This window comes from Thrips palmi, unplaced genomic scaffold (genome assembly GCF_012932325.1).
Source record: "Thrips palmi isolate BJ-2018 unplaced genomic scaffold, TpBJ-2018v1 HiC_scaffold_19, whole genome shotgun sequence".
Taxonomy (NCBI): Eukaryota; Metazoa; Arthropoda; class Insecta; order Thysanoptera; family Thripidae; genus Thrips; species Thrips palmi.
The window spans coordinates 7305687-7438783 of NW_023144628.1; the positions used below are offsets into that span (position 1 = coordinate 7305687).

The following is a 133097-nucleotide window of genomic DNA, read 5'->3' on the forward strand; positions in this document are numbered from 1 at the left end:
AGGTGTCTTGTCCGCGTCTGGCGGGCGGTCGCGGCCGCACGCACGTCGCTGAGATTTCGAGGGAGGACGCGCGACGGCGACACGAAGACCGGGAGGCGGTCGAAATCCCAGACGCGTTTTGAGCTCCAGAGTGTCGCGAAACAGGACTTTAATTGAACGTGTGACCCCACCAATGGATTGCTCTCCGAACGAGGTATCCAGTCGGTGGGGTCATGTCATTCGGTTGGAGTCCGAGCGGACTCCGGAGCTCAAAACGCGTCTTTAGTTGTGGCCGCCGGCGCCGGTCTTCTAGCCCTCAGTGCACTGTACCAAGTCTGAAAATGTAGCGAATGTGTTTCTGCGGCCAGCCTGTTGGCGGCTTGTCGGCCGGCCTGGCCGCCTGGTCCGGTCGTCGTCGGCGACCTTGCAGCTTGCAGCAGCACACGACACGCACGTCCCCGTCGGCTCGATGTCCGAATCGCGATGTCGGAAGAGCGAAGCGGCGCGTAATTGGAGTGCGTTTATGGGCCGCCGAGCGATTCAGAAGGTCTGTCTCTCTCGCACCTTTACGGAGAGCCCCACGAGTGCGACAGAGACAGAGCGACGAATCGGCGGGCTGCGGCGGGCCGCCTTTTGCCTGTTGTTTCGCTTTGTTGTCGTTTTGATTCCCTCCGGGGATTGGACGCCCCGGCGGCGTCCATTTTGCCGGTCGGTGTGGGACGCTGTGAGACGCTGCGGGAGCCGCTTCGCCGCTTCCGAAACCCGCCGGTCCTTGAACCGGCTGGATGTGAAGGAATCCCGTCGGAAGGACCCCCTCGTCTGTCTCTCTCACACCGCAACGGGACGCCCCGTGAGTGCGACAGAGACAGAGCGGCCAAACGGTCCTTCGGAATCGCTCGGCGGCGGCCCCCTGGCCTGCCTTCTGCCCCGGGACCTCCGGGACCTCCCACTGGATTCCAGGCGCTCCGGAGCACTGGCTGCCTTTCCGGTCGGTCGCGCGCGCCCCGGCTACGCTGGGCTACGCCTTGGCCGGCCGGGTCGGGGGCCCCGCGCCGAGTGGTGCCACGCTGAGCACCGCGGAGCTCAACGAGGCTTATTTTCCGACTAGAAATGAAAAGCAGCAGTGATTAGTCGAGGCTCGGTGGCCACGGCCTGGGCGGGGCGGGGCGGGGCCGCACGGCGTGGCATGCGCCGAGTCTTTACCGCCAGAGGTGCACGCCAAGGCCAGGAGGATGCAGAGCACCAGCAGGTTGATTCCAAACCGTGCGAGAGAGACAGAGCGACGAGGCACTGTCCGGTCCGAATCGAGTCCGCGCAGCGGTGGCGGTTTTCCGGGAAATCTATTTCGGGTGCCGACGCCACCGCGGGACGTGTGTCCTTCCCCGTCAGGCTTGCCGTCAGGCGTGAGGGCGGGGCCGGCGGTCGGGTCGGACTCGCGCTCTGTCGCTGTGTCTCTCTCGCACCCCTGCGGGACGCCCCATGAGTGCGAGAGGGACGGAGCGACGGAACCATTACGTATTCGGAATCTGGCTGCTCGCCCGGCGGCCCGGCGGGTCGCGGCAGACGGCGCGGCGGCGGTGGCGTGACCGGCAGAGACCGCCATCTTTCACGCCGCGGCAGCGCCGCCATCTTGGACGCGGCCATGTTCACTTGTCGTACTTGTTAATTGTATTGCTCCGCGCCAAGTCGTCGTAATGCTAATATATGTAAAGGAGCCGCGGGGCGGGGCGGGGCGGGGCTGGGCTGGGCGGGGCGGGGCGGGCGCGGCGGGGCGGGCGGGGAGCGATATACATATCCCCATGGCGCACGTCGCCGTCGTCATCGCTGTCGGGGGAAACCGAGCGGAGCAGGATTTGGCGGCGCGGCGCGGCGGTTCCCCCGCGGGTTCCCCGTTCCACGCCGTGCCCCAGGCAGTGCTCCACGCGGGCCGCTGCTCGGCGCCACATTTATTTTAGCAGCTGTTCTTTGTCCAACCCTTTCTCCTCCCCATCCTTCTTCTTCTTCTTCTTCTCCTCCTCCCTCTTCTGCACGACGACCTCGCGCATTCCTCGCCGCGGGGCCACAGCTGCAGCCTTCATTCAGGGAAGGACTTTTCATCTCGCGCGCGCCTCTGTGTGTGTGTGTCTGTGTGTGTGTATGTCGTGTGTGTGTGTGTGTGCGCGTGTGTGTGTGTGTACGCTCCGGCTCCTCCGGCTCCGCGATTGAGCACATCTCATTGTGCGCGCTGACAGGTGGATGTATGGCCGCACCATGCCGCACCAGGCCATGCCGCCAGGCCCTGCACTGCCGTCACTGCCGTCACGCCTCGCGGCGCCGCGTTCGATAATCTGACCGTCATCGCGTGCGCCGCCAAGGAGCGCCGCCCTCCTGGACGCCGAGCGGCGCGCTAGCAGTGCGCCAGCAGTGCGCCGCCACTAATGCCATCTACGGCGGCCGCGGTACAGGTCCGCGTCGAAGGGCTCCGCGACGAGGTTGGCGTCGGTGGCCGTGCGGTCCGCGTCGACGCGAAGGACTGCCCGACGAGGATGGCGGCCACGTCCGCCGCGTGAAACGTAACCGGCCCGACGACGGCGTGGATGACCGCGGCGCCCTGCCCTTGATTCGCCGCGTCGCTGCGTTGATTGCAGCTTCTGCCTGTGTTATTTGTCCCGTTGCCCCGAATGCTGCTTCCCGGGCCAGCCGCCAGCCAGCAGGGCGTTCATTCCATTATTACACCGGCGGCGTCTTGCTGTTGTTGTTGTTGTTTGTAGGGCGTCCTCCGGATTCCGTTTGAGGCGAGCAGGGCGGTGATGCTGATAGCAGGCGTCAGGCCGACCGGGCAGCAAGCCGTGTAATTTGGCTCTGTGTCCATTTTCACGTATTTTCATTTTGGTCGGGGAGGACAGTGCGTGCCCCGACGCCCCTTGCGACGCCCCGACACGCGAACCCCGCTGGCTGGCTCGCTGCCGCTTGCTATGCGAATTAAAATCGCAATAGAAGAGATTCTCGTTTTCCATTCTGTTGGGCCTTCTTGTGTGCAAACAATTGGAGTGAAAGAAGTCTTCGACGGCAGTGCCATGTGTTCCGCGGCCTGTGGCGCGACGGCCATCTTGCGTGTGGAGCGGCACGCCGTGGCACGCCGTGGCACGGCGCGGGGAAAAAGGAAAAGGAGGAGAGACGGCTACCTTCTCATCAGTATTCACGCAAGATTCGTCAGTGACGCTTGTGCAACCCTCTCGTCCTCCTTTTGTGCTTCGACGACGACGTCAAATTGCCCCCGAGGTTGACATAAACACATTCATTGCGGCAGCGTGCCCATCAGCACGACTGTCTGTCTGCCTGTCTGTCTGTCTGCCTGTCTGTCTGTCTGTCTGTCCGTCTGTCTGTCCGTCTGCTCGCCGCCCTTCCACAATCGGCAGGTTTTCCATTCATTTGGCCAAGGACTGCGGACCGCGGCTCGGTCGGGGTGAATGGATCAACGACGGTCGCCATTTTGCGGCACGGAGGGGGAGGGGGGGGGGAGGGGGCGTATAATGAGGGTCTGGTAATTACGCCGATGTTTTATTCATAAGCATATCTCCGTGTGAGATGCTGATCGCGCCGTGCTCTGTGTGTGTGTGTGTATGTGTGTGTGTGTCACGGCGTGGTGTGTGCGAGATGGTGGTGCCGCGGGGGTGTTTCGCGTGTTCTATCCCAACTAGCCCGTCGTGTGTGTGTGCGTGTAGGTGAGTGTGCCCCATGGTGGCAGTAGTTTACATTGCAGCGACCGAATAAGAGTGCCGCTCTCGTCCACGCGGCGCCGCGATGACAGAGGCGATTCCCTATCGGCGTTGTCCATCGCCGTGTATTCGCCAGCCCCCCCGCTTTTATCACTATTAGCGGCGCGTCTCGCCGTGTGGCCACCCTACATGCGGGATGCCGTGCGGCGGACACCCTATGTACCGTGCGAACGGCCACGGTTCACAGGCGGGGCGAGGAATGTCGCACGGAGACGCGTTGCGAGAATATGGCGAATTTGCATCGTGTGATTTGTTAGGGAGTCGAGTTGAAAAAGCTTCTGCCTATCTGCGAGCGCCATAACTTGCTGCTGGAAATGCGCTCTACAATGTTTTATCCCCCGTTACTTTGAGGATTTTTTTTTCACGTGGCTTGAAGAAGAAAAGTCAAGTGTGGCGGCGGCGGTCCGAATTCCAACCTGTTTCTTCGCGGAGGTCCCAATCACCCCGCCAGTGGCCCAGCCATTGGCCCAGCCACGGCACTGCTAGCCGCACACTCGGCACGAACGCTGACAGAAGCTATCTGGAAATTACAGTGCTCCGTGGCGGTGTTTGGGGGCTCGGTCCTTAGCCGCCTCGGCTAGCCGCTGTCAAAGTATGAGAAGCTACCGGGCACGGGGCGAACCGCCAAGGCGAGCTTTACATTTTTATCTGGCAGGCCATTCCTTACCCCCATGCTTGGGCCGGGCTGCGCGGGCTGCGGCGCTAGGCCCCACATTACAGTGTCAAGACGCCGGCCGCTCGGCTACCGTCGTCACCTGGTCGTGCCTGGATCGGCAGAGGATCACTCCTGCTCCAGCACCATGTTCATGCGTTTACTCCGCAGGCGGCCTGGCGGCATGCAGGCACGTTGTTTGCGCCATTGATTCGTTACCGGCCCCGGAGCGGCTTCCGAACCGCGTGTCACGTCCGCGGCGGCTCGCCAGGGCCCGGCAAGGCCTGGCCTAAGGCCCGGCCGGGCTTCTTCTCCAGCCCCTCCGTCCTGGAGACTCCAGGCGGCCCTGGGCCACCCGGCCACGCCCAGAGCAGAGCACGCCGCCGACCCCCTGCCTTATTGCCGTCATTTTAAAAAAAGAAATCTCAAAACAAGAACAAAAATCAAACCGCGCGTCCCCAGCGCACATCATTTTTGATGCTGTTCTGTGCCTCTCGGTCATTTTGCAAGCAGCCGCTGCAGTTGCGCCCTGTATTGATAGTTCGCGTGTCTTTCTTCAAATCAATCTCTAGCTTATTTTCGAAATCAGTTTCCCCCCCGCCGTATTTACATACCGCGTCTCCGAAGGTGTTTTAGATAATTGCCCCGTAGGTCATCCCATCCCGCGTGAGGCCCTCATCTTCCTTTCAAGGAAGCCTTTTTCCTTTTCTCCGCGACGAATGCTGGACAATGTTTATGCGCTCCGGTTTCTCCGTGCGTGCGGCACGTACGGGGCGGCGTGCTCCAGCGAGGCTCCAGCGAGGCTCCAGCGAGGCAGGCTCCAGCCCCGTGCTGCAGCACTAATCATTAATTAGGACCACGGCCGCGTACTTGTTCGGCTCTTCGACAATTTGGATCACAATCACGCTGGCCGGGCCGGGCCTGCTTCCGAGGGGCCGCTCTGTCTCTCTCGCACCCGAGCGGAACGCCCCGCGAGTGCGACAGAGACAGAAACAATCTTCCGGCCGGTCGGAGCGACAGCAGCCAACAGCAGCAGCAGGAGATATGGGCCAAAAGCGCGCTTGAACCTGTTTGGGCTACCGGCGTACGTGCTGCCGGGGCATGGGGCAGGCCAGGCCGGGCAGGGCCTTGTTGGGGGGATGGGCCGCACTGCCTGCTAGCCGGCTACCGTATACAAGGTAATGAGTCCTTTGTGAAGATGAGATTGCTGGTTGCGAGGAAGCACGCCCGGCTTGATTTGTGTCTACTTCACGTCCTCGCTGCCGCCCGGGCCAGACCAGCCGGCTAGGCGAACCCCGAACCCCGAACCGGGTGAAACGGCCTAGCTTCCCCAGATTGAAACCCTGAATCGACGCCGACCTGACGTCATCACTAAGATGCCCTCAATGATCAGTGTGACATCTACAGCTGATCAGCCGTCAGTCTCAACAATCAATCCATTTCGCTCACTTTCAAAACTGCTCGCTCTCGGAAATTTTCTAGCTGATAGCTTGGGAACTCTATATTGTTATGATGGAGGTCACTAGGCTGAAGATCACCGTGATGGCAAATGTAGGGGCAAGACCACTCGTCTTTGGGTGCTGTCTTCGAGGGAGCCTCTTTGCATCTTCAAAAAACCATCACTGGCCTTTCCAAGAAAATCGTATGTTTACCGTTCGGTTGTAATTTTTTGGCGCGAAGTATCTGTGGTCCACTGACAGAGACACCGTGGTTTGTTTTGACTGTCCCGCATGAGGGTTGTGCGACTGACTGAGGGAGTGAAGCCCGCGGCGGTTCGGTGCCGACTGACTGACCGACCGCCAGAGGGGCAGGGCAGGCTGGCACCCTGGCACCGAGCTGGCACGGGGGTCGCCCACACACAGCACGGTCGGATCAGCTGACTAGAGAGGAAGGGGGGGGGGTTGCTGGGTTGCTCGCATCGACAGGTCAATAATACAGTCGCTTAGATACGGCTGCGAGTGTGATGCATTACCGCTAAGGACCCCGGCCCCGCCCACAAGCCACGCCGGGTTCGTGTGTGTGTGTGTGATGCGAGCTTTGTGCTCTAATTGTCGTTGAGCAGGAGCCTTGTGGGAAACAACCCCGGTAGCGCAAAATCCCCGTCGGGGAAAATCAACATTGCGAAAAAAGAGAGAAAATGGCGGGCATTGTCATTGAGAAAGCAGTCTTACCCTTTTCTTCGCGAAAGACGGGCAGAGCCTATTGATGCACGCGTCTGAAGGGATTACCCTTAGGCGTGCCGACTCGGCGGGGACCCCGAAAGCCGAGTTCGAAAGCCCTCCAAGGCACGAGGTTTGTTTGACTAGCCTCTCCACTCGATGGGGGCAAGGCGGGGCAAAGGGGTGGGGGGCAGTCGACTTGTAAACAGTCCGGTTATAGATCTCGAAGGAAGCCCTTGAATAACACTTTTGCCAGTGTGTTGTGTTGTGTGTGTGTGTGTAGGTGTGTGTGTGTGTGTGTGTGTGCGGTGTTTTGTCCTGCTCGTGCCCTTGACGACGACTTTTTTGCACTAACGCTGCGTGTTTTCCTTGCGTGTTGCAGGTAAGCGGCGGTGGGATGACGCTATTGCCCGCCTTGCAGGCCTTGCAGGCCTTCCCGGCGCCGAAGCAGCAGCAGCAGGGCGCCCTGCTCTGGGTAGGTTGCACTGGTTACAGCATGACGCCAAGTCTGCGCGAAATACCGCAGCAGACTGATTCCGGAATGAGTCTGCTGCCGAGAAGGAGAGCACCGGCGCCTCACGTTGGCGACGCCTAGGCATTCCTCTTTCGCACCCACTCGCTCCCTCTGCTGCCCCGTTTGACTGCCGCCGCCTGGTTCCGAAAGCGGACCGTCGCTCTGCCTCTGTCACACTCTCGGGGCGTCTCCTGTACGGGTTCGAGAGAGACGGAGCGACGAAAACGTTTCTTCGGAGTCAGCAGGCGGTTGGTTCGGACAGGATGCGCCGTGTTGTTGCCATTCGCCTCCTCCCCCACCTGACCGCGCCGCGCCGTGCCGTGCCGTGGCGTGCCGTGGCGTCCGTCTCCTCGCCGACATTGTCCGACTTCAACTTCGCGAGACGAGGAGCTTTTATTCTCCGGGGCCTAATTGTAGGCCATAGGCCTCGGGTTGCGCTCCGTGAAGTCGGTCGTCGTGGCGTCCATAACCGACGCCGCGCCGCCGCGCTCCGTCCGCCCGTTCCGTTCCGACTCCGTTTACATTTTTCGCTCTTTGTCTTCCTTGTTTTCTTCCTGCTGCACTTGTTATCCAGCCGCCGCGCCACAGTGGGTTGGCCAGAAGACCGGCGGAGGCGGCCAAAAGTCTAGACGCGTTTTGATCTCGCAGAGTCGCTAAACTGGACTCGAACCGAACGTGTGACCCCACCAATGGATTCCTCGTTCGGAGAGCAATCCAGTGGTGGTGTCACCGCTCAAACTGGCCTCGCGCGCGGACGAGGTTCCGCGAGTCGCCGCGAGATGGCGCTGCGCGCGCCGAGCCGCCGCACGCTCGCGGTGGCGACCTAGGTTAGCGTAGTAAATAGTTTGCATGCAAGTTTCCACTCGTTCGTCTTACGTCTTACGCGTTCGCAGTTGGACATACGTTCGGCTCGAATCACTTGTAACCACTCTTAAGCTTGAAACGCATCAACTATTTTGTCGTCTCGACGGTCGTCTGACTAATTCACTGAACGTGGCCACTTCGCACGACACCAGAAATTTCTAAACTTTTGTTTAATTCAAATCATGTTGAAGTTTCTAACAATCTTTTTGACCGTGTACCTGCTTTTGTTGTGGTCGATCTGTTATTAGCGTGGCGGGACTGGGTCGCTGAAACCCATAAGGCTCGAAGGGCCGCAGTCTGTGACAGATGGGTGGGGTGGGGAGGGGGCGCGGTCCTTTGGAGGGTGGATGATTATTAATACATAAAGAATAGACTGTTTCTTCTGGAGGGCGCTAGGGGGCGGGGCGGCTGGTTGGCGAAGGCCTCGCCGGCCGGTCGGCGGTCTTTACCCAGGGCCGAGAGTTTCATCTCCCGTCCCGCCGAGCGATTCAGAGGAGTCGTTCTGTCTCTCTCGCACCCCTACGGGAGCGCCCCACGAGTGCGACAGAGACAGACGGCGACGAAACGACTCGTCGGAATCAGGCGGCCGGCGGACCTCCAGAGTCCTGCGGGGGCGCCCCGCCCCCCCTGACAAACTGAGGGCCAGGTCAACTCGGGGGTAACTCGGGGGTAACTCGGGGTAACTCGGGGTAACTCGGGGGTAACTCAAGGGGAAGTCGGGGGGAAGTCGGGGGGAAGTCGGGGGGAACTCGGGGGGAAGTCGGGGGGAACTCGGGGGGAAGTCGGGGGGAACTCAGGGGCAAGTCGGGGGGAACTCGGGGGAAACTCAGGGGCAAGTCGGGGGAACTCAGGGGTAACTCGGGGCAAGTCGGGAGGAACTTGACCGACTCGCCCAAACACTAGAAATACGCTCCAAACTAGCACCGTTGCCTTTTTCTCGTTGCCCCGATTCTAAAAGTGCCCCTACTTGCCCCTCTAGCTCAGCGGTTCCCAACCTGGGTCGCGACCCGGGTCGCGAAAAAATTTTGAGGGGTCGCGGCGAGGTGGCTGGGGTCGCCTGGGGTCGCGGTGGTTTCCCGGCTGGCCCACACGCCGAGCACTGGCTGCTTAAATGCCGCAAAGTTGATCAAAACGGTCACAATGTGTGTAAAAGATCGTGTTTTGGGTCGACTTTAAGCATCCACTGCTTCTGATCTGAGGCGGTAAATCGCCCTCCCTCAACGGGCAATTGGTCTTTGGACCTTCCTTTAGCATGCCTTTGTTACGGAGTGCGATTATTTGCCTTAGTTTGGGAGCAGTTTTGCCACAAAGTTGATCAAAACACGATTTTTTCAGACATTTGTGACCGTTTTGATCAACTTTGCGGCAAAACTGCTCCCAAACTAAGGCAGATAATCGCACTCCGTAACAAAGGCATGCTAAAGGAAGGTCTAAAGACCAATTGACCGTTGACGGAGGACGATTTACCGCCTCGGATCAGACGCAGTGGATGCTTAAAGTCGGCTCAAAACACGATTTTTCACAGACATTTGTGACTGTTTAGACCAACTTTGCGGCAGTACTGCTTCCAAACTGAGGCAGATAATTGCACTCCGTAACAAAGGCATGCAAAAGGAAGGTCCAAAGACCAATTGCCCGTTGAGGGAGGGCGATTTACCGCCTCAGATCAGAAGCAGTGGATGCTTAAAGTCGACCCAAAACACGATCTTTTACACACATTGTGACCGTTTTGATCAACTTTGCGGCATTTAAGCAGCCAGTGCTCGGCGTGTGGCCAGCCGGGAAACCACCGCGACCCCAGGCGACCCCAGCCACCTCGCCGCGACCCCTCAAAATTTTTTCGCGACCCCATTTGGGGTCGCGACCCCAAGGTTGGGAACCGCTGAGCTAGAGGGGCAAGTAGGGGCACTTTTAGAATCGGGGCAACGAGACAAAGGCAACGGTGCTAGTTTGGAGCGTATTTCTAGTGTTTGGGCGAGTCGATCAAGTTCCCCCCGACTTGCCCCCGAGTTACCCCTGAGTTCCCCCCGACTTGCCCCCGAGTTCCCCCCGAGTTCCCCCCGACTTGCCCCTGAGTTCCCCCCGACTTCCCCCCGACTTCCCCCCGAGTTCCCCCCGAGTTCCCCCGACTTCCCCTTGAGTTACCCCCGAGTTACCCCCGAGTTACCCCTGAGTTACCCCGAGTTACCCCCGAGTTGACCTGGCCCTCAGTCTGTCAGGGGCCGACCGCCCCGACCCCGACGCGCGCGGGTTTTATGTATATTTTCTCAACAGAATATTCCGTTAATGAGTACACTTTTGAAAACGGTTTGCCCGCCACTCCCGTCTGGCGGCATTAAAGTTTCACGGAAGACTCGCGCTGCTCTCGGAGTGCAGCGAATTGGCAGAACGGCTTTTTATTTTTCTCAAGTTTGGACAGCGATTTTCTGGAGGAGGATCCGCGCGGCGCTTTTGGCTTTCGGCCTGAGCGATTCGACGGCACTCTGAAGACGGCGTCCGTCGCTCCGTCTCTCTCGCACTCACGGGGCGCTCCGTTGGCGTGCGAGAGAGACAGAGCGACGAAACGACTCGGCGTCCGCGCGTCAAGCGGAGACGTGGGCTGCCGTCCTATCTGACTAATGGCCGCCATGGCGTTGCCCGACGCCCTGCGCGCCGATTCCGAGCAGCGCCGCCGCGGCTCCGCGCGGGTGCGAGAGAGACAGAGAGCGGAGTTCGGAACCGGCCGGCGATCCTGCTGACGGTCCGGCCTTACAGCGTGTACCACGCCGCCTAGCGCCGCCAAGCAGAAGAAGAAGTGTTGATTCCCGAACATGCCCTTCGGTCCGCTCGACGCGGGGCGCGGGGCCTGGACAGGGCGGGGCGGGGCGGGGCGGGGCCGTGCGCGGCAGGCGGCCGGCCTGCGTTTAAAACGTCCACCTCGTCCACCGGCAACGGGAGTGTATCATAAGAGAGATGAGCGGACTGGACCCGCGCGCCGTGCCACGCCGCGCCGTGCCGCGTGTATCGTGACAGCAGCGTGTGTGCGTGGACCTGCCCAGATTCCTGTGTAATGACCCGCTCGTCACTGTGTGTGTGTGTATGTGTGTGTGTGTGTGTGTGTGTGTGTGTGTGTGTGTGATGGACGCTGGGCTGCGCGTGTGCTGTAACCAGGTACAATAAGAGCACGACGCTCGCGACGTAAAGAGGGGGTGGCTGTGAAGGGGAGCGTCCGTATGCAACGAGCCACAGTTTTTTTTTTTCAATGTATCTCTGACGAGTTGTTTTTTGTATTTCGGGGCGGTTTGTGCCTCGATGTGGTTCCGCGGGACGTGGTTGAGGTGACGGCACGGAGACAAGCGCCCGGAGGGTAGGCCGTCCGGATGCAGTGCCGCCAGGCGGGACTGCCTAGGCGGACGCGGACGGGGTTTCCCGGAAGCGAAGAGAAGGCCGCCCCACAGTGGATTTGCCAGAAGATCGGCGCCGGCGGCCAAAACTCTGGACGCGTTTTGAGCTCCAGAGTCGCGAAACAGGATTCGAACCGAGCGCGTGACCCCACCAATGGATTGCTCGTCGTTCGGAGAGCAATCCATTGGTGGGGTCACACGTTCGGTTCGAGTCCCATTTGGCGACTCCGGGATTTTAGCCGCCTCCAGCGGTCCATCTGGCCCACTGTGCGCACACCGCACCCTCCCGGAGTGCCCCGCCCCGTCTCCTCCGCCGCCCGCTTCCTTTTCCTTCCTCCCGAATCTGCTGAGAGTTTGTGGGTGATATTGTTGCGTTTGAAGATTATACGCGCTCTGAAATCGGAACGCGCGCGGGGCGGGGAGGGGAGGGGGAGTGGAGGGCGGAGGGCCGGTCGGGCTGGCTTGGAGTCTTCGCGCGCAGATTCTCTTTCCTTCCCCTCCAACCTCGGCACGGCAGGCAGGGCAGGCTCGGCAGGCAGAAAGAAAAGCAAAATGGAAACGAGCCCAGAGCACCGAGAGCCCCGCGGGCATGGGGAGGACGAGTGGGGCCGGGGCAGGCCGGGGCGGCACGAGCGTGCTCGAGTGAGAGGGAGAGGCAGCGAGACCGGAGAACCGGGGAGGAGGAACAGAGAGAGAAAGAGGGAGGATGACGTGGACGCGGGGCAAGGGCGACGCGAACAGCGCAAACGGTTTCCGTTTTGAGCGTTTCGTCACTCTGTCTCTCTCGCACCCATGTGCGAAACGCCGCGTGAATCGCCTTAAGAGTGCGGGAGAGAGACACTAGACGAAAGCAGTGTTCGTTTTAGAAACGTGACAAGGATCAGTCTCTGCTGTAGAGCTTTTGGACATTGTGGTGCCTGTCGCTAAATTAATGCTCTCGTTCGGTAGTTTCGTCTCTCTAGTTGCTGATTCAAATGTGGCGAGTACTCGCTGTCGGCAGTAGTCCGCCGTCCGTTCCGCCGGCTCCAGGGCGTTCAAACTGCGGCCCCGTTCGCGCCGCCACCGGCCGTCGCTACTCCACGTCGGCGGGCGGCGGCACCATGGAGGGACCTCGGCGCGGGAGTCTCTCCGCGCGCCGCTCCAGCGCGTGGTGCGTGCCGCGGCCGGCAGGGGGCGCTGGTGCACCGCTCCAGAAAGCAGAAACCTGTTCCCGTCTCGCTCTCCCTCCGGAGGGAGCACAGTGGGCCAGAAGACCGGTGGAGGCGGTCGAAATCCCGGACGCGTTTCCAGCTCCAGATTCGCTAAATGGGACTCGAACCGAACGTGTGGCCCTACCAATGGATTGCTCTCCGAACGAGGAATTCATTGGTGGGGTCATACGCTCGGTTCGAGTCATGTTTACTGCCTCTGGAGCTGAAAGCGCGTCTAGAGCTTTGGCCGCCGGCGCCGGTCTTCTGGCCCACTGTGCGGAGCCGGGCGGCGGGCGGGGAGGACGGAGCAGGGGATTTGCATCGGCATTCGATTGGAACCCGACCCGACCCGGCCGGCCCGATCTCGCCCGATCTCCGAATGCGATGCCCGGTCACTTCGCGGCGAGGCACTTCGTGTCCACTTCGTGCACCGCAAATCGCATCCATATTCACGTCCACATTCGCCTGCCTCGCGAGCGTAGCGCCCCCGAGTCGCGTGGGAGGCACAGTGCGCGTCACTCGGTTTACTACCTGCAATTGAAATTCCCGCATCGCAACTTCACTGTAAAAAAAGGGGGGGGAATTTTGTTGAAAGTGGATTTTGCAGCTCGGCTTGTGCTGTATACTTTATGCGCGCGAACGTTATCCCCGGGTCGGCATAAAGAATGTTGTCAGGCAGACTTCCGCCCCCTCACAGTGTGGCGACACCTTTCGTGGTCCTCGCGCCGTCCTGCCGTCCTGCGGACTGACGCCGAGAGTCGTTTTCGTCGCCCTGTCTCTCTCGCACTCGTGAGGCGTGCCGTATAGGTGCGAGGGAGAAGGAGCGACCAGAGCAACTCTCGGCAACTCCGCCGGCGCGGCTCGACCGCCTCGGAGGTGTCGTGTACTTTGACTATCTGCCCGCGCCACAAAGCATCCCTCCCCTCCCTCTCCCAGCGCCATCCGCTCACCCTTCCGCGCGCCGCCCCACGAGGCCCAGGAACTGCAGCGGTGATAAGGAGCACATCAGGCTCACCCAAAAAGGAGAGAGAGAGAGAGAGAGAGAGGAGAGAGAGAGAGAGAGAGACAACTCACAGGCTATAAGTACGTTTCTACATAGTCGGCCAACACAGTTGTGCTTCTTTATGCTACATCGAAGCCGTCGACTTCGGCACCGTGAGGTGATTTCGACTGGCAATAGACTAACCTAACTTTTTCAAAATGTTCATCTGCTCTTTTGCCAGCAGCAGCTTCATGACCAGCTTTGAGCTCTGCAGGAATGGAACGAATCGCGCATCATTTCTCCAGTTGTCCCACGTTTCGCGGAAGTCACCCCGATGGACGGTGTAAACTTCTTAGCAACGTCTGCGAGCGACCGTTCTTTTCGCAGCGTGCGAATCGGAACAGGACGCGCGAGAGACGTGAAACGGGTCGCTCTGAATTTTTCATCCCCAGTCATTTTCCGTCCGTCCGCTGCTTTTGTGGTCCGCCCGCTCGCTGGTTGTTGGTTGACCCTTCTGCGCCGTTCGGAGAAGTGATGACGCCAAAATGATGACAGCGCGGAAGCAGTCACAATTTCCGTGTGCTGGGGGCGGGGCGGGGCGCGGTGGCCGTTATCGGCAGCGCCTCAACACCCCGCCGCCCCACCCCGCCACCCGCCGTGCTTTTTGATAGCGGAGTACAGGAGGGAGAGACGCTCGGAAAAGAATCCCGCTGGGTTCGCGTTAAAAAGTGCCAAAGTACGAGACGAAAACGACTCTCTGAATCAGTTGCTGGCAGCGCGCACGGCCGCACGGCCTCGTCGACCCGGTCGGCCCGAGGCTCGCCTTGTGGGGGCTTTACCGTCCCATTCACCTTTAGGACCCTCGGCCTCTCGGGCCGGGCCGGGGGCGGAACAAAACACAACAATGTTGAGACAGCTGGTGGCCGGCGGGGCACACAGTGCGCCTCACAGTGGGCCACACAGTGGGCCCGCGGCAGGCAGAGCGACGGAGATGGAGAGTGCGGCGCGAGCAGATCCGGCGGTGGGGCCGGCGGGCAGAGCGGCCTGCACTGCAGGACTCCTCCAGGACCTGGAATGACCCCCCCCCCCTCCTGGTCCTCGCCTGCCTCGCCGCGGCGCACCCTGCCCCAGCGCCACGCCACGCCGCGCCACGGCCGACGGGTTGTGGACACCCACGCATCGCCATTGGCGACCGTCCGGGCGTCCCGGCCCCGTCCCGGCCCAGGCCGCCGGGCCGTGCGGCCTGCAACGCAACTCTCCAGCCGAGTCTCCAGCCGCCTGCAGTCGTAACGTTCCAGGAGACTCCAGCAGGGAGTTCCAGCCATATAGGACGAATGCAAATCTTGCATTGGCAGCCGGGCTCGGCGGGCTCCTCCCCGTCCCTGGGTGATGCGGGGACACACTGGCTGCAGTGCAGACTGATTCCGAGAGTCGTTTTCGTCGCTCTGTCTCTGTCGAACCTATGCGGGACCCTCCATGGGTGCGGGAGAGACAGGCCGACGAAAACGACTGCGGGACACCTTCCAGCGTCCAGGACTCGATCCAGGTCCTGAGGGGCACGCCGTACGTTCGAGGAGGAGTACCAGCCGAGAAGCAAGTCTACTTCCTGCAGGCTCATTCCGAGAGTCTGTTTGCGTCACTCTGTCTCTCTCGCACTCATGTGGCGTCCAGTATGGGCACGAGAGAGACTGAGCGACGAGAACAAGTCTCGAAATCAGTGTGCTGGAAAAGCTGAAGCGGGCGATCCCCGCGCTGTACGTAGAAGCAAGTGCACTTCCTGGAGAAGCGGGCGGTGTCTCTGGAAAAGCGGGCGAGGATCCTGGAGCGGTAGGCGCGGCGCGTGCCCAGGGCCTGGCGCCACGGAGGCGCGGGGCGGGGCGGGGCGGGGCGGGGCGGGGCGCGGCGGTCCAGACGGGCGGCACGGGGCGGATACGGACGGATAAGCCCCGCGCGCGCCGCGCTGTGCCGCGACGCCGCGACTCGCCGAGAGAGAGAGAGAGAGAGAGGAGGGAGAGAGACGGCAAGAGGCGTAGGAGAGGAGAGAGGCGAGGCGAAGGGAGCCGAGTCCGTGTGGGCAGAGCGACCGGGCCGGCCGACCCGACCCGTCCTTACCGCCAGGCAAGCTCCGGGCAGGCTCCAGCCGCTCCAGCCGCTCCAGCCGAGGCTCCAGCAGGCAGCGCGCCAAAGCAGCGCGCCAAAGCAGCGCGCCGAGCGACGCACCAAGCCCGGCTTCGGCGGCGAGCAGCGATAGAGACAGAATAAGAAAATAATCGTAAAAGTAAATAAAGAAAAGCAAGCGATACGAGGGAGACACCTCCAGCCTGCCCAGCCCGGTCCGGCCTCCGGCTGCCTCCGGGCCGGATGGCCGAGGTTAGGTTAGGCCGCCAGCCCCGCCAGCCCCGCCAGCGCCGTGCCGCCTTGGCCGCGGTGGCGTGCGGACGGCCGCGCCGCAGCCCCGCAGCCCCGCAGCCCGCGGTACGTCCGAGGGGGCGGGGGACGACGGGCCGCGGGGGACCGCGGGGGGCTCCGGGACCAGTTGCAGCGACGGGCGCGCGCCCAGCGGCCACCAGAGGAAGGAGGCTTATGCCTGGCAGGCCAGGGCAGGCCAGGGCGGGCCGCCGGGGCACGGCGCTGGCACGGCAGGGTCGGGAAGGTGAGGCGGGCGGGGCGGGGCGGGGCGGGGTTGGGCGGGGGGCAGCCGAATCCCTGAGTGGGCAGCACGCCGAGCTCATTCATGTCCTGGCCGGAGCGGCGCGTGGAGCGAGCGACGACGACGCGCGTGCAGCGGCGACACCGGATTCGAAGCGCGGCCCCGCGGCCCCGCGGCCAGGACAGTGTCGCGTCGAGGCCCCGTGTACAGTGTGGCAGTGTCGCGGAAGAGGGCTGGGGGAGGACCACCCCGTCAGTGCAAGTGCAGTGCGTCAAGTGCCAGTGCAGTGCGTGTGTGTGATTGTGTGCAACAAGTGGCCCACGTGCGGCGGGGCTTGTCCCGAGGGCTCACTCGGCGGCCACTCGGCCGTGGGGCCGGCCGGCGGCAGGACAACGGCGCCGCGGTCCAGCTGCCCACGCAGCCGGCCTTCCGGTCGACGGAGAGGGTTCATCGGCGAGGTCAATGGATGCGTGCTGCTCTTAGCGCTGCTACATATTGAACGCGCGTGAGCGGCGGGCCGGCGGGTCAGAGGTCGCCGAGTCCAGTCCGAGGCCGGGGCAGAGGCCGCGGGCCAGTTCCAGGGGCAGGGCGGGCAGGCAGGGCAGGAGCGTCAGGCGGCTCCCCGGCCCCTCTCCCGCGTCTCGCTCCAGCGTCTCGCTCCAGCCGGCTCCAGCCGCGCCGCGGGAGGGACAAGGATGCCGCGCCAGTGCCGGACCAGTTGGGAAGGGCACGGCGTGGCGGGGCGAGCCGCAGCCTGGCGCGCCGGGGCTCTGGCTCCTCTGGCTCTGGCTCCTCCGGCCCCGCACACCCACATATTTGTCTCCGTGGAGGACAATGACTCCGCGTGGTGACTTGGGTGACCTCCCAGACGCCACCGTGCTGGCCTAGAGGCCCCGGAGGCCGCCCTCGAGGCGACACCACGCCGTCATGGCGCACCTGCAGCCGCGCGCCGCCACCAGCTCCAAGGAGAGAGTCGCCAGCCCCGAGTCCGCCGTCGGCTCCCCGGAGTCGGACAGCCTGGACCTGATCCTGGACGCGAGGAAGTCGGCGCTGCCCTCGCGGCGCACGCTGGCCGTGCCGCACCAGAACCTCAACAACAACATCCTCAAGAGGCCCCGCCAGCCGCCACCGCGCCGCGGCGCCGGTCGCCTCGCCAACGGCGCCAACGGCAAGGCGCTGTCCCTGGCCTCGTCCGGCGCGTCGTCCGACCAGGAGGAGGCCGTGCCCCTCACCAAGAAGCCCTTCGTGGTGCGCCGCCGGTTGCGCGCCGACGACCCCGACGACGAGGACGTGTGCTTCGACCTGTCCGTGGACGCCGCCCTGAGCCGCAGCGACGACGGCAGCGCCGACGAGGCCGTGGCGGCGGCCAGCGGGGCCAGCAGCGCCGAGGACGAGGACCGCGATGACGAGGTAACGACGGCCGCCGAGGACCGCGACGACGACGGGTTTGACTGAACCGCGCGCCGCGCTCTGCATCGCACAGGGACGGACCCTGGCATGTCGGCATGGACATTGGTCGGGGCGTGGCGCGGCGGGGCGCGGCGGGGCGGGGCGTGGGCGTTGCCGCGTGCAGTGTGGTGCGGTACACTCCCCCTCAGCAGCACGCCGGGCCGGGCCCCGCCGGGGTACAGTCCGCACCGCGGCGATGGGGGGCGTAATGCAGCATCCCACGCCTCACGGCGACACCGCACCGAACGCCTTACAGTGAAGGCAATCTCACCTCGCACTGCTCGCCTTGCATTATTTTCCCCCGGCGCGCGGGGCGCCGCCACACTGTCTGACTTTGTCGCGCTTTTGGCCAACCGGCCGGCCTAGCCGGCAAATGTCACGCTGTGCAGCGAGTCCCGCTTACACGTTGCGCGATGCCGTTGCACCGTTACAGTGGCGCAGACTAGTTGACGCGGCGTCCTTGACGGCCAGGTAGCGGCCTTGGTGAAGGCCCTGACCCTCCTCCCTGACGCAAAACGGACAAGCCGCGGGGCTGCTGGCAGCAATGACAGCGCGCCTCCCTTGTTTCTGCAGACGTAACGGGACCTTTCTTCCTTTCTTCTCTGTCTCTCCCTTTTTTGCATCTCTATTTCTGCCGCTTTATGACGTCACCATTGTGTTTCGGTTTTTTCCTCGCGCGAGCCGGCCGGGAGCAGTCTTGCTTTTGGATATGCATCTGCGGACCTGCAGCCTTGTGCAACCTTGGCCGGCCGGGGCTTGCCGGGCCCGGACCCGTTTATAAAGTGAAGGCGGCTTTGCATTCTGCAGACTGATTCCGAGAGTCGTTTTCGTCGCTCTGTCTCGGGACGCCCCATGAGTGCGAGAGAGACAGAGCGACGAAAACGACTCTCGGAATCAGTCTGCTGCTTCCCTCTGGCTTTGGGCTGCCGGTCGAGCGAGCCGTGCCTACCAGTGGCGTGGCGGCCCGGGCGACTGACTCCCAAAGTGGCCCCCGTTTTGCATCGCCCGTCGAAGCCGTGCCTAATAGAGTCCTCCGACTGCATTTATTTCCTCAGTCCGCTTCTGTCACTCCAAAAAATAAAGTTTAACTATTTTAAACCGGGTTTCCTTTTCGGGGAGAAATTTGTCTCTGCCAAATATCTATCCCTTTCTCCTCGAGCCTCGTCTCCGTGCACGTGTCCCCCTGGGGTCCCCCTTCGCCACGCCACCTTTACTTGGGCATAGAAAATGCGAAGAGTGGCGACCAGTCCGGCGCGTTGCAGTGGTCGCTGTATACCCGCCGCGGGTCCAAAGGTCGTCGGTAAAAACTTCTTTAACGCGCTGCCTGGCCGTTGCTTGGCCGCTGCCTGCATTTGACTGATGAGTCGCCGTGTACCCCCCCCCCCCCTCTGTCCCGCAACTGGAACCCTGCTTTGCCACCTGGGCGCTTGCAGCGCTTGCAGCTACTCGTTGCAGCCGGTCCGGGGCCCGCTGCAGGCAAAGGCGCAAATGGCGATCCACGCCACTCGAAAATTACCACTCAATTAGAAGGGAAGGTTCGCGGGTTCGCGTCCCGCAAGCGGCGAGGGCCTGGGTCAAAACGGAGGGGGACTTTACTGCGGCGGAGTCGCGAGGTGGAAGCCATCGGCATGCGTCAACACGGCAGACTGATCCCGCGCCTCGTCGCTCTGTCTCTGTCGCGCGCGTTGGGCGTCCCGTGCGGGTGCGAGAGAGACAGAGCGACTCTGTGCTTCGATAGCGCGGCGGCGCCCATTGCTTTTGCGGTGCAACGTGATATGTTTGTTTGAAAACTCGTTTTCCTGATTGCTGGACGAACATTGCTCAAACGTTTTCTGCGATTCGTCGCGGGCCGAGAGGCGAGTCTGCCGCGACGCGAGGCGCGAGGCGCGGAGCACTGTGGCCGAGCCCGGCCGGCGGTGCCAGCCACATTTCTCTGGATTATCCCCGTGACAACTGAAAGGCTCAAGTCTGAAGGTGTCGCCGACGACGACCCCGCGCCGCGCCGTATGCGGGCTCGACTGCCGCTCGCCCCACTGCCGACTGATAAAACTCGCTTTTGATTCTCTTTTCGTTTCTGTTCCTGCGTTCTGCGCGCGAGGCAGTGGTTGTAAGTATGTAGCGGCTCGCGCCGCGACCGCCCGCGGCGGCATGGCGGGCTTCCCAGCAGACTCATTCCGAGAGTCGTTTTCGTCGCTCTGTCTCTCTCGCACGCCTGGATCATCCCGTATAAGTGCGAAAGAGACAACGAGAATGACTCTCGGAATGAGTCAGGGGCGCTGATCGGGAAGAGAGTGGCGCTGGTGCGGGTGCGCCGCCTGCGTTCAGGTCTCCAGGGCCTTTTCGTGGCGCTGTCCCTGCTGCCGTGCTGCCCTGGGGCGCGAGAGGGACAGAGCGACGAGATAGAGTGATGCTCGGAGTGGCTGGGCCCGCCGCCGTGGGGGGCACCTCCACTTCCTGCCGTGGGGCACCCCGACGTCGCGAGGATGCGTCGCGTAGCGTCGCGGACCCTCATCCTCATCCTCGGCCCTCGGCCACGCGAAAGTCGCCCCGCCGCGGAGACTCGGAGGAACATGCGGGGCTTTTCTCGCAGTCCCGCGGCTCACGTTTCCCCGCGATTTGCATGTGGGCCCAAACCGTGGCGGCGGGGCTCGGCGGGGCGCGGCGAGGCGCGGTGTCACTCGGGGCTCCTCCTACGCCCGTTGGCCCCTTGCCTGCCCGTGGCCGCCTGTGGCCCATTCCGAGCCGGGTGCTCCGTCTCTCTCGCTCCGCCCCGGGACGACCCACGGCTGCGAGAGAGACAGAGCGACGAAAGCCCCGTTCGGAGGCAGCCCGCTGCCTGGCCCGTGGGGACCGAGACACACACTCCTGCGGGGTGCGGGGGCCGCGGGGGCCGCGGGGACGGCGGCGGGTCTCCGGACAGGCCCACCGGGCGGGGCCCAGGGCAGCCGGGCGGGGCCGTCCGGGCTTATTGTCGCGGGGCCCCGCGAGGGGCACGGCCTGCCCGGCCTGCCCGGCGTGGGGGCCGACGTCGACGTGATGCTACGTGCGCCCCTTTCCCGATGCCGCCAGATGGCGCCGCCGCCCCCGCCAGATTCGCACGCGCCACCGCACGGTGGGCCAGAGGATTGGCGCCGGCGGCCAAAAACTACACGCTTTGAGCTCCAGAGTCACTAAATGGGACTCAAACCGAACGTGTGACCCCACCAATGGATTCCCCGTTCGGAGAGCAATCCATTGGTGGGGTCACACGTTCTGTTCGAGTCTCATTCAGCAACTCTGAAGCTCAAAACGCGTCCGGAATTTTGACCGCCTCCACCGGTCTTCCGGCCCACCGTGCACCGGCCCGTCCTGGCTGTCCTCCTCCAAGCCGCGTATTACGATGACGGCTCACTTCTTTTCGAGATAAAAACGTGCTTGGACGACGACGCCGTGGCGGCGCTACCGCCGAGCGCGGCGCGTGCGAGCGTGCGCCTGCGGCGGCAGGGGCCAGAGGCGAGGCCAGAGGCCACGAAGCAGGCCGTGCCGCGGGTCAGCCGCCCGACGCCGCCACGCCCGTCTGGCGGCCCCTCCCCTCCCCGCCCGCGCCGCGCCCTCGCCCCTATCTGGCCTCGCGGCCGATCGCGCCGCCGTGGGGACTTTCGCGGATAGCGCCCCCTCTACCGCCACGGCCGAGCCGACGGCTGCCGACGGCCAAGCACGGCGCGCCACCGGCCGGGCCGCCTTTTTCTCTAACTGTGTCGAGGCGCGGCGGGCGGGGCGCCACCAGGCGGGCGCCATCCCGAGACGAGCCCGCCGAGCCAGCCCGCCACGGCAGCCACGGCCCCCGCGCGGTGGCCGGGCCGAACCGTGTAACCAGTCCAACTGCAACCACGTTTTTAGGGCTGTTGTCGGCGGAAGCCCCCGTAGCACTATCAAGCGGAGCGATCTTAGGCCGGAACGACAAAAAAATTGAAAAAGCAATTATTGGTTGTGAAAGTGCGTGTGGGTGATTGACAGATACGGGCAGGGCACGCGCCTGCCACCGAGACGAGAGGCTTTTCGAACGCTTGCGTAACCCCGCCGCGCCCTGCACAATGGAAGGCTTATCGCTCGGCTTGTCGGCAGACGAACACCGCGCGTCCACTATAAAAACACGACGTGATATCCGGGACGCCGTGCGAGTAAGCCGTCCGGTGCTTATTGGCAGTTCGCGGCCCGCGCCGCTCGTCGTGATGAATGGGCGGACGCTGTGTGTGTCTCTCTCGCACTCATCGGGGCGACCCGTAAGGCCGCATGGGTGCGAGAGAGAGGCAGCGACGACAGCGTGAAATGGAAATGAGTGGCGCGAGGAGGAGTGCGAGTGAGTGACCCTCGCCGTCGCTGGAAGTTGAACCCGAGCGAGGCTAGCGGACACTGTAACGACTCTCTGTAAAGCACGCGGTGATGCATCGCGCGTCAGATTAAGTGCAAATCAAATCTTAAAGGCTTCCGTGTCAGTTTCCGTCTCGTTCCCGAACTCGTTTTAAGCTCTAGAATCGCTAAATGGGACTCGAACCGAACGTGTGACCCCACCAATGGATTGCTCGTTCGGAGAGCAATCCATTGGTGGGGTCACACGCTTGGTTCGAGTCCTGTTTAGCGACTGTTTTGGCCGCCTGCGCTGGTCTTCTGGCCCACTGTGCGTGCCGTGCCGTGCCGTGCGGGCCATGTCGCGGAAGTGGCGCCGCTAATAGGTGTAGCATAGCGGCGGTAAAGGTCGTCCGCCCGGGTGGAAGTTTTCTGCGGCTCGCATTGGGCACTGCACTGCGATGCAAACGGGAAGTTGCTGCACCGCCGGCCGTCACCACCTAGCAGGCTGGAGAGAGAGAGAGAGAGAGAGAGAGAGAGAGAGAGAGAGAGAGAGAGAGAGAGAGAGAGAGAGAGAGAGAGAGAGAGAGAGAGGCATGGTCTTGCCGGCCGGTCAACTCATTACGACTGTAGGCTCAGACCGATTCCGAGAGTCCTTCTCGTCGCTCTGTCTCTCTCCACGAGTGCGAGAGAGACAGAGCGACAAAGACTCCTCTCGGAATCAGTCCGCAGCGCCCCCCGACCGCGCGGCGGATCTCGGAACTCGCGCTAAAAGGTTGGCCAGACTGCTCGCTCATCCCCCGCCGCAGTGCTGCCAGCCAGCCTGCCAGTGCTGATTGCCGCGTGAGTAACGACTCCGAGGCGTCCCGGGACTCTCACCCATGCATATTAAAGAGCTGGTAAGCGTGGCGGCGCCGCGAACTACTGTCCCCAGCTCGTGCATCACACGCTGCGCTCCGAGGCGAAGGCGAGCATCATCGCGGACGGTAAATCAGAGCCCCGGGGCAACGCGAGCGGTGCGAACCCAACCGGCGGAGGGCGGACGGGCCGCAGGACGGGCCCCGCCTCCGCCAGTGATTCGTCGCTCTGTCTCTCTCGCACTCATGGGCTGTGCGTGAGGGTGCGAGAGAGACAGAGCGACAAACCGATCTTCTGAATCGCTCGGCTGGGCGCCGCGCTCTTTAGGACCAAACAACAGCAGCAACGCAGTGCGGCGAGGAGGCCCCTTCCCCCTCCAGCGCGACCCCTGACCTCGGGCCCGGCTACTGTTGGCGTAGTTATGCGCGGAACGAAATGGGACGTCCACCAACGCCGCGTCGGGCTTGTTGTTGCCGAGAGGGTGCTTGGCCGGGAGCGCGTGGGCGGACGGCCCCGCGGCCCGACGGCGTCCTGGTCGTCCTGGCGGCCGGATTCGGCCGGAGAAAGGGGCCTCGGGGTGTTGCATCGCTGCGGCCCATTCCGCGGCGACACGCCGCCACGCCACGCGTGGTTCTCGTTTTTCGGGCCGAATCGAACCGGGCGAATGCGCGCAGTCGGATCGGAACAGGGCCGCCAGCGAACTGCTTTCGTCGCTCTGTCTCTCTCGCACCTGTACGGAACGACCCATGAGTGCGAGAGAGACGGAGCGACGAAATTGCTCTGCGGATTCAGACGGCAGGGCCGCCTCCGCTGCAGCATGCACTGCAGCCGCCAAAATTTGGCCCGCTGTTTGCGCGTCCGACCGGCCCGGCGGGCGGAATCGTCTGCGGGTGCACGTGGCGGGGCGGGGCGGGGCGGGGCGGGGCGGGGCGGGGCGGCGGTCCGGTCGGGCCCAAGCCCAAGGTGTTGCCGTCCGGCGCTGCTATGAGCTGCACTCCAACCGGTTCCAGGGCGGGCCGCGCTGGGCCGCCCGGGCCGCTCGGACGCCGCCGCGATGGGCTGTACCGGACTCTGCTGCGCCGTGGCCGCGCCGAGCCACGGGGCAAGTCCCGCAGCGCGCCGCGCGCAGGGCCCCCATGCTGCGAGACGCGAGCAGCGAGCGCTGCCAGGGCCCCGCCCGCCCCGCCTAACCAGCGCAGCAGCCGCAGCAGCGCGGCGGGATGCGAAAAGGCCTTCAGGAAAGCGATCTGCTCTCCGTGGCCGCGGTGCCGCGGTGCCGCGGGCCCCTCTCGACTTGGCGTGCGTCGGACCCGCACCGCGCGGACCGAGACGGCAACGCGATGCACCGGCTGCAGGGCCTGCAGGGCAGTGCGGAGTGCAGGGTGGCAGCGGAGACCTGAGCGCGCGCGGGGGCGGAGGGGAGAGGGGAGGGAGCGCACCTTGTCACACCTGTTGGGTGTGGCCGCGTGGCCGTGGGGGCATGGTCGGCCCGGGCAGGGCCCGGCAGGGCAGGGCAGGGCAGGGCAGGGCCATCCGGGCGCGGCGCGGCGCGGTCGCGGGCCCGACGGGCGGACGCCTGCGCGGCAGGCAGGCCCGCGCGTGCGCCAGTGCGGCGGGTGGCCTACCCTCGGCTCCGCAGGCGCCGGGCCGGCCGCGCTCCGGACTGCTGTGCGTTGCAGCGCCGCCGCGAAGGCGCAAGGCGCGCGCGCTCTGTCGGCCGGGCCGCCGAGGCTCCAGCTTGGTCCAGCCGCCGCGGGGAGCGCTGCGCTCGCGGCTGGAGCCGCTGGAGAGGATGCTGGAGCCGCCGCCGCCGCGGGATGCTGGAGCGTGGAGTCTCACCGTGGATCAGCTGATTCGACCGCACAGTGGGCCAGAAGACCGGCGCAGGCGGCCGAAACTCCAGACGTGTTTTGAGCTCCAGAGTCGCTAAACAGGACTCGAACCGAACGTGTGACCCCACCCATGGATTCCTCGTTCGGAGAGCAATCCATTGGTGGGGTCACACGTTCGGTTCGAGTCCCATTTAGCGACTGTGGAGCTCAAAAGGCGTCCGTAATTTTGACCGCCCACACCAGTCTTCTGGCCCACTGTGTCTCGCGCAGCGCCCTCGCGCCGAGTCTGTCAATCAGTGCCCCGACGAACTGTCACCGTTGTCCGTCAAACGCGCATCGGCGGCGAGGTGTTGAGAACGAAACGCGGCGTGCGGAAACCGAGCAATAACCGGTCCACTGTGATGGCCAGTGCACCAGTTTCACGCTCAATTTGAACCCCGCGCGCACGTGACACGCACACACACACACACGCAAGGTCTTGGCGAAATGCATATGCATTCGCTGTTGAACCCGTTGGTCAACAGGTGCGTGTTGATACGCCTCGCGCTCGCGCCGCTCTCTTGCTCTCTCCCTCACACACACACACACTCACAAACTCTCTTAGCATGCCCGGCACGCCGCGGCTACTTGACTCCCCGATTGATGCCCCTCCCACCTCGTGGGGTCGGCCGCTCCGCGTCCCCCCCCCCTCTCTCTCTCTCTCTCTCTCTCTCTCTCTCTACCTCTCTCCCCGCTGCAGGACGCAGGGCGCAAGCAGCGGCCAAGATCAGATGCGCTCTAAATTACCGGCTTTGGGTTGCCTATAGCTGAGGCCTCGCGGCCCGTATAAGTAATGAAGCGTAAAAACTGAAAATGAAAATGATGTGCCGCCAGTGTGGTGGTCGCCGGAACCCGCTATGCAGTGCAGTGCCCCTCCGCGGCCACCGCCCCCTCGCGAATCGCCGCGAACCGCCGAGCAGGCCAAGCTCGTCTATCTGCCGCCGAGGTGTTGATGCCACTTTTATGGCCACTCTGACCTGATGCTCGTGCGTGTGTGTGTGTGTGTGTGTGTGTGTGTGTGTGTGTGTGTGTGTGTGTGTGTGTGTGTCGCTTGAATTCCAGCCATAGCTCCTGCAGTGCAAACAAAACAAACGCTGGTATTTTTTTCTAACAATTCGATGTGCGGTTCCGAATGGCGCGTTCTGGCCCCGTCTTTTGTTTTTTTGTCGGGTGTGGCTTCTATTGCTTGCTAGTGACGCTGCCCCTCCGCGTCGCGTCATCGGAATGCGTCGATGGGAGATATAGCGACTCCACGGCGAAACGGCGCGCAAGGACCACGCCGTGCCGTTCCACGCCACGCTTCCTCTTTTCCACACCCTTGCGCCGGCCGAGTGGTTCGCTCTGTCTCTGTCGCACCCCTTCGGGGCGCCGCACGCACCTGCTGGCCTGCCGGCAGGGAAGTGTTCGGCGGGAAAATGGCCGAATCGTTGCAACTCGTTTTGTCACTCTCTTCCAAAGGAAGCAAATCTTTGGCGGCGCGGCTTGGGTTGCGGAGTGCGTGTGGCGGGGTCTGGACTTGGGGGCGTCGTCGACGGCGAGGGCGTCGCTCGGCTGCGGGCAGGTCGCTGGGGCGGGCACGCGCTGGGCGGCGCGTCGCGGCGTTGCTCGCGGTGCTGCCTACCTTCCCGGGGAGCCTCCCCGTCGGGCCCGACGTCCCCGTCCCGTCCCGTCCCCCGCGGCGACGCTGACTCCGCCCGGTCCGCGGAGGCCCCGCCCCGCCCGCGGCGGTGTGCGTCCCGCGGCCGTCCCGCCGCTCCCGCCGCCGCCCCCTCCCCCGGGCCGCCGCCGGCCGCCGCCACGAGCACCGCCAATGGGACGCGAGGCGGCGCGAGGCGGCGCGGGGCACTCCCCCTCCAGCGCCTCCACTGCGAGCGCGGCAAGGCGCGGCGTCGCGGGGCAGTCGCGAAGCGTGCTGTGCCGAGTGCGGAGCGGAGTCCGAGCGAACGACGAAAACACCAGGCACACGTCGCGCGCCGCCGGGCCGGCCGTCTGCCCCGCGTTGCCTCGCGTCGCCTCGCGCCCGTGACGAGGATGTGACAGTGTGACAGTGTGGCGACAGGCAGGATGCCGTGTGACAAACAGTGCAGTGACGATGGCTGTGTCGTGTTGTGATTTTGTGCCGTGACCTGTGTGCTGATTGTTGTGGCGAGTGATCGGACATGTCCACCACGCTCATGGAGGTGAGGAAGGAGGACACCGTGGGACTGGCATCGCAGCACACAGTGGATTTGCCAAAACTCTATCTAGAGTCGGTGAACAGGACTCGAACCAACCGTGTGACCCCACCAATGGATTCCTCATTCGGAGAGCAATCTATTGGTGGGGTCACACGTTCGGTCCGAGTCCCATTCAGCGACTCTGGAGCTCAAAACGCGTCCTGGCTTTCGAACGCCTCCACTGGTCTGCTGGCCCAGGGCGCAAGGCTTGCTGCCTTCGGACTCATTTACGGCGAATCTGGAGCACTTGCAGGACGAAGAGCGGCTGCAGGGCTTGTCCGCGTGTCGCTCTGTCTCTCTCGCACCCCCAGGGCACCCCGAATAGGTGCGAGAGAGACAGCTGTGTGGTATTAGCCCGCCGCCTGCCTCACTTTGTGGTCGCTGCACGCGGATTGGCTGCCGCTCTGCCGCTGCACTGTAGGCACTGCAGGCACTGCAGGCACTGCATGACAGTCGTGAGCGCGGCCCGACGATGGGATGGATCGAGAAACCGCCTCGACGTCATTCTCGGTGCTCTTGATGTAGAGCGAGCCTGGCCGGCCGGCGCGCAGCGCAGTGCAGCAGCTTCATTCATTTTATTCTACATTTGCCCGCCTGCAGTGCGGTTGCTTTGCCACGCGCACGCACAGCACCCCGTGAATCTATGATTTAAAATTTTTCATAAAAACACTGAGAATGAAAAAGTGTCGATGATAATTGACTCAAATTACTGTCGATTAAAGTTCTGTCGCCCAAAATTTTTCTGAATTTCCCATGCAAAATAGAATTATCACATAAAAATACGCCCAAAATTTTGTGATGGTCGTCATATTTTTATTCTCAGTCAATGGTGCAATTAAGACCAGGGCCGACACGCTCGGATCTTTATTCTGACAATGTATGCAGTACTTATAAAATTTGCGGCGTGTGGTTCCGGCTAGACGGGCGGCGTTATTACAAACTTCTCGGGGCACTGCTTGGCGGCCCGCCAGTTTCCCGACGTCTTAATTCGCTGGCAATTTGTAACGCCGCTTATTCCCTGTCGCTTCAGCCGCGCCGACGGCCCGAACTCCGAACTGTCCGTAGCGGGCCAGATGACCGGTTCAGGCGGTCAAAACTCTTGACGCGTTTTGAGCTCCAGAGGCGCTAAATGGGACTCGAACTGAACGTGTGACCCCACCAATGGATTGCTCTCCGAACGAGGAATCCATTGGTGGGGTCATACGTTCAATTTGGGTCCCATTTAGCGACTCAGGAGCTCAAAACGCGTCCATAATTTTGACCGCCTTCACCGGTCTTCTGGCCCACTGTGCAGGGGGCCGATGGGGCCGATAGACGCGACGGGGCCGCCCTGGTTCGTCTCCGGGTGTCTCTCGGCATTTTCATCCATTTTCCGTGAGAGAACAACATTTTGCTGCTATTTTTAATGAGGGGGTAGATCCCGGAGGGGCGGCGCGGGGCCGGTGGGGTGGGGTGGAGGGAGGGCAGAGTGTCTCGCGCGGCATCTCAAGAATTTGGAGCGCCGGCAGAGCAGCCAGCAAGCAAGGCAGCGAGGCAGGCCGGCCAGCAAGAGATTATAACAAATTTGGATTCGCAACTCCAGCGCCAAAAGTTACTCTGACCCTTCGCCGGCAGGCCGGCGTGGCAGGCCGGCGTGGCAGGCCGGCGTGGCAGGCCGCCCTGGCGAAGTAACCCTGCCAACCACAGCGGCGGCGCGGGGCTGCTGAAAATCGGGAACTGTGAAACGGAACTCGTCGGCGACGTCGTCGTCTTTGCCGCGAGTCGAGACGGCGGCGCATTGGTGAGATGCCGGGGCGAGCCGTCAGAGGCCCCTGGCGCCTCTGGCCTGCCTCTGGCCGTGGGCCGCGTGGGCCACTCATTCGGGAAATGTGATAGATTAATTAGTGGAGGAGCTCCGGCAGCGAGACGAGCGGCACTGAGCGACACGGTGTGCAAGGCGGGCGGGGCGGAGCAAGGCGAAGCAAGGCGAAGCAAGGCGCCCGAATGCCATTCCGGACAGCAGCGACTTGGGAAAGTATTTCGGCTTGGAATGTCTCGGGGGCGGGGCGGGGCGGGGCGGGGCGCGTATCGCCGAAAGTGTCGGCCTTGTCTTAATTCCCCGGCCCCTCCAAGCACACCTTCACTTTCCTAGTCACGCGGGCGCACACACACGCACACACCACTCGTCGGATTCGTTTTCGCTGCTGATCCACTGGCTCGTACTCGCCTCAACGTTCAAACAATGCCGCCTCCTCGCGACCCGACGCGACGACTCGTTAGAACCGACACATTTTCCAGTGAAATCATTCAATTTTGCCGTGTTAAAAAGTTAGTAGACTGTTTCCGAGAGTCGTTCTCGTCGCTCTGTCCCTCTCGCACCTACACGGGCCGCCCCATGAGTGCGAGATAGACGGGGCGAGGAAAACGACTCTCGGAGACAGTCTGCGGGCCGGCTGCCGCGCTGGGAGCCCTGCCTGGAGTTCTGGAGCCCAGCGCCTGGTCCAGCGGGTAGCCCTCGCAAGCCTGACATTCAGGTCGCCCGGCCGCCGCGCCGCCGCGCCTCGCCGAGAGAGCTGTCTGCGCAGAGCGGCGCAGAGCGAATAACGTTTTATTCGTCTTTTGACTGGTCGTTAACGACGACCCCGTAAACTATACTCAAATCTCACACTCACACACACACACACACGCAGCGGGCCGCGGCCGGGCACCGGGCCTGCCTGCTTGGCACCTTCGCGTTCGGGTGGGACGGGCTCGCGCGGATTGAAGCACTGTTTGTCGCCGGAAAAGAAGGGAAAAAACGTAACGCAGTGAAAAGCTCTTATTGAAAATTTCTGAACGCGCACTACTAAATGTCGAAGTGTACGTACTTACAATGTACTGTATACAAAATTGTACATAAGCCTACCCTAGCTAGGGCACGTTTGAAGTCCTTTCTACTGGACTGTGGAATTTTTTAAAATATTTTTCATTTTTTGCTTTAAGTGTTTTGTTGCACGGCGCGCTCGAGTCCCTCCCCCTCTGTCCGACGGTGACGACACCGACGGCCGAAAGCGCGTCGCTTGGTTCCTGGCCGCGGCACCGCGACACTGCGACAGCGTCAGCAGCGTCAGACCGCCAGGCTGACGAAACCGGGCGGCGGCGGGCGGCGCGTACACTGGAGAATGTGGCCGGGGTGCTCTCCCCGAATAGAGTGGTCCGCGGGGACAGTTACGGCCCCTCTTTCTCTCTCCGTCTCTGTAAAGCTGTCCGTCTCTCTCTCTCTCGCGGCGCGGCGCGGGCCGGCGCACCGCGGAGTGAAGGGTGTTTGATGGCCGCGGGCTGGCGGTGTAAATCTCCATGCTGTCCAATTAATGGCAGTTGATCGCGGACGTTTATGTTGTGATGGCAGCGGAGGGCTCGGGAAGGACTCCGCGGACGATGACCCGGCGCACACCTGTCGGCCATGCCTGCCATGCCTGTCGGTCGGAAGGGACCGGGTTCGAATCCCGGTGCGGGTCACCGCGGGAAAAAAAATGGAAACTCATTGCGCGAGCGCTTAAGGCTCCAGAGTCGCTAAATGGGACTCGAATCGAACGTGTGACCCCACCAATGGATTGCTCTCCGAACGAGGAGTCCCATCCGGAGTCCCATTCAGCGACTCCGGAGCTAAAAACGCGTCAAGAATTTTGACAGCCTCCACCGGTCTTCTGGCCCACTGTGGCGGGGAAAAAATGGAAGCTCATTGCGCGCGCGCGTCGGCCGGCACTTCGTCGGCGAGGGTTCGTTTATCGTCGGTGCGCCGAGAGTGTCTGATGAATGGCTTTGGAACGGGTTTCCATTGTTTTAATTGAATGCTTTCCGAGCGCCCCAAGTTGCTTAGCGCGTGTCTCGTCGATACAGTGTATCGGTGGCTTTCCGTCGCGCCCTCCCCGTGCCGCCACGTCGCTCGCAGCGAAAACAGCGTGGCCTCTCCCACGCCCGAAACTACAGTAACCGCCGTGGGGCTCGTGATAAAAAAAAAATATCCACCCGGAAAAAAGTTTGATTGCCTTGTTTGGCTTTGCGAGATAATTGTGGCAATGTATTTGCGCGTGTGCGGAGGAAACAACGCTCTGTTTTCATTTTTTATTGTTTTTTTTTTTTCACTGGTTTTGCTATTTTTAAGGGCTGTGCCCAAAGCGCGAAACGTCACGTGCGCGAATCGCAGCCAATGTGAGAGACGCTCGGCGGGGCGGGGCGGGGGGCGGCAGTGGTGCCGCGGTGGCGCCAGCGACCTGCTACCTTGCCGGAGGGCACAGCGATGCTCTGGCGGGGCGGGGCGGGGCGGCTAGTTGGTGCGCCACCGCAGCGCTATCGCCCAGACCGGTAATCCACCCGGCTCCATACTCCGTCGGGTTTTGGTCGCGGCAGTGCAGGCAGTGCAGCGCGGCGCGGTCAGGTCGCCAAAAACGGTTTTAAATTTGTTTTCCCAAACCGCCCCGCCGGCACCGCCGGCACCTCGCCGCGCTGGACCGTTCCGCGTTCCGCCAAACGGCGCGGGCCTTTTTATTTGTCTCCTCTTTATCTCCTCTCTCTCTCTCTTTCTCTCTCTCTCTCTCTGTCACGCCCCGCTATACGATCCCGTCGCTCATCGGCGCGCTCGTTCGCGTTTGATGGTTTCAGTTAAGGGTGCTGCTCACACGGACTAAAGTGGCAACAAATTTCCGGACCATCGTTTCCAGTTCCTGATCTCGGAGAATGTATAGAGAGAGACAGGGAGCCAAATCTTTCACCACCAGCGATTTTCTTTGAAACTTGAAAATGTTTGTGTAGCGATTCTGGGTTCGGAAATATTTCCGAAATATTCCTGAGGCCTCAGAAAATTTGGAAGTACGTATTGATTTTTAGTGAACAGTATATTAGCGGTTTTAGCAAATGCTATGGAACTTATCGCTCTTGAGGAAGTATTTTGAACGGCGAGGTTGTTTTTGGCAGTGTGGGGCGTAGCGGTTGCAGTGGACCGACCACACGGATGGCCTAGGCCGCCTAGGCGCCATTCTAATGCACTTTATACCGGTCGCGGCCGTTCATGCACTTTCACAGACCGCACCACCGTCCACAGTGCCTACACTGCCCGCAATGTTGTCCCGCCATCATTTCGGGGCACCCAAACCTTTCCCTTTCTTTTGCCCGTGTTATTTCGCTGCCACGCCCCCTGGCGGTGCTGCCTGTGGCTGGATTCTGGTTCTCAGATTTGACAATTCACTTTGCAGAAGTCGTTTATCAGTGCAGTGCAACTGCCACGGGGCTTTTTTTTTGTTTCGAACTTTTTTTCTGGTTGGCTCTGCGTTTGTCTCTGGCGCCACCGGGGCGGTGTCGTTGAGGGCGGTTCGGCGGTTCCGCAACGCGCGGCCGCCTCCACTGTAAGACCCGTCCCGCCGGTACACGGCCCTACACGCACGGCGCACTTCTCTGCCGCTCCCCTGGGGCTCTGACGAGTCGCCTCGTCGCTCTGTCTCTCTCGCACTCGCGGGGCGCCCCGTGGAGGTGCGAGAGAGCGATAGAGCGGCGAGGCGCGCGAGGCTGCAACCCGTCCCGGGCCAATGCAGTAATTGTTATCACAGCCCCTCGCATCATTAGCAGTGTGCCATGTCTTTATCGGGGGCCTTCTGGGAAGCGCGACAAGCCGCGACGAGGCGGTGATGGCCGCGCGTGTCACCGATCCGCCTGGCCGGCCAGGCCGAGCTGGCGGCCCGCGGCGCCGCGGGGGCTGGGGATTCACCATCGCCATCACGGCGCGGAATTCGCCATGCGCCACGTTCGACGGATTGTCTTGTCCACGTTCTGCTCGCTCTAACTCTCGCCCTCGTTGTCGTGTTGCAGGACCGGCTGTCGGGCCACGGCGGCATCGCCTCCCTCGGCTCCGGGGGCGGCGGCGCGTCGCCGTTTGGTTCGGCGGGCCACCACCACCACCACCACCATAGGACGGCGTCGGGCGGCGTGGGGGCCACCGCCAACATGACCCCCAACCCCCACCACGCCACCGACTTCCAGCCCCCTTACTTCCCGCCGCCCTTCCCGCCCCCGAGCCACCACCACCACCAGGTGAGTCTGGGTGTCCTGCAGCAGGAGTGGGCAGGCCGCCGACGGAAGCCCTCTCGCATCCATGCTATGGGACGTCCCTCCGTGAGCGAGAAGACCGGTGGAGGTGGTCAAAATCCCGGATGCTTTTTGAGCTCCAGAGTCGCTAAATGGAACTCGAACGTGTGTGACCCCACCGATAGATTGCTCTCCGAGCCAGGAATCCATTGGTGGGGTCACACGCTTTGTTCGAGTCCCGTTTGGTGACTCTAGAGCTCAAAACACGTCTCGAGTTTTGACCGCCTGCGCCGGTCCTCTGGCCCACTGTGCGTCCCGTAGGTGCGAGAGAGACGGTTCGACGGCCGCTCCGCCCGGAATCACTCTGCAGGCCGACGCGTAACTCGAGCAGCCGGCCGGCGGCCACCGTCTGGGACCTTGCCCGCGGCGCAGCGCGGCGCAGCGCGTAGCGTGGTGGGTCCTCGCCCGCGGTCCACCAACCCACCAACCCCGCCGCCATGTCGACTTGCTTCCGAAGCGCCGCCTCGTCGCTCTGTCTCCGTCGCACTCGTGGGGCGTGCCAGGGGTGCGAGTGAGACAGAAAACAGTTCCTCGACGGGCTCCTCTTGCTTGCCGCAGGCTACGTCGCCGGCCGCGGCGCAGTCCCACCAGCACCAGCTGGACTACCTGTCCGTGCCGGACCCCTACTCGCAGACGCTGACCACGCTGCACCAGACGGCGCAGCAGGCCGCCGCCGCCGCCCACCACTACAACCAGCTCACCGCCGCCGTGTCGCAGCGGAGGGACTCGGACTCGCTGCACGTCGTAAGTACAGCCCGCACTCCGCCGCGTAGTCAGAGACGCACAGTGGGCCAGAAGACCGGTGCGGGCGGCCAAAACTCTAGTCGCGTTTTGAGCTCCAGAGTCGCTAAATGGGACTCGAACAGAACGTGTGACCCCACCAATGAATAGCTCTCCGAACGAGAAATCCATTGAAGGGTCACACGTTCGGTTCGAGTCCCATTTAGCGACTCTGGGGCTCAAAACACGTCCGGGATTTGCGCGGTCCCCGCGCTGGAGGCGTTTCTCGAACACCGGTTCTCCTTTTTGTTGTGATCGCCCGGCATTAATTATTGCCCCGTCGTAAATTGAGGCGCACCTCATCAGAAAAAGGGGAGGGGGGTGAAAACGGCAAGAGGCGTTTTACGCGGGAGTACGGACGGGCCCGAGTGAATGAATGGAGGAGGCTGGAATGCGGCGTGGCGTGGCCCGGCCGGCCAGGCTGCTTGCTGGCCGAGCTGGCCGCGGACACCGACATGCAGATGATCCAGATGATCTACCGGGAGGCCTGCCGCTGCCGCGCGTCGAGGTATCGAATGGGGCCGGTAATCGAAGTGCGGTGATCGATAGCGGGCAGGATGCAATTACACGCACGCGCGTGACGCGGGCCGCGTCCTCTTGTAATCACGCCTGCAAATAGGACCGTCGCTGTCCCTCTCGCTCTCACGCACGCCTGCGGATAGGACCGTCGTTCTGTCCTGTCCCTCTCGCACTCGCCTGCGAATAGGACGGCCCCTCTCGCACTCGCGCGTCCTCTTGTAATCACGCCTGCAAATAGGACCGTCGCGGTCGGCGCGGCGGGCTCCGAACCGCTTTCGTCGTTCCGTTTCTCTCGCACTCGCGGCGCGTCGCGGCGGTGCGAGAGAGACGGAGCGACGGCGGCCGAGGCGCATGCGCGATAATAATGCTGTCAAATAAAGCATTGCCCCGCTCGCGTCGCTGGCGTTCATTCAGGACGACCACAAATCAGAGCAGGACGGCACGTTTCGCTTTGTCTTTTCTTTTTATCGAGTGTGCGGCCACACTGTGGGGCGGGGCGGGGCCGTGGAGGATCAGCTGATTTCCCTGCCTGAAGTATGCCCGGCAGGGCGTCGGCGGGGCGTCTGTGGGACAGAGGACGGCGGGGCGGGGCGGGGCGGCGGCACAGCAAACTTGTCGCAAACTTGCCCTGCCCTCCCCGTCGGCCTGCCCGGCCTGCCCGGCCTGCTCGGAATGCACGCACCCCTTCCTTCCTTCACTTGGTCGCGTTATGACGCCGAGGCGCCCATACCGCACGCCGCTCCCTCCGCGCCCCGCCCCGCCCCGCCCCGCCCCGCCGCACCCTCCTCCGGGACCTCCTCCTTGGCCACACAGCTGCTCCCGTCGCTCGCGCTGCTCGCGCGCATCGCTAAAGTGTCTCAAATAGTTGGCAGCCAGCTGGCGAGACGGAGGCTTTGGCGGCAATATCGGGCCGTGTACGGTGTACTTGCGCTAGCACTCGACTGCACCACGTGACCGTGCCGCCCCGCGCGCTGACTCCTCGACGGTGTGGTGCTTGCATCTAGAGTTTTGTCCGCCTCCACCGGTCTTCTGGCTCACTGTGCGCCGGTCGGCGGAACCGACTGGGGACGAGCACGAAAAGCATGCGCGCCGCGGGATTCGAACCCTGAGCCCCAGTGGAGGTGCGGCGCGGCGGTCGTTGCCGGCTGTTTGTTACCGTCGGGGCAGGCTGCAGGCAACGCCAAGGCAACGCCAAGGCAACGCACTGGCAGGCAATGCTATCCCAGTGTCGTCGAAAACGACCCGATGATTGAAGTGTCGCGAAGGCAGAGGCAGGGGAATGCACTGCGCGACTGCGCGGTCCCAGCCCCCCACTGGGGCCCCCACTGGGGCCCGCAGCCCCCTCGACCTGTGGGGCCGTGTGGGGCCCGGCCGGCCCGGCCCGCGGGTAACGTAATGACAAGTGTCACGGATTTACGAGGTGTATCATCGACGGTCGTCAAATTGGCACTTCATTGCCTTGTTGGCGCGCGGAGCCTGGCCGAGCTCCCCGGGACGGCCGGGACCACGACGCGGAGCGACGCGGAGGCTCGGGGATAATCAGAATTGGAAAAAAACGACCAAGACGACGACAGGCAGCCGGGCAAAGAGGGGGTAAATATGAAGGAAGGGGGGGGATTACTTTTTAGAAGTCTCAGGACAAGGGACTGTGCGAGGACTTCCCTCGCCCCCTTGAGGCGCGCTGCGCTGCCCCGCCCCACCCCGCCCCGCCCCTCCGCGGGGCCCACACGCGTCCCAACTCATTACATTCCGAACGCCGTGCGCGGCTTCGCGGCTTTTAATTCCAGGGCGAGGCGTCTGTGCGGCCCGCCTGGCCCGCCTTGCCTGCAGACTGATTCCGAGAGACCTTTCCGTCGCTCTGCCTCCCTCGCACTCACCGGTCGTCTCGGACAGGTGCGAGAGAGACAGAGCGACGAAAACGACTCTCGGAATCAGTCTGCAGGCTCGTCACGACGGCCCGAGTGCCTGCCGAGGTCCAGCGCCTCGCCTCGGCCGCTCCTGCGGCTGTTACGCCCTTTCAGCTTCCAGTGGCTCATTCCGGAACGTCTCTCTCGCACTCACAGGGCGTCCCGCACGGGTGCGAGAGAGACAGCGTGACGAGCAACGTGCAGGCCGTGCAGGCCGTGCAGGCCCTCCTCCAGGTCGGCGACGCGCCGCGGCACGGGCGTCGGAACCGTCCTTTGGTTAGGTATCCGCGTGCCCATTTCCTGCAATCGCTTTTCCAGTGCAGGCGTTGTTTGTTTTGCGTTCTTTTTTGGCGAGGATGCTCCACTGGAAAATCCTCCGCCTCCACTGGCAAAGGGGGCGCGGCAACAGCCAGAGTAGACTGGACTTGCCGTGGAGACGGCACAGTAAAACGCGCGGGCGTGTATTTATGTGTGTGTGTGTGTGTGTGTGTGTGCACGTGTGCGTGTGCGGGCGGCTAGATCCACTCACTCGAGCTGATCCTCTCCGCGTCGCGCTACGCCGCGAAGTGTGTCAGCTTGGTGGTGCGGCGGTCCACGACGGCGTCCACGACGACGTCCACGGCGTCGCAGCGACACGCCCCGCGACGCCGCGCCGTTGCCTTTTCGGCAGCCCACAATAATAGAGAACGCGGACACGCATCCGCTGGAGTCCCTGGAGCCCCTGGAGCCCCTGGAGCCGGCTCTCCAGCACGCCCCGCCTGGCAGGGCGCGCGCGCCGTAGACTGATTCCGAGCGTCGTATTCGTCGCTGCCTCTCTCGCACTCATGGGGCGTCCCGTGTAGGTGCGAGAGAGACAGAGCGACGAAAACGCCTCTCGGAGTCAGTCTACTGCGGCCTGGGCCAGGAGGCTTGGAAAGCTCTGCTAAAAAGTACGAACCGCGCGGGGCTGAAATTAGCCAGTTGGAAGAATGATGACCGTATCATCCTTGTTGTGGCCCGATGCTGACGCACCCTGTTTGCTTGTCGTTCCAGACCAACATGCACGCCTCCTTCCCCTACGAGCCGCCGCGGTCGCGCGACTACAGCGTGAGCCGGCGCGGCGACCTCATGGTGGCGCACCCCCTGGAGCAGGACATCGGCCTGCACGGCTCGCTGGGCAGCGACGACAACCAGGTCTCCACCAACAACATGATGGCCCAGTGCAACACCTTCTCCATCCAGAGGCAGATCCAGGAGGTGCTCAAGGAGGCCGTCGTCTACGATGGGGTGAGTGTTTTCCACAGTAGTACGTATTTCTTTGTGAGGAGTCTGCCATGGGGCGCGGTGTTCGCGGAGTGCAATCTGACAAGCGGCGCCCTGGATACTGATTCCGAAGGACTGTCTCTGTCGCTCTCATGGAGCGGCCCTTCGGCGTGCGAGAGAGACAGAGCGACGTAACGCCCCTCCGACATCGGCCCGCTGTCAGCCAGCCACTCTGGTTTACGACGGCCGCCAGAGAAAGGAGAAGTGAAGTGAAGGGGAGGGCTGTTGTTCCTCTGCCCCTCGATCTCGGACCCTCGGTCTCGGACCACACGGACCCGACGCGCGGCGCCGCGTAGCTCCGCATCATCTTCCTCGCGCCTGGCGGCCTGGGCCTGGCGGCTCGCTGCCGCGGAGTAGACTCGGGTGCCGCGGCCTGCGGCAGGTCAAGCAGGCCGAGCTGCCGGTCTTTGGCCCGCCACAGTGTGGCCACACGCTGGGCAGCAACAAGGCGGCCTGGCGGCGTGGCGGGGCGTGGTGGACTACCGTGTGGCTGCCGCCGCCTGCCGCCACGCCCGGGCGCGGGCTGGCGCGGGCCTACACTGCCGACACAGGCCAGGGCAGGCCGGCCATCTTGGATTATCGACACCTTAATGAATCATGATGCTGCACTTCGGGTCCTTAATTATCGGCTCCCTGAACTGAGCCATGTTCCCCCTCCCCCTTCCCCCGCGGAGGCCGACCGACCGGTAGGCCGCTGCTGCCGCTGCGCTCCGGCCGAAGGAAAGGAAATTAGTTTCGCCCGATGAAAAATTTTTCAATACGCGTGCCGGTTGTTTTGGCGCGCGCCGCCGGCCGGCGTGTGGCGTGGCGCCTGCTTGACCACGACGACCACGACGACCACGACGCGCGCGGAGGGCTCGGGAGCGCCGCTGCAGGCGCTGCAGGCAGTGTGGCAGCACGCCGTCACTCGGGACTTGATTTACAGCCCAGCCGCGGCCTGATTCCGGGAGTCGTTTTTGTCGCTCTGTCTCGCTCGCACCTACACGGGACGCCCCATGAGCGCGAGAGAGACGGCGTCGAAAACGACTCGGAATCAGTCTGCTGAGTAATGAGAGATGGCCGCGGTGCCGCGACTCTATCACGGCCTGCTTCTTGTGGCCACGCATTGTCGAGCACATGTCGAGGCGCGGAGCGCAGCAGCAGCGCCGCGGCGGCCCCCGGAGAAGCGCGGCGGCCGCGAGTGGGGGATTTATCTGTCTCTCTTGCACTCCTGCGGGACGCCCGGGGACGCCCCACGAATGCGAGAGAGACGAGACAGCAGGGCTTCGGAACCCGGCGGCGGCAATGTGTCACCCTGGGCTCGCGCTGCGGCACAGCGGCAGCCGGCACCGCCACCAGGCCGAGAAGGGCGACAAGCCGAGCTCTCAAATTGCCGCCGCTGACGTTAGAATCGCACGGCGGCCGAGGCGGCCGAGGCGGCGGCGCATAGCTGGCCGCGGGGCGCCGGCGTCACGTCCGCGACGTCCACGGCGGGGAGCTCGGGGGACTCCGCCTCGGCGCGGTGCGTCCCGGCGCCATAAGGTCATAAGGGCCGCTCCTTCCTCATTTGCCGCCCTTCACGCCGCCGCCCTTCGCCGCCTGCTCCCGGCGGTCTGAAGGAATGCCCGGGATTTGCATGTCCAGGCGAACAAGCGGCGGCGCGGCGCGGCACGGCGCGGCTCGCGGTGATCAAGACCACCGAGCTGCCCGATTGTCCGATTGTGTGGCCGAGTGGCTGCAGCCGGCTGGGCCGTGGCTGGGTGGATCGACACGTGAATAGGGTGTCGCGGCCCTCGGCGCCCTCGCGGCCCTTAGGGCTTTCCCGCCATTAATTACCCCCCTTGGCGCCTCGCTCCGCCAGGACGCCCCGCCAGGACGCCGACGACGCCTTCCCGCGCTTTTCCTCCATTTCCCGACCCCGACGGGGACGTCCCACCGTGCAGTCCTGTCTGACGCCGCCGCAAGCCGGGCGGCTCCGCCAGCTTCTCCGGCCCGGCAGGCTGTTCCTGTTCTCGTTTCGTCTCTGTCGCACTCGTGGGGCGTTCCGCGGGCGTGCGAGAGAGACACAGCGACGAGGGAATCGTTCGGCTGGAGTCGCGTTGTGCCCCGCGTGTTTTATTGGCCGTAATCGCATCTGCTCCTTGACGCGCCGTGCCGTGCCGCGTTTTCCTGCTTTCGCCACGCCGTTTTGTCGCCGCGGTTTTCTCCTCCCAGTGACAGTGTGACAGCCCCTCTCGGCATGGAGGGCCAATTTATCGCCCGTGTTGTTTCTCGCGCGCGCTTAGGGACGGCCCCCGCCTCGGCCGTTATTGTTACTGTCGAGATTAATAACCTGGCGAGGTGCTCGAGTCGCTGCGCCTCGCGCCTCGCATCGCCCGGGAGCTGTGGCGAGGCTGGCAAGGACGCAGGGCCGCCTCCAGGACTGGCCTGGAGTTTGGCTGGGGCATCTAGGACTGGTCTGAAGTTTGCCTGGAGCCTTCAGAAGTGGCCTTAAGTTTGCCTGGAGCCTTCAGAAGTGGCCTTAAGTTTGCCTGTATCCTCCAGGACTGGCCTTAAGTTTGCCTGTATCCTCCAGGACTGGCCTTAAGTTTGCCTGGAGCCTCCAGGACTGGCCTTAAGTTTGCCTGGAGCCTCCAGGACTGGCCTTAAGTTTGCCTGGAGCCTCCAGGACTGGCCTTAAGTTTGCTTGGAGCCTCCAGGACTGGCCTTAAGTTTGCCTGGAGCCTCCAGGACTGGCCTGAAGTTTAGCTGGAACCGCCAGGACTGTCCTGAGGTATGACTGGAGCGTATACCGTGCAGCTGGTGTTTCTCAGCGCGTAGAACTGACCGCAGCATGTTCGAGGCTCCAGGACTGCACTGCAGGATTACACCTGGAGCCTCCAGGACTCCGGGACGGTAGTGCCCCGCGGCACCGCACACATGTTCCTGAATCCAGCGCGTGTTGCCCTTACGGGGGGGCTTGGCGATCAATCAAATCGCGCATTAGCAAAACCGAATTAATAGAAAAAGACTAGCCTATCGCCCGCGGCGGTCCGGAGAGGACTACTGCAGGCACCGCGGCTGGAAAAAGAAATGAAAAGAAAGGGGGGGGGGGAAAAAAAATGAAAGAGTTGTGCAGTGAGTGGTATATGAACGCACCGTCATGTGAGCGGCGGAGCGGCGCGGGGGGATCGCTGCCTGCCTAATGGGACAGCGCGTGTCCTGCGGGACCCTGCCGGGGGTTCCTGCGGGACAACGGGGCGAACGGGGCCGCGGAATCGGAACGGTTTGACTTGGCGCAGCTCTGCCATTCCTTACTGCTGTGTGTGCTCTCTCTCTCTCTCTCTCTCTCTCTCTCTCTCTCTCTCTCTCTCTCTCTCTCTCTCTCTCTCTCTCTCTCTCTCTCTCTCTCTCTCTCTCTCGTGTGCGTCGAGCCAGGCCATTGTCACGCGAAAAGGAGCAAGAAAGAGTTATTAGAAGTAATTAAGGGAGCAGAGAGACGTGCCAAGTAGCTCCGCTCTCCTCTGCTTCTGCTGGCTGGGGCTCTCCGCCTGCTGCTCCGCGCTCGCAGCGGCCTCACACCTCGCCGTCCACCTCGCCGTCAGCCTCGCCGTCACGATCGCGTCGTCGTCGCTGTTTCTCCGCTGTTATTGTTTCCGGGCTGCACAAGTCACACACACACACACATCGACACAAAAGCGGCCGTGGGCTACTTAGGGAAAACGAGGCGTTTCTGCGCATTTCCCGCGCCACACTGCGAATCTGAGTATTGGCGGTGGTCCTTCCCGTTGCCATCCTCCTCCTCCGCGGGGTGGCGGGGGACAGGGCGGGACGGGGGAGGCCGTCGTCGCCCTCTGCATGCCCTGCATGCCCTGCATTGTGGCCGTGTTTGGGGGGTGTTTGGGGGGCGTGCGGCAAACACCGCGCACAATGCACTTCCTCCGCTAATAACAATAATGACAATCATATGTCGTGTCGGGGTACAGGCGCGCAGGGAAGTACTTCGCGCCGCCCGCTTGGGGTGTCATGCAAGGAGCACCGCAAAATTTCCTGTATTTCTTTTGAAAGTGTTTTTCGTTTGTGTTTATTTCAGTGCTCTCGTTTCGTTCGGTTTTAGTATTAAACTTTAAGGCTGGACCTTTAAAACAAAACGCGATACCGTTGTACAAAAAACATTCAAAGAATAATTTCTTCCGTCCCAATCTTATTTCGTGAGTGAATTTTTGATTTAATTTTCTAAATTCGTGGGCCGTGCTGTGCCAGTTTCCACGATATGTGCCGCTTTTGGAGCCGTCTTTCGGTGGCGGACTGTACGCCGCGCGACGATCACACATACGAACACGCTCAGGTTGCAGATCCAGCAGAGACACATGCAGCTTTTTGTGCGCACATTGAAGTGCCTATTATATGCACAGAAAAAATATACTTTGGTATATTATTGCGTGGCCGGAGGAAGGGAGAGGGAGCGAGGGAGGTGGAGGGGGGAGGGAGGGAGGGAGGGGGAGGGAGGGAGAGGGGTGCGGAGGGTGCGGGCCGGCTCGGGTGGCGTATTACCCGCGCTAATACCGCTACAAAGGCGGGGCGAGGAGCAGGCTTGTTAAGGGTGCACCTCGGCACACTGCATGACACGCCTGCGCGGCCCGGACTCGCCCGGATTCCAAAATATGCACTCGAATCCGGAAATCCGACTTGGTGTGCTCGATATTTTTTTTTTTGTCGACTGAATTTCCACCTCTCATTCATGAGTGAAAAGTTTGGCACTGTTGTGCGCGCTGCGCCCTGCGGGGCGCCCCTTTTTGTTTCTGTTTTATTTGCGTGTAGTGTTACCTCAGCTTAGCTCTCATTGTGTGTGCGTGTGTGTGTGTGTGTGTGACCCCTGCCGGTGCCAGCCCTCCCTTACGATGGGAATGCTCAAAAACGTGGCGAAAAATGCAGCATAAATCGCTATTCCCTCACCTTGGCGCGCCGTGCCGCCGTGCACAGCGAGGGTCGTGTGCTTTATGTCCTGGATGGGGCGCGGCGGGCGAGGCCGGGGCCCGGCCCGGATGGACCGGCACATATCCTGCCAAAGGGCTTATCGCCGGGGGCATCCCCCGGGGCAGCGCGGCGGCAAGGCGGCGCACACCTTGCGGTGCAGCCCCAAAAGCCACGCGCGCCTCGCGTCGCCCCGGACGGCCGGGAAGAGAGCGGCACCGAACGCGGTGCACGACGCCGACGTGGCGGTGGCGGCGCACAGTTGGATTCTGCTGCTTTATCGCCAAGCTGGTCGTGATTCCCGAGACCTGGTCGTCGGCGTTATCGGCAAGGCCCGCGCCGCGCCGCCACAATGGGGAAGGGGGCGAGGGCGGCGGCGGCGCTTTGGCGGAGCCCGCGTTCGCTTCCCGGCGCCGCCTCCCCTTTCGCTCGACGGCGTGCCTGCCTTCGCGACGACGGCGTGCCTCGTGACGACGGCGTGCCTGCCCCTTTCATACCCCCACACTCGCTGCAAAGTGGCCCCGCGGTCGGCCGGTCGGTCCGGGGAGCAGAGAATCCCGAGTGGAGTAGGACACGGCACGGCCACTTTGAGTGATTAGTTCGCGGGCCACAATGCACACAGTCCTCCGGCGGTGCCCCCCCCCCCCCCCCCTCCTCGCCAACCTGGCCGCCGGCCGCCCCGAGTTCGGGCCGATAAAAGTAATATCACTTGGCTAATTGGAGTGAGCGGCCAGACTGCGTCGGTCCAGCCTGCCCAGCCGAGCAGAAGACGCGGCTGCCAAAACGATGTATCGATGTTGTATCGAAGCGCGCGCCTGCCCTTTCGGCCCAGACCCGCGCGCGCACACACACACACACGCGCACACACACACAGAGGCGCCGCCGGGTTATGATATTGCAGCCCGGCCGAGGGTGCGGTGGCGGAGGTTCGATTCTTATTGCCGGCCCAGCCGAGCGATTGAGAAGATCGCTTTGTCGCTCTGTCTCTCTCGCACCCTTATGGAGAGCCTCGTGAGTGCGACAGAGCGACGGAACGACACTTCTGAATCGCTCGGCAGGCCGCAGTTCGCCTTCTTTTTCCCTTTCCTTTCCTCTTTTTCTGATGATTGTGCGCTCATCTCGTTGCAGAATACCAACGTCGAGGACGGCGGAGCCTTCATCGGGGACCTTCCACTATTGAAAAGTAAGTCTAATGAGAAGTTGAGACGTGGACAATGCGCCGCTCATTACCCCGTGTCTGTCTGTCTGTCGATCTGTCTGTCCGTCCGTCCGCGCGCTCGCTTTCATATGCAAATAGCGAGCAGGCCAAATAGACTTCGATTGGGGAGGCGAGGAATGTCATAGACAAATTGCGCCGCCTCTCTGGCGGATTTGGAGAAGTAGTGCTGGGGGATGTCGATCACGCGCGTAGGCTTGTTGGCCAGGGAAACGAAACGAGACTCTCGGCTCGGGTAGCCTGCACTGCAAGGTGTGCCGTGGTCTAATTTTCGTCCCTAGCGCGGAATGTGGGCAGAATGAGCGGAAACCATAGGACACTGACGCGGTTCCAAACGACATCAAAGTGGAGCATCGGAACAATTGGGAGCACTCGCACCTAGAAAATAGTGTCATTGAATCAAAGAAAAGTCGATGTGTTAATTCTTTCGAATCGTCGAAAATTGACGCAGCCCGTTCATTTTTAGTCCAAATCCCTTGGATGTCGTTTTTCTGGCCCCCGTTTGATTGTTGTCTCCGTTCGCTGTCGAGATTCACGAATGTCATGTCCTCTTGGCCGCGCGAGTGCAGCTGGAGGCGGGGCGCCAAATTGAATGTTTGTTAATTAGCGGAGCCTCGGGCCTGCCAGCCTGCCTGCCTGCCTGCCTGCCCAGGGCATGCCCCGGGCCGTCTCCATCTTAAACCCCGCTGATGTCTTTTGATTCGGCCAACTCAGCCAGAGGGCTGCGATAATTCCATTCCGTGATGACTGCTCGGCTGCTCGTTTCTGCCAATATAACCCTTTGCCCTCTCGCTCGCTCGCTCGCGCCCGGCCGCGCTCGGCTCCGATTCGGCGTCGCGACGCCTCGGCGGGGGACCGGCCGTCGGTCTGTCTGTCTCCCTCGCACCCGTGGCGGCCTGGCGGCCTGTCCGCGCCTCCCTCGAGTGCGAGGGAGAGGCCAGAGGGACCTCCCGGTCCGCTGCTAGGCCCTCCATCATCCGGAAGGGAAAACAGGGCGGCACGGCCGCACGGCCTCGGGCGCGGCTCCCCCGCCGGACCCATTTTCGGACGACTAATTTTTATTGAAGTTATCGCAAGCAATGCGCAAAATTTTTGGTTTTTTAATTTTAACTTTGTTTTACTTGATTATTTTTTTTACTTGTCTTTATACTGACTGAATGACCCCCTCCTTCCCTCACCCCGCCATGCTGCACCGAAGTTAACTGTCGCGCTGTCCGCCATCTTGCTCTCGGGCGAGGGGGCGGGATGCGCGCGGCAACGCCGGCAACGCGCAGCATGATACCGGTTCGCGGTCCCCTCCCCTGCTGCAGTGCAGCAGCAGCCTGCCTGGCTCGCCTACTGCACACAAAGGTAGTCACCCGGACGGCAGTAAAATAATAACAGTCGCACTTTAAAGAGTGCACTCGGCAGACGCGAATGAAATTCAATGGGGTAGCCATACGGGCTGACGACAAGGGTTGCTCGGATGGTGGCGCGGGGGGAAAAAAGCGGGGAGGAGAAAGGGAGGGGGAGGGGGGCGGGCCGGAGTAGCCTGGGGCCACAAATCTCCACCCCTTACGTGTTAAGGTTCGCTCCGTTTAAAGTGCGCGCCGTGCCGTGCCGTGCCGCCCTGCCTGCCTGCGTGTCCTGCTTGCCCTCGTGTGTGGGCACCCCCTGCCCCCTCTCCACGAATCACATCAGGCCATTAGCGCTCTCTCTCTCTCTCTCTCTCTCTCTCTCTCTCTCTCTCTCTCTCTCTCTCTCTCTCTCTCTCTCTCTCTCTCTCTCGCTCGCTCGCTCGCTCTCTCTTCCCCGCGTCCGTCCTGTACCCCAGCACCCCGCGGAGGCCGTGCGGGTCGCCGTGCGGGTCGTCGACGGCGTGCCCCCGGGGCATGGCGGCCTCCCCTCGGCGACGGCGGCACCGGGCCGCTGCAGCAGCGCGTCGAGGCCCTCATGACGGCGTCCTCGATTAGCCTGTGCTTGTTGTCGTCCCTGCGGAGCACTGCAGCGCTGAGGACATGACCCAGTGGGCTGACTGTGCCGCCCCGCCCCCACCCTGGATTCGGCGACGCACAGTGGGCCAGAAGATCGGTGGAGGCGGTCAAAGTCCCGGACGTGTGCTCCAGTATCCTTCGATGGGACTCGAACCGAACGTGTGATCCCAGCATGACCCCGCTATGGATTGTTTACCAAACGAAGAATCCTGCGTAGCGACTCCGGAGCTCAAAACGCGTCTTTGACCGCTGGCTCCGGTCTTCTGGCCCACTGTGCGACGCAGCCCCGCCCCAGCAGCGTGGCGGGCTGCCGGCTGGCTGGGCCCCCGTAAGACTCTAGGCCCCGGGGTGTCTCCGTGAACGTGCCTGGAGCTGCGTCTAGCTGTCTAGCTGCGTCCCTGCGAGCGTGGAGCCGAGCGGGAACGTGCCTCGACGGCGCCCTGGGGCACGGCCCGCTTCCTTCCGTGCCTCCTCCAAGGAGTCGACGAGGACGACGAGGAGGAGGAGCGTTTCGCGCGGCCCAAATATTTATTTAATCGGGAAGTCGGAATCCAGTCATAATGGTCCCCGGTTTAATCTGCGTCGTGCCGTTGTGCCGTCCCCGTGTCCAGCGCAGCCGAGTTCCTTGGTTCGCCCCTCGCCGCCGCGCCGGCCAGTGCCGCCAGAGCCGGGCAGCCGGGTGGAGCAGTTATGTCTAATATTTCGCTTTCGACCCCCTGCTGCCCCGATCCGGCCCGAGTCCGACGAAAATCCGCCGCTGCTGGATCCGCAGACAGGAAGAATGCGGGCAAAAAAAATAATAATAATAAAATAATAGTAAAATAATAAGACGCGCCCAAGTTGGATGGAATTATTGGCTAGCGGGCAGCCGGACGCTATATTGCGAGCCTCCCCCTCCCCCTCCCTTACTCCCTCGGCGCGTGGGCTGGCCGCGGCAGTGCACCACATCAGAAAATCAGACCCGGAGAGTTGGGGGTCGAATGGACGGACGATGGCAGTGGGGATGAGGTTAGAGGGTTAGAGTGTGTGGCCGGCCGGAAATCGTTCGAACCGAAGGGAGCGCTGCTTTCCAGTGCACCGACGACGGGGGCCTTGTCCGCTCCCAGGCTGCGCACTGCAAAAGCACTGCCCGAAAACCGCTGTCGTCGCTTCTGTCTCTCTCGCACTCATGGGGCGTTCCGTATGGTTCCTCACAGGTGCGAGAGAGACAGGGCGACGAGACGCTGCGCGCGCCGCGCTGCCTCCGCCCGTTTTTGCCCCGCGACTTCGCAGTGCTTCACGGTCGCGACGATAAAGCCCCGCGAAGCATAAATTCCCCTCCTAATTGAGTGTTCGACAGATCGTCGTGTTTTGTGTGTCGCGTCGTCGACCGCGCGCATCGTGGGACAGACGGAAGACGGGCGGACAGACAGACAGACGGGGGTCATGGACACCTCCGCGACCTTTCCAGTGTGGGGCCCTTACAGAACGAGAAGTCCTGATTCGGGCTGCTGGGATGGACTCATGAGGGACTGGTGGGTGGACTGACGGCTTACTGAAGGGACTGAGTCCGACAGGTTGACCAAGGGGTTGAACGGGTTGAAAAGGTTTCATATTTGGGACTGAATTCAACCTCGGAACGGGTTGATACTAGTCCGACCGGGTTGAATCGGTCGGTCGAAAAAACGAACAGAAGCGAGAGTTGAACTCACACTTTCGGCTTGGTGACCCGACACCTTATCCGTTACACCACGGCTCATCTCTGCTCAACGGAATGACGCGGAGCGGTCTGTATCTTCGCTTGCGCCTAGCTGACTCTTGTCTTTTGTGCGCTGTTTTGCGCCCAGGCAAGCTGTATGGCGAATGATAAGTGTTTGTGCCTACACCCACTGTATTCTCGTAGTGTATTTCAAGCTTGGACGAGCTTGGACTTGCACCCAATAAGTTCGGTGCCGATATGTTCTGGGCAGCGGCCTGCATTGATTTTAGTCAAAAAATTTCGTTGCTAACTAAAATATATTTTGCATTTTTCTTTTCATCCCGTCCATCTGCCTTGCATTGGTCGACTTACGTACATAACCACGTGGCTGTCTCTTAATATTTGACTAATAACTCCATCGTGGCCATCTTCCATAAGTTCAAAGAGTGTGGGAAGTGTCCGACTGGTCCGCCAAGGGACACTGCGGGGTTGACCAGGTTGACGAGCGGACTGGATGGACTAGGGGCGTACTGGTCAACCCAAGGCATACTCTGAGGAGACCAGCAGGTTGACCAAAAGTCCGACCAAAATACTCTGGCATACTGGCGTTGGACCGTGGCACACTGATGCATACTAGTATCAGCCTGTTCGCAACCTCTCTGTGGACTTCTCGTTCTGTAAGGGGGATTGGGCGCGTTAGAATTAGATTGATAGTCTTTTAGCGGTAGCTGTAATAAAGCTTGTGCAAAGTGCCCGGGTCGGAGCCAGAGTCTTATTTTCGTCTTTTCTTCGGCTTATTTGGTTTCCACATAGAGTCCGTTTGAAGCGCGGCAGAAGACAAGAGCAATGGTCATTCAAGGCGCGCGCAAGGGTTAAACGAGGCGAAACAAAGGTTGAGAGCAGGCGAAAAAAAGACGCTGCGCAAGCTTATCTTTTTCGTCTTGAAATTGTCTCTATCGCGTTTTGATTTAGGCTTGCGGAAGCCGAAAAGAAGGCGAAAAAAAGACGAAAAGAAGACTCGTACGAGCCCGGCAGAAGAGCCGAAAAAAAGACGAGATTGAGCGCCGCCGGCCTCCGGTCGGCAAAAGAGGTGGTGGGGGGCCAGCGACCGCACTGGCGAAAAGTAAACACAGCCTGCGCTTCGACGCAGCGTCGAACTATGAACCATGAGACTCGAAAATCGGTGCCGCAAGCCGCTGGGCCAGGGCGACTTGTTGGAGGTTGGGTGTCTGAGCTTGAGTCCTGTCTCACGCTGCCGCGGCGGCTGGCTGTTGACGACAAACTCGACGGCTGTGTGGTGTGACGGTTCAATACCATTCATTCACTCATCGTCCGATCTATTCAATGCGTATGATTTCGCTAAACGGTGATAGAGAGCACAAACAGTAAAGGCGATACAAAAAATTAAGAAGTGTAAAATAATATTAAACCGACACACCACACAGCCGTCGAGTTTGTCGTCAACGACACCCAACCTCCAACAAGTCGCCCTGGCCCAGCGGCTTGCGGCACCGATTTCCGAGTCTCATGGTTCATAGTTCGACGCTGCGTCGAAGCGCAGGCTGTGTTTACTTTTCGCCAGTGCGGTCGCTGGCCCCCCACCACCTCTTTTGCCGACCGGAGGCCGGCGGCGCTCAATCTCGTCTTTTTTTCGGCTCTTCTGCCGGGCTCGTACGAGTCTTCTTTTCGTCTTTTTTTTGCCTTCTTTTCGGCTTCCGCAAGCCTAAATCAAAACGCGATAGAGACAATTTCAAGACGAAAAAGATAAGCTTGCGCAGCGTCTTTTTTTCGCCTGCTCTCAACCTTTGTTTCGCCTCGTTTAACCCTTGCGCGCGCCTTGAATGACCATTGCTCTTGTCTTCTGCCGCGCTTCAAACGGACTCTATGTGGAAACCAAATAAGCCGAAGTAAAGACGAAAATAAGACTCCGGCTCCGACCCGGGTGGATCCCTTTCGGGGATCCTGCTTTGTTGACGCCTCTCTCCCGCCGACTCCTTGCTGCACACAGTGGGCCGGGCCGGTGGAGGCGGCCAAAACTCTAGACGCGCGTGTCGAGCTCCAGAATCTCTAATGGGACTGGAACCAAACGTGTGACCCCACCAATGGATTCCTCGTTCGGAGAGCAATCCATTGGTGGGGTCACACGTTGGATTCGAGCCCTATTTAGCGACTCTGGAGCTCAAAACGCGTCTCGGGTTTTGGCCGCCTCCACTGGTCCTCTGGCCTCAGGCAGGAGCCGGCGGTAGTCGGGCGATCGTTGATGCCTCTGCCTTCTGCAACGCTCCACTTGCTGACTGCAATGAGCCGATGTGGCCAGTTGACGCACGTAAGGGCGCCGGGGTCGGACGCGCGCTCAGAGGGAGGAGGGACGCACCGTCACAGCCTCTTGGCTGCCGACAGTGTGGGTTCGCCTCAGTTCCCCTGGTGTGGGTGATCCGGCTCCGGCCAGCCCGACAGCAGCAGCAGAATCATAGCCATTCTTTTGCTCGCCTGCTTGCGGCGCGCTTGCGACCACACCGGCCCTGACACACCATCTCGTGCTGTGTTGTCAGGCATGAAACGGCACGACAGCGAGAAGGGCTCCTTCATGTCTGGCGCCTCGTCCGCAGGGGATGTCTTCTGCTCCGTGCCCGGCCGCCTGTCGCTGCTCTCCTCCACCTCCAAGTACAAGGTGACCGTCGGCGAGGTGCAGCGGCGGCTGTCCCCGCCCGAGTGCCTCAACGCGTCCCTGCTCGGCGGCGTCCTCCGCAGGTAAGCATCGCCATCGCAAGCATCGCCGGCGGCCTGACGTCTTTGGCCGCCCCAGAAGACTGGATCGGCTCGGCGCACACGGCTAGACCAGCGGTTCTCAACCTTTCTCGGCTCGCGACCCCAAATTTGAAGCCAAAAATTTCCGCGACCCCCAGGAAAAATTTCGCGACCCCACGGGACCCCTCCTTTAACATGCCACGGCGTCTCATCCGAGGCGGGCATTTTGCTCCCTCAACGGGCAACTGGTCTTTGGACCTTCCTTTAGCATGCCTTTGTTACGGAGTGCAATTATCAGTCTTAGTTTGGGAGCAGTATTGTCTCAAAGTTGGCCAAAACGCTCAGAAATGTCTATGAAAAATCGTGTTTTGGACTGATTTTAAGCAGCCACAGCGTCTGATCCGAGGCGGGCATTTTGCTCCCTCAACGGGCAGTTGGTCTTTGGACCTTCCTTTAGCATGCCTCTGTTACGGAGTGCGATTATCAGTCTTAGTTTGGGAGCAGTATTGTCCCAAAGTTGGCCGAAACGGTCAGCAGTGTCTTTGAAAAATCGTGTTTTGGGCCGATTTTAAGCAGCCACTGCGTCTGATCCGAGGCGGGCATTTTGCTCCCTCAACGGGCAGTTGGTCTTTGGACCTTCCTTTAGCATGCCTTTGTTACGGAGTGCAATTATCAGTCTTAGTTTGGGAGCAGTATTGTCTCAAAGTTGGCCGAAACGCTCAGAAATGTCTATGAAAAATCGTGTTTTGGGCCGATTTTAAGCAGCCACAGCGTCTGATCCGAGGCGGGCATTTTGCTCCCTCAACGGGCAATTGGTCTTTGGACCTTCCTTTAGCATGCCTTTGTTACGGAGTGCGATCATCAGTCTTAGTTTGGGAGCAGTATTGTCTCAAAGTTGACCAAAATAGTCACAACGGTTTTTCAAAGACACTTGCGACCGTTTTGATCGACTTTGAGACAATACTGCTCCCAAACTAAGACTGACAATCGCACTCCGTAACAAAGGCATGCTAAAGGAAGGTCCAAAGACCAATTGCCCGTTGAGGGAGCAAAATGCCCGCCTCGGATCAGACGCAGTGGCTGCTTAAAATCGGCCCAAAACACGATTTTTCATAGACATTTCTGAGCGTTTCGGCCAACTTTGAGACAATACTGCTCCCAAACTAAGACTGATAATTGCACTCCGTAACAAAGGCATGCTAAAGGAAGGTCCAAAGACCGATTGCCCGTTGAGGGAGCAAAATGCCCGCCTCGGATCAGACGCAGTGGCTGCTTAAAATCGGCCTAAAACACGACCCCAGCATCGCCGCGACCCCTTAAAAAAATTTCGCGACCCCGCTTGGGGTCGCGACCCTAAGGTTGAGAACCACTGGGCTAGACATTTTAAGTCGTGTCTCGGCGCAGGCGGCCAAAATCCTTGACGCTTTTTGAGCTCCGGAGTCGCTAAATAGGACTCTGGAGCTCAAAACGCGTCTAGAGTTTTGGGCACCCGCGCCGGGAGAGTCATTTCCGCCGCCCTGTCTCCCTCGCTCTCTTGAGCGCTCCGTTCAGGTGCGAGAGAGACAGAGCGACGAAAACAACTCTCGGAATCCGTCTGCAGCACTCACCACACCAGCCGAAGCAAAGCGTTGCGTCCTGGGGGTGAGCCTGTCACTTTCTATCCAGCAACTCCTCCGCCACCGCGCGGGGAGATGCCGCACGCACATTTTTCCCACGGTGCGGAGGCACGTGGATTCCTGCCTATTCCGCCTCGGGTTGACGCGATCGGGGCATTCGCACACACACTCACACGCTCGCAGGGTCCGCGTGTGTGCGCGGCGGGCACGTCTCGCCGGCCGAGCTTTTATCTGCGTTTCCGCGGAAGATGACTCACTGGCGCGGGCCTCGCCGCGCGCGCGCTTTCCGCGGGAATGGGGCACTATTGGCGGTAGGGAGGCGGGTTCGATTCCCGCCGCCCCCCTCCGCTTTTGGAGCGCACGTGCGCACGTGCGCGTCCCGGTCTTGTAATTGGCACCGTGAGCCGGCCGGCACGCCCTGCCTGCGCGCTGCTCCGCTCTAGCCGCGCCTAGCCAAACGCCCAGCAGGCCGAGGGGGCTGCGGCCGCGATGGCCGGGCCTAAGGACGGCGACGACGACGCGGCCGCGGCTCCGCGCGGCTGCACTGCAAAAAAAAAAAGGATCCATTAAATTCTACCGCGCACACCACCGGGCCGGGTATCAACAACTTTACAGTGGTTAATGGCTTTCGCCAGATCGTAAACCAACTATGACAATAAATTCCAATTATTATTTGGCGGTGTACGAGTGTGTGTGTGTGTGTGTGACAGTGTGTGTGTGTGTATGTGTGTGTCGGGAGCGAGAGATTGCGGGCGAGTCGTCGGCCCGCTGCTCTGTTGGCTCGCTGCGGTCGAGGCGGCCCGGCCGGCCCCTCGCAGTCCTTGCAGTGCAGTGCCATGCCGTGCCGTGCCACGCTTGCAGAGCTTGCACTTTGATGACGGTTAGGCCCCCTGATTGTGGGTGTATGCGCGCCGTGCCGCGCCGCCCGCCTTGCAGCCAACAGTGCCTCGTCGCGCTGTCTCTCTCGCACCCCCATACGGTATATGGGTACGGCCCGCGAGTGCGAGAGAGACAGGGAATCGGCCGGAATCGCTCTGCTGCTGACGGCTATTACGACCCGATGCTCCGCCGCGCGCATTGCACTTTGCCCCCGACTCACACTTGTACCGTAACGGCAGCGTTTGTGTGTGTGCGCGTGTGTGTGTGTGAGCGTCATTGATATGGAGTCTGTGTGTGTGTCTTGTTGCAGAGCCAAGTCCAAGAATGGAGGCAGGTTACTACGAGAGAGGTTGGACAAGATCGGTCTGAATCTTCCCGCTGGTCGGAGAAAGGCCGCCAACGTGACCCTGCTGACGTCGCTCGTGGAGGGTGAGTACCATTCATGCAAGGCGCCAAAACGCGGAACGCGGCGCCAAGTGTGTGCCCCTGCCTCGCCAATCGATGCTGGCCATTTGCACGGTGGCGCTGGGCGCGGCTGGTGGCGTTGCGCGCGGCGTTGGCAGCCCTGGCCCTGACAGGCCCTGCACTGCCCTGCGCACTCATTCCGAGAGTCGTTTTCGTCGCCCTGTCCCTCTCGCACCCACACGGGACGCCCCATGAGTGCGAGAGAAACAGGGCGGCGAAAACGACTCTCGGAATCAGTCTGCTGGCCGGCCGGCCGCCGCCATTAAAATAATGCGCCAATTTGTATGCGCGGCTCGCCACGGCCAGGTCGCGGTCCGTGCGCGGTAGGTGCGCGGTGCGCGGTCGCACACCCGCCACCCCTAAGCACGGCCGGCCTGCCGTCGGCCCGCCGCTGCACCGTAAAAGTGCAAACCCATTTTCCGGGGCACCACGGCGCGCCTTCATTCTCTTTCGTAATTCGAATTTCTCGAAAAACAACAACAACAAGTTGGTGGTGGTTGTCGCTGGCAACCTGGCTTTGCGGGTCAGTCGAGTCAGTCACCGGTCGCCGGGACGCGGTGCACGTCGCCGTCAGTCACTCATTATTTTTGAAAAGGCGCGGAATGGCTCCCGACGCGGGTCTGCAGACTGATTCCGAGAGTCGTTTTCGTCGCTCCGTCTCTCTCGCACTCGTGGGGCGTCCCGTATCGGCGCGAGAGAGACAGGGCGACGAAAACGGCCCTCGGAGTGAGTTTGCTGGCCTGCTGGACGGCGCCGCGGTGCGCCGTGGCCTGTAATCGTCCCGGCGGAGGCGATGCAGGCCGATGCCGTGGAGGAGGGCGAGAGGGATCCGCTTTTAATTCCAGCCCTGCAGCCGGTTCATGATGGGCCGCTATTGCCGCTATCGGCGCGACGTGCGGACGCGGCGGACGCGGCGGCCACGTGCCTGCAGACTCATTCCGAGAGTCGTCCTCGTCGCTCTGCCTCTCTCGCACTCAAGGGGCGTCCCGTTTGGGAGCGAGAGAGACAGAGCGACGAGGACGGCTCTCGGGATCGGTCTTCTGGGGGGCTTCGCGGCCCCCGCGACGTCGAGCACCGCGATGTCGGGCACCGGGCGCCGCCGCGCTGCCGCCCCCGCGGCCCCGCAGAAGGTAATGATCCCCGGCAGCCACGTGCCCGTCATGCCCGTCGTGGCCGTCTACACCGCCAAGAAGGACGGCGTGCCGGTGTGCTCCGGGTCGGCGGCGGGCGTGCGTGTGCCGAGCGCGGCGGACGCGGCGCCACGACGGACCGCTCTGCCCCGCCTCTTCGAGGAAAAGGAAAACCAAAGACCGCGTGGAAAAATTGGCGGTCGGTTCGCTGTGCTCTGTGCGCGCAGCCAAGGCGCAGCCAAGGCGCAGCCCAGCGGGCATTGGTCGCGCGTGACGTCGCCAAACACCGGCCAGGCATGCAGCATGTCATTACTTGCGTCATTTGAGTGGTCATCGGACAGAAGAACCTTTTTTCAATGGGTTTGCCATGTGACTTACGCCCTTATGCCCAACGGCCGCTGATTTCCCTCATTGCTTTGTTGATGCTTGTTTCTTTTTACTTTTCCGCTTGTTGCGGAAAGCGCGGGCACAAATTGAGATGATGCCATCCATTTCGATGTATCGACGGCGACGGCTCGGGAGCTTTTCTGGAAAAAGTCGTCCGGCGTGTGCAGAGAATCGCAGAAAGTCGTTGTCGCCGTTATTTGTTGTTCACGTGTATTTATGCGGGGCGTTTTGAGGATTCAATTTGATTTTATGCATACATATACGCACTCGTGCGCGCGCGCACACACACACACGCAGCTAGATGGTGGACTCGTTTATGAATGGGTTCCCCCTGCAGGTGCCCTCGCCTGGTACCCACAAAGTGGCCGCCCCGCCCCGCCCCGCCCCGCCTGCTTGTTTTCAGCCTCGCCGCCCCGGCCGCCCCGGCTGCACGCGCAATTTGCAGAGCCCGCAACCAGATCCGCGGCGGACTGCGCGGACGGCGCGGACTGCGCACAGCGCGCGAACCGTGGAAGAGGAAGTAGAAAAGAGGAGGGGGCAGAACTGTTGGGTCTGTTTGTCCGCCGGAGGTTGTAGTACTTCGTTGAAGGATGGCCCTTGCTGTTCGCGCTGCACAGTGGGCCAGAAGATCGGTGGAGGCGGTCGAAATTCCGGACGTGTTGCTAAATGGGACTCGAACCGATGGCGTGACCCCACCAACGGGTTGCTCTCCGAACGAGGAATCCATTGGTGGGGTCACACGTTCGATTCGAGTCCCATTTAGCGATGCCGGAGCTCAAAACGCGTCTAGAGTTTGGCGCCGGTCTTTCTGGACCACTGTGCGGTGTATCGCATCCGCCCGCTTGAATTCGTTCGGACTTCCCTGTCGTGCCGCTCGGGCGTCCAAGTCGCCATCGCCATTCCCCGCCGTCATGCCCCCCCCCCTCCTCTCTCTCTTTCCCGCCTCTCGTCCACACAGCGTGTGTGTGTGTGTGTGTGTAATCACACGGCGGCCTTTTGTACACCGGCGCGCCACCGCCGCCCTTGCCGCCACTGTGCTGCTGTAATTAGGGTCCGGTCGGATTTTTTTTTGTCACACTTCTTTTATGAGCTTATTGCATCTCCTAGAACAGTTACGCAGCCCGGCGATAGGGGCGTGTGTGTGTGTGAGTGTGAGTGTGAGTGTGGCGCGCGCGTGCACATTCCTCGTAGCTTTCGGTCCTTCTGACCACACTGTAACGCGTGCGACGAGCCCTCTGCCTGCACGCATGCGTGCACGTTGAGCGGGCTCGCCAGTCGGCGCCGCGCCGCCGGGCCTAACCTCCCTCACACGCTGACCCACTGTCGTCGTCGTGTTTGCACGGCGACAAATTGCGCGGGGCGGGGCGGGGCGGGGCGGCCAGGACCAGGCCATCTCCTGTTTCCTACGCGCCCCGGTCGTCCCGTCCCGTCCCGTCCGTCCAGCCCCACCACCGCTAATTGGAGCTGACCGGCAGCAGGGCTATAGCAGACTGACTCCGCGTCGCTCCGTCTCTCTCTCTCACCTCCATGGAGCGCCCCATGCCCATGCGAGTGCGACAGAGACAGGACGACGTCCCGCTGGCCGGCCGGCCGCGGCCGGTCTAGTGGGTCCACTTGTTGGGCTTAGCGCTTCAGCACCGCGACGGCCACGCTCCGCTGCAGGCCCTGGCCCGGCCCTGGCCCGGCCCTGGCCCGCCCGCCCCAGCACACTGATTCCGTCGCTCTGTCCCTCTCCCACCCCTTCGGGCCCTCCGTGCCGCCCCACGAGTGCGAGAGAGACAGAGCGACGAACGAGCGTTGTGCGGACTCGGCCTGCAGGCTGCAGCCAGTTGCAGCTCCGCAGCTCCATCATGTTTATGCCGGGGTTTCTGATAACTGGCACCCGCTGCGCCGCGCCCGCCAGCCCGCCACCGCCGCCGCGGCCAACATTTATCTCGCCTTCCATTCAATCTTGAGGCGAACTAGTTTGCACGGATACGACCACCCCGGCCAGCCCGGCCGGCCCACTCCACTACGGCAAGTGCAAGTGCAAGGCCGGCCTGGAGCGCGGCCAGCGGACTGACTCCGAGGGTCGTTTTCGTCGCTCTGTCTCTCTCGCACCGATAAAGGACGCCCCGTGAGTGCGAGTGCGACGGAGCGACGGAAACGACCCTCGGAGTGAGTCCGCGGGGCGCGTGGCCGTTCGTCACGCTGGACGCGCTGGACGCGCCGACGCTGCCCGCCGCCAAGCCGCGCTGTTGCGCCCCCGATTTGCCGTGCAACTCTTTCGCACAAGGGACGCGAGGAAACCGCACCCACCGCAGGCTCATTCCGAGAGCCTTTTTCGTCGCTCTGTCTCTCTCGCACTCATGGGGCGTCCCTTGCAGGTGCGAGAGAGACAGAGCGACGAGAACGACTCTCGGAATCGGTCTGCTGCCGGCCGACGACGGACTGGGCTCGGCTCGGCCCGGCCGCGGGACGAATCAATTTAGTCCGGGAATTAAAAGAAAAGCAGCGGGTAGGGCGCCGAGTGGACGAGTAGCCAAGAAAGCTATCTGTCTGGACACTGATGCCGTGCGTGTGCTGCGTGCGCTGGTAGTGCCGCGCCACCACACTGCTACCGGCCGGGCCTCTGCCTCGCGTCGTGCCGCCGTGCCGCGGCGACTTGCTGCCTATTGTGGCCTTTGATTGCCTCCGCCTTGCCTTCGCCTTGCCGTTGCCTTTGTCCGCTTTGTTTCCCGCCAACAATGTCGCCCTGCGTCCTGCTTCATTACGCCAGCCGCACCGGCATATCCAGCCCGCCGAATTTTTCATCCCGTCCCCTTTCTCCCCGGCCCGTTCGACGCCGCGACGCCGCGACGCGCAGTGTCGTCTCGTCATCGCTGCCTGTGTCGCCGACAGCAGCCGTCTCTCTCTCTCTCTCTCTCTCTCTCTCTCTCTCTCTCTCTCTCTCTCTCTCTCTCTCTCTCTCTCTCTCTCTCTCTCTCTCTCTCTCTCGCACCCCGACGGGGCGCCCCGTGAGTGCGAGAGAGAGAGCACGACGCTGTTCGGAATGAGGCTGCCGCGTCGCTCGGCACCTTGCGCAGCTTGGCAGCCCCCCACTGCAGTCTTGTGTCGTCGTTTCATTACCACGGCCGAGGTTCTCACAATGACCGCGGCGAAGAGGCGCCGCGTCGTCACGTGACCGCGCGGCCCTCCGGTGCGCACAATGCGCGAGGTTGGCCGAGCCTCCGTCACCGCGATGGCGATCGGCAGGTTGATGCCGAGCTCTGTCTCTCTCGCACTCGGGAAGCGTTCAGTGTAGGAGCGGGAAAGACAGCGCCGAAGCAAGTGCCAGCGCCCGCCGACGGCGGCTGGGCCGGCCCGCCTGACGTGCGTGTCGTCCGGGATGGCCTACCTCCCGGCGTTAGTCGGTAGGCAACCCAACGTACCCCGAAGTGTGACAGGCGGGTATCGCAGCCCGCCAGGCCCCCGCGCTAGGCGACTGTGTCTGCGGCGTAGTGCGGTTCCTGGAGCAGCACTCGGAATGAAAATTTTTCGTCTCACGAGGAAGAGTAATTTTAAGCCTTATAACGTTCAACGGAAGAATAAGTGCTTTCAAACTAGTTATAACGCTAACCTAGGTCGCCAGCGCGAGCGGGCGGCGGCTCGGCGCGCGCAGCGCCATCTCGCGGCGACTCGCGGAACCTCGTCTGCGCGCGAGGCCAGTTTGAGCGGTGACACTTCCTTTCCCTAGCCCTTCCCGCCAAAAAAAATCATCTTCCCGCGGCCGTGGTGGCGGTGGTTACCTCGCGCGCGGCTCGGTGAAAAATAGCACGTGCGATAGAGGAGGACCGGCAGGACCCCTCGCGCGTCGTTGCGTCGCGGGCCGAGGCCCTGGGATGCTGCGGCCTAGCGGTCCGGTGCTTGGTGCTTCTGCCGTATCGAGCCGGCGGGGCAGTGCGGGGCAGTGCGGGGCAGTGCGGGGCAGTGCGGGGCGGGCAGCGCAGCGCCACGAGCCGCAAGATTGATAGAGTCGCCATTGTGGCCGAGAGGGGTGGCAGCCTGGTGGCAGCCTGGTGGCAGCCTCGCACGACCGACGCGTTGCCGGGCTGCAGGCTCATCCCGAACACCGCCTCGCCTCGTCGATCTGTCCCTCTTGCACCCCTACGGAACGCCCCACGAGTGCGAGAGAGACAGAGCGACGCTCGGGACCAGCCCGCGCACGGGGCATGGCACGGACGAGCCTCCTCCTCCTCCCGGCCGTGGCGTCCTGGCGTGCCGCCGACTCCACGCACAGTGGTCCGGAAGACCTGTCCGCGGGTTTCTTTGGAGGGATTTGGGTTTAAACCGTGGTTAAAACCGTTTACTTTCCCCGTCGCCCCAAATGTAACCCAGCGCCGGCCGCTGTCTGGCCGTTTGCTCCGTGCTCCGCCGCTTGACTGACGTGGCCGTCGTCGTGTTGCTGATTGCAGGCGAGGCCATCCACTTGGCGCGAGACTTCAACACGGTCTGCGAGACGGAGTTCCCCGCCCGGCAAGTGGCCGAGTACCTCAGCAGGCAGCACACCGACCCCTCGGACTCGTACCGACGCAAGGAGCTCATCCACGCCACAATGTAAGTACACCTCGCCGCTCGCCGCGTTACAGCAAGCTGCCTCCGGCGCTGTCTCTCTCGCACCACCGCGGGACGCTTGGTGAGGCCGAGCGGATTCACTGTGCAGTGTGTCGCGTGCCGAGTGCCGAGCACATGGCCGGCCCGGTGGAGTTTGTTTTCGGAATGCGGCTGCGCTGCTGCGCTGCCCGTCGCGTCCGCGGCGTTGGGCTGGTCAGTGCACTGTCAGTGCTTTGGCCCCATTCGTCATGACTCGGTCGCGCCTCGCCGCGCCTCGCGAGTCGCCCGGAGTCGCCCGGCCGGCTGATTCCGAGCAGTGCTTTCGTTGCTCTGTCTCTGTCGCACCTCTACGAGACAGCACCGAGGACCCTGTTCGGACTCGCAGCCCGCTGCAGCCGCGGCCCATAATATTTTGAAAAGGCGACCGGTTCTGCCCTCGCTGCGTAGCGCCGCTCTTCTCCCCCGGAAACGCACGCAGTGCACTAGCCCTGACTCTTCCCTCTGTGTTGCAGCCAAATGACCAAAGAGCTGGTGGACCTGCTGAACAAGGACAGGTCACCGCTGTGCAACACGCGGCCGCCGCTGCTCCTCGACGCCAGCATCCAGCGCCACCTCACCCACTTCTCCCTCATCTCGCACGGCTTCGGCTCGCCCGCCATCGTGGCCGCCCTCACCGCCTTCCAGGTGGGTAGCGCTTCGTCACTCTGTCTCTCTCGCACTCTGACGGACCTCCACTTGAGTGCGAGAGAGACAAAGCGGCGGGAGCACTATTCTGGATGGAGAGGGAGCCGCAGCACAAGAGTCCGCTAACGTTGCCGTGTTCTCTCGTCCCGCAGAACTACCTGTCCGAGTCCATGAAGACGCTGGACAAGAGCTTCCCCGGCCAAGGCGCAGGCAGCCTGACGGACAGCAAGCCCAAAGACCTCGCGGGGGGCGACCTCAAGAAATGAGTGTGGCCGCGGTCGCGACGGGGAGGTGCGGCGACCCCGGCGCCCTCGTCCACCGCCGCCGCCCTGCCCGCGGCCTCGGCCGCCCTGGGCGCCGGGCCTCCAGGACCACGGCACGGCCGTGACGGCCTCGCCGCGCGGTGGCGGCGGCTCCGCGACGCCCACCACGGTGGCCGCCAGCGCCGCTGCCGCCCCTGGTCTGGGCCTTGGCCTCGGCTCCGGCGTGCCGTCCGTGACCGCGCTCCGTCACTCGTGGCCCTACAACTAGTGCGCCAGCGCCACTGCGGGGCCCCGCTGGAAAAAGACTTTTTCGGCGGCGACGCGGTTTTGGTTGGCTCTGGCCTTGTCGCGCCGGAACGGCCGCAACGTCAAGAGGGCCGAGAGCGCCCCGAGCCGGACGACGGTCTAGACGGTCTAGACGGTCTAGACGACGGCGGCGACGTGCCGCGAGGCATTCCTAGGCACTCCGCGACTCGCCCTCTGGCTCCTCCCCCTCCCCTCGCCCCTTCCCCTCTTCCTTTATCTTGCCCTTGCTTGATTCATTAAGCCAGTCATATCATCGGAAGCTGCAGATGCTGCCCCAGCCCCCAGTGGGGCCATGGAGGGCCCCCCCAGGCCCCCACCCCGAGCTGTCCACGGCGGCGCGTGATATAGTACCTGTACTTGACGTGTTGCACCAGACCCGCCCGATGCCTTTTGCGTTAAGCGTGCCAAATCTGTGCCAACACCATTACATCGAGAAGTAATATTATTAACATTATTATTATTAATATGTTTTAATGTAAATTATCGTTTTGTACAAACATACAAAGACTTATAAAAAAGTGTGATGTGAAATTTATCTATAAAGAAATGTAGCTGTAGTAGTTAAATATAGCTACCTATAATTTATTTGTAAGTAAACTGTGTATATAAAGATGGGAGGGCGTGTAAAGAACTGGATATTAACCCACAAAAGGGTTCCGTACGATGAGGTGCCAGGTCTGGCATCGTGATTGTTTCAAATTATTCCTAGTGGTCAGGGAAATTTATTCATGATATTTAGCATTCCTCTATATGTGCAATATTTTCAGGTTTCACTTTTAACATGGTCTCTCTAGGTCATTCTTTATGTGTTTGTGGGAATCTGAACTCACGTAATCAATCTTTAAAATATCTGTGTGTGAAACAATTCATGTTACTCTATTCATGCTCAATAGGATGTTTTAGTTCTGTTCTACGTCTATATTATTACATTTTTTCCTTCAGATCAAAAACTATAATTCCTGCAAATTAGAGAGTTTTCTCAAAATTAGAGCTTATTTTGAAAACATCTTGGATATTTTTGACAGCTTCTTGATTGAGTTTTGAGATTTAGTTTCATTAGAAGCTCCTACTTTTCTAACAAATTAGGCTGTATGCCTGGATAACAATGTACAGCAGGTTGTAGACGTTGTTGGTCATCTACTGTCTACAACCCATTGCCATTGTCCTCCCCATCAACCCCTTTAGTAGACGTCTATCCAACAGTCAGAATGATTGCTAAAATGAGGCACAGCTTTAGATAAATTTCATTGTAGACCTGTGCTGTGAAATTTACACTGTCTGTCAGATTAGGAAAAGCCTTTGATGGGTGAACTTTGAGCCATAATTTTTATATATTGCATCCTATAGACGGAATCCATAAATAAGATTTGAACTAGATAATATACTGACACCTTCTGTTTTTGTTGTTGTTTTGTTTTTCTTTTCACTTTGAGAAAAAATATGTCAAAGTTTTTTAGAAGTCTACAGAAAGGTACTTGGGACATGCTTTGGTCTACATTCAGCACTACTGTGCCTTGTGGAGTTAATGAATCAATTCCCTGCAATATCTATCTAGACTGCTAACTTCCCTGATGTTGGCTAGACATCTATCAGAAATGTGTGTTCAATGTTCAACCCAGGAAAGTGTTAATGTGCCATTTGTATATTTATTAGCTTTCTGTTTGAAAATATGTTTTTCACTTCAATTCTATTGAGTATAAGCACACGGTTGTTTCTTTTGATATCATGGTTGTCTTTCATGAATTGCATGTTCAGAAAATACCCCTTCACCTGTTCAGGCCAAGATACTTCTAGCAATTTTGAAATGAGAGTTGGAGCTCTTTTACCATCATTTTTTTTTCTTTTCCAACTTGATTAAATTATTGTGATGTTGACATTCTTACCGTGGTTTTTCTATTGTATCTTCCAGATCAAAAATTGTATATCATAAGATTGGAATAAATATGCATTCCAGCGACATTGTTGTTTCGTTCCACCTCCCACTGAGCAGAGAGCAGAGGGTTCGGCCGCGTCGCATCGCTCCTAGAAGGACCAGAATTGAACTGGACTTCCTTTAAATACATGGATGTCAAAATATTTCATCCAGGGCAAGCTTAGCCAAACGCCAAGCTTAGCCTCTGTAGCCACTATTCATTCATAACACTTGGCCTCCAAACACAAATTGACCTGGAACGTTGCTGTGGGTCTAAGAAACAGCAGCCCAGCGCCTAAAGGTCTTTGACAATGGTGTAAAAATGGCTTGTTTAGTTCTGAAGTCCAAAGCGAGTAATTTATATTCTTTTGCCCAAAATGTTGTTTCCCCTAAGCCAGGTGCATTGCCCATTGCCTTTTGCCCAAGGCGTCTACGCCCCTGAATTCAAGTACAGCACATTTTAACAAATCAAAAGTACTGAATCTTAGGTAGCATGAAAATAGCTTATGCGAAAATATGTTAAGAGGCCTATGGGTCTGAGATAAAGCGTTAAGCAGAAATCGACACATTTTTTAAGATCATATCAAATAAACATTTTTATTACTAAGGAACGTAAACATACTCATGAGCACCCTGGATAAGGGTCAGGCCTATTCACACGCATAAGAAAGGCCAGTCGACGTGACATCTCTTCATTGTAGATGCTCTTGCATTTAGTGTAGTTTACTCTTCTCCGCATCTGGAAAACAAATTTTAATCAAACATCATAAATTAAATTCATACACGTGCTGAAAGACACAATCATATCCTAAGCCCTTACCTCAGTCGGTTTCTCATAAAACCTGGTGCGTCGATACTGTTCAAAAAAGCCATCACGTGCCATAATGCTGAGAAACAAACAAAAAGTTATTAACTAAATATTATTATGAGCATCCAAAAAAAGGGAAATGTGGACTAACAGAAGCTAGAGACTAAACAAAATCAAGAAGGGAGGTTAGGACACCCCACTGTACAAAGAATAGACAATGTTCAAAGAGTGCGTTTTACAAAAAGATGAAAACACTTTCTTTAAAATTTTAAAAATAAAGATTAAGGTATTTTTTGTCTAAATTGTACTTGGTAAAACTCACTTATTCAAAACACCCATGGCTTCTTCCACAGCACCGTTTTTAACCAAAACGGTCCTGGCAATAAAAAGAGGGTGCCTCATCTCGTTTGGAAGCTGCCACTCAAATTAGCTAATATTGCGTTTCCTTGTGTACAACTAACAAGTTTTAGCCCAAACTGTTCACTAAAACTTCACACGGCGAGAGCGAGATTACGCCTGTCCGTCGTGTCCCTGTCGTCTGCTCCTACTTGTTTTTGTTTTGTTTCATGGGGGATGAGAAATTGAAGCCGCGGAATATTTTGCTTAGAGTCCTTAATCAGGCAGGGGATAGAGGCCGAGGTGGGCTCTAAATGCAGGGCCGCTTGTGGGCTTATTTTCAGCCTGTTAAGCTTAGAGAGGCAAAAACTTGGCTTGGATTAAAGCTAGAGGCTTGAACTATGCCCATGTGGATTTTTTTAAAATTAGGGTAGAAATATTTGCACTCTCTTACAAAGTCGCACAACAACCTTCCACCATGGTCGTGATTCGAAGTCACCGCTGCTAACGGCTTAAAGAAGTCCGACTTGTAAGGAGAATGCAAATAATTTCTACCTAATGTTTTAAATAAATGCACGTGGTCACATTAAAAGCCTCTGGCTTTAATCCAAGCCCAAACTTTTGCCCTCTAGAGCTAACAAGGCTGCAATGAGCCCACAAAGGGCCTGCAGTGCGCCCGACGCGGATCTTCGCCAGACACTGCAGTCGACCCCGCCGCTGCTTCCTTTTTGTCATTTAAGGTTTAAAACGGCTAATCCGTGATAAAGGGTTCGATTTACTCAAAAATGTCTACTGAGTGCGCCTCAATATATGTTTGCTTACATATCCTTTAATTCTGAGTATTTCGTTTCTCCAAATTCCTCCCGACATGGTCAGAACGCCAGCAGCGTCCGTTCCCGAGCCGAAGGCATTTATAATTCTCCTGCCTTAATGCCCTTTGGGGCCTTTAGGACTCTAATTTTGCTTAGAGTCCTAGGGCCTTTAGGACTCTAATTTTGCTTTAGAGGGGCCTGTAGGACTCTAATTTGCTTGATTTGCACCTAGATTCACTGGCAAATCGTTTCTGCCTCTGACAAAGTCTGACTCCCTTAAGTCGAGATGCGGTTGAGTTGCGGTGTGCTGGGTGGAGGGCTCTTTTTCCACAAACTGAGAATCATATTCTGTTTTCCTTGAATTTATTTTTCACTTTGGTGAACTCTAAGGAAGTTCAGGTTCTAACAGACTACAAAATAATCAGGCTTTATAATTCAAACTGGAGGTTAATTTGTTACTTATCACAACATAAATGCCATCTTCCACTTTTTTCAGACACATAATAGTGTGGAGCACAAGTACTGTGCACTTGTAGTCCACAAAAAAAAGTTTTATCAACCTAAGGCTGGATGTATTTCTACTTCATTTAACGAAATACATCTATTAGTAGTATACAAGTAAATAGTTGTACATGAGGAGACAGAAATAAAAATGGACATACAGATAGATTAAATATTTCTCAAGCTTCCCAAACATTGGAGTAGAGATGCTAGATACACATTTACTTCCAGAAAGGCCCCTAAGACTAACTGGACCTTCCCAGGCAGACAAAAACACAGAAACAGACTACATCACACTAATATTCCTACTGTATTTGAATATAAACTGAAAGAAACATAGGTGCTAATCACAGTTTAAGGTCGGACCAAATTCTTAGTCTAGGGACGAAGTGGCAGATCAACTGGTATTCAAACAATCCCAAATTTCCACAGATGCTACATCACATTTGATTGAAAGGGAAGAGGGAAAAAAGTCACCTCAGAAGAGAAGAGAAAGTCTTTTTCTTTGTGAAAACCAGTTACGTTGGTGGAGTATAAACATAATTGATAATTTAAGGCTTTGAAATAGAAGTGAAATATTTAACTCAAGAGGATGGAGACCTTGATTATGTTTTTGCATGTTCCATAGTTTTTTTTAATTTGGTAAATTAAGAGATTGTGAGAAACAGTAGAAAAATATACATAAGAGGTTCCACTTTAAATTTCAGATAAGTCATGAATAAGTTAATGCACAAGTTTGGAAACACAAGCGCAACAATAACACAGTAGGGTACATCAATTTAATTTTTCATATGAGAGTGACGTATGCCAGTGATAAACACGTTCCACACCAGTCACCATAAGAGAACAATTTAACAATTACACACTGAATACTAACTAGATAAAACATAGAAAGAAATATTAAAACAATAAAAAAAAAGGAAATAATTTGACTCAGTTAAACAAAAAATATAATTGGTGCCATCTCCAACAAATGTTAATTTTTCCCTTATCATCCACTCGGTAGTAAATGTTAGCAAAGAAATGATTCCTTCTGCACAAGAGAGCAGTTGGTCTCGCCAAAATTACACACCACCGAAGTGTTGGTACTATCTAACTCATCATTCTCAACAATTAAACCAGTCTTTTGAAAATAATCCTGATAAATTATCAACACATACATGTTGTACTTTGCTATGATAACTTTGATAGTTATCACGCATCAAAGAATATCACACTGTTAACAGGAGCTGTAACAAAAGAAACCACCAGGTCAGGTTTCTATGGAATAAGTAAGATAATTCAAATACATAAAGAAAAGTACAAGATTTGAAAATTAGAGCAAGAATTACTTTCCACCTAGAATTAATGAAAACATTCAATTTCACTATCAATAGAAGAGCTGTGGGTAAGAGCTTCAATCTTAAAACAAGGAAATCATAAGAGTGGTCCTCATCTTGAATACCTATTGAAGTCAAATTAGTGGTCTGTAGAATTAAATAATATTTGCAAACTTTGCAATGTCAAAACATTTAACTACTACAAACAAGTCAATCAATGGTTCAAATTGAATTGCTCCTACCCACATATACACACAGATAAGTGAGAATAAAATATTTAACCTGGTCATAACGAATCTTACAAATGTCATAATACGTGAATTAAAGCTGTGCAATCTTTTCCTGTGATAAAGGATACCAGGTGCACAGACAAAAATGCAATACAACATTTCATTCTGACACTCATTGCCCTAGTGATTGCAATTACTTGACACACAGATAACTGTAACATATAACTATTCAATCTACAATATTTAAGTTTGGTAATACAGCTAAGTTAGTTACAATCAACCAGAAAACGTGTACAACAACAATCAATAAAGAGGGTACACCAGATGCATTTTCATGACAAAAGACTAACACACAGACATTAATTTCAAGACATCCACATACATTTATCCATAGTAAGAGCAAAAAGGTTTGGGTGCAAAAAAGCAAAGCCTAAAATTAAATGAGGCCTATAACATTCACCAATTAAAATACATCACAATCATGCAAAAGTTGAGGCAAGAGAGACAACCTATCTTCGCTTTTATCTTTGTAAACTTAGATCATGTTAGTGTTCAAAGTGCTGAAACAGTGCTCACTGCTTAAAATCTTAGATTGAAACAATAAGCTTCAACACCCAGACTTACTTATCAGCCACCAAACAGAATCTCACTAAAACTTCCTGAACTTGTTAACCCTAAAGGGTGTCAAGATACAACTTCTTCAAACAGCACAAGACAACTGGTCACAATACACATTAAAAGAAACTCCCTACACGATGATCTGGGTCAATAAACAAACAATACAAAAAAAGAAACCATCATAGCCAAAGATGTTCATTTTGCTATGAATCATAAACAAAGTTGAATGTCTCTTAAGCCAGCATCATGAAAAGAAATATAAAAAATTAAATCAGATTTAAATTTAAATTAGGAATACAAGTCTTAGAAACAACACCAGCATCTGTTTTCCTTCTGTACCCATTTCACCACAGTGGTATCGTTACCATCTGTTAATCTCACTACCCAGAATAAAGACCACACTGGTATTAAATTGTGAAACACAATAGATGTGCAGACATTAAACAGACAATTATTTCGCATGGAAGGAAAATAAAAGTCATTTTTTGATGAGGGATGAAATTTGCTTTGGAGACCTTACTGCAAAAATGATAGTGCATCCAGCAACTTTCTTCCATGTCCCACAGTATCACAGTTCAAAGATAAGAATCACAGCCCAAAGAATGATTTGCTTCACATTTTCAGTCACAGTTCTTCTGCTCCACTCACAACATTCAGAACAAGCAGTTCCTCTCAACATTAAGCAAAACCCAAACTATAAATTATTTGATAAAACAGCAAACGCTGCGAATAACTATCTATTTCAGTCCATCATTAGCTTTTCTTCAAAACCAACTGAAGAATCATCCTCAGGTCACAATCAAGTTCAGGTGAGACAAATAACCAAGTAGTATGGTTGGCATGGCCTATATGTAAGGAAAGAAGAAAGCAAGAATAAATATATGAGATGCCTTACGGAAAAAATTCTACTCATAAAACTGAATAGACATGATTACCACTGTCTCCTAGTGAGAACCAAAGTTTCTACAGCTACATTATTAAAATGAAATTACCGTAAGATAATTAGTATAAATATAAGAAACTTAGAAAAATAATTTTCATTTCACAGGCAATTCAAAAATGTGGAAAGCAAGCAGTTAAACAAGTTGGAATATTTGAAAGCAACAGTATCTGCACACAAAAGAACTATTGATAACCTGTTAAGTGCTGTCTTTCTCAAAAGTAACATGAGATAAGGGCTGAAGCAGAGCAGACACCACTGCACTGTCAGTCAGTCTGTACTAATGGTTTTGGGAACATAGCATCCTAATCCAACCTAGCACAACTCAGCAAGCTACAGAACTTTAAGTGAGATAAGCAAAATCTGACTGTAAAATGCCACTGAAAACAAAATGTAAGAAGAGGACTACATGTACCTAGCAAAACATTTAACTATGAAGTGAGCAAAAGCTATTTTGCTCTTTATAGACACAAATACACATGGAATAGATAATAATAATTTTTTAAAATGAAGAGCACAGGTTGATAGATAGCTACACAATCAAAATACTTGTTATAACCAGGCCAAACAAACCAAATAACAGTGTTTCTAAAAAATAATAACAAATTACTTCATGCCTAATACAATAGAAATTGTAAGTCTCACACAATATTTATCAGTATCACGAAAGTCGCAAATGCATACAAAAAATACTTAAGTTTTTAGGTTCATTTTTTTTTTCTTTTTTTTTTTAGACTTTATATCTGCATATTTTATAATCTGGGCTGGACATCAAATAACATTCAATCACAAACAGAATCAAGTACACAAACTGAGATTCCTCAAAACAAGTTGACTGGACTGAGCAAATTTTGACTTTCCCCTCCCCACCCCGCCAAAAAAAAGGAACTAGAATGATCATGCCCTAATAACATTCAAATATTAAAACATAAAACAGGAAGTCTGACAACAACCTTTAAAACAAGCAGATAAAGAATAGCTATAATAGACATAGGCATGATTAGTTGCCAAACCCAATAGGTAGACATTGACAAATCTATCCCCTCATAAGAAAAGAAACTGGGCAAAGCAAAAACCCAGGGATATAAAGTAGTTTGGAGCTTTCCTAAAAGTTACTAATCAGCTATGAAACAGCTTCAAGTTTGTTTGCTTTTTTCTTTCAAATTACTGGTGGTCAGCCATATATTTTAATATGATCCAGTCATAGAGAATATACAGCAACAAAAATTATGGGTAACAGTGACATAATTATTACTATTTTTTTTCTAGTTTTTCATTTTATAAACAGAAAAGAGAAAGAAGAGAAGAGGCCAAGTCTTCCACTGAATTTTAAGTTGCTCCACTACACCCCACCCCCTCAAGATAACCTTTTTAAAACAATGAGGGACAACTAAATTTTGACACCTTTGAAATCTGTTTCCTTTAAATAATGCCCATGCTGAGAGGCAGACTGGAGTTTTGAGCTCTTCCTGGTGATGGCAAAGTGTAAGGACTGATGTAGCAGGTGCTTCCAGGTTTTGATGTATGCACATCTAGGTAAGCTTGTCGAGAAAATACGCGTTTGCAAGTTGAACATTGATATTTACTGATGTGCACCTGGAGGTGAAAAAAAAACAATAACAAAAAAAACAGAAAAAGCAGACAAACAAATAATTTGTGAAAACTGCATGAAAGGATACATTAACAAAACATCTTGACTCACTCACCTTATTGTTGTGACGGAGAAGTGAAGTTTGAAATTTAAAAGATTTACCACATGCTCGGCAGAAAAATGATTTTCGAGTTTTAGATGAATAATCTGATGCCTCTGAATCTGGTTGACTATTGCCAGCAATGTCACTTCCTGAGTACAAATCATCAGAATCATCAGGATTTAGTTCAACCGGATCTCTGACTTGAGCTCTTCTCCTAACATTTCGCTGTTTCTGTGCAACAGATATTTCCTGCAAGAAAAATATAGAAAATGAAGTGCAAAGCAAGGACATACATAATAAAGACTAAGTTTGACATGAGCTCCAGCTCACCCTGTACAGATGTCTCAGACTGAGAGGCAGAGGAGTGGGAGAGCTTCCAAGAGAATGACTTGAAACAAGACCCAAAGGCCCAGAATCATCACTTGATCCTGTCAAATCAGAGTCTAACCCTGATTTGTCTAATGATGACCGACGGCGTTGATTAATGATAAGAGGGTGAATTTCATAAGCAGAGATCTGAGGGTAGAGCATAGCCACGGCGGAAGGGCTGCTGCCTAGAAGTGCCTTGCCTTGAGGTAATCCTGTTCAACATACAAAAGCAATGAGTTCAGTTTTTACCATCTCACACAGATAATGCAACAGCAAAGGAGAAAAAACATACCATAAGGTCCAATACCAAAAGAGAGATTTGGTATGGCGATGGTTGGAGAAGATGACGATGCATCATCATTTTGATCACTGTGAGGACTCAAGCGGTCGTTCATATTGAACAGTAGTACAGATGTCTAATGGACTTTGTAGTAAGCCTGAAAACCATGAAAAAAACAGGTATCAGTGAAACTGACAATAAAAGTAATAGAAAATTTTGTATTCAATGATCACTGGTCCTCATTAAAAATAGTTTTCTTTATTACCCTCAGACCATAGAAAAGTATCTTTAAGAGTGAACAGAAACTAATAATATGCTCACTTCATTCCGAAAGTACATAAAATTACATCATGTAATTTTACTTTACTTGAAGTTTACATAATGGGAGACTCAACTTTGAATTATAGCAAAATAAACAACCAGGCCATATGCAGGAACAGGCCACAAACCAGGGATTGAAACACCACCCCCACCCAGAAACCCACATGACGGGAGTGCTCTGCCTTGGTAACGTCATAATAAAGGGGCGGGTAAAGAGAAAAGGCTGAAAACGCAGGCATTCCAATCAAAGGGGAACACAGCAAGGAATACAGAGCACTGCAGAGCACAGAGCCGCCTGCCCACCGGTTATTGGCCTCGGACACTCGGTTGGGTGAAGCAGAGAGAAATATCAAGACTGAAGAGCTGATGGACAATAGGCGCAGAATGTCGAGCAGAAACATATGATGCCATGATGACAAATCACTGATTGTACTTGTGAAAATTCCACTTTAGTACAGTCCCTTGGTAACTTGTTGTTCTTATTCAGTCGAGTAAATAAAGGAATATTCGGTGCGGGATTTCGAAAACCCGTAGCGATCCCGGCTCAGAACAGGCAGCAAAAGTCGCGGAAGAGACTTATCTACAGACTGAAACACAATTACAAACCTTTCTTAAGCAAAACTAGAGTTTATGTTGATTTTTGTGAAGTCTGCGACGTTTATTCTTTGTTGACGGATACGGCAAGCGAACGCTGAAGAAAACTGCTTGTCTTTCAAGTTCCTGTCGTCTCCACCAGGTGGCGCTCGCGGAGGGTTGCTGTGACCAATTTTCTACCTTCTCTCGGATTTATTTCTGAGCTTCTATGTGATTAACAATTAAATACATACCCAACTATGGATTACTCTACAGTGAGAGTAAATTTAGAGGCTACATACATAGAAAACAATCTGGTCGATTTTGGTCAAATAATTATGTGACCAGCAGAAGGCCGTGTGTATATTCTGCGAATAATTTGTTTTCATTCGTGTGACAATTTCGGCTGCTGCTATCCGGTTGCTGAAATTTTACAGTGTCTCCGTTGTGTTTGTTGCTGTTGGGAGTGTTATTGAGGGCTCTTTCAGTCCCTTTCAAGTTATCTTTGGATATTTTAGCCACGAATTTCGTTGTCACCTAATGCACACTCTTGAAGGAGTTGTTTATCATGTTGGTGTAGCATTAACGCTTCTTCATTACATAGCAGTATTCTTTGTTGGTGTATAAATTGGCTGTATTGGGAGCTGAACTACCTCCTGTTCCTTATCCCTAGACCTCTTCTGCTGATAAACCTTGACCTCGCCACTCTCCCATCGATACGGATTGGATTTTTAAGAATAAGTCGGTAGGTCAACCAAACCCGTTCTTCATGCATCTTCATCCATTTAAACCTATTTGCTTCTTCTTTTTTCCAAAACAAAAATCACTGTTTATTCTTATTTGAAGTCCTCTTATCTCCTAATTTACAGATTCGTTTTGCTCTGAACGTCAGGACAAAAATGTCTGATGACGCCAATCAATCACCAGGCCCGTCGCGTATCAAACGGAAGAATTCTGATCCTGACCTGGGACATGGAGAAAGTAAACATGTAGCTGAAGACAGATCTGTTGTCTTACCTGTTTGGGAAGGCCAAGAACACGAAGATGTAAGGGAAAGTTACCCTTAAGCTAACAATTTTTAAATATTATTTTTGTATTGACACATATATATGTTACAGGACAATGCAACCAAACTTGGTGATTATTTAAGTTCTCAATATGAAGTCCTGTTAAGAGTGCTAAGCAACCTCTCTGCTTATGATTTGAGAAAAGCTGCACAGGTGTCTAAGTAAGTAGTGAGGAAATTTTTGTTTTGTTTTCAATGGTTTGTAATTCTTTCCTTTGAAAGTTTTGAAGGGAGGCATTCAATTGTCATCGCTATCTTCTCTTTTATCAGATCATGGCAGTCTGCAGCACGAGTTGTTCGAGATTCTCGGCACCAGTTCCACTGGTTATTTTGGAGAGCTAACAGTGGCGGCTGGAATGTACCCCCTCCTTTGGCTATTTACTCTTCCATACGTGAGCATGTCTTTTCACAGCCAACAATATGTGTTGCATTTTTTACTAAAACAGCCATTAAATCATTTGAGTGCTCCTCTTCTGGAATTTTGTGCCCAAAGACGAAGGATACCAAACGTTGTGGAAAGATGCACGCAAGTATGACCATAATTCCTGGTTTACTTTCAACCACATTCCACCACATGATTCTATTCAATTCATTCTTGAAATTCCTCTTTTGTAGGAGAATCATACATGTCGTTAGCATTGGGTCCAAAGTGTCAATTGATGTCATTCCCCGTGAGTGGGATTATTGGAACTTCGTTGGACCTGAAGTCAACATTTGAAGTTGAAAACATAAGCAGTAATTGTCTGAAAAATGTTGTACAACTGTTGGCCAATTTCAATTTGCCTTTCTAAGACCTTTTTTTTTTTTTTTTCTTTCAGAGAGCAAAGTTCAATCTATGAGTGCTGCTTTGTTTCCTGACTGTCCAGGTGCCAAAATTATAAGTTTTAGTTTAAAAAAACAAGAACTTCTGAAATTTTATCGGGTACTGTACTTTTGATATTATTAACCTGTGTTTGATTTTGTTAAAAACAATGCTTAATTGATATATTGGTGCAGCAAGAAGAACCGGAAGAAAAAAGCTTAGCAAAAAAGTTGGGATTGCCCTGTGATATGCTCATTCAAGCTGTTGTAATGCTTAGTGGCTACAGATTCCGTTCTGATGAACTTTCATTGTTTGTAGCTCATTTGCAAGCAAGGTAATTAATCTTTCATGAAAGCATTGGTTGTGTTTCTAGTATTTGGCAACTGGATGTTACCTACCCTTTTTACCTGCCCTCCCTCATAAAGGCAGGAGCATAGATTTGCTGTGGCTGGTGGTTTTGGAGAAAAAGCTGATTCACTCGAAGGTTTGGTGATTCTTGGGGATGATGTATGCGCAGCATCATTGGTAATTAATGATACATTCACTGAGAAAGATGCAGTAATAGAACAAGTCTCCAAGGTAATTTTTTTATGACTGTTTTTTCTTCCATGATGTACTTTACATTCCAATAGAAATTCTTTAAAGTATTAATTCTTTTCAGATTAAAAACTGCAACTTGCCGTGTGATAGAGCATTGTGCTTCATGTTCACATGTTTGGGTCGAGGCTATATGTGGTATGATGGAGAACAAGATGTTGAATCAAGTATCATAAAAAAGGTGTTCCCTAAGTCCCCAGTGATCGGCTTCTTGGTAGAGGAGAAATAGGGTTGAATGTTTTGCCAAGTAAGTATTTTGTTTAAATTGACCTTTACCCTCCCATCAAAAAGAATCCTAATCTATTCATGTTTTATTTTAGATTTTGAAGCTCAAGATTCCAAAGAATTTTGGCAAAACTTTAAAGCTATTTGCAACGAAAACAAGGCCTCCCTTGAAGCTCCTCCATGTGTGGTCAAGAGGTCATCAGAATTTTCCATTGATCATTCCTACAGCACTTGCATCATGTACCTGTCATTCAACACTGCGCATTCGAGTTTACCTCTATAATGGTTTTGATTGGTGACGCTTGACTATACTTCTTTTAATTGTTTAGAAATGGTTTTTTATATGTTATTTACAAACTTGACAGGGTCTTGGACGAGCGTGAATTTTATCTGATTGTGCTGACGCACCACAGTTAGAGTTTATACTATCAGTGACGAGAGAAGGACCCCAAATTCACTGCAGTTGTTGTTTTTAATTTTTTTTTTCTTGTTATTTTATATGATGGACATTTGAGACAATCATGGTTCGTGCATCTTTTTTACAAAATTCTTGTTAGAGACACCATTATTGTTTGAGTGTACTCTCCCTAAGGTCATAATGAAGTTGACAGTAGCCTTGTGTATAAATATGGCTTAATCATTGCTTTCAAATTCTTCAGCCTCATGGTTACTCATGTTTTCCGTATCAATCTCCACCATTGACTTCCAAAGTGCTTATTGTAAATAGTCCTCTGCATGATTTTTTATGTGAAATAAAAATCTACAAACGACAGTTTTGAAATGGAAATCGTGTTTTATTTCTCTACCGCAGCATGGCGAGAGGGTGGCCGGCCAGTTCACTGATTCCGAGAGTCTTTTTCGCTTCGCACCTATTCGGGACGTCCCATGAGTGCGAGAGATACTGCGCGACGAAAACGACTCTCGGAATCAGTCCGCAGAGCTCACGATGCAGTGGCGGCCCCGGCTGGCCTCGGCTTGGCATACCCCTCGCTCGGTCTTGCCTACCCCAGGCCGCGGTCCCCGGCGCAGGACCGAGCCCGCCCCGCCCAGGCCACCCTCTTCGACTCCAGCAGACTGATTCCAAGAGTCGTTTTCGTCGCTCTGTCTCTCTCGCACTCATGGGGTGTCCCGTATGGGTGCGAGGGTGACAGAGCGACGGGAACGGCTCTCGGAATCCGTCTGCAGCCTCCAGCAGCCCCTGGCATCGGGGGCGGCCTGCGCGTGGGTGGCTGGACGGGCCGCCGGGAGCGGAGGGGAAGGGGAAGACCCCGCTGGCGCGGCCGCCCTGCCCGGACTCGGCCAACGGGTGCACGAGCACTCGACGTCAACAAAGAGAGGGGCCTAGCAGCGTGCTAGCTCGATGCCCGAGGCCTGCCCAGGCCCCAGGGGAGAGGGGAGGGGACCGAGGGGACACGGGGGATGGAGGGGCGCTACTCACGACGCCTGGGGAGGGGCGGGGCGGGAGGTGAGCTGAGGTCGTTGGGTGCGAGTGTACCCGCAGCCGAGTGCTGCCGCACCGAGCGAAGCGGCGAAGCTAGCGGGGCTTGGCTCTGTGCGAAACGCGAACTGCTGGCTGGCCCGTCCCTCGGAGCCCCACTCGCCTCGCCCCATCAAGGACCGCGGGCCGAAGCACGTAGCGTCACTTTGGATCGATAAAGCTTTCGCGACAGAATTTCGAGAGACAGGAACCTGATCGGTGCTCTCGAGTGCCGTCGGCGGCTTCTGTATGCGCAGCGTGGCCGCTCCGCTCCTTCGCACATCATTTCCTTCTGGGCGTGGGAGTTTGGCGGTCGGATCACTGATACGGGGCGAAGTCCACGAAGTCCACACGAGGCCGCCAGGCTGATTCCGAACAACGGTTTCGTGGTATGTCTCTCTCGCACCCGAGCGTACTCGCACGGGCCGGCCCGTGGGTGCGAGAGAGACAAAACACCGTTCTGAATCGGCTCGCTGGGATGACGCAGAAGCGAACGCGAAGCAGCCCGCTGGGAGCCCCGTGAGGGTAGGCAACCGCAATGCTTCCGAGTGTGACGGGACGGTCCTTACCATTACCATTACCATGAGGGCTAGACCACACATGATCGTATGCCATTTCCTTACCATTATCACTAAGGGACGCGGACGTCGCGCCAGCAGTCGATGCCGTGTGCGGCATCAGTCACCCAGGGTGACTCACGGTACTCTACTCACGGCTGGCCGACGGACCCAGGTCAGGCTGACGCGAGTCCAGGGCCTCCTCTCGCGGATGCGGGCCTGGTGGGCCTTCCCCGCGTTCGCGCGCGGCCGGGAGCCGCCGAGGTCCGAAGTCACGCAGATCTGCCGGGATCCAGGGTGAATCTCAGTTGTTGGAATCGACGCGGGGAAGGATCGGCGCGCGTCACGGCACGCGACTTTGGTTGCTGTCTTCTTTTGGGCGTGATGACGCGGGTCCGTGTCGAGTCACCGGGTGCTCGTGTACCTCAGGCCGCGGCGTGGCGGGGCGTGGCGCCCGGCCCGGTGCACGAGCACCCGGCGGCACGCACTCGCTGCTGCCTGCTGCACTGCGGAGCGGCCTGGCCTCGCCCTGCACCAGCGAGCTGGTTCGAGCCAGCTGGAATAGGATCGACTGGCATCGGCACGAGGGGGGAACAGCGCACAGCTTCAGTGTACAACAACGGTTTTGAGCGTCCATTCGCACATACTGCAGCGTGTGCACAAACGTCCTGCAAGTAGGCAATCGCTGGTGGCAAACGAACGCGAGCAGTAACTCTGTAGCAACCATGTTCTTGACGTTCACCAATCATTACCAGGGTACCCATGATCGAACCATTCCGTGTACAAAGCAAGGGACGCGAACCTCCGCATGCTAGCCGATGCCGGGCGGGCATCAGTCAGCCAGTGCCGCTGACTCGGTGGCCAGACGGCAGGTCAGGGCTGCGCGTCAGGGTCACTAACGCGCGAATCGGGTGACGAAGCCTCACGGAGAGCGCGGCCGAGCTCGGCCAGCCCGAGCCGACATTCACCATCTGGCCGGTGGAAGTCTCGGGGGCGCGGGCAGGGCCCCAGGACGCGCTTGTCACCCGTCAGCGGCGCGTTAGTGACGAACGGCAACCTAGACCGCCTCTGGCCCACCGAGCGCGGCATAGGCAAGCCCGCCCGCACGGCTACATGCGGGTTCCGTACCTCTTCTTTTGACACGGGGTTTTTGGTACACCTGGTACATAAAATTTGACAGTGGGTCACCCCTCGCATCGGCACATTGAACAATGTAAGACATTTCCTAGGGGCTGCTCGGGGAGGCCGACCCGACCATCCCTGTGTTCGACGAGGCACAGGCGCAGGCGGTAAAAACTCTAAACGCGTTTTGAGCTCCACTTGTTCCAGTTGCTAAATGACTCGAACCAAGCGTGTGACCCCCACCAATGGATTTCTCGTACGGAGAGGAATCCATTGGTGGGGTCACACGTACGGTTCGAGGTCCAGTTAGCGACTCTGAAGCTCAAAACCCATCCGGGATTTTGACCGCCTTCACCGGTCTTCCGGCCCACTGTGCGAGCAAGTTTGTCACGTGAGTCCACCAGGAAGACAAGCGGCCCGAATCTCCTCCTGCCGAATTGAGGCTTATTCCATTTGGCCGAGGCGAAGGCAAAGCAGCAAAGCAAGGCCGCTGATTGCCGAAGGGCCGATTGAACGCAAACAAGGCCAGTGCCGTTGTCGTCAAGGGAATGACAGCAAATCGAAGGTAAGGACAAAGAAAGACCCAATATAGAAAATGAAGAAGGGTAGGTCGATAGTCGGCACAGGGCCTGACAATCTGACACTGTCGTTTTGACATGTCTCGTGCGCGCACTCCAAGCTGGCTACAGGCCTGGCTACCGGCCCCCGCATTCTCGCGGCACTCGAGGCGAATTCGCTCCGCCTGCTCCGCCACTCCAACACGCTCATCGATAGTAGATTAAAGCCCAGCTGCCTCACTTGGAGAATGAAAAGAGTGCCGAGGCCGTTGCATCACGAAAGTTCACAGGACTGTAGAGCACCAGACGTTTCGTCGCTCTGTCTCTCTCGCCCTCATGGGGCGTTCCGTAGAGGTGCGAGAGAGACAGAGCGCCGAAACTCTGACTGAACCCAGCTGCAGTTTTTCTGACGCCACAGGCGTACGGTGAGGCCTCTTTGTCGTTGTGGGGCAGTCGGCCGGGCGGTTTGCGCGGTTTGCGCGGTCCAGGATCACTCGCATCCCAACCGACGACGCGATGACCCGCATCTCTTTGTTCGCCTCGCCCGGATCGCGGCTAGAGCTAGTCGGGGAGGGGCGGGGGGGGGGCGTCGCGAGGGGGGAGGGAGGGCGTCGCGGTGCGCAGAGCGGGGCGGGCGGCGGCGCTGCAGCCGCAGTCCTCTCCTCACCGCCCCGCAGGCACCACGCCGCCACGCCGCCGCGGCCGCCCGCGTCCGCCCCACCGCCTCGCACCGCGCGCCGCGCGTCGCGCCGCCGCCGCCAGTGCGCGCAGGGCCGCCGTGAGCCTCACATCGCGGTGCCGCGGCATGGTGGCCGCGTCGGGCGGGTAGCAGCGTGCAGCGTGCGTGCAGACCACACGAGCGGAGCAGCGTCGCGCCGAGCCCAGCCGGAACCCAGCGGAGCCGGGCTAGCCATGGCGTCGACCGCGGTGGTGGCCGACCCCCTGCGCCGTCCCCTGAGACGCGACTTCCGCGAGAGCCGCGTGTACAACCCCACCGTCGTGCCCAAGAACGCGCCTCTCGCCTCCACCGAGTCCCTCGGCGACGCCGCCCTCTGCAGCAGGGTGGCCGCCACGTCCTGCCGCACGGCCTGCCCCACCGCCGGCTCGGACTCGGGCCGCTGCAGCCCCAGCGACTCGTCCACCGTGCTGGACATGACGCCGTCCTCGTGCGCCTGGACGGCGTGCGCCTCTGGCACCTGCCCGTCGTCGTCCGGCGTGGACACGGCGTCCTCCTCGGGAGGGTCCGCGCCGGCGCCCTCCATCGCGGAGGCCGAGGACCGCGATCTCATGACCCTGCCCTGCACGCCCCAGCCCGGCGACGACGGCGTGGACGACCCGGACGGCTGGGGCGTCAAGTCCGCCGTGGACGAGCCCGTCAACCTAGCCTTCGAGAACATCAGATACACGGTGCACACGCGCGTGCGGCTGCGGAGAGGTGAGTGTCAATCAGTGTAGTGTCCTGGCAGTGGCACGCAGTGCACGCAGTGGCGTCTAGCCGGCCGGGACTTCCCTTTGTCCTCTCCTTTGTCCTTTCCCTCGCGCGCCCCGGCGGCCTTGGCCTCGGTGTCAGCCAGGCATCAGCCAGCGCTCCAGGACGGACGGCTTCGCCTCCTCGGCACTTCCTGGCCCTGGCGGTTATCGCGCAGCAAGCAGGGGCAAGCCAGCAAGCGCAAACAGGGCAAAGTGGACAATGGCCGCGGGGGCGGTGAGATGATGCTGCCCTGCGCCGTGTCACTCGGCCGTGCCGCCACCGCGCGGCTCTCCCGCACCCCCACAGAACGCGCGTGAGTGCGAGAGAGACAGAAACAGGCTGGCCGCGCAGCCTGCCTCGTCTCCATGGCACTGCCATGGCAGCACGCTGACAGCCGCCTTGAGGGCCTGCCGAGCGAGTCGTCTCCGATGAGTCGTCTCGTCGCTCTGTCTCAGTCGCACTCAAGGGGCGTCGCCTAGGGGGTGCAAGAGAGACAGCGACGAAACTCTTGGCAGCGTCAGCTGGTCTGGTTGTAGGTAATCGAGCCCCGGGCTCGAGAGGGTGACGCGATGGGAGGCCGATGAGTAAGGCGTGCTGCACCGCCGGCCGTGCAGGGCCCGCCTGCCTTTGTCATCTCGGGAGTCTTGGTCTTCGCCACGCCACGGGCCGCGCACCGCCGCACACGCACCTCACACGTGCCCACCAGAGCCACCGCGGGCGCCTGGTCCCTCGCCTGGGCGAAGTGCTCCAGCGAGGATCCAGGAACTGGTCCCAACCGGTTCGCGTCCCTAGGCGGTTTGCGTCCGCGCCCCGCCCCACCCCGCCACGCCCCGGCCGCGGGGTAGGCTGCCTCCAGCTTCCCGACTTCCCAGAGCAGCTAGCACGATCCGCGCGCCTTCCCTAGGCTTTCCCTGCGCGGCCTCCGCCGAGGCCTCCGCCAAGGCCTCCGGCCACCCCGACCGGGCCCCACGTCGCACCACGTGACTTGTTGCTGGGGTGGCGGAAGGGGTGGAAGGGGGAGGCCGGCGCGTCGAGGCGAGGGGAACACCCCGAGGACGCCGCTCGGCGCGTGTAAATTGTAAACGCACACCGTCTCCGACCAGTTGTCTGTCTGCCGCCTCTCGTGGGCTGCCTATTTCTGGAGCCGATGGCGAACATTGTTCTCGTCGCTCTGTCCCTCTCGCCGCGAATGAAAGTGCCGGGCGATATTTGCTCTGCCGCTCGCGTCCTGCGGCCGCGCGGCTGCGGAGTGGCGGACCGGCGTGGCGGGCAGTGACCTCTACACTCGCTACTCGCTAGAGCTAGCCGCCCGCTGGCTGTTTATTTCTGGGGCGGCGCGTCGAGCACGCCGATGCCGAGTCTCTACCGTCGGGAGCCAGAGAGCCGCAGAGAGCCGCAGAGAGCCGAGAAAAAACGGAATTGGACGACCTCAACTCCGGACTGGATTGGAATATCTCTTGTTCGCGTTTAGACCGTTTAGCACTCCTGTGACTCCGTGACGCGCTCGCGCCTCCGCGGCCTGCGGGATGGTTGGCGATGGAACCGATTGAACGGGGGAGGCGCAGCAGACTGCTTGAGATAGTCGTCGTTCTGTCTCTCTCACACTCATGGGGCGTCCCGTCTAGGTGCGAGAGAGACAGAGCGACGAGAACGACCCTCGGCATCAGTCGGCAGCGCAACCGAGCGATTCCGGAAAGTCGTTTGGTCTCTAGCGGGACAAGTGCCATGAGTGCCACAAACGAAAACGACGGCCCGGAATTAGTCCGCGGGTGGTGGGTGAGTCACAGCGCTGTGTTTTTGCAGGACGATTGGCGGGGTCAGTGACGCCTTCGCGTTCGCACCTGAGGAGCAGAGATGGCTAAGCTCTCCGGGATTAAGGGCCAATGGGGAGTACAGTGCCGCGACCGGCCGCGTGCTCGAATGGAGTGGTCTGCAGACTGATTCCGAGGTTTTCTTCGCTCTGTCTCTCTCGCACTCACAGGAGTCCCCTACAGGTGCGAGAGAGACAGAGCGACGAAGACGACTCTCGGAATCATTCTTCCGGCCATTCAGGCCAGCGATTCCGCCGAGGGGTACCTCACTTCGAAAACAGGTGTACACTGACTGGTGACTATACTCAATTTCCACTTTGACTAGACTGAAAATATCACGAAATGCGTTGCAAAAATACTAAAATTGGGACAAATTTACGTGGTTTTGCCGACTTTTTCAGTGACTAGACTGAAACAAGGCAGTGACTGGAGTCAGGGGTGTACACTGACTAGACGAAGTGAGGTACCCCTCGGATTCCGCACAATCGCGGTTGCGTCGCTCTGTCTCTCTCGCACTCAAGGGGTGTCCATCCAGTTGGGGTACGAGAGAGAGAGAGAGAGAGAGAGAGAGAGAGAGAGAGAGAGAGAGAGAGAGAGAGAGAGAGAGCGACAGCGACATAACGCCGTTCGAAATAAGCCTATGCAGTTGGGCTGATCCGAGCCGAGCCCCGCAGGGAGTGAGGGGCATGCCAGCAGCAGCTGTCACAAACTGAAAGATGTAATACCTCAACCCGCCGACAAGCAGGTGTTCGGTCTCGGACGCCTGCTCAAAAAGATAGTGTAAACGAACAGGGAAAGGTGTCCATATTTGTCGCGCTCAGCAGCAAAGCACTTCGAACCCGGGCGTACGCCGATGAGTCGTAGAGTAGTCGCAGCTGTGATACCTCGTTTTTTCAGAGCACTCTGAGTGTGGAAACCCATGTGGTGTGCTCCCGGGCAGATAACGTTCGTTACGGGCTTTTATCTCAGCGCTCTCCCTGAAAAGGGGCCTGAAATTCACCCCTCACTCACCGGTAAATCTACGGCAAAACATGACGTCCTTCGTAAAGCGTGCAAGAGCCCATTCGTGTTCCTTTCCTTCTAAATGCATGGACGGGGTGGGGGAATTGCCACGAAGCGTATAGTTGTACGCTTCCAGAAGGGCCTGACCTACTTGTGCGTGCGACTGTTTGGTGGGACCACTGTTCTAATCCACCGTGTCCTCTTTGTTGTGATGGTTGCAGAAGCCCGGCGCATCCTGCACGGCGTCTCCGGCGAGTTCCGCGCGGGCCAGCTCACCGCCATCATGGGCCCGTCGGGCGCCGGCAAGTCCACCCTGCTAGACGTGCTGTCCGGCTACACGTGAGTCTCTCTCTCTCTCTCTCTTTCCCTCCCTTTATCGCTCTCTATCTCTGTCTATCTCGCGGCAAACACGTGGCGGGCCGGCCAGATCCGCACGCCTCCAAAAAGCGCCGCGCTCCTCGCCTAGGCGATCGCGCTCTCGGTCTGTCTCCCTACACCCTGTCTGGACGCGCCATGAGTGCGGGAGATCCGCTTTCGAAATGGGTCGCGGAACGCACTATCTGAGGGTCGGTCTGGCGACGCTGGCGACGCTGGCGACGCGCGGCGCGACGCTCGACTCGAGCGACACCTGCGAGCGAGCGAGCACGGAACTATCGGCACGGCACAGCGGCACAGCCCGACCGACTCGGCCAGCACGGCCGCCTCGATAAGCCGCGGGGTATAGAAGTTGCAACTCGGCGTGCAGCGCGTGCCAAACTTTGTGGTGTGCCTCCCGCCCACGCCGGCCGGGACGGAAGTGAAGAAGTGCCAGAATATCAGTGATACCAAACGACGGTGCCCCGGCGGAGGCATCTCAGATTGCGTTCTGTGCAGGCTGTGGCTCTGGGCTGTCGTCGCTCTGTCTCTGTCGCCCGCAGTACATAGTCAGTGCGAGAAAGACAGGGCTCGGCTCGCTGCTGCGAGGCTTGAGGCCGGGCTGGCCGACGGTCGAGGCTTGAGGCTGACCGCCACCAGACTGCTGCACTGCTGGCGCGGAGGGAGGGGGAGGGGCACAGAGGCTGATGCCGAACGCCTCGTCTGGCCTCGTCGCTCTGTCTCTCTCGCGCAGCAGCGGGGCTCCGGCCGAGAGCGGGGGAGACGGAGCGACAAAAGCGCGCTGTTCGGAATCGGCCATCTGCAAGGTCCTTTATCCACGCCGAGGCATGATGGCTCCGCTGCTCCGCTCACTGGCCGGTGCGTTGCAGCGCGCTGCAGTGTAGTGGCAGGCCGGCCGCGCCTATGGGGCCCCGCGCCCCGCAGACCAATAAGCGCGAGGCGGGGCGCGAGTGGCGGCCGGCGGCAAAGTGAAGAGCGTCGAGCTGAGCGAGCCGCGTCCTTTCGCCACGAGGACGACGGCGACGACGACGACGAGGACGACACGGGGAAGGTAGCGGCACCAGCAGGCGATTCCGAGCACCGCTTGTCACGCTGTCTCGCTCGCACCCTTGCGGGACGCCCGGCGAGTGTGAGAGAGACAGAGCGATTCTCCGGCCGTGTGTTTGGCGGGAGTCGGCGGCCGGCACAGGGAAGCCCGGAGCGGCTTCGGCGGACGGCCCGGACGGGGCGCTGATGAGATAAGCTTGTTGTGCTGGTTTTGCTCCGTGTTAAGCTCGGCGTTCGATACTTAGCACAAAGGGGGACGGCCGAACTGGCCGCGCGCCGCGCCGTCTGCCGCCAGACCACTCTTCCCTTCCGTCACTCCGCGTCCAGCGCGGCGGTACGCGTCACGGTGAGCGCGTCAGCGCGTCACAGTCCGCGGTTTGCGTCACCGACGCTGTGGATAGGAAGGACAGGAACGCACCGCACAACCCCCCGCCCCGGCGCGCCGCCGACGCCAACCCGGTCCGTCGGCCGCCTCCCCCGGCCAGGCCCTATCTTGCACGTGTGCACGTGTCGCGGCGGCCGGCCGATGCATTCTCCGTCTGATGTGACGTCACCGACACTCTCGAGTGATTCCGAGAGTCGTTTTCGTCCCTCTGTCTTCCTCGCATCCATGCGGGACGCCCCATAAGTGTGAGAGAGACAGGGCGAACGAAAACGACTCGCAGAATCAGTCCACGTACTGCAGACGAAAAAGTGGGAAAAGTAGGCACTTGTGCGGTGCCCTGACGGACACCTGCGGCCAGATTATCGGCCTTGGCTTGGAACTGGCAGCACCGATAACCGGCGGCCTCATACCGGTTATCGGTCTTAGGGCTATGCTTCTATTTAATTGTTGAAAGCGTCAAGCAAGCGTAATTAATAGTACGCGTAATAGAGGCGTGATATCCGAAATTCTCCTATTTTTATCTATTTTTGGGGTTGTGGGGGTGTTTTTATCAAAATCCCGAGGCGTGAGAGCGTAATAGCGTAATAGTCGGGTTACAGGTTTTGAGACTGCATACCCCCTCGGGCCGGCTACAAAGGCCAGCCACAGTGAACCGCGGAGCCAGAGCACCGCGTACGTAGAGCAGGGAACAGGGAATGCAGGACGGAGCCGAAGCCGAAGAGTGCACGAGTCCTGGCGTTCGGCTGGCCACCTCGGCTCGTCGGCTAGGCGCTCGGCTCGCTCGGCTCCACCCGAGCGCCGGTGCATTGCACGAGCGTGCAGCCTGGCAGCGGTCTTGTCGACCAGCAGGACGAGGCGAAAAGGAGGGGGCGGGGTGGGGAGGTACTTCCCTGCAACAGCTTCCTGCTGCTGCAGGCTGATTCCGAGAAGTCGCTCTGTCTCTGTCGTACTCGCGACCCGTACAGTGCAGGTGCGAGAGAGACAGAGAGGGCGGCATGTCCGGGAAGGGTGCCTCCGCCGTGACTCACCACGCCCTTGCCCTTGTTCGGCTCGCAGGTGCTGGGGGGTGCGCGGCCGCCTGCTCGTCAACGGGGCGCCTCGCGACACGCGGACGTTCCAGCGGCAAAGCGTCTACATCCAGCAGGACGCGGCGCTGCACCCGCAGCTCACCGTCAAGGAGGCCATGAACGTGGCCGCCGTCCTCAAGCTGGGCCGGCGCGGGCCCGAGGTCCAGAAGACGGTAAGTCGAGGCGACGCACAGTGGATTTGCAAGAAGACTGTGCGACGACGCTGTCGCTCTCGGTGCAAGTGGTGCAAGCCGAGCGGCCGAGTGAGCAGCACTCTGATAGCCTGTCCGTGTTACCTGTTTCCGAAGATCGTTGAGACCCTCGAGTCCCTAGGACTGCTCAGCCACATCGACACCATGACGGCCAGCTTGTCCGGCGGGCAGCTCAAGCGGCTCGCCACGGCCCTGGAGCTGCTCAGCAACCCTCCGATCATGTTCTTCGACGAGCCCACCAGGTGAGTTGCAACACCTCAGGGAACCGCGGTCCACGCCAGGCACGCCGCCACAAGCTTGGAAGCGCTCTCACATTCTCTCATTGATTGTGTGCTCATTGCTATCTTTTTTTCGCAGCGGTTTGGACTCGTCCACCACGAAGCAGTGCGTGGGCGTGCTGCGACGGCTGGCGCGCCAGGGCCGCACCGTGGTGTGCACCATCCACACACCCTCCGCCTTGGTGTTCGGGCTGCTGGACCAGCTGTACCTGCTGATGGACGGCCGCTGCGCCTACAACGGCCACACCGCCAACCTGCTGCCCTACCTGGCCAGCCTGGGGCTGCGCTGCCCGCCCTACCACAACCCCGCGGACTTCGGTGAGTCTCGGCAGCGACCCTGCCACAGTGGGCCAGCCAGAAGACCGCTGGAGGCGGTCAGAATCCCGAACGCGTTTTGAGCTCCAGAGTCGCCAAATGGGTCTCGAACCGATCGTTTGACCCCATCCATGGATTGCTCTCCGAACAAGGAATCCATTGGTAGGGTCACACGCTCAGTTTGAGTCCTCTTTCGCGACTCTGGAGTTCTAAACGCGTCTAGAGTTTTGGCCGACTTGGCTGACACTGCGCTGCAGTGGCGTGGCCTTCCCCGCGCTAATTCATGCAAGCTTCCGCCCTCCGATCGCAGCGCTCGAGGTGACCAGCGGCGACTACGGCGACCACACCGCCGCGCTGGTGCAGGCCAGCGACAACGGGCGCAGCCAGCTGTGGGGGCACACCAGCAACACGCACTCGGCCGAGGGGGCGCTGGGCCTGGCGCGGCGGGGCGCGGGCCGGGCAGGCGACGCCGACTGCGAGAGCACGGTGTCCAGGATGTCCAGGCAGAGCAGCGAGACGGCTTCGGCCTCCGTGACGCCGTCCGAGGGAGGCCGAGGCCGGTGCCGCAGGGGCCGCTTCAACCAAGTGTACCCCACCACCTTCTGGATGCAGCTGTACATGCTCATCAGGCGCACCATCAAGCGCGGGCTGCGCGACCGGGTGAGGCTCGGCGACGAAGGGCCCGAAGGGCAGCCGACGCTCTGTGGGTGGTCAGAAGACCAGTGGAGGCGTGCAAAATCCCCGGACTCGGGGTTTTGAGCTCCAGTGTCGCTAAATGGGACTCAAACCGAACGTGTAGTCCCAGCCATCGATTGCTCTCAGAACGAGGATTCCATTGGTGGGGTCACACGTTCGGTTCGAGTCCTTTTTAGCGACCAAGGAGCTGAAATCGCGTCTAGAGTTTTGTCCGCCCCGGTCTTCTCCTAACCCACTGTGCGACGGCGACCTCCGAGTGACGCGGCACGTTCTTTGTTGCAGATGCTGTGCCACTCCCGGTTCTACATCCACCTGGTGGCCGGCCTCCTCATCGGCGCGCTGTTCCTGGACATCGGCGGCGACGCGGCGCACGTCTTCCACAACTTCAGCCTGCTCTTCTTCTCCCTCATGTTCCTCATGTTCACCGCCTTCTCCGCCATGATCCTTGCCTGTGAGTACAGTCGCTGCAAACGGGATCCGCTGACGCACAGTGGACGCACAGCAGCGCGGCAGCCTTGAGCCGCGGCGCCGCGGCTTCCTTTGTCCGTGTCACCGGGGAGCAGCCGGTCGCCTGGAGGGCAGGCAACCCATCGGGCTCGGCTTGGACCCGGCCCGCCTGGAGGGCAGGCAACCCAGCGAACTCGGCTTGGAACCGGGACGCGTCTCACGGGAAGGTGGGCTGCCTACGCACCGGGCGGGCTGCCGCTGCCGCCCTGACTTGCCGCAGGACGGTTCGCGTTCGACGCCAGGCCGGCCACACGGCCACGTTCACATTCTCTTATTTCCCCCTGGCCATTTTGTCGTGTTGCAGTCCCCCTGGAGATGCCCATCATAGCGAGGGAGCACTTCAACCGCTGGTACTCGCTCAAGTCGTACTTCCTGGCCGTGACCATCGCGGACGTGCCGCTGCAGGGGCTGTGCACGTGCGTGTACACCGTCATCATGTACTACATGACGTCGCAGCCCCTGGAGCCCGCCCGCTTCATCCAGTACCTGCTCATCTGCGCCCTCGTCTCGTACACGGCGCAGAGCATCGGGCTGGTGGTGGGCGCCGCCATGAAGGTCGAGGTGAGTGTCCCCGTCAAAATTCCAGACTCGTTTTGAGCGCCAGTGTCGCTAAATTGGCCTGAAACCGAACGAGTAATCCCACCAATAGATAGCTCTCCGAACGAGGAATCCATTGGTGGGGTCGCACGTTCGGTTCGAGTGCTGTTCAGTGACTGCGCGGGTCTTCTGGCAAATTCACTGTGCGACGACATCCGAAGTCCCTCTGCTTCGGACCTTGTCCTGACCGCCGTCTTGACCCTCGCTCTTCTGCCCGCAGCACGGCGTGGTGTTCGGGCCGCTGGCCATCCTGCCCTTCACCATCTTCTCGGGCTACTTCGTGCTGATGAAGGACGCGCCCAGCTACATGCAGTGGCTGTTCCACGCGTCCTACCTCAAGTACGGCCTGTCGGGCTGCATGCTGGCGGTGTACGGCTACGGGCGCGCGCCGCTGTCGCAGTGCTCCGACGACTACTGCCACTTCAAGCGGCCGGAGAAGTTCCTGGCGGAGACCAACCTGGACGGCGGCAACTACTGGCTGGACGCCGTCGTGCTCTTCGTGATCGGCTCGGCGCTCCGGCTGGCCGCCTACTTCGTGCTCAAGCTCCGGCTGCGCCAGTTCCGGCAGTGAGCTTCTCGCGCCGCGCCGCCTGAGGACGCTGTCCCCCCGTGCCATGGTGACGGCCCTCACGGTGGCGGAGCAAAGACCAGCAGCCTCATTCCGAGCCCTGCTTTCGGCGCTGACTCTCTCGCCGCCCCACGGGACGCCCCAGGAGTGCGAGAGGGACAGAGCGGCGAGAGCGGTGCTCGGAATCAGCCTGCAGGAAGGCCTCTCCCAGAGGGAAGTCCCTGCCTCCCATATCATTTCTCGGCTCCCTTTCTTTGCATCAAAGAGAGCGGACCCATTTTGCATCGGATCAAATTATTTGTAAGTTAGTGGATACCTTGGCTGTGCTAGCTTGTGCCGAATCGCCTTGTCGTCTTCCCGCGCGCGTGTTGGACGGCGCGCGAAGAGGATCGGACGAGTGTAGTTTTTAAGACAGACAGTGCCGACAACACGACGCGCTTGCTTTTTCTGAAGGATCTCGCGGCCTAATGCCTGGCGCGCCCAGTGTCTCGCTCTCACTCCTCATCGCGCGTGGCGGTCACCTAGTCTTCTGGAGGTGCTGTTGTGTTGTTTCTTTTTGTTTTTTGTTCTTTTTTTGTGCCGTACAGGTTGGCGCACGTGCCGCGGCTTTCCGCGCGTGCCAAACTTGTTTTCGTTTTGTAATTTCCTTACTTTTATTGTGATACTTACTCGGTAGCTGAAGCGCGCCGTGTTGGACATGAGAGATATGTGTATTTTTGTATTTAACGATGCTGCCTTAATGTGTTGAAGTCGTGCGCGCGCTGTCCGACTGTCCGCGTAGCGACGCGCACGAGGTAATATTCTTAAGTTTGTTCATTCCCAAACCAAAGATGTTTGTTAGCACGAAGACAAAAGTACTATTGAGTAGGACTCCAGGATGGGGGTGTCTTACATTTCAGCCAAAATAAATCAATTTATATGCCAGCCGCTGAAGTACACCACTTTTTGTACGATTCCAGATTTGCCTGACTAGTTTACATATTTTTAAAAATAAACTGCAGGTTTGGTTTGTTATACCAACTAATGTGTCAACTGAGAGTTTACTGTAAAGTATTATTATAAGTATTGTTACAACAATCATGTATAAAGCGATATTTAGAGAGAAATTTAAGTATTGTTATAAATATTGTTAAGTGCCAGATGAAGTCTGACTTGTTTTCTTCCGAGTTCCCAGAGTCCCCCAATGACACCCTTTGACGTCGTCCAACGAATATTCCGTGCGATTCCGTGTCTTCCTGCCGGATCAGCCCAGGTCACGTCACGTGACGTCACGTCACGGCCTGCCGGCTTTCGCTGCGTCGTTTTTCGTTTTGCCGCAGCCAGGCAGGCTGAGGCCTGGCCGAGGCTGATGGTGCAGACTCGCCGAGCGATTCCTAAGAATCGCTTCGTTTTCTGTGTCTCTCATGGGTGCGACGGAGACAGAGCGACGAAACCACTCTTCGGAAACAGTTGGCGGCAGATTACGGCCAAAGTGACGCGACACACGCGCAGTGCGGCGCGCCGAGGAGGCGGCCCGTGTAGGCGGACACGACACTGGACACAGTGTAAGTTGGAGCTCTGCAGTGCTTGCTCAGGACACGACTCGAACACATGATGATACTATTGGAGCTGCCTTGTGGTTCGAGTCCCGGCCCCACCGCACAGTGGATCTGTCAGAAGACCGGCGCCGGCGGCCAAAACTCTAGACTAGACGCGTTTTGAGCTCCAGAGCCGCCAACAGGACTCGAACCGAGAGTGTGACCCCACTAATGGATTCCTCGTTCGGAGAGCAATCCATTGGTGGGGTCGCGCGTTCGGTTCGAGTCCCATTTAGTGACTCTGGAGCTCAAAACACTTCCTGGAGTTTGACCGCCTCCACCCACACAGCCCACGCCACCCTCAGCCTCAGCATCCCTAGCGAGCCTCGCGTCGTTGGAGGATGACGATGGCGGCATTCCCCACGGCGCTCTGCGGTCGCGCTCCTGTCAGGCTCCAAGAAAATCGTAAACAGATTAGCCAACGCCGCTGCAGCACAGCATGAGCGCAGCTTGCCAATCTAGTGTCCCCACCCCAATTATCGTCTTTTTTCGAACTCTCCTTCGGATCCGAGTTCGGATCGGACATCGGACGCACAGGACAGGACGTCCTTGGGCGGCTCCGCTGGGCTCCAGTCTATCCCAAGCCAGGCTGGTCGGGCCGGGTCGGTTCGGGTTCTGCAAACAGCAGCAAAGAAAAAGGCAAAAGCAGAGAGGCGCGGTCGCGGTGGCACTGGCGTGTTGTACACTGACTCGAGACAACGACGCACGCGCCCGGCCCGGCCGCCCGATCCAAGAGGGCGTCCCGCAGCACCGCGATGAGCGAGGAGGTCGACGAACGGGGACGCGAGGGTGCCCTTGCGGAAGGCGGCGAGGTCACGTGGGATGGGCCTTGGCGCCTTGGAGGCTTGGAGGGGCCTTGGCCGGAGCAAGCTCACTGATTCTGCGCGGCTGGACGCACAGTGGATTTGCCAGAAGACCGGTGGAGGCGGCCAAAGCTCCAGACGCGTTTCGAGCTCCAGAGTCGCCAAACAGGACTCGAACCGAACGTGTGACCCCACCAATGGATTGCTCTCCGAACGAGGAATCCATTGGCGGGGTCACACGTTCGGTTCGAGTTCCATTCAGCGCCTCTGGAGCTCAAAAGGCGTCCTGGAGTTTTTGGCCGCCTCCACCGGTCATCTAACCCACTGTGCGATGGCGGCAGGAAGGCGAGTTGCCTATGGCCGCCTATGGCAGGAATCCGTCCGCTGGACATGCAGGCTAATCTCACTCGCAAATCTGGCAGCGGCCTGGCGTCCTGGCTCCTGACGCTCCTGGTGCTGGCGTGGAGCACGGACATCACAATGTGCACGCGGTGCGATGCGGTGACACGGCGGGCCGGCGGCGGCACGCTCTCGAGACATGAACCTGACGGCTGGCGGGCAGAGATTGGCAGGCCGAGCGCGAGCGAGCGCGCCACTCCCAACTATCTGTAGAGTAGTCCAAACAAGTGCTCCGTCGCTCTGTCTCTCTCGCGCTCGTGGGGCGTCCCGCAGGGTGCGAGAGAGACAGGGCGACGAAAGAAGTGTTGGGGATCGGCGTGCTGGCAACGCTCGGGCCGCCGCGTGGGCGCAGTGACGGCTGCGCTTTCGGCCAATCAGGGACACGGCCAGGACAACGCGCGCGTCGTCACCGAGGCCGTGCCGCCGTGGAGCCTCAATCCTCCATCCGGCGGCGGTGCGATCGTTCTCCAGCAGGCGGTAGAAAGCGGCGCCCGCCAAGCCGGGCATGAGCCGCGTTCATGACATCACAGCAACGTAACACCGCAACCGGGAACTAGCGCCTGCCGCCGAGATGCACCGCGCCAACCGGCGCCAACGCGACCGGTTCCGCGGGCGCAGCGGGCGCCACGGCCCCTCCCTCCGCGACCAAGGCGGCAAGGCGCGGCCCACACCCCCTCCAGCCCCCTGCTGGAGCTTATGCACTTTCCGACCCATGCTTTAATTTTGCACGACGCCCGCGTGGTTCGTTGACCGTCCGCGAAGAGCGCGCTGCGCTGCTCGAAGAGACGGGCGTTGGGAGAGGGGGCCACCGCGCCGCGGCCGCCGCCGTCCGGGCCGGGCGGCCTGGGCCCCCGCCGCCGTCCCTTCCGCCGCGCGCCCCGCGGGCCTCGCACCGCGCCCGACCACTTGAGCGGCTGCAACTGATGGTGCCCGGCGCGGCGGCCCGGCGAGCCTGGCCCGAGGCCCGAGACGCGCGTCCAGTCCAGTGCTGGTGTTGTCGGCGGCCAGGTTCAGCCCCGCGCCGCGCCCGTAACGCCCTTCCCTGCCACGGCTGGAGAAAAGAAAGTGCGTGTGGCGGCTTTCGTGGGGCACCGGGGGCGCGCGCGGCTCCGCGCTGGTGACAGGTGAGTTCGACGGCGAGGTGTGCGTGTGCGTCCGCGGCCGTGAACATGGCGACGACGCGGCGGCGCGGCGGCCGGCTCACTGGGGCCCGCGTTTATCTGGCCAAACAGATGCAGCCGGACCGGCGGGCCGGCTGGCCGGCTGGCGGCACAACAGAAGCTCGGCGATAACCCGCGTCTCCGTCACTGAATACAACAAACTGCGGGTGATGCGTGCGTCTTGGCATGCGGACGGTGAGGTGCTCGTCGCGTGGCGGTGCTTTGCGGTGTGGTGCCTCGCGGGGACGAGGCCGTGCGCGACGGGACGGGACGCACATCTCGCCTAGGCGGCTCTGCCTCTACTTGGCGACGCGCGGCGCGCGGGCGCGGTGCGGGGCCAGCCCAGGCCAGACGAGCCGCCGCATCGCCGCGGACCGAGCTCGCTCGACGGCCTTGGCCCTTGGCTCTCGGCGCAAAGCTCAGTACGCTGTAGAGGCTCCGTCAAGCTGCACTGCCCGGTGCCGCCAGATAACCAAACTACGGATGCAAATGCCAAATTCGATGACGGGGAAACTCGCTCCCGTAGTAGGTTGCAGCTACTCGCAGCGATAACTCACTAGCTCGCTATCACTTACCCTTGCCGCGGCCATCCTTGACACGGTCTCGGTGCTTGTCTCTTGCAGGAGAGTGAACCGGCGGCTGGCGCTGCAGTTCGCGCGTCTTGTCGTCTGACCCGACCGTCAGTGAGACGGCCTCGGCGGGGACGGCGAGCATGTCGCCGCGCGGGGGCGCGCTGTTGGAAATGGCCCCGGCGGCGACGGTCACCCCGAGCCAGGGCGCCAACGGCCACGGCGTCAACGGCAACGGCGTGGCGCGGGACCAGTCGCTGAGGCTGAGGCTGGACTTCAAGATCAGCTACGTCGTCCCGGAGAAGAAGAGCGGTAGGTGGTGAGGACCAGGTTCCGGAGAGTGGGGGCAGGTCATGTGGGACATTCCAGATGAATGGAAAGTTCCATATGTCACACTTATGGGGCACCTGTGGAGGGCAGGGCACCTCAAACTGAAGCCGGTCTTGCTCGCAGGCAGCGGGCCCCGGGAGATTCTGAAGGACGTGCGGGGCTGCCTGCGGCCGGGCCGCCTCACCGCCATCCTGGGGCCGTCGGGCACGGGCAAGACGTCCTGCCTCAGCATCCTGACCGGGCAAAGGTAAGCGCGCGTCCATGTGGTCCATGAGGTCCATGGCCGCGGCTCGGCGTTATCGTCGCCGAAGTGCACCGCGGGGCGGACGGTCAGTCTGCTGCAGCAGTCATGGCGGTTCAGTAGTTGATCGCTGTGCAGGGCGGCGGGCGTGCAGGGCCGCGTGCTGGTTAACGGCGAGGAGCGCAGCCCCGCGTCCTACCGCAACTACTGCGTGCTCATCGCCCAGGAGATGTCCCTGCTGAACGCGCTCACCGCCAGGGAGACGCTGCGCATCGCCGCGGACCTCAAGCTGCCCTCCAACAAGCACTCGTGCCAGCAGCGCGACGACGTGGTGCGTAGACCGCGCCGCGGAGCACAGTGGGTGCTCCACCTCCGGTGGAGGTGGCCAAAATTGTAGACGCTTTCTGAGCACCAGAGTCACTAAATGGGACTCAAACCGAACGTGTGACCGCACCAATGGATTCCTCATTCAGGGAGCAATTCATGGGTGGGGTCACACGTTCGATTCGGGTTCATTCAGCCACTCTGGAGCTCAAAACGCGTCTAGAATTTTGTCCGCCTCCACCGGTCTTCTGGTCCACTGTGCGGTGCTCCAGGGTGTCCCAGGGTCGCCGACTCCTACAGCAAGGCCAAGTTGCAGGTGGCTGACATCGCGCGCACCCTGGGGCTGGAGGCGTGCTTGGACACGTCCGTCGCGCACCTCTCCGGCGGCGAGAAGAAGCGCCTGTCCATCGGCATCGAGCTCGTCACCAACCCTCCCATCATGTTCTTCGACGAGCCCACCAGGTGAAGCGCGAAACTGCGGCACCGCAGTGGGCCAGAAGACCGGCGCCGGCGGCCAAAACTCTCGACGCGTTTTGAGCTCTAGAGTCGCTGAACAGGACTCGAACCGAACGTGCGACCCCACCAATGGGTTGCTCTCCGAACGAGGAATCCATTGGTGGGGTCACACGTTCGGTTCAAGCCCTGGAGCGACTGGAGTTCAAAACGCGTCCTTTTTTTTCGGCCGCCTGCGCCGGTGTTCTGGCCCACTGTGCATTACTGTGCCACGCCGCCACGCCCATCTAACCCTCCAACTCCGCTCCGCGCTCGGTCCCGCAGCGGCCTGGACTCGGTGTCGTCGCTGCAGGTGGTGTCGCACCTGCGCACGCTGGCGCTGGAAGGCCGCACCGTGGCCGTGGTGCTGCACCAGCCGTCCAGCCGCCTCTTCCGGCTCTTCGACGACGTCATCGTGCTGGGCGGCGGCCGCTCCCTGTACTGCGGGGCCGTGTCCGAGGCGGCGTCCACCTTCAGCGCGGCCGGCTTCACCTGCCCGACGTTCTACAACATCGCCGACTACGGTGAGGGGCAAGGTTCTAGCGCCACGCAAATGAGAGGCATTCCAGTGTCCGCAAGCCTCACCGCCCGCCTTGCCGTGTTACAGTGGTGGAGGTGGCGAGCGGCGAACACGGCACCGAGATGGACGCGCTGTACAAGGCCATCGACGCGGACGTGCAGCCCGCCCTGGAGGCCGTCGAGGACGTCCGGAGCGGGGAGGCCGGCGAGGCGGACGCCCTCGTGAGGCCCCGCGGCGTCGCCCTGGACGTGGAGGGGGCCGCGCCGCCCTGCTGCAGCGGCTACCCCGTGTCCTTCTGGGTGCAGTTCGCGGTGCTGTTCAAGCGCTCCCTCGTCGTGTCCTGGCGAGACATGGTACGCATCCGCACGTGCACGACGTGCTCTTTCCTCGTTGTTTTCTTCGCCCGGCGCGCCGCGTCCAAGCCTCGCCGTCTCTGTTCCAGAACATGGCCTGGCTGAGGCTGGCCGTCCACCTGATCGTGGGGCTGATCCTCGGCTTCCTCTACCAGGACGTCGGCAACGAGGCGTCCAAGATATCGGGCAACGTGGCCTGCATCTTCTTCTTCGTCCTCTTCCTCTTCTTCTCCAACGCCCTGCCAACTGTGTTGACATGTAAGACGCGACGCCACCGTGCGGTTTGGCCACACCACGCCGCGTAGTACCGCCCAAGGTACCGCGCACCGACTGCCAGAGACACTGTTGAAAATGCGATGCGCTCTCCGGTTTGTTGCAGTCCCTCTTGAAGCAGCAGTATTTTTCCGAGAGTACTCCAACAATTGGTACTCCATGCCGGCGTACTACTTGTCCAAAGTGTTGGCCGACTTCCCGTACCTGGTAAGCCTTTCGTTTCGCGGGGCGTGATGCCTGCACTGTCAGTGCCATCGCCCTGATAATTCTTCCTAAAAGTGCGATCCACTTAGATGGCGAGTTACGTGGTTGATTGGCCGCGGCCGACGGCTATCTTAATCTGTGCATGACAACGGCGGTACCGTCGCCTAGCAGCGTCGCTTCGCCAGCTCCGATACGTGCCGTAAAGCCACCCAAATCTCAAGTGCAACAAAGTTGCAGCGTGGTTGCTGCACGCTGGAGCCCCTGGAGCTCAGAGCGCCGTGCTGGGTAGGCAAGCCCGCGACGCTCCCCGGTTCAACGGGACTGCCTACCTCGCAGGAGCGCAGGGAGCCGTGCTGGGTAGGCAAGCCCGCGACGCGCCCCTGCTTAACGGGACTGCCTACCTCGCAGGCGCCAAGGGTGCCCGCGCCGCACCAAGATAGGCAATGCGGGGCATACATTCCCTCCAGCCTGGCTTGCGTCTTCGGTTGATGAAGAAACATGGGGATGAGATGTATCTGAACCGTGGTCTCTCTTTCAGATAGTGAATCCGACTGTGTTCGTGCTGGTGGCGTACTACATGACGGACCAGCCCACGCAGGACTTGCGTCCCGTCCTGGTGTGGTTCGTGTGCGTGCTCATCGTGTTCACGGCACACGCCTACGGCCTGCTGTTTGGTGCTGCCATGGGGATGCAGGTTAGTCTGAGTTTCCCATCCCTCCCGCGCATTTTTCACCTTCAAACCCTATTTTCTCGTTCATTTTGTTTTCCAGCTAGCCGTCTTCTTCGTACCGGCCTCGACCATTCCGCTCGTCTTATTTTCGGGCTTTTTCCTCCACATACCAGACATCCCGTCCCTCTTACGATGGCTCTCGTACGTGTCAAACTTCAGATACGGATTTGAGGGCCTGGCGGTGGCCATTTATGGCATGGATCGAAAGCCTATGAACTGCGCCATTCCATACTGCCATTGGAGGAGGCCATCAAAAATACTCGAAGACGTTGGGATGCTACATTCAAACTACTGGACTGATGTCACAGGCCTTCTTGTGTGGCTTTTATGCTTGCATGTAGGATTATTGATTACTCTTAAGGTTAAAGTTATTTTAAGTAGACGATGACCATTGGTTTAGCATAGATCCATGATCCATGACAATCATTTCATTGGTGGCCGACTGAAAATTAAACCATAAGAGAAGAGCAAGGAGATTCACTCATTACAAACTTTGTACCTGTGCTTAGCTGTAAAATTTAATAAAATACTATTTTAATACCTATGTTTCTGTTTTATTTTTATTTTCCTTTCTTTTTTTGGGGGCACGGAGTAAAGAATAAATTCAAAATAAATCCATTGTTTTTTATTGGAATATTAAGTCATTTTGTAAACTGGAAATAAACAAATTTGAATCACAGAATCACTATCACGATGAGAACTAGCAACCGCTAATCTCGTATGCCATATCACAGACACACTCATGAAAGCTTTGAGCTAGAAATCACAACAGCTTCAGCTGCTCCAATTTCCTCTTTGCTCAGTATTGCAGCATGCAAAAGTCCAGCTTTCAATTCTTGACAAGCGTTACCAATAAAAGAATTTTTTAGGAATGTGGGGAACCCTCTGACACCATCATGCATTGTGTACAGCGGCACCCGGAATGTGCCCATCACCTTGAAGTATTGCAAGAAAAAAAAAATCATGAGTATAAGTAACATAGGTATACTACTTAGAAACTGGAAAACGTTGTGGATACTAACTTCCCCACCATAGTCATGAGCCTCAAGGGCTTTCCGTTCAATCTCTCTGATTCTGCTTTGAGACACTTCCAAAGCATAGAAATGGAGCAGTATTTTCTCAGATGAATTCCAATATGAACCAACATGGCTTATTTCATTTACCTAAAATAAAAATGAATACCATTTTTAAAAAAAATAGAGGTGAAAAAATACTCTCAGCAGCAAACCACACTATTTTCACAAACCTCATCCTTTTGAGGGAGGAAATTAATTTCTTCGTCCATCTCTCTGATGAGACCATGTATTGGCTCTTCTCCGTCCTCAATTAGTCCCCCAGGAAAGCCGACATGGCCATCAAATCTCATCTGCATCTGAAAGGGACAGAATGACATTAAGACAGTTGTCAAACTATGATGCTGTTAAACCATTAAATTATGAAATTCACCAACCAGCACTGCTGCCTTTAGTTCATATGTTTCCAAAAACTTCATATCAGGGAGTCGAGAGTATACCATGCAATGAGCCGCTTGTTCACAGTTGGCATATTTTTGACAGTCTTCCCTTTTAACCTCAACGTACGTGACAGGCATCGTGAACTGCCCTTCGTGCTGCGGTGCCGCCTTCGTGGGGACAAACGCAGGGTTACAAATTGTAAGACTCGGCTAAATGCAGTTCCTCAGAGGCGGCGCGAGCGTTACTCGTGGCAATAATTGTTGAAAGACGCGCTATGCGACCGCCGAAAGAACAATCCGAGGGTCCTTGACGGGGTGGAGGGGGTGGAGGGGGGGAGGCAGGGAGGAAGGAGGAAGTCCCTTGCAGTGCTGACACTTCCTTCCGAATTTCTCTCGGGCCAATATGAATGTTTTTCGACAATTTTAGAACCATTTAGACCCATTTAGAAGCGCGATAAACTGTTTGAAGAAGGAACACAGATGAGCGTCAAAACTTGTCACATGCCTCCACGAGGAAGAAGGTTCTGCAGAGATGAGGGAATTTTTCCGCCGTTCCGCGATGACACGGGATTGGCTCCTGAAAGTTAGGCAATAATAACAACAGAGGGGGAGAGGAGGCAAGAGGAGGTGGGTGGCGGCAGGCGGCGCCAAAGTCAGTCAGCTGTTGAGATTGACAGGCGCCGGCGCCTGCGAGGCACCTTTAAGGCCGTGACCCTCTTCCAGCGATCAGACGTCCGCTCCAGTCACACTCCAGGCACTTCCAGTTTCCAGTCGCCTGGGCCGCGTTTGTTTACATTGCCACGGCGACGTTTCACCGACAGCGCAAACACAGCGAAACAACCCGTGAAGCGAATTGATTGAATCGAATCTGGGTGAAAATGGTTGCCCAACGAACTTGTCCTGTGGGTTTGATGGCCTTCGCGCTGTTATGCGTTGTAGCGCAAGACACCTGCGACTTAACCTCTAAAGAGACGCCCTGTGGCTGTGGGGCCCTGAAGAGGAAAGCCAAGGATAAAGACTCGCTGACACCTCTGGAGAAGACTGTCACAACGTTGGAGGAGATTATGAATGGGGGCGAGTCAAATAAGGCTGTGCCCCAGCCCAGGGATGCATTTGTTGAATCCGAGTATCCCCGTACCAATGATATGGTTTTAATTAAAGGTGGTGAGTTTACCATGGGTACCGATAAGCCTGTGTTTGTGGCTGATGGGGAAGGCCCCTCACGCAAAGTCAAGCTTCAAGAATTTTATCTCGATATTCATGAAGTTAGTAATGCAGAGTTTGAAATTTTCTGTAATGAAACCAAGCACAAAACGGAGGCTGAAAGTTATGGCGACTCATTTGTATTTGATCCCTTACTGAGCGAGGAAACTCGTAAAACACTTACACAAGCTGTGGCTGCCGCTCCATGGTGGGTCCCAGTTAAAGGAGCAGACTGGCGGCATCCAGAAGGCCCCGACAGCAATTTAAAAGGTACTGAGACTTTGAAATTCAGAAACAGCTGCCCCCTCTTTACTGGGTCACTGGGCATTGCTCCAAGGAAACTCGTCAGTATATAGTGCATTTTGTGACAGGTCGAATGGACCATCCAGTTGTTCATGTGTCTTGGAATGATGCAGTTGCATACTGCAAGTGGGCAGGCAAACGCTTACCCACTGAAGCTGAGTGGGAGTATGCCTGTCGCAGTGGACTTGAAAACCGTCTCTATCCATGGGGAAATAATCTGAACCCACGAGGCGAGCATTGGTATGGTGACACTATATTTTTTAACTGCGTATTTGTAACATAATCAATAGATTTTTGTTATATTGCTCTTTTAAATTATATTTTTAAATTTAACTTTCTAGGATGAACATTTGGCAAGGGAAGTTTCCGGAGGAAGACACTGAAGAGGATGGCTACAAATCCACTGCTCCTGTGACAACATTCCCCGCAAATGCTTTCGGACTGAAGAACATGGTGGGCAATGTGTGGGAGTGGACCTCTGACTGGTGGTCTATCAAACACCCATCATACCTCCAAGAGAACCCAGTAACTATCAACTAAAATCTTGTGAAAATGACTTTTCATTTTTCATGTTTGAAAAAAATTTTGAAATAGAAATCATGCTAACCCCTCTTTTTTCTCTAGGTTGGACCTGAGGCTGGAGAAGATAAGGTGAAAAAAGGTGGTTCCTATATGTGCCATAAAAGTTACTGCTTCCGATATCGGTGTGCAGCTAGAAGCCAAAACACACCAGATAGTGCTGCTGGCAATCTTGGCTTCAGATGTGCGTCTAATGAACTTCCCTCCAAGTCCAAAAACACCAACATTTTAAAAGATGAACTGTGATAAATTTTAAGTTATGATTTTAAGTATGTGTGATCTCTTGTCTGTACAAGGCCTGTTTAGGGCATGTTTTGTATTATTTTTAGTTTTTGTTGTATAAAATAGTGGGAGCGGAACAGAAGGGAAGGTGTAAGGGTAATGAAAAGAAAATTAAACAATTGTATTTTTTAAGCAAAAGCTTTGTTTACTAAAATTGGAATAGTCAAATTCAACAAATACAAACAATGAATGGGGCAAGGATCTTTAAGAACCTCATTTCTTCCCCAATGAAGTCTAAGTATGAGATGAATATCATAAAACAGTACATGATGCTAGACATTATGGAGCATAATCTGTCAGACTAAATTAGTTGTTTAATGGTTAGTGCCATTCTATTTCAAGAAAAGAAAGAAAGAAAGGAAAACAAAAAAATAGCTTCAAGCAAATAAAGACTTGTGTGCAAGGACTTTTTAAAAAAGTTCTTTTCCCACCAAATGGTACATTAGGCACTTTTTCTAAACACAACCAAACCCACTACTCAAGATGAAAATATTAAAAAGAAAATCAAACAAAATTAACAACATGCAAAATTTCATAAAAAGAAATATTCAACAATTTGAAGGCTACACAAGGCTTGTGTCAAATGGCAATGAGCCAGAGCAGTCTTGAGAACCACAGCGACAAGGTTTACTGCTAAAGCTGTTTACACTACTTACATCAGAAAGCATGTTATAGCTTCCAGAATAATCATAAGTAATTTCATCACCTGCACTTATGTTCCTTCTTGCAAATATTCCAAGTACAGGCACAGGAGAATCTACTCGAACTGGAACAATACCCGCATTGGGGTTGCAACTGTGGTTTATATATCTCCCTATGTTGCCAATTACTGAAGGATCAATTATTGTTTCAGTTACAGTTTTCTTTTCAGAGTCAACAAATTCTCTCAAGACAAAAATATAGTTCATTTCCCCTTTCATGGATGCAGCTTTGAACCTTATCTTAGCTTCATCCATCCCTATTACTTCTCCAGCATATTCACAAATAAATTCTCCCTTTGGAATGAGCTCTGTTGTCTTCAGACCATATCCTTTTTCTGGGCCAGTCATAAAAACTGACAAATTTTTCCTTGGCCCAAATTGAACCACTCTGTTGCCACATTTCTTTACAGAACAAGTACACTGAGAGTTACATTCTACAATGCTCCCAGAAACCCACTTGTGAGCCAGAATTGTTCCATCCGATGAGTAATTCTGAGAACAGACATGAGCATTTGTACAAGACGAAGACAATGCACATACATCATCCCCATAACATTTACAGCCTTGCAGTTGGCTTTCAAACTCTTCTATGTTGGCACCTTTGCCGGGGACAGATGTGGGTGCATATACAAGATGAGGAAGAACATGATCATACTCATCCACCAAAACACAATCATCATCAGTCAAATCCATTATGAACACATCAAAGGAGGGGCACAGGAATGTTGCCAATACACTTATCACATTTGGCACTTGAAACAATTTATCAGTTAATTAAGAGAGTGAATAAGGATCTACTAAATTATAAAGACGGCTAACAGCAACAAATGAAGACAGTAAAACAATAGGAAAAAAGGGACAATTTTCTTAAAACATCTTAACTTAAAAAAAAATCACAAAAGTCAAGATAAAATGAGGAGTGAACTTCTATGGAGTTTTGAGTTGTTACAGGAGAAGAGGCTCCACTTGATCAAGTTCAAAGATGAATCAATTCAGACCTAAAAGACACATGTTAAAAAAAACAATCAAAGTTAAAAAAGTGATAGATGTATGGATGTATTATCAAGAAACCAGGCACAATCTTGCTTCCACAATAATATTAGAAAATGAACTTGGTCTCACCTAAATTAGCGGCGAATGTAGTTAGTCGCTGATGATGCAAGAGCCACTACTCCACTTACAGTGGGAAGATTCCGCCGGATAGGACCAATGCGTGTTACGCCATAGATAACCAAGCCCCAAAATGAGGCAGAGACAGTGAATCTCAAAACACGAGTTGCTATTGATGGTTTCGGAACACTAGAAAAAGGATAGAAGATACATTGGTGAAGGAATACCCAAACTCTGATGAAGTGATGATGAATGGTCATTGATCACTTACATTGATATGGGGATCACTTCTTGAGATGATACTTTGCCCCATTTTTCAATTATGCCTTTCATGTGACCAATACCAACAACTCCTACCACCCGCCAAGGAAGAGGATTATCTGATAAAAATAAAATAAAATGTGTTACATGGTTCATGTGCTCAGTGTTGTGAAAACAAAGTCCATTCCTTTAAGATAAATTAGAACTCACTCCTTCCATCAATTTGCTGTTGCATTGCTGCCAGCTGCAGAGAGTGGGCCATGTATGTATCACGCTCATCCAGGAAGACATGTCTTACAGCGGGTAGCTTTTCAGCTATTTCATCAAGGAGGTCATCAAGCATGCCATGATTTTTCATTTTCTCTATGTCTTCTTTAGTAATCGATTGATTATCAGTCAGCAAGCTAAACACCAACTTTATTAAGTCCCACCATGACAAAGAGGCAATAACTCGCCGCAAAGTGACCTCCAGGGGTCTGTCACCTAAGTGGATAATGCAACCTGAAACTTTGGCAGCCTAAAGGAGCAGAAAAAAATGGTGTAAGTTGAGTCATTTTAAGTGTTATGAAAAGGTTGTATCCCATAAAATACTAAAAACGTTTTACCTCGGTTGCTGCCCGCCTGAATTCAAGGCCTGGGGCTGTACCGACTTGTTCAGCAATCTGAGCAGAGGTGCTGTGAAGAAAGGCAAAAAGAAGGCCTCCCAATACGCCATTAGTTTGAATAAGATGCTTAACTTTGCCCCAATTTAAATTCTTTGTCTCTTCCAATAATGTGGCTTCATCTAATTTTAGGTAAAAATAACGTGATGCACAAAGTTCCACAAATACAATATTGGGGCGTACAGCTTGAATAACCTAGGACAGAGTGTAAAGTTAGGACAGGATCACAAAACAGAACTACACAACATTGTCTGAAACCATTAAGTCACCTGGGAGACATCATCACAACTCTTGGAACTGAAGTGAATTGTACCAATAAGGTATACTTCAGCACCATTAGGTGTTAGTAATGGAAGTCGGGCAACAGTGTGAGGGAAGGTTTGTCCAGTCAATTCATCATACCAATCCTCATCTCTCTCAGAAACGGTGCTCCAAGTCTGACTCTCAGACTCTCCTGGAACTGGTGGGGTCACAGTGGTGAGTGTCTAATATAGCCAGCAAGTTAATTTTCAGTTTAGAGGACTTAAAGATAAGGGAGGCTCACCGACTTTACTATCCAGTTCAGCTTTGTCTGGTGACACATATGCTGATGGTGGTTTATCGCTTACACTTGTATCCAAATCAGAGCCAATGTCTGTGACATCACCTTAGATGGAACAGGAAGAATAGGAGTGTTTAAGCATCATCAAGTTCAAAGTTGAAACGAAAGAGCTATGAAATGTGTTGAAACGGACAGCAACAGAGTTGCCTATAATAGAAGCTTACTTGCAAGGTCTTCACCATCTGCTAAGCTACTTGCACCATCAGGACTATCTCTTAAGGTTCCCTGGCTTCTTGTTGATGAAAAGGATGTGTTACCCAATGGGGAAGTTTCACCAATAGATACAGCGGCAGAACTGTTTAAGTTTATACTAACTGGCTTTTTAGGACGAGGTATGCCTGAAAAGACCATCATACATCACCGCCAACAATAATAAGGGACTTAACCAGGTGGAATATGTTCAGATCAAATACATGCAGGGAAGGAAACAAGAAAGTGCCTGGTTTTGAGAAGAAATGAAGACCACTTACCCTGCTCAGACTGAATCAGAGATGTATTCATATTAAGTGAGTCGTCGAATGATCCATCAATAACCAATGTTGTATCAGGCGTGTCGTAAACAGAAACTTCGTTGTCTGTAGACACATTCATATTTGCAAAATCAGCCATTTCAGATCTGATTTAAACAATACAAAACCTGAAAATAAAACAAATGTTCCAAATTTTAGTGAAGTAAAAACAAAATAAATGATATGCGCTAATCAACCGAGTTCGACAGCACAACAGGGCAATTCAAAAACTAGGCAGTGGTGAAACTGCGATCGTTCCGTATGGAAAAATAGCAGTGAACACATCTGAGCAATCAAACCGAAAAATCAAAGCAAGAAGAGTAATGATTTTGAAGTTTGACCCACCTTAATAAGGTAGAAAATATCTTACGAGTCAGAGTGAGAAGGCAGGACTTGATATCACGGGTGAATCATTTCCTGGACAATCAAATGTCAACAGGATTTCCTCGGGTTCAGTGAGGTTAGACACACAGCATAAACACGAATAAGAAACCGTACATGTCAGCAGAACAAATAAATTTAACAACAAAAACAAGAGTGATCAAATTCGGCCAGTTTGTAGAGGGCGTTGCCTTGGTATCCGCACGTCGCCCATTTCGGGAACGCACCCACACTGCAAATAACGGTGGGACGGACAAAACAAAACACCCAAATGTTTTTGTTGTCTACACAACCCAAGAAACTTGATGTATACCGATGCTCGATTTTATTTGCCAAACTTCAATGCAAGTTCGACTCCCGCCACAAATCGAATGGTGATTCCTGATTCAGAAAATTAGGGAGCGTCGTTTAGGCCTGCGAGTGACGATGGAGTTCCAAGGGATGTGCGATGTGGAGCAAGAAAAGCCCGTGGACACCGATGCGGGCGGCGCCCCAGAACCCTACCAGCACCAGCAGTCTGCTACTGGTGCTGTCAAGAGGGAGGGCGCGCCCTTCTCGGCGGCCCCTGGTGCAGCGCCCGTCAAGGCCGAGACCGACACCGGCATGGACGTGGACGACGAGGGAATGCCACCCCAGGTATTGGCTTTAATTCCTTCAGAGGCTTCCACAACTATTCCGTCTCCGTCCACACTCTGTCTCAATTTGTGTTACATCATAAGTTTGTTTCTGAGTAAACTTGCATCAATGTACATTTAATGGAGTATGTTTTATTGATTGAATGTGATCATGATTTTACATATGAAGTGGAATTTGATGAAATGATACAGCCACAGCTATTGAACACATAGGGTGGGTTGTAGTTGGTTAAGTCAAAGTTAGCGGGACTGGGACCAAAGAAAATCCTAAACAGCCGACTCTTTCCAGCAGACTGATTCTGGGAGTCGTTTTTGGCACTCTGTCTCTCTCACACTCATGGGGCATGCAGTATTGATGCGAGAGCCAAAGCGACAAAAACGACTCTCGGAATCAGTCTGCAGGGAGGCTCATTGTCAGAGTGCCTACTGCGCCCGTTCTGGTCATTATAAGGATTCAATCCCTTAGTAAGAACTGTTTTCCACACTCATAATACCACCAAAAATAGGCCTGCATAGCAAAGGCTTGCCAGCCCACCTACTTTAACTGAACCAATTATACGGCATAAATTTGTCAAGGTCTAGTTAGCGTTATTCCTGTTGTTACGTAATTGTGCAGTTTCTGGACCAAATGGTGCTGAAAGATTTGTCGGTTGGTTCAGTACCGATAGCAAATCTAGAAGTGGTCAGTGCACCTGTGCATTTGTTTTCTCCTTGGTTGCAGGCGGCCCGGCACTCACCCCCGCAGTCGGGCACAGGGCCTTCCCCGCCCCAGGACGCGGCTGACGGCTCCCGGTCCAGCAGCGCCTCCGAGGAGATCCTCCCCGACCGGAGGGCGGCCGCGGCTCTGCCGCTCGAGAAGGTTGACGTCGGCTCGCTCTCCCTGCACCACCACAACGACTCCGCGTCCGAGCCGCCGTCGGCCGCGGACCCAGACCCGCTGGAGCTGGACGAGGCCAGCGAGGCCGGCGGCGAGGCCAAGGTGGTGGAGGAGCGCAAGGAGAGGACGACGCGGCAGCGCAGGACGGTGGCGCGGCCGGCCGCCCAAGGCACGCACGCCCACAGCGAGGACAGCTACGACGACTGCTCCAGCAGCGAGGAGGAGGAGATGCGCAAGACCATCATGATCGGCAGCGCGTACCAGGCCGTGGTGCCCGAGGGCTTCACCAAGTACGCCGACAAGCCGTACAAGCACAACGACAAGCTGCTGTGGGAGCCCCGCAGCGGCCTGCCCAGCGACGCCATCGACCTGTACCTGCAGACCTCGCAGGCCATGGCGGACTCCGTGGCCTCCGCGGACGGGCTCGACCTCATGCCCATGGGCGCGCACGTCCGCGACGACGAGCAGGCGCTGTTCCAGCTCATGCAGTGCAACCACAACGTGGAGGAGGCCCTGAGGAAGCGGCACTCCGCCTCGCCCGGGCCGCCCGGCGCGGCCGCCTCCACGCCCTGGACGGACGAGGAGTGCAGGGAGTTCGAGAACGGCATCCTCACCTTCGGCAAAGACTTTCACGCCATCCAAGCTCAGAGGGTGAGGACGAGAACTGTCAGCGAAATAGTTCAGTTCTACTACCTGTGGAAAAAGACTGAGAGGCATGATATTTTTGCCAACAAAATGCGACCTGAGAAGAAAAAGTACATGCTTCATCCTGGTGTTACCCTTGTAGTTTACGAATTACTCGATAAAGAAAACCAAAAAGATGCAACCTCTAGAGATGCCGTAACAGCTTGAACTTGACCGCATTGCAAGATGCTCATAATAGAATGTGATGTGCAGATTTTATGATTAGTTTAGTTAGATGCAGCAATTGGATGAACAATCTGTTTTTGTTTGTAATATGTTTTGGTGCTGTGGTGGCATCAATACAAATATGTGATGTTAATTGTAGCTTCTTAAATGACCCTTCATGTGTCTTCTTAAATGGATCAATTTATTTCATCATTCATGTCATTACAATTTTGAGATCATTTGAATGAAAATTATAGTTTAACAAAATGGTGTTTGTCTTTCATGATGAAAAAAAAAGCCAAAAGGATTTACAGATTTATTTTACTCTTTTAGATTTCATTGTAACAGTAAGTTGCCCCATTCACACCTCTCAATAAAATTGGTTTACAAAAGAATTCATAAGTTCTTTCTTCCGATCAAAATGGTTCTTACATCTATCTCTATCTGTCAGACCACTTAATTAAAAGATGATTCACACCATTTTCCCACTTTCCCCAAAACTCAAACCTATTGTGCTTTTTAAGTACCTGATTTCTTTTATACAATGATGCCTTGGGCACCTAAATTTTGCAACTTCATATTGGGGATAAAAAGAGTCCAAAAAATAAAAGAATTAATTTAAAATGAGGAAGAAAGGTGCCTTGCAGTAAATAAAAATAGAAGGGATCCTACGAGAAACACATTAGGCAGGATATCATTACATGTACATGTTTATAACATTACTGCAGTTCATCTTGGGGGAAGGGGAAGCACAAACTTATGGCACTTTAATTTCACCTTACAGTATACTTTAAAACTAGAAAAACAATCAATACTGGAAGCAACAAGCAAGACAGGAGTATTTCAGCCATTAAGCTGGAAGAAAGTATTCCCTTGCGCCATTAAATACTGTACAAATAAATACAATAAAATTACAATCTTCTAAAGTGTGTGGAAAACATGATACTAAAAAAAAGCAACAACAAAAAATGCAAGTCAAAACAATTGAAATTATTTTAGTACTTTTAGCAGTATTGCTCAATGAAGATACCTAGGTTTATCTTCTTCACATATACTTAATGGGGGAAAAAGATTAATTTTGATACTTTTTGACACCTATACTTTTTACCCCCTATCTGTGAGTAAATTTCAAACAGAGCTAGTATTGGCAGGAGCATTGAAACATGCAACAAACTTCAGAACTGCATCACTGCAGTGTACAGAACTGGTAAGTAGGGAAATGGGGAGTATGGAATGGCCTAATCTAAATTATTAAGATGTTTGTGATGAACATTGCCATGAAATCAAGAAAGGAGCAAAGTCAAGGATTAAAATCAATTGCGCTTCCATTTAAACTTACTTCCTGACTTTTCTCATTTATAGCCTCTTGAAAACCACATAATTCATCAGCTCGAAGAGAATCTTGACTTTCCTGGCAATCTTCCTGGAGACTTTTAAAGTCGTTTCCTTGTTGGCCAATATTGACTTCACCAACAGCAGTGCTGTCCTGCACACTACAGAAGTCTGTCTTATTGACTGATTTATTATCCTGGCTTTCTTCCTCGATTGACCTCAAATCGACAAAATCTCCCACTCCAAGAGTACACGGAGAGTTACTGAATGAAACCTCATCAGCAAGGTTGGAGGATTGACCCATTAATTCGTCCTGCAATGTATGTTGATCTGGTATATGACTTGTTAATATATCTTCGTGAGCCAAATTTGAGTCTGAGCCATGAGTCGATATAGAGTTTGACTCTTCTTCATACATGGCAGAATGAGAAGTCAAAGATCTTGGGGCTAATTCAGATAAATTTGATGATACTTCATCTTGACTTTCATACAGATCATTGGGTGGTGTGTTGTGCAGATTATTAAGATTATCAAACTCCATAGGTTCTACATGCCAGGAACTTTCAAGAGGAGTCCCTTTTCCCTCTTTCTTTCCAACATTTGCCTCAATCATGTTGCAATCAGGTGCAAGTTCCATTTCGGATTGTACATTGTTGAGAGTGATGTTGGGTGTATTACTTCGTTCACTCTGCTAGAAATGCAATAAAAATGAATAAAATTAGTAACTTTAATGCCTAAATAAAAAGTTTAGCCAAACTGGTATCTACCTGAAACACTTCATACAGCTCAAGATCAGGGCAATGTGACTCTTGGTAGTGTTGAATCAATTCAAAGTCACCAGGAAAATCATCACGAGGACACCGAGGGCACAAAAAAGAACCACAGTCCATGTGCTCCGCTAGAGAGTGTTGCAAGCAGGCAGCAATCCCTAGCAGCCATTTATCACACAAGAGACACTGAGTAAGAGCTTCAGAGGCAGGATTATTTTCCCTACTGCATATCCTAAACCCGTAACCTAGATGACAGAAAAGCAAATATAGAAATAATTAAGATTAGCATGAGTGGCACAAATAGTATTAAGAACAAAATTTACCATCAGCATCCGGTGATGTTTGGCTTAATTCGAGAATCCTCTCGACAGTTGTTTGGGTGCTGCGTCTACCCCTTCTTCCTCTTGGCGTCAGTTTGAAAGGCCGGCTTCGGGGTCTGCCTCTTGGTCTCCTTCCTCCAAAACCTTTGTGAAAGAATGCAAGTATGTGTATCAACAAGTTACAATAATGCTACAATAAAAATGATGTTTCCTCCTACATGCAGGTTTTGATGGTTTCAACGTGATTCTTTCTTCAGTTCGAAAAGTTTCAAAATCTTTCTGGCCTCCAAAAAATTCATTATATGACCTCTCAAGGTCTTCAGCAGAGGGCTCTATAGGGTCCTCTGGTTCATTTTTGACAATAACATTCTCCCAATCATACCTTCCTGAGTGAAAATCTAAATGAGACGAGGATTGAATAGACAGCACTGGGCTTTCTTTGCATATAGGGCAATCATAAGGAGCTTGTGGGCTGAAAGGATTCCTCATATCATTTGAGTCAGCTTTATCTGTCTTTTGATGAGCACTGCAAAAAAGCCACCAACAAATATTAAACCATTTTTAATTGAAACATTCCACAAGCAAACCAAATCATAAGTTAGAATATATTGAAAAATAACAGCAGTGCTTTTACCGTAAACTATTTAACTGACTCTCTGCTCTTAAAACTGTAGCTGTGAATGCATGTGATAAACGTAATCTTTCCACACACTTTGTACAAACTTGTTTAGGAAGTTTATCACAGCAGCTCACCTGAATTTTAAAATAATAAAGAACATTACACAAAAAAAGGGAGAAGACACAGTAATAAATGAATTAAGTGAATAGAAGGCCATACTTTAATAGGTAGAGTGGCTTTAATCATTGAAAGAATGTCTCCAAGCTCTTCCTCTTCTTGATTGATAGGTGCTTCTTTGGGAAGTACTTCAGGATGATGAGGAGGATGTCGGAACAAAAACACAGGAGCTGCCTCTTGGCATGGTAGAGAACATAGGCGACACAAGAGGACAGAGGTAACTTCATCAATATTTGGCGGTATCTCTACACCTTCCATAAGAACATCTTTAGGGTCAGGTGTTTTTCCACTATCACTAAATTGTGCCTCCAACGAGTTTTCTTGGGGGACCTTATCTTCTTCTGGAATCAATTCTGCAGGCTGCTTAGTAGTGGTATCTGATGTTTGGATTTGTAATTGTTCCATACTGCCTAGATAATCCATGGATGCCTGTTGCAAGTTCGATAGTTCTGCCTCAATGGTGGTGGGTGCACAGTCTGTAGTGACTGATCCATTTTGGTCCATTCCAGGGTGATCCAATAATAAATTAGCTAAAGGGCAATTTTTATATAATAAGAAAGTGTAAATTACAGGTTTCCAGATTTGTTATGATCAATAGAAAACTTACGAGTTGCAGTATCCAAGCCATTGCGGTCCAGATTGTTTTGCGGAGATGGAGGATTTGGTTGTGTCATGTCAACAATTATGGTAAGGGAGTCGTGTCGATCTTTTGTCAAAACCAATTACAAATTTAAGACTTTTTTCATAAATTGCATATGAAGATTAAACAATTACATCCCTTACAAAAATTTACCACTCTGTAAATAGCAAGAAAATTGAAAATTAAAAATTTGGGAATAGCTAGAAAATTATCTAGGAGAGAACTAAACTGAAAGGCTTAGTAAAGTTCGAAATTGCAGAGTTTTTTTTTTTTTCTGCAAAGTTTACCGGTTTACTCGACGTCTCGCAAGTGGGCTTGATTTTCAACGGGGATAAGATTCGTGAGCACCCCAAAACGAAGGTAGACACAGCTCGCAATTAGTCCATGGCATTAAGGTAACTAGAACATCTATCACGTAATTATTCCAGCTTCAATAAAGAAGATCAAAATAAATACACAAGTGGACGACGGACGACAACACCAACACCACGCACCTTCGGGGAAGTAAGAGTCCTATGAAAAATTTTCTGTTCTGTTTCTTCACCAACATAGCGGAGGCACTCGGTCGAGTCAAATGCACAAATTTCAAACAACTTCGTGACTTATTTTCTCATTTTAAATCGTCTCCTTTCTAACAGATGAATAAATTCAACGTTTGATCGGTCGCGGGCGCTTTTTTTTACCATTTTATGCCGGATACAAGGCTTCAGTAACCATCGACATGTTGGTAAATGCTGAGGCGGCAACAAAAGGGAGCTTTAAACGGAGCGGCAAATTTAACACCGTTTAACACCCACTGCACGGTTCTGGACTCGAGTGTCGCTCCATCGTCGTGTAGCCCCAGTCACCACATAAAATATGGGTAGAATTTCATCATCAAATATAACAATGGCACAAGAAAGTTGGCCAGAAGACCATTTCACCAGCCGACTTGGAAGAGTCCCTTCGTCCGGCCCGGCCCGGCCGCCTCGGATCTCGACCTCTGGGCCTCTCGAACTCTCAACTCGCGGCTCTGGGCCTCTCTAACTCTCTACTCTCGGCCTCTCGAACTCTCAACTCGCGGCTCTGGGCCTCTCTAACTCTCTACTCTCGGCCTCTCGAACTCGCTACTTGCGGCTCTCGGCCTCTCGAACTCGCTACTTGCGGCTCTCGGCCGCTCCACTCGGCCCAGCCGAGAACGCCTGTGCGGTAGGCTGCTCTCTTCGCACGAGCGGCGTGCGGACTGTAGGACTCTAGGCCGACGGTCGGTCGACGTCCAGCGCCCGACGCCCAGCGAAGTTGGTGCAGAGTCGTTTTCGTCGCTCTGTCTTCCTCGCATGGGACGTCCCCTATGGATGCGAGAGAGACAGAGCGACGAAAACGACTCTCGGAGTCAGTCTGCAGGGTCTCCACGGAGAACACTTTCACGCATTTTGCCATCAGCTGGATGCTTCGGCATGCGTTGAATCAGGGCGAGGTGCGGCAAGCCAAGCGCCGAAGCAGCGGACCGCTGCCGGCACGGAGGGCTCGTCCCGTCGGCTCCGAGAGCGAGGCGGCGGTGAGGCGACGGCGAGCCGACGAGATAGATGGTGGGGCACCGCATGACCTTCTTGACCCTCTCCTTGATGGAGCAGCGTGGTGGTGACGATGCCTGCTGCTCCGTCACGGGGGACGCTGTGGACGCTGCGGACGCGGCCAGGCGGCGGCAGGAAGTAGCGTCTGCGCCAGCGTCACTCCGCGGCCGCGGCCTGCTTGGCGTAGCGCGGCGTAGCGTGGCGTGGCGGTCCGCAGCCGCCGAGGTGACAAGGCAACCCTATTGAGCTCGTTGTCGCGGCCGGCGGAGTGGGCCGACGGCCCGACCCGACCCGACCCGACCCGACCCGACCCGACCCGACCCGACCCGACCCGACCCGACCCGACCCGACCCGACCCGACCCGACCCGACCCGACCCGACCCGACCCGACCCGACCCGACCCGACCCGACCCGACCCGACCCGACCCGACCCGACCCGACCCGACCCGACCGACCCGACCCGACCCCCCGACCCGACCCGACCCGACCCGACCCGACCCGACCCGACCCGACCCGACGCGACCCGACGGCGCACCCAAGACCCGACCCGACCCGACCCGACCCGACCCGACCCGACCCGACCCGAACCGACCCGACCCGAGCGCACGGCGACCCGAGCCGCCCGCCGACCCGACCCTCCCTGACCCGACCGCCCGGGTGACCGACCCTGACCCGCCCGCCGGCGACCTGCCCGACCGCCGACCGGACCCGACGCGCGCGACCGAGCCGCTGCGACCCGCGTCGACCCGACCGACCGCCCGACCTGACTGACCGTACGCCGCGCGTAGCGTGGCCCGACCGCGGACCCGACCGACCGACCCGACAAGGCCGACCCGATTCCGAGCTCGATCCGACCCGCCGACCCGACTGGCCGACGCGACCCGACCCGACCCGACCCGACCCGACCCGACCGACCCGACCCGACCCGACGCCGACCCGACCCGACCCGACCCGACCCGACCGACCCGACCCGAACCGACCCGACCCAACCCGACGCGACCCGACCCGACCCGACCCGACCCGACCCGACCCGACCCGACCCGACCCGACCCGACCCGACCCGACCCGACCCGACCCGACCCGACCCGACCCGACCCGACCTGCCCAGAGCTGAACGGAGCTGAGCCGCCGAGCGAGGCGCAGCGCGTAGCGTAGCGCGCAGCCGGCGAGGCGATGCCTCCCCGCCAAAACACGCTCCGGAGTCCTGGAGGCACTGCATGGCGACGCTCCCACGTTTGCACGTTTTCGCGCGAGCTCACCGTCGTGCCTCCTGCAGGCTGCCTGCAGGCCCTTGGGGCGGTGTGGCCGCGTGTGACACCCCATCCCATCCACCACATAAATTCGGCCCGCACTTTTCCTCCCCCTCGCCGTTTTGGCAATCCCGCCTGCCGGCGGTGGGCCTCGGCCATCCCCCCCCCCCAACCTCCCTGAGGCGAGGCCGAGGGCCGAGGCCTCTTGACTAAAGGCGCGATTTAAGACCCCGCGTGGCCTCTGCACCGAGGTGGCTTCACGCCTCTCTCTGCTTCATTTGTAAAAGAGGTAATCTGGGCCGGTATTCATTTCCCCCGGTCAGGTCCCTCGGGCCGGCTCGGGCACGGCAGGGCCCAGGAAGGAAGCAAGGACGAGGACGTCGAGGACGCTGGAGGGCTCATTAGGGCACATCCAGGACGCCCAGGACGCGCAGGACATCCAGAGGGCCGCCTGAGCGGGATTAGCTCCCGGAGGGGAAGGGCAAGAAGGGCCAGAAGGGCAGGCAGGGGCACCAATCAAAACGAGTCGGGCGGCCGAAAAAGGAGAAAAGGGTGACTGTCACGAACAAAAAGGATCCGCAGGGAGTGGTGCTCTAAGCGGCGGCCGTTTCTCCTGGCAGTGCACTGCCGTGGTGTCGCGGCGATCTTTCCCTCCGGCCTCCGCCGACTTCCCCGAGTTCCTCTCGGCGGCAAGGCTCCTGGCAGGTAATTCACCCGGCGACACCGGGAGGCACCTGGCTGCCCGATAAGGGGTGCCACATTGGCACTGGCGAGGGCCTGGCCGAGGGCCTGGCCGAGGGCCTGGCCGAGGGCCTGGCTGAGGGCCTGGCCGAGGGCCTGGCCGAGGGCCTGGCTGAGGGCCTGGCCGAGGGCCTGGCCGAGGGCCTGGCCGAGGGCCTGGCGAGGGCCTGGCCGAGGGCCTGGCGAGGGCCTGGCCGATGGCCTGGCCGAGGGCCTGGCCGAGGGCCTGGCGAGGGCCTGGCCGAGGGCCTGGCCGAGGGCCTGCCGAGGGCCTGGCCGAGGGCCTGGCGAGGGGGGCCTGGCCGAGGGCCTGGCCGAGGGCCTGGCCGAGGGCCTGGCCGAGGGCCTGGCCGAGGGCCTGGCCGAGGGCCTGGCCGAGGGCCTGGCCGAGGGCCTGGCCGAGGGCCTGGCGAGGGCCTGGCGAGGGCCTGGCCGAGGGCCTGGCCGAGGGCCTGGCCGAGGGCCTGGCCGAGGGCCTGGCCGAGGGCCTGGCCGAGGGCCTGGCCGAGGGCCTGGCGAGGGCCTGGCCGAGGGCCTGGCCGAGGGCCTGGCGAGGCCTGGCGAGGGCCTGGCCGAGGGCCTGGCCGAGGGCCTGGCCGAGGGCCTGGCCGAGGGCCTGGCCGAGGGCCTGGCGAGGGCCTGGCCGAGGGCCTGGCCGAGGGCCTGGCGAGGGCCTGGCGAGGGCCTGGCCGAGGGCCTGGCCGAGGGCCTGGCCGAGGGCCTGGCCGAGGGCCTGGCCGAGGGCCTGGCCGAGGGCCTGGCCGAGGGCCTGGCGAGGGCCTGGCGAGGGCCTGGCCGAGGGCCTGGCCGAGGGCCTGCCGAGGGCCTGGCCGAGGGCCTGGCGAGGGCCTGGCGAGGGCCTGGCCGAGGGCCTGGCCGAGGGCCTGGCCGAGGGCCTGGCGAGGGCCTGGCGAGGCCTGGCGAGGGCCTGGCCGAGGGCCTGGCCGAGGGCCTGGCGAGGGCCTGGCGAGGGCCTGGCCGAGGGCCTGGCCGAGGGCCTGGCCGAGGGCCTGGCCGAGGGCCTGGCCGAGGGCCTGGCCGAGGGCCTGGCGGGTCCAGGGTCCACCCTCCGGGCCGGGGTGGGGGCGCGGGGGACGCGGGGACGCGGGGACGCGGGAACGCGGGCCGGGGTGGGGACGGGAGGGACGGGCCGGTGGAGAGTCTACTGGCAGCCGCTGGCAGAGCTGGGCGCGCACCGCGGTGGTTCCACCACCAACCCCACCGCCACGCCAGCCAGCGTCGCAAGCGTCGCCAGCGTCGCCAGCCGGCCAGCCGGGCACGGCGCAGCGCGCAGCCACGGCAAGGCGCCCCGCCTCAGGGCCCCAGGGATTGCGACGGCGCGGCGCTGGACCGCTGGACCAAACAGGCAGAGCGCAGCGCGACGCCGGACGACGCGGCTCGACGCGGCTCGACGCGGTGCGGCAGCACTCAGTGGCACTCAGTGCAAGTCGACGAGCTCCACGACGTCCACGTGACGGGGCGACGCGGCGACGGGCCGGCCGGTGCCACCGCCGCGACCACCGCGACCACCGCGACGCACTGCGGCACCAGGAGGCCGCCGATAATGAGACAGCGGCGCCGGCTGCAGCACGCCCCGCACGTCGTCCAGCACGCCGGCCTGCACCACCTGCCAGCAGCGCACGCGGCGCCCGCACGCCACGCTCGCCCCGTCGCCGGGTCGCGGGGCCTCGGGCTGCAGTGATGTGAGCCGGCACGGCAACCGGCACGGCCATCCAGGTTGACCAGGTAAGCAGCAACCGGTGCCCCTCGTTCACCACGGGTAGATTCGCGGTGAGCATGGCAACTCTTGAACCGCGCGCACCCCAGCGGGCAACCCGGGACAACCCCACTAGGGGCTACACTGGCGAGCGACTTCAGTCCCGCTTCAAGATTCCATGCAGGGAGGTTCCTCCGGGCTGTTGTCGGTCCACGTTGAGAACAAGATCACGAACGGCTTGATTTACGCGTTCTAAAACCCGATCCACTGTAACGTTTAGACTTTTTAAATGTCCAAATGTTGCTTCCGCATACCATAGTGGCAACTTGGCCCGTCCATCCCTCTGGCGTCGGCACGCCTTTGCAGTGTGCCGCCGGGGAGTCGCGCTGCCCTCGGCGCTGCCGCTATGCGCCTCTGCGCTCCTCGGACTTGGCGCGCGCGGAATTCGCTCGGAATTTTCTGTCGTCGATGTCGCGGCCGGGCAAATACCGAAACACCATCTCGCCGTCGCCAGAAATTGAAATCTCTGTGCAAACAGGCTGTATCAACAAGTGCAGGCCTGCGGCAGCCTGCGGTGGGTGGGCCGTGCCGTGCCGTGCCGCGGGCCGGTCGGTCTGCAGTGCGCCACGCCACGCCACGCCACGCCACGCCGCGGCACAGCGGGGTGGCAATGTCTAGCCGCGACGGCGACAGCGGCAACAACGCGAAATTATAAGTAAATTTGCACTGGAACAATCGAAGGCTTGAGCCATCTCTGCGGTCTGTTCCAGTCTATCCTTTCTCGGAGTGCCCTCCAACTCTTCCCCGCCGGCCCGTTTACTTTAGCGCTCGTCGCGGGCTGCCCCGCGGGCTGGCTCCGAACAGGAGCTCCGTCGCTCTGTCTCTCTCGCGCACCCATGTAGGACCCTTCATGAGTGTGAGAGAGACAGGCCGCTGGCCGTGGCGGAAAAGTGCCGCGCCCTGCGTAGACTCTCGGGGCTCGGGGCTCGCGGGGCCCGAGGTGCAAGCGCAGGGGGCGCGGGGCCGCTTCCTCCGCTGTGACTCCCTCGGCGCCCCGGCCCGCCCCGCCCCGCCCCGCCCCGCCGCGGTGCAGGGCACGCTGGGCACGCTGGGCATCAGGTGGCCGCGCTGCCGTCCCTCGGCGCCAGGACGAGACAGGCCAGGAAGGCGAGCCGAGGCGAGGCGAAGCGTGAGGCGGTCGCCCTAGAGTGTTGTTCAAGTGACTAACTTGGCCCGGTCGGGGACTAACGACTAACTGTCGCCGGGCCGGGGCTTTCGGCCGCCTGTTCCCGATATTGACCGGCGCGGTGCGGTGGGGCACGGCACGGCACGGCACGGCACGGCACGGCGCACCGGCCCTCCTGGAAGTAGGAGCGCCAGTAACATGATTTGTGGCAGGTGGCCCGTGAGGGTTAGGGGGAGCACCGGGAGCACCGGGAGCACCGTGGAGGGAGTGAGAGGGAGGGAGGCGTCGAAGCGAGACGGCCGTAATTGCGGAAGATGGCCCTCGAGGCGCTGCAGGCTGAATCCGAACAGTGCTCGCCTGTCTCTCTCGCACTTATGGGGCGTGCGGCAAGTGTGCGAGAGAGACGGGGCGACGAAGCGATGTTCGGAAGCGGTCTGCTGGAGGCGCAGGGGCGCACAGGGCAGGGGGCTCTGGCGTTGGAGGGGTCCCGGCCGTCCCGGCCGTCCCGGCGCACAGGGGGGCCTGCACGGCCTGGGCGGCGTACGAGGGATACCGCGTCGCCCGCGAGGCCCGAGGCCCCGAGGCCCCGGGCCCGCCTGGCTAGCACCTGCCTGCGCTGCCGCCTCGCGGTGGGGGAAGCAGAGCGGGAAAACGCGGAAAAGAGGGCCGTGGCGGCTGAGGCGAACGGGGGGAGGGCGCTCCCGGTCCACGCGGAGAAGCTGCGGCTGGGGCTGGGGCTGGGGCTGGGGCTGGGGCTAGGGCTGGGGCTGGGGCTGGGGCTGGGGCGTCGAGCGGAGAAGAGGGAAAAGCTCCTAATCTCTCCAGGCAGCACCACGACGCCCGCCTGAGGCGATCCGAGGAGTCGTTTCGCGCCCCGGTCCACGTCGGACGAAGCCTATACTGGAACGCTCCATGAGTGCGAGAGAGACAGAGCGACGAAAACGACTCTCGGAATCAGTGTGCTGGTCGGCCACCACCCGATGCGCGGCGGGCGGGGTGAACGAACCCGGCCGGCGGACAGGTGAACTCGTCAAGAAGCCGGACGGGGGAATGAGAAGGAAGACTTAGTCACCGGGAGTACCCAATAAATTGCCGGGAACCCTCGTACTTTATAAACGAGTAAATGTGGCGCTACGGAGCGGCGGCGCTCGACCCGGAGCCCGAGCGCCGTGCGGGTAGGCACTCCCGTAGGACACGCGTGCGTCGCGACGCAGCGCCGCCTACCCTCCAGGGGCTCTGCAGACCGATTCCGAGAGTCGTTTTCGTCGCTGTCTCTCTTCACCGTAGAGGTGCGAAAGAGACAGAGCGACTCTTCTGAACGGCTCTGCTGCTCAGCCACTACCCCTTGCCTTCCCGTACGTTGTCTTCCGATTTTACAAGTCCGCTTGTCTGTTATCTGTCTGTCTGTGTGGCGAACTGCCGTCCGTTCGTCCGTCCGTCGACGCACACATGGCGCGGTGACCCGGCAGGGCGCTACGCCGCGACAGCGCCGAAACGCGTCGCTCTCATGACAGGCGCCATGCATCACTTAATAACGATACCTATCCCCCTCCCTGCCCCTCCCCCACGTCGTCCCCTCCGGCCCCCTCGTGACACCGAGCCGACAACGGCGGCGGTGATTATCCCCCAGCCGAGGCGGGGCAAGGCGGAGGCTGCCGAGACGCATCGCACACCGCAAAGGGGGCCAGCCCGGGCCAGCCTGTCTCTCTCCCACTCATGGGGCGTCCCGTGTAGGCGCGACAGAGACAGAGCGACGAAGACGACTCTCGGAATCAGTCTGCAGGCGGTGCCGCCGCCGGGGCGCTCGCTTTGACGAGCCTCATTTGTCCCGGCAGTCGATCGGCGCGCTTCCCGCCGTGTCACACCTTGTACGGCGGTCCCATGTTTTGCAGCCATTTCCCCCTATTTTTTTTTCGCCTCTTTTTTTGTGGTGTCGAGTCCTTGACCGCGCACGCCGCCACGGCGCACGCCATCCGCCCCGCCGCGTGCGCGTGCTGCGTCGTACACTGCAGGACGGCGGGTCGCACACGCGTGCAACGCCTTTCCCCACGGGCATTTGTTTCGTTTTTGTGTTCTCGCTCGCGGTTTGTTTTTCTAACCGACCTCACTCACCGACGGGCTGGAGCGGCCAGGTCGCCATTGCGCGGACTGCGCGGACTGCGCCTGCGTCGGGTCCGGGTCGCGCCCGTTTTGGAGTGCGTTTCTTTACCGTCAGTGTAACTTGTTGCTGTGTATAGGCCGGTGCGATCCGGTCCAAAGGAGGTCCTAAGGAGGCCTAACACGTGAGCAAAGGGCGAGGCCGGGCACCCGGGCCGTAGACTGATTCCGAGAGTCGTCTTCGTCACTCTGTCTCTCTCGCACCTATAGGGGACGCTCCATGAGTGCAAGAGAGACAGAGCGCCGAAAACGACTCTCGGAATCAGTCTGCCGGTCCCCAAGAAGATGCACCGCACTGCCGTGGCAAAGCCGGCCCACTTTATATTTATTGCTCTATTCTCCTGCGTGTATTTCCGCGCCCCCCTCCTCGCCCCGTCCGCGCTCAGCTGGACGATTCCGAACAGTGCTTTCGTCGCTCTGTCTCTCTCGCACTCGTGCGCCGCGCCCTGTGAGTGCGAGAGAGACAGCGACGAGAGCCGAGTCGAGTTTCGGAATCGGACTCCAGCCTGGACGACGTCCCCGGCCTCCTCGAGGGCTCTGGTCTGGGGCGTCGGCGGAAGGGCCGCGGGGAAAATAGAAATCAGTAACAACGCTGTTTTTAGGGTGTTGAGAGAAAATCACTAACTGAAGATAAGTTCACTCGGACCCTGAAGAAATGTTCTAAAATTAAGTTTGTAGCTCCACTCGCAATCAACCGGAAAATGCATTTAATGAGTTCAACGTGCTCAAAATGTTCATTTTTATTTTAAATACTAAGCACGTACGTGAGGCTCAGTGCGTGGAAGAATCGAACACCTTGGGGGGTGGAAGAAAATCGGACTCCCCCTTTTGTTTTTTGACATTTCGTTCTCAAATAGAGGTGTGCATAATCCCCCCCCCCCTCCCTGACCCTATTTTAGTCGCGATGCTTGACTTCTCTGAAACATTCCCCGTGCGCGCAACGCAATGTGCGCGTGAGTCCCAGTCAACCCCAGTGGACAGTGGACGTGGGGGTGCGTTGTGTGCCAGACGGCGCTGACGGCGTGGACGGCCCGGGGGACGAGTGGCCCTCCATCAAGGCGACGCCATTCACGCCGTCGATGCGCGAGGCGCGCGCCTTGTCAGTTGCAGCGGACTGATTCCGTGAGTCGTTTTCGTCGCTCCGTTTCCCTCGCACCTTCACAGGACGCCCAGTGCGACGGAGACAGAGCGACGAAAACGACTCTCGGAATCCGTCTGCACTGCAGAGCCTGCTCGGCCTGCCCCGGGTGCACTCCACCCGCTTCACCTTGCAAGGTTTTCACAGTGTGCGGACAGTGTTCCAGGCTGGTGGCCATGATAGACAGCGCCAAGGAGGAGGCGGTGTGCATCGGCGCCGCGCTAGGCGTCCACGCCGCGGTCTGCAAGGCGCCGTCGCCGTCGCAGACGCCGTCCCCGACGAGGAACGGATACCTGTGCCAGCAGGGCCTGCAGGGCCAGCAGGACGGCCGCAACGGTGCAGCCCCCCGGGAGGTAAGGACTCGGGCCTGTCTGGTCGCCGGCAGACTGACTCCGAGAGTCGTTTTCGTCGCTCTGTCTCTCTCGCACCTATAGGGAACGCCCCATGAGTGAGAGAGACAGAGCGATGAAAGCGACTCTCGGAATCAGCCTGCTGTCGGGTTTCGCGGGAGTCATCACCTTCTGGCGGGGCGCAGGATGACGCCGAGTGGGGGCGCCTCCTGCCCCAGGACATCGCGGCCCCCGCAGCCCAGGTCGCCGGCGGACAGCCGCAGCTCCGGCTGCACGACAACCCCCTGGCCGGGCCCCTGGCAGGGCCTCCGTCCCCGCGAGCCTCGCGCGCCGACAACGGGGCCGCCATCACCCACACCGTCGTGGACGTCGCCAAGCTGCACGGCCACGCCAAGACCAAGGTGCCATTCCGTCACACAGCTAAGATTGTGACCTCACCAATGGAATCCTCGTCCGGAGAGCAATCCATTGGTGGGGTCACACGTTCGGTTCGAGTCCCATTTAGCGACTCTGGAGCTCAAAACGCGCCTAGAGTTTTTTTCCGCGTCCACCGGTCTTCTGGCCCTCTGTGCACTTACGCCGTCCGATCCTCACGGCCAGGTCCAGCGCGTGGCGCGCAAGGGAGGCGGCCGCCGGGACGTCGGCCTCGTCGTGTGGCTGCGGACGCTGCGGACGTCCACCACCCTCAGCAGGGTGGTCTTGGCGGCGGCGGCGCTGCTGCTCCTCGCCCTCCTCGCCGTCCTGGTGGCCAGCATCGCCAGCTACTCCTGCACCGGTAAGCCTGCAGGCTCAATCCGAGAGTCGTTTTCGTCGCTCTGTCCCTCTCGCACTCATGGGGCGCCCCGTGTCGGTGCGAGAAGGACAGAGCGACGAAAACGACTCCCCGAATCAGGCTGCGGAGTCCAATGGCGAATCGGCACGCTGCTCACGCATCCAGGCCCTAAGTCTCTCTCCGTGCGCCGCTGCGCCGCTCAAATAACTCCCTAGTTAAAATTTACTCGCAAGTTCGTTTAAATATCAAACCCTCATTAGCCCGTTTATGCGGGTCGCGTCGCGCTGTGGCGCGGAAGGGGGAGGGGGAGGGGCGGCAGTCCGGACTGACTGGGCACGGACCATGGGCCCCTCGCGCACCGGCCGGCCGGGGGGGCGGGGCGGGGCGGGGCGGGGCCGGGCGGGGCGGGGCGGGGCGGGGCGGCCAGGGTCGAGGGGCCTCCATTTGCACGCTGATTAGTTAGCTACCATTCAGGGTCCGCCTCCACCGCGACGCCAGGCCCAGCCAGGCCCAGCCAGGGCTCGCCATGGAGGGTCACCTGTAGGCTGCTTCCAAGAGTACTTTTCGTCGCTCTGTCTGTCTCGCACCCATACGGGCCGCTCCAAGAGTGCGAGAGAGACGGAGCGACGGAAACGACGCTCGGAGTAACTCTGCCGGTGCTCCGTCGGGGTGCACCGCTTCTCCTTCATTGCGGCCGGACCACGCCGGCCGAAACAAAGTCAACGTGAAAGTTTTTCGCGGGCGTTGCGTCGTGTTCCTGCGAGGCGGGTGGCCGGGCGAGCGTGGCGGTTGGCGCGGCGTGGCAGCCCGCCATCATTTGTGTACGGCTTCGCCATAGCTTTTCCAGCTTCGCCAGACTCGCCAGCAGACTGAGAGTCGTTTTCGTCGCTGCCTCTCTCTCGCGATCATGGGCGCTCCCTATAGGTGCGAGAGAGACGAGATCCACTCTCGGAAGGGAAGCCCAGTTGAGTGAAAAGCTGCCCCCTGGGACTGGCGTGGACTGGCGTGGACTGGCGCAAACGAAAGGTCTGGCCGGGGTATACATCGTGGTGCAGGGGCTGTGGAACGCCTGGGAACGCCCCCGTTCGTCTTGACGATCCTCCGTCACACCGACACACCGACGCCCCGACGCACACCGACACACCGACACAACGACACACCGACACACTGACACAGGGCAGCGCAGGAGCAGACCGCTCGAGGCGGGGAGAAGGGGGGGGGGAGGAAGAGGAGTGGACGGGGTGGGGGCCCTTCCGGCTGATTTCCGTCGCCATTTCATTTCTGCCACTCCAATGAAGAGCCAAACGGGGGGAAATGCTTGGGGACAAATTTGTTCCGTTCACCAACACTCTCCAAAATTGTCCGAAATCTCGTTTTTTTGTTTGTTTGTTTTTAAAGCAAGGGAACTCTCAAGTTTGAAACCGTCTCTAAATGTTGTTTGTGTGTTGTGAGGCGGTCGATAATGCAACTCTCCTGCTTGTCCCCCAGGTGACGCTGCCCACACCTGTCTTTCGGAAGAGTGCGTCCGGACAGGTGAGTCGAGCGATTGTGTGCCGAGAGATTCCGAAAAGTCAGGTCTAGCCTCTAGTGGTAATGGTAATGGGGTGCAACGGCAGGCCCGCCGCGCGCGCGTGCGGTGCGGGTTGCCTATGCGCCGATCCGCGGGCGCTTCGAGCTCCAAGTCGAGCTCCAAGGCCAGGCGCGGCCGGCCGGGCTGCTGGCCGGGTACCCGTCCCCGTCGGGCCGTCGGGTAGGCCCCGCACCCGCGATGCAGCCGCGCCTCGACGCTCCAAGTGCCGCCCCGCCCCGCCGCTACGACGTCCTTGATCCGCGGGTGCGGTCCCGCTGGAAACCATTAAAGCCGCAAAGCACGTGGCCCGCGTACGCGCGCGCGTTTGAGTGTGTGTGTGTGGTGTGTGTGTGTGCGCGCGTGTGTGTGTGTGTGTGCGCGTGTGTGTTTATGTTTGTGTGAGCGCGTGGCGCCGCAACAGCGCAGCCACGCTCCGCCACGCTCCGCCACGCCCTGATGCGCTTGGCAGACTCGGTTAACCACGGCAGTTAACGTTGAACCCCCTTAATCCCTCGGCCGCACGGAAATGGAGAAAGGGGAGGGGAGGGGGAGGAAAACGTGGATCGGCGTGTGGGGGGGGAGGGAGAATACACAGCACATTTGAACAAATTTTCGTACGCATGGGTGGGAGACCATGACCAAACTAAGCTTTGCCTTTGGCAATGCATAAATCCTATGCTTTCTTATCGCACGTGATATGTGAGCAACAGAGGCAAAAGGCTTAAAATTTTGTAAATTTTAGCTTCCGCGCGAAATCAAAGAGCGCGTTGCTTTCGTGTCGACGTCTGGATGTCTCGGATCCTCGTCGCCCTAGTCCTGCCTGGCGGTCTTGGGCTTGTCCTGGGCTCGGGGCTTGTCCTGGGCTTGTCCTGAGCTTGTCCTGGTCCTGTCTTGGACTTATCCTGGGCTTGTCCTGGGTTTGTCCCGGCCCTGTCCTGCAGGGGCCTCTCTCCCTTCCTCTGCATGCATCATTCAAGCTCAGGACCTGTGGCGGTCGTAACGTCGTATCCTGCTGCCGCGGCTGCCGCCTCTGCGGTGTGCTAGGTCCAAGTCAGGGGTCAAGGGGGCAGGGACGTCCCTGGATGCGCCGGGATGGTCCGGGGATGCACAGCGAGCCGCGTGTTCCACAGTCGGTACACTGTCATTCGGGTGCACCTTTAGGCGCTTGCCCTAGGTTTTAAGGTGCCTCGCCGGGCGTCTAAATGCGCCTCACTTTGAGGCGCCTAACTGGATAAACGAAGCTCGTGTTGCTGCCCAGGCCAAAGCTGTTTGGCCACTAAGCATCTTGCCAATGCACTGGTGCCTATGCTGCCATGCATTTCCTATGCATTGCATGCACAGAGATGTATGGACAGCAAAATACCTTGTACTGCCTCCAAAGGGACCCAGTGGGATCGGGCCAGAGGGCTGGACCGTCTCGAAACTTGGCGCCCAAGGCGGCGCTCAAAGGCGTCACAGTACCTAGGGCAAGTGCCGAAAGGCGCTAACTTTCCGAGCCCCCCTGAAGGACAGTGTAGGCAACCCTTGTGATTATCTCTCTCGCTCCAAATACAACGAAAGCAGTACTAGCAGCACCGGTCACTTGTTGGCCGAGCTCTCCGAGCAGTCACACATCTCGCCACCTGTTGCCGCAGCGCGGCCCTGGCGCGCCCGTCCTCGGCGCCTCAAACTGAGAAACTCCCACCGCGCAGCACATCGCAGTGTACCAGTCGAGCTCTGTGTCTCTCTCGCTCCAGTCTCGCTCTCATAGCCGGTAGCGGCATAGCTCGACTGGTACACTGCGATTTGCTGCCTTCTGTGCAACCCCGCCGAGACGCAACGCAGACAACACTGCTTCCGTCAAGCAGACACGGTTGCCGCCTTTCTTTTATTTCCGAACCGCGTGCCCGACTTCAATAACCGAGTGCTCTCGGATGCGCCTTCGAAGCAGTCCGTGCACTGTGAGGCCTGCAAGTCAGGCGGCGGGGAGGAAAACTTATTCTTATTTCTCACCCATCTCGCCGGTACCGTGTCGCGCTATTCGGTGTATACCTCGCCGCGCCCCCCCCCCCCCCTCCCCCTCCCGCCCCCGAATGGCGTCCGCGTTCGCGTCCTGGACGACGGAGCGCGCGTAGGGGACCGGGACTACGGGACTGCGGGACTACGGGACTACGGGACTACGGGACTACGGGACGGACGACGGACGGCCTGGTGGTGCGCCGTAAAATATTTAGTGCCCGCCCGTCCCCGCGCCGCGGCGCCATGGCGGCGCGCAGACAGGAGCCGGTGTAGTCCTGGATGCGGTGTAACGGCCGGAGCGGGGCGGCGGCGGCGAGGCGAGGCGAGGCGAAGCGGCGAAGCGACAGCGGCGAAAATCGCCCCTAAAAGTCGGAGTAGGCAACGTTGACGACGCCGTGTTCTTTCGTGGGGCGTGACTCCCCGCCCCCCGTTGTCGTGACGCTGCGCGCTGCGCGCCGCCGGATCGGTTTCTGCGCTGAGGTTTCTGGCCTGCGGGGCGGGGCGGGGCGGGGGTAACGAGGTAACCGCTGCGCGGCGCGCGGCACGGGCGTCCCTTAAAACCGCATTAAGATAACGCCACCCGGCAGTTTGTCGCCGTTCGGCCGAGGCTCTGGCGCTGTTTTGCCAACACGATGCCGCCACTGCAGTGCAGTGTATCGAGGGAGGGAGAGCCTTTTCGACGCTCTGCCTCTCTCGCGCACGCAAGGGAGCGCCACACGAGTGCGAGACAGAGACCGAGCGATCCCTCGAAATCGCTCGACAGGACGCGCTGCTGCAGCGCGCTCGAAATGAGAATGAGGTGCGGAGGTTGTCGAGGCGGGGGATTGTGTTTTGCCGCCGGTGAGGAGCCCCGGGAAGGGGCGGGGCGGGGTGAGGCGGGGCGGGGTGAGGCGGGGTGGGGTAGGTGGAAGCGGCGACATGAAATTAGCTTCCAGCCCGTTGCGTGCCGTAATGGCCTCGCTTGCTTCTTACTTACCAGCAGCATCAGGGAACACCACCCTGCCCCGCCCCGCCCCGCCACGCCACGCCACGCCACGCCACGCCACGCCACGCCCCGCCCCGCCCCACCACGCCCCGCCCCGCCACGCCGCGCCGCGCCACCGCGCCGCGGGCTGCCGTCAGGGTGCTCAATTTGCGCCGCCCCGCGCGGAGCAGAAGCAGTCACCGGCGTCGCCATTTTCGGAGCATTGGCGAATTTCGCGGTGAGCTTCGCGCTCCTGCTCAAGGTCGCCCTCTCCGTCTTGCCGTCGTCGTCCTGGTTGTCGCGGTCAGCCCGCGACGGTGGAGATGTTGGAGACGGCGCGGCGGCGTCGAAGCCTCCAAAAAGCCGAGGCAATCCCGAGCCCCCTGGACCAGACCCGGCCACGGACAAAGCGCGTAAAAATAGCTTGAACCTACATTCCCCTTCCCTTCCCCTTCCCGCCAGGACGCTGGGGCAGGAGTCTACCGTGCGGTTGACGGCTTGGACGCGCCGCCCCCGGCCGCCCCCAACCCCGCCCCTCCAGAGGTGAACAACGGATAAAGTTGTGCACCGTGTCCGCGAGTCGGGTCGCGTGTCGCTGGGCGGTGGGCCGCGCCGTGCCGCGCCGTGCCGCGCCGTGCCGCGCGCTGAGTGGAAAAGCGTGTCCGTGTTATTATTTTATTCCCTCCGCCAGAAAAGAAGTGTGACTTTGGTTTCGACGAGCGGGGCAGGGCGGCGGGGCGGCAGGGCGGGGTGGAGCTGGCCGGGCCGGGCCGGGGCCGCTCCAAGTTACTCCCCAACTCTCACTGCGCCGTGCGCCGTGTGTGCCGAGTGCGGTGCCCACCTGTGTTTCTTTCAGGTCCAATCTCTGGGCTGGTGGGCCAGAAGAGCGGTGGAGGCGGTCAAAATCCCGGGCGCGTTTTGAGATCCAGAGTCGCTAAATGGGACTCGAACCGAACGTGTGACCCCACCAATGGATAGCTCTCCGAACGAGGAATCCATTGGTGGGGTCACACGTTCGGTTCGAGTCCTGTTTGGCGGCTCTCGAGCCACGAACACATTAAGACTTTCGACACGCCGGTTGCAGCCGCGTCCCTGCTCTCCGCCATGGACCGCACGGCGTCGCCCTGCCAGGACTTCTTCCAGTACGCGTGCGGCGCCTGGAACAAACGCCACATGATCCCCGAGGACAGGTCCTCCATCAGCACGTTCGAGGTCCTCGCCGAGCAGCTCAACCACATCCTGAAAGGCAAGGCCAAGACAGCCATCACGGCCATCACACTGCAAACGGCGGACCGTTTAGTTTTATCACGCGAAAGCCTTTCTTTTTATGTTTTCGGCCGCAGGCATTCTCGACGAGGACGTCAACGAGAACGACTCCAACGCCACGAGGAAGGCCAAGATCTTCTACAAGTCTTGCATGGACCTGAGTGAGTATTGGTGCAGGTCTGTCGGTCAAGGGCAGATCCTCGGACTTTTTTTGGGGGGGAGGGGGAATGGATTGTACCCACCACATCGCCACCCTAAAATGAAGCCTTACTCTGTCAACACAGCAACTTCTCCCAAAACAAATTAAAATAAACGTCCATATTTTCCTGTGTCGTTCTCGTCCCCCTTTTGCCCTGTTGAGAGGATTTGAACCGCCTTCCCTTTGTGCAGACATGATCCGCAGGGTGGGCGACACCCCCCTCAAGGACGTGCTCCGCGCGCTGGGCGACTGGCCCGTCACCACGCCGGGCTGGCGCGCGCCGGACTACCCGCTGGAAGTGCTGCTGGGCCGCCTGCGCGAGCTGAGCGAGGGCGTGCTGTTCCAGCAGTGGGTCGGCCCGGACGACAAGAACTCCTCCGTCAACATCCTCCAGGTGAGGCGCCGCGTCGAATCGCGCCGCGTCCGGCCGGCCGAGCGGTTCGCCGCTCTGTCTCTGTCGCACTCATGGCGCTCTCCTTAAGGGTGCGAGAGCGACCTGGAGGGAGGCAGAGAGAAAAACCGGTCCTCTGCGTAGCTCCGCAGTGCGAGTCGCCAGAGGACCGGTGGAGGCGGTCCAAATCCCGGACGTGTTTTGAACTCCAGAGTCCCTAAGGCCCCGAACCGAACGATTGACCCCACTAATGGATTACTCTCAGAACGAAGAATCCATTGGTAGGGTCACACGCTCGAGTTGAGTCTCGTTTAGCGACTCTAGAGCTCAAAACGCGTCTAGGGTTTCGGCCGCCTCCACCGGTCTTCTGGCCCATTGTGATGCACCCTGACTCGCCCTGTTCTTTGCCGGCAGCTGGACCAGCTGCAGCTGGCGCTGCCCTCGCGCGACTACTACATCAAGTCGCCCACCGAGACGGAGCTCAAGGCGTACCACCGCTACATGACGGAGGTGGCCATCCTGATGGGGGCGGACAAGGCCTCGGCCGCCTCGGACATGACGGACGTCATCAACTTCGAGAAGAAGCTGGCCGAGGTGAGGCACCCCGAGGACGGCGCCGATGAGCTCGCGCGAAAAGATCGCTCACTGGGCGCCTCTGCTTGCGCTGCTTGCAGGCCTCGCTGCCCGAGGCGGACCGCCACGACACGTCCGTCAACTACCAGCAGCTGCCGCTGTGGCGCCTGCAGCAGGACGTGCCCGAGCTGGACTGGCAGCTGTTCCTCAAGACGGTGCTCAAGACCAACATCTCCATGGACGAGCCCGTCGTCTGCTACGGCCTGCCCTACTTCCGCGCCATGGGCAAGATCCTCGTCAAGACGGACCGGAGGTGAGGCGCCCGTCTGCGTGTTCATCGTCCGATTCGCGTTGTGCTGGAGGGAAGTCCTCGACAGTGTGGCCACATTAGGTGGCGGAAAGTAGTCCCGCGACGCGCCAGTAGTGGAAGGGTTGCCAACCTCAGCGTGCCTACCTGGCAGAGGAGAACCCAGAATGCGCCTTGTAGGCAGGCTGAGGTTGCCAACCCCTTCGACACTGGTGCATTGTGATAATTTTCACCTACTCGTGCTCAATGGGCCAGAAGACCGGTGGAGGCGGTCAAAATTCCGGACGTGTTTTGAGCTCCTGAGTCGCTAAGCAGGACTCGAACCGAACGTGTGACCCCACCAATGGATTGCTCTCCGAACGAGGAACCCATTGGTGGGGTCGCACGTCCGGTTCAAGTCCTGTGTAGTGACTCTGGAGCTCAAAACGCGTCTGGGGTTTTGGCCGCCTCCGGCCTTCTGGCAAATCCACTGTGAGGCGGGGTGCTGCAGGGTGGTGCACAACTACGTGCTCTGGCGGCTGCTCATGACCGTCATCCCGCACATGATCGACGAGTACCAGCAGAAGCGCGTCGAGTTCCGGCGCGTGCTGCACGGCATCCTGTCGGAGCGCTCGCGCTGGGCGCAGTGCGTGGAGCTGACCAACAAGAAGCTGGGCATGGCCGTGGGCGCGCTCTTCATCCGCGAGAACTTCAACCACGAGAGCAAGGAGACGGCGCTCGAGATGATCCACAACATCCGCGGCGCCTTCAACGAGCTGCTGGCCGAGAACGTGTGGATGGACGACGAGACGCGCGCCGTGGCCAGGGAGAAGGCCAACGCCATGAACGAGCGAATCGGCTACCCGGACATGCTGACCAACCCCGAGGAGCTCAACCTGGAGTACAAAATGGTGCGTGTCGCACACTGCAAATCCAAAAACCTGTCAGACTTCTCGCCACTCCAGAGCCAAGTTTTGGCGCGAAGTCTTTCCATTCGATTTGCAGTGTACAAGGGAGGCTGGCCGCTCTGGCTCTCTCGCGCCCCTACGGACGGAACGCCCCACGAGCGCAGAGGCCGCGTCTGATTGGCCCGTTCCTTTCTTTCTGCAGCTCAATGTGTCGGCCGGGCAGTTCCTCGTCAACATCCTGAACGTGCTGCGGTACGAGGCGCACCACAACCTGCAGAACCTGCGGCAGCCCGTCAACAGGGACAAGTGGTCCACGGAGCCCGTCGTGGTCAACGCCTTCTACAACCCCAACAAGAACGACATCAGTGAGTGGGCCCGTCTGCAGACTGATGCCGAGAGTCCGTTTTCGCCGCTCTGTCTCTCTCGCGCTCTTGAGCGTCGCGTATAGGTGCGAGAGAGACAGAGCGATGAAAACTACCCTCGGAATGAGTCTGCTGATCAGGCTATTTCGCGTCGTTTGGCGTCGTTGCATGTGTGCATCTCTTCGCGCAGTGTTCCCCGCTGGAATCCTGCAGCCTCTGTTCTACTCCAAGCACTTCCCCAAGTCCCTCAACTACGGTGGCATCGGGGTCGTCATCGGCCATGAGATCACCCACGGCTTCGACGACAAGGGTGAGGAGTCCATCGCGGTCAACAAACATTGCAGGACTCCCACGGCACAGTGGGCCAGAAGATCGGCGCAGGCGAGCAAAACTCGAGACGCGTTTTGAGCTCCAGAGTCGCTAAACAGGACTCGAACCGAGCCTGTGACCCCACCAATGGATTTCTCGTCCGGAGATTGGTGGGGTCACACGTGCGGTTTGAGTCCTGTTTAGCGACTCTGGAGCTAAAATTACGTCCGGAATTTCGACCGCCCCCACCGGTCTCCTGGCCCTCTGAGCGTGGGGCGTTGTCATTCCTCTCCGAACGGCAATTCGAATCCGAATGCGCTTGCAGGGCGGCAGTTCGACAAAGACGGCAACATGATGCAGTGGTGGAACAACGCGACGGTGCGGGCGTTCCGGGACCGCGCGCAGTGCATCGTGGAGCAGTACAGCCGCTACAAGCTGCCCAACATCACGTCGTACATCAACGGCCGCATGACGCAGGGCGAGAACATCGCCGACAACGGCGGCCTCAAGCAGTCGTTCCGGGTGGGTACCACGACCACCACGACCAGTAGACTGACTCCGAGAGTCTTTCCCGTCGCTGTCTCTGTCGTACCTGCGCGGGATGCCCCATGAGTGCGAGAGAGACAGAGCGACGAAAGCGACTCTCTGAATCAGTCTGCAGGGACCTTTACAACAGACAGGCTCGAAAGGCGAACGATGCGGGGATTTGAACGCCGGTCTGCAGAGTGGAGTGGAGGGCCGTACCGCGGCAACGCGTTGCAACGGGGTGCGGCGTCCACCGCCCGCGGGCAGGCAACCCACCCAACGCGCAAGCTACTCGGCAGCGCGGAAGAAGGGTGGGCAGGGTCGACATGAGCCCCGTCCCGATTGAGCCCCGATGACCTGAGCCCCGGCAGAGCCCCGGCCGAGCCCGACTCGAGCCCCGACTTGAGCCCCGACTGAGCCCCGATGGCCAGAGCCCCGACCTGAGCCCGTTTTGAGCCCCGACCTGAGCCCCGTTTGAGCCCCATTTGAGCCCCGCGCCAAAAAGTTGCAATATCTTCACTAAAAAGTTCAAAATGGAATTTTTTTGGCGTGGGGCTCAAGCGGGGCTCAAACGGGGCTCAGGTCGGGGCTCGAACCGGGCTCAGGTCGGGGCTCTGGCCATCGGGGCTCAGTCGGGGCTCGAGTCGGGGCTCAAGTCGGGCTCAAACGGGGCTCTGGCCGGGGCTCAGGTCATCCGGGCTCAATCGGGATGGGGCTCATGTCGACCCTGCCGAAGGGTGGGTTGCCTGCCCGCGGGCTGAGGGCGCACAGACGACCAAGCTTCGCGCCTTCCGCTGAGACCTCCGGGTTGCTTCCCCTTCCGGTTGCAGGCGTACCGGAAGTGGGTCGCCAAGCACGGCGAGGAGCCGCGGCTGCCGGGCATCAACCTGACGCACAACCAGCTCTTCTTCCTCAACTACGCCCAGATCTGGTGCGGCTCCATGCGGCCCGAGGACGCCCTCAGCAAGGTGCGCTCCTCCGTGCACCCGCCCGGCCCCATCCGCGTGCTGGGCCCGCTCTCCAACTCGGACGACTTCGCGGAGGCCTTCGCCTGCCCGCTGGGCTCCCCGATGAACCCGTCGGACAAGTGCTCCGTGTGGTGAGGCCGCGGGCCGCGGGCAAGGCCGAGGGCAAGGCCGAGGGCCGCGAGCCCCGGGGGAAGTCCAAAGTCTGAACATTGGCGGCGGGAAAATTCGAGAATGATGGAGACACATCCGCGTCTGGTGTTCCGCAGGCACGATTTTGACACAACTACCGACTTGGGATGAGGAAGGAACCTGCATACACACACACCTGCACATCACACATACCCTCAGAAGCTTTTAACTAGCCAGGGGAAGGCCTTCGGCCTCGATGCTGAGCTGGATTCTGGTGGAGATGGAAATGCATTTTCATCAGTAGTAAATTTGGATGTGTTTATTTTGAAAATGAACCTCTTTTCTTTTCTTTTTTTTTTTTTTTTTTTTTTTGGGGGGGGGGGGGGGGGGGATAGCCAGGAAGTATGCTTTTGCGCAAAGGATTGTGATTCGGCAAGGTTGGTTTCTCCTTGAATCGACGGAAGGCTAAAACTAAATGTTCCAACCAATCCTAACCTAACCCAACGGGCTCGTGACAGATCTTACTCTACTCGTGACAGATCTTACCCTACTCTCGACAGATTTTATTCTCAAACTAAATGGTCCAACCAAACCTAACCTAACCTAACGGGCTCGTGACGGATCTTTCTCTACTCGTGACAGATCTTTCCCTACTCTCGACCGATCTTATTCTCAAACTAAATGGTCCAACCAATCCTAACCTAACGGGCTCGTGACAGATCTTTCTCTACTCGTGACAAATCTTTCCCTACTCTCGACCGATCTTATTCTCAAACTAAATGTTCCAACCAATCCTAACCTAACCTAACGGGCACGTGACAGATCTTACTCTACTCGTGACAGATCTTACCCTACTCTCGACAGATCTTATTCTCAAACTAAATGGTCCAACCAATCCTAACCTAACCTAACCTAACGGGCTCGTGACAGATCTTTCTCTAATCGTGACAGATCTTTCCCTACTCTCGACCGATCTTATTCTCAAACTAAATGTTCCAACCAATCCTAACCTAACCTAACGGGCAAGTGACAGATCTTACTCTACTCGTGACAGATCTTACCCTACTCTCGACAGATCTTATCCTCAAACTAAATGGCAGCTTGGCGTACGACTATGGAGCTTGGACTATTGAGCTTGGACTATAGAATATGGACTATGGAGCTTAGACTATGGAGCTTGGACTATGGAGCTTGGGCTATAGAGCTTGGGCTATAGAGCTTGGACTATAGAGCTTGGACTATAGAGCTTGGACTATGGAGCTTGGACTATGGAGCTTGGACTTTGTATACGCATATGAATATAGTAAAAATAAACAGAGGAAGATACCTCTTGTAAACTAAAGGTATCGGGGGGGGGTCGGACAAATGAGCTATTCAATATCCCAAACAGGGTGCTTCGCTTCGCTCAGCAATAACCCAATACCTTCTCATTTTTTTTTCTTGGTTACTTGCGCCAGATGTTTCTCTAAATTTTCCTAGTTTTGACATCTTTTACAAGAGCAGTTCAAGGGTTGGAAAGTTGAACCGCAAATGGTGTCTTTCATTTCCTCATTCTGAGCTATGAGGCATTTCATTTATTTACATTCACTCAGCAAATCCAGATGTCACTCTAGAGCCACCAACTTGCTTGCTTTCTTTCCACATGAAAGAGTAATTTGTACATATTTCAAGGAGTATTTTTATAAATTAGACAGAAAAATGTAGAGTCTTAATTATACGTAATGCATTTTTCTACAAAGATAAGTACTTTAAGCCAAAGAAATTTTGTGTGTATTCCTCCCTGTTTCTGGTGTCT

The 133097-nt window shown here is 57.7% G+C and overlaps 13 protein-coding genes across 17 annotated transcripts; 7 read left to right on the top strand and 6 right to left on the bottom strand.

Annotated features, from left to right (window-relative positions):
* The first annotated feature begins 17058 nt into the window (after nt 1-17058).
* Nucleotides 17059-60053, top strand: LOC117646296 (transcription factor AP-2-epsilon). Its single transcript, XM_034387156.1, has 10 exons — nt 17059-17541; nt 32672-32893; nt 33506-33691; nt 37186-37419; nt 43516-43570; nt 49807-50005; nt 52808-52926; nt 58913-59054; nt 59564-59735; nt 59888-60053. The coding sequence occupies exons 1-10, from the start codon at nt 17059-17061 to the stop codon at nt 59999-60001; spliced, it is 1926 nt and encodes a 641-aa protein (XP_034243047.1). The 3' UTR covers nt 60002-60053.
* A 2731-nt stretch (nt 60054-62784) lies between these two features.
* Nucleotides 62785-63595, bottom strand: LOC117645820 (28S ribosomal protein S21, mitochondrial). The gene is made up of 3 exons (XM_034386267.1): nt 63347-63595; nt 63037-63103; nt 62785-62955 (listed from the first exon to the last, which is right to left on the bottom strand). The coding sequence occupies exons 1-3, from the start codon at nt 63424-63426 to the stop codon at nt 62839-62841; spliced, it is 264 nt and encodes an 87-aa protein (XP_034242158.1). The 5' UTR covers nt 63427-63595; the 3' UTR covers nt 62785-62838.
* A 923-nt stretch (nt 63596-64518) lies between these two features.
* On the bottom strand, nt 64519-71217 carry LOC117645818 (zinc finger protein 184-like). Of its 2 annotated transcripts, none has more exons than XM_034386265.1 (5): nt 71051-71217; nt 70136-70280; nt 69805-70055; nt 69487-69723; nt 64519-69376 (listed from the first exon to the last, which is right to left on the bottom strand). In XM_034386265.1, exons 2-5 carry the CDS (start codon nt 70236-70238, stop codon nt 69203-69205), a joined length of 765 nt encoding a protein of 254 aa, XP_034242156.1. In that variant the 5' UTR covers nt 70239-70280; nt 71051-71217; the 3' UTR covers nt 64519-69202. The 2 variants fall into 2 exon arrangements, with proteins under 2 accessions (XP_034242156.1, XP_034242157.1); XM_034386266.1 differs by lacking the exon at nt 71051-71217 and adding an exon at nt 70748-70984.
* Nucleotides 71218-71400: 183 nt separating this feature from the next.
* On the top strand, nt 71401-74494 carry LOC117645817 (F-box only protein 22-like). The gene is given in 11 exon segments (XM_034386264.1): nt 71401-71762; nt 71887-72063; nt 72136-72245; nt 72354-72613; nt 72699-72818; nt 72902-73005; nt 73080-73219; nt 73311-73464; nt 73547-73691; nt 73694-73729; nt 73803-74494. Coding segments are annotated over 10 exon segments (1404 nt in total). The 5' UTR covers nt 71401-71762; nt 71887-71916; the 3' UTR covers nt 73991-74494.
* A 3700-nt stretch (nt 74495-78194) lies between these two features.
* LOC117646190 (ATP-binding cassette sub-family G member 1-like) lies at nt 78195-88896 on the top strand. Of its 2 annotated transcripts, none has more exons than XM_034386993.1 (9): nt 78195-78855; nt 81926-82043; nt 84568-84751; nt 84887-85032; nt 85148-85386; nt 85694-86043; nt 86362-86530; nt 86891-87147; nt 87404-88896. In XM_034386993.1, exons 1-9 carry the CDS (start codon nt 78333-78335, stop codon nt 87752-87754), a joined length of 2337 nt encoding a protein of 778 aa, XP_034242884.1. In that variant the 5' UTR covers nt 78195-78332; the 3' UTR covers nt 87755-88896. The 2 variants fall into 2 exon arrangements, with proteins under 2 accessions (XP_034242884.1, XP_034242885.1); XM_034386994.1 differs by lacking the exon at nt 78195-78855 and adding an exon at nt 81607-81715.
* A 2609-nt stretch (nt 88897-91505) lies between these two features.
* Nucleotides 91506-96270, top strand: LOC117646647 (ATP-binding cassette sub-family G member 1-like). Its single transcript, XM_034387745.1, has 11 exons — nt 91506-91654; nt 92314-92571; nt 92713-92836; nt 92969-93161; nt 93471-93616; nt 93932-94170; nt 94254-94519; nt 94609-94777; nt 94899-94999; nt 95535-95690; nt 95767-96270. Exons 2-11 carry the CDS (start codon nt 92403-92405, stop codon nt 96112-96114), a joined length of 1911 nt encoding a protein of 636 aa, XP_034243636.1. The 5' UTR covers nt 91506-91654; nt 92314-92402; the 3' UTR covers nt 96115-96270.
* Nucleotides 96271-96336: 66 nt separating this feature from the next.
* LOC117646651 (U8 snoRNA-decapping enzyme-like) lies at nt 96337-97595 on the bottom strand. Its single transcript, XM_034387751.1, has 4 exons — nt 97177-97595; nt 96973-97098; nt 96749-96889; nt 96337-96661 (listed from the first exon to the last, which is right to left on the bottom strand). The coding sequence occupies exons 1-4, from the start codon at nt 97315-97317 to the stop codon at nt 96467-96469; spliced, it is 603 nt and encodes a 200-aa protein (XP_034243642.1). The 5' UTR covers nt 97318-97595; the 3' UTR covers nt 96337-96466.
* A 196-nt stretch (nt 97596-97791) lies between these two features.
* LOC117646650 (formylglycine-generating enzyme) lies at nt 97792-99748 on the top strand. The gene is made up of 4 exons (XM_034387750.1): nt 97792-98652; nt 98754-98925; nt 99027-99210; nt 99310-99748. Exons 1-4 carry the CDS (start codon nt 98058-98060, stop codon nt 99508-99510), a joined length of 1152 nt encoding a protein of 383 aa, XP_034243641.1. The 5' UTR covers nt 97792-98057; the 3' UTR covers nt 99511-99748.
* A 361-nt stretch (nt 99749-100109) lies between these two features.
* LOC117646297 (probable histone-lysine N-methyltransferase set-23) lies at nt 100110-100940 on the bottom strand. The gene has a single exon (XM_034387158.1). It carries the CDS (start codon nt 100938-100940, stop codon nt 100110-100112), a length of 831 nt encoding a protein of 276 aa, XP_034243049.1.
* Nucleotides 100938-103910, bottom strand: LOC117646648 (traB domain-containing protein). 2 transcript variants are annotated; one of them, XM_034387748.1, is made up of 10 exons: nt 103761-103910; nt 103352-103518; nt 103046-103219; nt 102825-102926; nt 102550-102740; nt 102224-102475; nt 101829-102135; nt 101629-101737; nt 101370-101546; nt 100938-101245 (listed from the first exon to the last, which is right to left on the bottom strand). In XM_034387748.1, exons 2-9 carry the CDS (start codon nt 103488-103490, stop codon nt 101375-101377), a joined length of 1446 nt encoding a protein of 481 aa, XP_034243639.1. In that variant the 5' UTR covers nt 103491-103518; nt 103761-103910; the 3' UTR covers nt 100938-101245; nt 101370-101374. The 2 variants fall into 2 exon arrangements, with proteins under 2 accessions (XP_034243639.1, XP_034243637.1); XM_034387746.1 differs by having other exon boundaries at nt 103736-103885.
* Nucleotides 103911-104022: 112 nt separating this feature from the next.
* LOC117646649 (mesoderm induction early response protein 1-like) lies at nt 104023-106527 on the top strand. The gene is made up of 2 exons (XM_034387749.1): nt 104023-104407; nt 105128-106527. The coding sequence occupies exons 1-2, from the start codon at nt 104198-104200 to the stop codon at nt 106133-106135; spliced, it is 1218 nt and encodes a 405-aa protein (XP_034243640.1). The 5' UTR covers nt 104023-104197; the 3' UTR covers nt 106136-106527.
* LOC117646646 lies at nt 106435-110484 on the bottom strand. Of its 2 annotated transcripts, none has more exons than XM_034387744.1 (8): nt 110278-110484; nt 109958-110147; nt 109393-109880; nt 109189-109307; nt 108773-109080; nt 108558-108698; nt 108232-108479; nt 106435-108152 (listed from the first exon to the last, which is right to left on the bottom strand). In XM_034387744.1, the coding sequence occupies exons 2-8, from the start codon at nt 110022-110024 to the stop codon at nt 107433-107435; spliced, it is 2091 nt and encodes a 696-aa protein (XP_034243635.1). In that variant the 5' UTR covers nt 110025-110147; nt 110278-110484; the 3' UTR covers nt 106435-107432. The 2 variants fall into 2 exon arrangements, with proteins under 2 accessions (XP_034243635.1, XP_034243634.1); XM_034387743.1 differs by having other exon boundaries at nt 106435-108155.
* Nucleotides 110485-120682: 10198 nt separating this feature from the next.
* Nucleotides 120683-131600, top strand: LOC117646032 (neprilysin-1). The gene is made up of 12 exons (XM_034386669.1): nt 120683-120857; nt 122343-122387; nt 126471-126632; nt 126730-126813; nt 127043-127245; nt 127657-127836; nt 127917-128128; nt 128613-129012; nt 129212-129374; nt 129562-129681; nt 130006-130202; nt 131036-131600. The coding sequence occupies exons 3-12, from the start codon at nt 126491-126493 to the stop codon at nt 131306-131308; spliced, it is 1974 nt and encodes a 657-aa protein (XP_034242560.1). The 5' UTR covers nt 120683-120857; nt 122343-122387; nt 126471-126490; the 3' UTR covers nt 131309-131600.
* Nucleotides 131601-133097: the final 1497 nt, after the last annotated feature.

What these genes read in the sequence shown, in the direction of transcription:
- LOC117646296 (XM_034387156.1), top strand. Translation starts at nt 17,059, where the DNA reads ATGGCGCACCTGCAGCCGCGCGCCGCCACCAGCTCCAAGGAGAGAGTC. An exon ending in ACTCGGACTCGCTGCACGTC is followed by an intron (nt 33,692 to 37,185) that starts GTAAGTACAGCC and finishes TTGTCGTTCCAG; the next exon opens with ACCAACATGCACGCCTCCTT. An exon ending in GCTGACGTCGCTCGTGGAGG is followed by an intron (nt 52,927 to 58,912) that starts GTGAGTACCATT and finishes TGCTGATTGCAG; the next exon opens with GCGAGGCCATCCACTTGGCG.
- LOC117645820 (XM_034386267.1), bottom strand. Translation starts at nt 63,426, where the DNA reads ATGAGGCACCCTCTTTTTATTGCCAGGACCGTTTTGGTTAAAAACGGT. An exon ending in GCCATGGGTGTTTTGAATAA is followed by an intron (nt 63,104 to 63,346) that starts GTGAGTTTTACC and finishes TTTGTTTCTCAG; the next exon opens with CATTATGGCACGTGATGGCT. An exon ending in TTTATGAGAAACCGACTGAG is followed by an intron (nt 62,956 to 63,036) that starts GTAAGGGCTTAG and finishes TTTGTTTTCCAG; the next exon opens with ATGCGGAGAAGAGTAAACTA.
- LOC117645818 (XM_034386265.1), bottom strand. Translation starts at nt 70,238, where the DNA reads ATGAACGACCGCTTGAGTCCTCACAGTGATCAAAATGATGATGCATCG. An exon ending in TTTTGGTATTGGACCTTATG is followed by an intron (nt 70,056 to 70,135) that starts GTATGTTTTTTC and finishes TATGTTGAACAG; the next exon opens with GATTACCTCAAGGCAAGGCA. An exon ending in GTCTGAGACATCTGTACAGG is followed by an intron (nt 69,724 to 69,804) that starts GTGAGCTGGAGC and finishes TTTTTCTTGCAG; the next exon opens with GAAATATCTGTTGCACAGAA.
- LOC117646190 (XM_034386993.1), top strand. Translation starts at nt 78,333, where the DNA reads ATGGCGTCGACCGCGGTGGTGGCCGACCCCCTGCGCCGTCCCCTGAGA. An exon ending in GACGTGCTGTCCGGCTACAC is followed by an intron (nt 82,044 to 84,567) that starts GTGAGTCTCTCT and finishes TTCGGCTCGCAG; the next exon opens with GTGCTGGGGGGTGCGCGGCC. An exon ending in GCGCCGCCATGAAGGTCGAG is followed by an intron (nt 87,148 to 87,403) that starts GTGAGTGTCCCC and finishes TTCTGCCCGCAG; the next exon opens with CACGGCGTGGTGTTCGGGCC.
- LOC117646647 (XM_034387745.1), top strand. Translation starts at nt 92,403, where the DNA reads ATGTCGCCGCGCGGGGGCGCGCTGTTGGAAATGGCCCCGGCGGCGACG. An exon ending in AGCATCCTGACCGGGCAAAG is followed by an intron (nt 92,837 to 92,968) that starts GTAAGCGCGCGT and finishes ATCGCTGTGCAG; the next exon opens with GGCGGCGGGCGTGCAGGGCC. An exon ending in TTCTTCGACGAGCCCACCAG is followed by an intron (nt 93,617 to 93,931) that starts GTGAAGCGCGAA and finishes TCGGTCCCGCAG; the next exon opens with CGGCCTGGACTCGGTGTCGT.
- LOC117646651 (XM_034387751.1), bottom strand. Translation starts at nt 97,317, where the DNA reads ATGCCTGTCACGTACGTTGAGGTTAAAAGGGAAGACTGTCAAAAATAT. An exon ending in AACTAAAGGCAGCAGTGCTG is followed by an intron (nt 97,099 to 97,176) that starts GTTGGTGAATTT and finishes TGTCCCTTTCAG; the next exon opens with ATGCAGATGAGATTTGATGG. An exon ending in TCCTCCCTCAAAAGGATGAG is followed by an intron (nt 96,890 to 96,972) that starts GTTTGTGAAAAT and finishes TTTTTATTTTAG; the next exon opens with GTAAATGAAATAAGCCATGT.
- LOC117646650 (XM_034387750.1), top strand. Translation starts at nt 98,058, where the DNA reads ATGGTTGCCCAACGAACTTGTCCTGTGGGTTTGATGGCCTTCGCGCTG. An exon ending in AACCCACGAGGCGAGCATTG is followed by an intron (nt 98,926 to 99,026) that starts GTATGGTGACAC and finishes TTAACTTTCTAG; the next exon opens with GATGAACATTTGGCAAGGGA. An exon ending in CATACCTCCAAGAGAACCCA is followed by an intron (nt 99,211 to 99,309) that starts GTAACTATCAAC and finishes TTTTTTCTCTAG; the next exon opens with GTTGGACCTGAGGCTGGAGA.
- LOC117646297 (XM_034387158.1), bottom strand. Translation starts at nt 100,940, where the DNA reads ATGGATTTGACTGATGATGATTGTGTTTTGGTGGATGAGTATGATCAT.
- LOC117646648 (XM_034387748.1), bottom strand. Translation starts at nt 103,490, where the DNA reads ATGGCTGATTTTGCAAATATGAATGTGTCTACAGACAACGAAGTTTCT. An exon ending in AGATGGTGAAGACCTTGCAA is followed by an intron (nt 102,927 to 103,045) that starts GTAAGCTTCTAT and finishes GTTCCATCTAAG; the next exon opens with GTGATGTCACAGACATTGGC. An exon ending in GTTGTGATGATGTCTCCCAG is followed by an intron (nt 102,476 to 102,549) that starts GTGACTTAATGG and finishes ACTCTGTCCTAG; the next exon opens with GTTATTCAAGCTGTACGCCC.
- LOC117646649 (XM_034387749.1), top strand. Translation starts at nt 104,198, where the DNA reads ATGGAGTTCCAAGGGATGTGCGATGTGGAGCAAGAAAAGCCCGTGGAC. An exon ending in ACGAGGGAATGCCACCCCAG is followed by an intron (nt 104,408 to 105,127) that starts GTATTGGCTTTA and finishes CCTTGGTTGCAG; the next exon opens with GCGGCCCGGCACTCACCCCC.
- LOC117646646 (XM_034387743.1), bottom strand. Translation starts at nt 110,024, where the DNA reads ATGACACAACCAAATCCTCCATCTCCGCAAAACAATCTGGACCGCAAT. An exon ending in TGGCTTGGATACTGCAACTC is followed by an intron (nt 109,881 to 109,957) that starts GTAAGTTTTCTA and finishes ATTGCCCTTTAG; the next exon opens with CTAATTTATTATTGGATCAC. An exon ending in AAGCCACTCTACCTATTAAA is followed by an intron (nt 109,308 to 109,392) that starts GTATGGCCTTCT and finishes TTTAAAATTCAG; the next exon opens with GTGAGCTGCTGTGATAAACT.
- LOC117646032 (XM_034386669.1), top strand. Translation starts at nt 126,491, where the DNA reads ATGGACCGCACGGCGTCGCCCTGCCAGGACTTCTTCCAGTACGCGTGC. An exon ending in CTCGTCAAGACGGACCGGAG is followed by an intron (nt 128,129 to 128,612) that starts GTGAGGCGCCCG and finishes GGGGTGCTGCAG; the next exon opens with GGTGGTGCACAACTACGTGC. An exon ending in CCACGGCTTCGACGACAAGG is followed by an intron (nt 129,682 to 130,005) that starts GTGAGGAGTCCA and finishes ATGCGCTTGCAG; the next exon opens with GGCGGCAGTTCGACAAAGAC.